Source organism: Abrus precatorius, unplaced genomic scaffold (assembly GCF_003935025.1).
Source record: "Abrus precatorius isolate BTA unplaced genomic scaffold, Abrus_2018 Scaffold2, whole genome shotgun sequence".
Taxonomy (NCBI): domain Eukaryota; kingdom Viridiplantae; phylum Streptophyta; class Magnoliopsida; order Fabales; family Fabaceae; genus Abrus; species Abrus precatorius.
Genome location: NW_020874362.1, coordinates 27,805,604 through 27,949,782, shown reverse-complemented (window position 1 = coordinate 27,949,782; position 144,179 = coordinate 27,805,604). Strand labels below are relative to the sequence as shown.

The following is a 144,179-nucleotide window of genomic DNA, read 5'->3' as shown; positions in this document are numbered from 1 at the left end:
AAGTTGTTGTTGATCGTTTGTATGTTTTTGGCTTTTTTGATGACCCGTTAAATGCTAGATACCCACTGATGCAAAAAAACTAAGGGGTGTGTTAGTGGACCAGGGATTGCTGAGTCATGATGATTTGGAAAGTATAGATAGTTCCATCTTCCTGAAGATTGGTTCCTTTGAAGAAGTACTAAAGGCATGTTGCCCAAAGAAGTTGAGTCTACATGGAATGGCTTCGAGAAAGGAAGTTCAACTAGTCCTAACAAAATTAAGAAGTGAATTTCAAACTGAACAGAAAATTAAGCCCCCAGGAAAAGATTTTGATTAATTTTTCAATGCAATTAGTCAAGGAAAGATGATAGACCCACTGAATGCCTTGAGGATTGGGACGGTGCTCCTCTCCTCTTCTTACATGTGGGAGCCCATGATACACTGACCACCTTGGCACCTTTATTTGTACAAGAGTAATTATATTTTTACAAAACAATTAACACAGGTTTTTAAAATTGTTTTAGAAACTTTTTCTAAAAAATTGTTGTATGTATATCGTTACTGTTAGTACTATTTGGTTATTAATTTGATTGATTAAAGATGTTTTTCCTCGGACAGTGATATGGCGTGCTTATGCAACCGTAATCAGCATTTGTTTTTAAGGAGGTAGTAATTGTGAAGAAATTTGTAACTATTTTTTTAGTAAAATGATGAAATTTGTATTTGAATATTGAAGTTACTACAAGAGTAGTCCATTCTTAAACTTGAACCAGAACATTTTTAACTAGGCTAAATTTCTAAATTCTCATGTTTACATTTTCACGATCATTTATATATTGTGCAAAAGTTCGATTTTTCATACTCATGATTGTTCATCTGAAAATTTATATAGAATAGGAATAGGATAGCATCAATTGACATTAGGTAGGTATAAGTATCGGTAAATTAACAATCTTGATAACTTTTTATAAATAATAAAATTTTGACAATTTAACCATTAATTTAGTATTATCATATAATTTAATAGTTTAAGTTGATAAAATATAACATTTATAAGGTATAAATTTACCAATACTTTACAGATGTCAACTAATCCTCTTTTATATATAACGCAACATTGAGAAGTAGATCTGCAGATTATTGTTATTTAAGAATTATATGTTTTATCAAATTTTTAGAATTAATATTTGATTAGAATACTATATATAATTAAAATACTTTACAGATGTCTAAGATCTTTTATTTGAATATAACTTTGTATTTAATTAAAATTTATCTAGGAATTTTATCATTTAAGAATTTTATGGAATGAACTTCAGCATAAGTAGTAATTAATATGTTCGTATTTAAGAAAACACCTAAATCTAGGGTAAAAAGACACTTGACCTTTTAAAGGGCACTATGAATTTTTCCATAGTGCAGAAAGGTACTCTTAATTTGTTTATTAACGAATTATTTGGCCGGGAGGAGCATATTTAGATATTTATTTACATAAAACCATAATTTCAGATAAAAAATAGCACTACCTATGATATGAACAGCAACATGCTTCATTTCAATTAACACTCATTCATCTCCCAGAAGGAAAAGCAGACACGCATCCATTGTGATCCAGAGAACCATACAATTGGGTATACATTTAAGATAAATAATAATTACAATAAAACACAATAAAAACAGGTGAGCATGGCATCGCCATCACAATAATATCTGCCACCTAAATTCATGTTAGAAGCCCCTCAATTAGCGAAATGAAACAGCTATATCAGTGCCTAGTGTTAGGACAATATGCAAGAAGATAGTTAAACGCTTCCTGTGGTCAGTCATCATCTGATAAACAGACTACATCAGGGGATGTAGCTTGAGGGGCAGAGTTAGTCGGCACGCTGGTACTTGTGCCAAATTTGGATAGGTTCAATGAAGCCAAATCTGGCATATGTGGCAGAACATTTGGCAGATTTGTACCAGGTTGACTGTTAGCATCAGCACGTAAATTCATGGTAGTTAAATTAGGAATGGGTAACCCACCTGTACTCACAGGGCAATACCCCCTATGAGGATCAGACTGAAAAGTTGCTGGTGTTGGCCGGGGTGGCCTGTGAGCAAATGAGGAAGAAGTCACAGGAACGTTACTGGGTGCAGGCTGCATTGGCCTCCCATGGAGAACTGTACAGAGATTGGAGGCTGGGGCAGATGTTGAGGTTGATGGTCTAAAATGCTGGAGATGCGGTGCAGGAGAACGTATCTCCCCAACAGCTTGAAGATTTCCCGAGGGGGAAGACATGGAGTTGATATGAGATAGTCTTGCAGAAACACTTGAGAAAGTTCCTGATGTATTGTAAGTGGCCTGTACTGGTGGTGCTATCGTCTGAGAACTAGTTGCTGCATAGGAACCCTGCAAAATGGGTGCAGGAGGGCCACAGGAAGATGAACCAGCAACTAGAGAGGGCCGAGTAGCATTTTGCTGACTTGCCCACTGAAATAATTGCTGCCCAAGACTTGCATCTGGCATTAATACAAGGCGTGGTTAGAAAAGACAAACAGAAAAGGCAGAGCAGATGGAATTAGTAGTATGTGAAAACGATGAGGTGAATACGTGTGCACAGAGACCAGGAGACGCGCATGCAAATTGTATATTTTTACATAAAACCCTCCCGTCATTTACCGAAATCCAAACAAAAGACCTTAGAAACAACTGCAATAGCAAGTGAATCAGTATTTTTTTGACTAAATTTGTATTTGCATGTGTGCGGGCGGGGATGCAAAAGAACATGCCAGCTCATAAGTTGCTGATGCATTGTTTGCTTGAGGCTTGATTTCAAATGCCCTCCACAGCCCACCAAAAGGGAAAGCCCTCTATCCGTTAACATCTGTTTCTGTGAAGATTCATTTTCTCCTTTTCTTCAGGGATAAGATATAAAATTACATATAACAACAGAAGAAGCACAACATTGTCCATGTTAAGAAGTCTCCACAAATGTCTTAATAATGGTATCAGCAATTTGGATATGTTTGCAACAGTAAATATAATTTGGTAGAAACTTGAACAGTGAAAAAGAAAATAACAAATGGCATAGAAATTTCTAACGTCACTACAGTCAGCATAATTAGAAGAATATACCTTGTGCCATTCCTGATGCACCAGCTTCTTTTAGATCCATGGATTTAGCCCTAAAAGCCTCAGCCAATATCTTATTAACAAGAACTATGTTAAGATGTGCATCCAGATTCTTCCTTGTTTTCTGAAATTCAATCTCAATCTCCTTGCCCTTATTTTCAAATTTCCTTCGAAGTTCCTCAAATTCCTTCTCAAAATCGCATTTCAACTGCAATTTCTGCTCCAACAAGTAGAATAATATAGAAGTTATCAAAAAAGAAAATACAAAAGATATAAAACCTAATATAAGTATCATCATTGCAAAGATCAAACCAAAAGCTAACCATATTTTCATAGTTTTTCATATTTTGCTCTGTCACTCTACGTAGTCTTTCCAATTCAATTTTAAGCGGATCCTGGCACAAAACAAGCATGGAAGCTGATTGGGTTGCAGTTTGTATAGGATGATTATTAATCTCTGCTTGAGTTGGCAAATTTCTTATGTCCGAAGACTGTGGTCTGACTCCACAAAGCATAGGTGAATCAAGGTCCAAATTTAAGGCTGGATGCACAACTTGACGAGAACATGACTCAAGTTCCAAATTTGACGCATGTTGGACAATAGCTTGATTTTGAATCTCAATTGATGTCCCAGAATTGTGGCTGGGGAGAAGATCTTCATTGGTTGGCTGGTCTTCAGTTCCAGTCACCAAAGGACATAGGGCCTGGTTGGAAGAAAGGAAACCTTCAGAAGGTAATATGCCCTCCTGCTCTGGAGGCTCCATGACTGGTAAAACGTGAATGGATTGATTAGTTGGTACAATATCAATAGGACTAGATACCAAAGTGTCCTGTGCTTCTCTTCCAATATCTTGGTCAGGTGGGGAGTCTACAGATGATAATGGCTGCAATTGTTCTAGAGGCTCCATGGAATCAACTGACCTAGATACTGGAGTCTGCTGGGACACACTGTTTTCAGTCATGGTTCTACATACTCCTCCCTGCTGGTCTGATGTGGTACTTTTATCCACTGCTGCATTGTCTGTTAATTGATATTCAGCCTCTTCATGGCTATTTTCTGGCACCAAGACTGGAATTTGTTCATCGGGTCCAGTCAACAAGACTCTATCGTGTGTTTGTTGCTGTAAAGAAAGTGGATTTGAAAGAGAAATTGTAGATGCACAACCACTGTTTGGACTAGTAGTACAAGGCCCTGATGATACAACTACATCTAAAACTGAACCACCATCAGATATTTGATCCATCAATAAATAATTTGGAGCTACATTCTCAAGATTATCAGCACAATTCACTGTTCTGGGCATTCCCCCAGTTTCCTCCCCATCTAATACATTTTCAGTGGCCACTTTATGACTAGTTTCTGACACTTCACTTGGGATTTCTCCAGCAGGTAAAATTGATGACACTCCATCAGGATTTTGTTTCTCCTGTGGTTGATTCAAAAGAACAATAGCATTAACATCAGAACTGTTGCTGGGACTACCAGCGCCACATGGTCTTGACAACACGTTATCTAAAACTAGAACATCTACTGCACCTCCAGATATTTGCTCAGTGGATGGAGTAAAATTGACAGTCTCGGACATTTTCACCTGTACATCTTTATTTAATACTATGGTCCCATGAGCATTTCTCTCATCAATCAAAGGTGAATTCAGAATAACATTATTTGAACCCCTGCCGTCATCATCATCATCATGGATCTGTACAGAATTCTCATAATTTGGCAAGCACATGATATTTACATTATGGGCATGGTCTTGAGGTGATTTTGGATTCTGGGAGGAAATTATTTCATCAGACAAAGTTGAGTTCAGAGTCCCAGCATTATTGGAACCATTATTGCCATCAACCTCATGGATTTGTGCAGCATTCTCACAATTTGACATGCACATTGTACTTATACATGGGATATGTTCTTCAGATGATTCAGAATTCAAGGGGGTCATATTCTTCACATCATCATAGGAACCATTAGCCTTGACTTCTATTGATAAACCACAAACAGGCTTGCTCACTATTGTTCCACTAAGTGTCCCTTGGCCAGAAGAAGGAACTTCAACATGATCATTATTTGAACTGCTGGTTTTACACACTGCAAGAGCCACCTCTCCACTCAGAACACCTGATGTTTTCCCCTCATGAGTCTCTTCATTAGATGGAAGAGGAACTGATGGTGTAGCATCCTGCCCACAGTCATCACGAGATTGACAACTGAAATTTACACCCCCTTCACTTTTGTCTTCCATGTTAATAGCTCCATCAGAACACTGTTCTCTGGAGTTGGCAGGCTTAGAGACATTTCCTTGACTGTCATATTCATTTTCAGCAGCATGATTGCACTTATTTTCAGATCCTGGTCCATCTTTGGAGGCCACTATGTCCATCTCACTAGCACCAGTATGTTTGACCAGAGGATTTTCCAGTTCAACTGGGCTACTGCATGGTACAATTACACAGGAATTAGTGTTGGGACCTTCAGATAATCCAACCCCAGTTCCAGCTCTTGTCACAACTTCAACTATATCAAAACTCTTTCTTTCAGCAACATGATCAGACACAATGGCTTTGGGAGCATTATGATTCTGGGCTTGATCATGTGTTTGCAAGGATTCAGGCCTAGTCCCAAGTTCCTTTGAAGCAGCTGTATTTAACAAATCATCAGGAACTGAAGATTCTGGGAACTTCTGCCTTGCTTCTAATTGCATGGCCTCAAGATCCTTTAGACGTATATCATGCTGCCTTTCCAATTCTGCAATTCTCTTAACATATTCACTATTGAATACCTTGAGTTTTTCTTTTCTCATCACATCATTAGGAGAATAGGATCGAATACCTGCCCACTCAATTTTGTACCTCCTCACAAAATCAGCATTTTCAATCTCAATATCTTTTTTCAATTTTTGCTTCTCTTTTTGTTGCATCAGAAGTAGCTCGTCCCACTGGTGTGTACGGTTCTGAATGTTTTCAATATTTTTGGAATTATTTCTTTCGGGCAATTCAACCACTGGTGTTACTTCTGTATATGAATAAACCCCATTTGATGATTCAGACACTTTGGTTGAGCCAGTGACTTTAGAATTTCCTGTGAGGGACAAAAAATTTTCTTTCAGATCCCAAAGCCTTGAATTGATTTCATCCACCACCTCTTTCTTACAGTCAAAATTCAAGTGCTGCTTTGCAAGTGAGAGGGAAGCTTCAAAGTTGAGTTTGTGGTTTAGCAAAGCAGCAGCAGTCCAACACTGAAATTTGCACAGTACAAGAAAATGCTTGTCAGCTGTGTTAAATGCAATCAAGTGAACAACACAAAACCTCTAAACTAAGTTTCACATATTAAATGGGTTGTTGAGATGGTTACCATATTGCAAATAAAACACAACTTAATAACAAAAACTTATGCCACACAAGCACTGTTCTATGCAGATCCCTAAAATGAAAAGACAAAACTTTCCATACAAGAAAGAGGCAAAATTTCAAATACAAAACCATGCACATTGAGGCTTGAACCTAGCCTCATTTGACCCAGGCCCAGCTGACTGTGCAACCCAGAGATCAGGGTCTGAACTTATACATAATTTCAAAGTATGCAACATAAGAAAGAGGCTTGAAGTTTACTAGCTAGATGAAGTGTAAAGTAAAAAAAATTTGCCCATTAGGTTGTAGCGACTAGCTACAGACATATCAATAAATGAAAAATGAGCAGGCATTAATTAAGTATTGGATTTTCTCCAATAAAAAAAACCAAATGATGCAGAATGAAGAAGGATGTTCAAGGACTATTGTGTTGAGGATTATTATGTTATTCTTCTAAATTCTATGAAAAATGCACTTATGATTTATAGAGATTAAAAGGGGGAAGGGGGGAGGGATTTTGAAATCAAATTCCACAAGATCGCCCGAAAGGAAAAGGTTGGCAACATGGAAATCATAAATGACATGAAAACAGTGAAAAAATAATAACTACAACAACCATTGACTGTAATCAAGCATCTGACCTTGGATTACCAACAATCATATATAAATGTAAAAAGGAAAGTATATCAGCAAGAAAAAGGCAGCAAGGTGAGGAAAACTGAAAAGGAAAAGTAGAAAATAATAAGGATAAAAAAAGAAAAAAATGCAAAAAGAAAAAAATTCTGACCAGAGATAATTGAAAAGCCTGTAATATTGACACTGGTTCAGTACAGATCTGATAATTGTTCATAGTATATTCAAGACAACTTTCAACCATACTCTTGACTTTGTCCTGCATTACAAAAAGATGTTAAAAAAGTATATATAATGACATTCAAGCTGAAAATAGAGCGCAGATATACATATACCAAGAGCATGTTTGGATTCACATTTAAATAGTCATGAATCCATGTTTACTTTAATGCTACAAGTCGTAGCTTTTGCATTACATTCATGTTTACAGGCTTCTTACTGTGTCTCCTAACACACTAAATGAACTATCACAAAAATCGAGCGACAGTTTGCATAGTTTTAAAGATCATTCCTTGGGCTGCAGAGAAGAATCCAAAACAATTTTAATTTCTAAACTCAAAGTCAAAGGCTTTCAAATATTTATGAAAACTGGAACCATGTTGAAAGGTATGCAATTTCTTAGGTCAAGGATTCATGATCTTGAATCCAGGATTTATTGGTAACATGTGAAGCCATTATTAAAGTTATTTTAAAGTAGTCATTGATTCCATAATATAACAAATTAATCCATCAATGACAAATACCCACTCTCCAACAAACTCAAACTATCAACATCAAACCCTTGAGAAACCAGCAGCAAGGTATCATATCAGAGATATGGTTCATTTACTATTTCCTGCTTTTTATCTTCCTTTTCACTACTATATAATTATGTTCGTTGGTGTTTCCAAGAATGGACTGGTGGTAGGTCTAGAACAAGTAATATAGGTCTCCACCTATAACTACATCCAAAACTTATTGACCTCATCACCTTTGTTCTTTCATTCCAGCACATGGCCACAGTTTCTAACCTATTATCTTCTTTCCAGCTACTGTTCCAAGCAATCTCCTTCCTGTTAATATTAAAAAAATTAAACTTATCCTATTTCAGACATCACTATTAAATCTCTAAACAAAATGTTACAAAAAAACCAATAACAACCAAAATCAAAAAATCCATCAACAGGTTTCTTCAACTAAGCCTGGATCTAGCCCCTTTATCCTTGGACTTAACAATTCCAATACAGACTTCATTCCTACTTCATTACAAGATAGAATTCAGATTCAGACTAAAGTATTTGCAAAGTCACATTTCACCAATACCAAAATAAATTGCAATATTGTCAACAAAGGACCATTGCAGGACAAACAAACAGCAAGTAAAACTTAACAAAAAGAAAACAAGCTGCATACCGGAAGACAAAGAATTTCACAAAGATTTGCTATCTCTGGCTTCAGTAAAAGATGTAAGTTCCTCTGCTGTGTCCTTATTTTCTCAGGTTCAACAATGTTCCCTTCAGTTATCTTGGATTCTGACATTTAATCAAACAAACAAATAGAGTAAGAACTAAGAACTGCAATTCACATGGAATAAATTACCAACCAGTGTTGACAGGAGGAGAAAGGACAACTGAGGCAGCATGCCCAAATATTGCCTCACTTTGAGACAGTGAGGGGCAAGGTGTGCCTCTTGAAAATGAGGCAACCAGATTTAGACAAAATTAAAAACATAAAATATCAAGCAAATTAATTATAAGGGGATCTGACAGGAAAATAATAAGAAAAACAAGTCAACTCAACTCTTCAAAGTTGGGGATGCAGGAGATGAAGAAAGTATTCCATTAGTAGGAGTTTGTTTGTGATAAGCTAATATTGTATGTGTTTCCTCCAGTTTGAAGTGAGAAAAGAAAAGAAGAGCAGCATGTGTTTTGGCTATGATGGGTGAAAAACCTTAGGAAAAAAAAAAAGAATCATCTCATCACCAAAGATGTGAGAAGCCATCTATATTAGTCCTTTGACACCGACACTGTCTTAACTCTGAAGGATTTTTTTATTTTTTATTTTTTTGCTTCTTCCTATATTTTTCCTCGGATAGACTAGATTGACAATTCTAGTTACTCTACAACTTCTTATTGCACCCTCAATAGGATAAGAGTGACAAAGGTTTGAGTACAATTTTGATTACCAATGAGCTTGCAACTTAAATGGCACAGGCCTCAGTCCGTAAGACTGTAGGCCAAGGAATGCCAGAGATTCAAACAACCTCTAGGCCACCTATCCCACTGCCTTGCCCAAATGTGAGTGCACTCAATGTGCAAAAAGAAAAAGAAAAGAGTGACATTTTGGTTGAAAGTTATACAACTGAGGTGGATGCCCCAGGCTCAAGTATAGCCAAAGCCTCCTCATCGACATTGAGACTCCTCAGGTGATGAGAAGCTATCCAAGAAATCTGCCTTGCCTCATTAAATGTCCATATTTTCCAAGAACACTGTTAGAAACACAATCAGTTGAACTAGGAAAAAATAAAGAGACAATACCCACTGAACCTCCAGATTTTCCTGCAAAAAGTATGTAATGGTGTCAGAAGCTCCCATAGGAAACATCAAAGGCTATGATAACTCTTGCTATTTGTCAATGTTGTTGAACTGTGAAAAGTCATAACAAACTGAAACTTGATAATGGCAGAGACAACTAACCTTCCTTCTTCCTAGTAGACAATTTTTCACCATTAGATTTTGGAGAAGAATGATCAACATTATTGGTCAATTTCCTCTGATCCCTTTGCACATCGGGTAAAGAGATCTGCCTAAAAAAAACCAGTTCAAACACACTTAGGAGCTAACTGAAAGATTTATCTCAAAACTATTGTGCAGGTAAGGTTTTTTCTTCTTTTAAGATACAAGGATTAATTTTAATCCACCTAAAAATTTATTTGTTAGCAAATCAGCTTATTGATGGAATCAGATGTGTTGATAGACTCCATTCCACATAAGAAATATAATTTAAACAGAGAAACTAAACCTTAGATGGTTATTTAGTTAGGTAGTTTTTTATCAAAATATGTAAAGAAATATAACAGCAAGATTGTTGTCACAACTCCATATCATGTGATTTAATAATCACTAAATGCAGTTACACAACCAAATGGGCACGAGCCTGTGTTTGGGAAAGTGTACATGAGGCAGTAGTGGTGTTTGGTTAAAAGGGGAAGACGAGAGCATGATGTGGACACACAAGAGAATGCTATTTAGTTAGTCGTGCAGGAGAGAATTGAGGTGAAGATGAATGCAAATCTGTTATGGAAGGGGTAAGGAGTGCTATGACCAAACGTATTCTGTTGGTCAAACCATGACAGAAGTGCCTCTGTGGAACTTAGGCTTGGATGATTCTCATCATCTGTGAGGAATATCCATTACTACACACATTCACATCCATTTACTGCCACAGTTGAGAAAAAGAAAGGGGGAGTATGTAAGAGGAACTTCTATGTTGGTTACCTGGTTCAACCATCCTAAATTGGCCCTTCCTTTCTCTGTTTGGGATGTATATAAAAGGAACAAGAGGTGTTCGGCTGAAAGTCGAAGGAAGAGAAGCACATGGGGGATGCGACAGACAGATCAACCAATTGAACCAAAAACTGGTTCATTCAACCCAAAAAAACGTATGATCTCAAAATAAGTGAGAACCAGCCAAAAACTAGCCAAACCAGTCCAAAACAATTTAATACTTGTTGTGAAAAGTGGTTAGAACTAGTCAGTTTCAAATGTAAATTTTTTTTTTAAATTTTGAAAAAATAATTAAATAAAAATCCAATGACAAATTATAAAACCTGTATATACGAATTATTATTGTTTATCTTTTTACTATTGATTTTTTCTTGTACAGAACATATAATATGATCATATTATATTAATTTAAAATTTAATTTATCTAAATTTCTTAATATTTTATGTTAATTTATTATTTAAATTAGTATATAATATTAAAAATATATATGCCACTATCCCAGGTTTGACCACATTTAATCCATTGAACCTTTTATCAGTACTTTTTCCAGTTTAATAACCAGTAAGATTCTTAAAACGTTGTGTTAGACGCATAGGAGAGAGAATTGAGGTGAGGTGGTATACTGGAGATAAATCTGTTAGGGGAAGGGTTAAAGGCATACTTTACAAGTAAAAATCGTGGCAGAGGAGTGCCTTCTGTAAGCTTAGATTGGGATGAATTCTCATCTTTTGAGGATGATCAGTAATCTGTTTTCCATTATCATAATTGAATAATATTACACATTCACGTCTATTTAGTATTTACTACTACAGTAAGAGAAAGTGAAGGAGTGTATCAAAATTAAAACTCCATTCTAACTAGATATTAAGAGAGCACAATTTTATGGGTGCTCACTTTAACTTTTCTACTTTTCCCTTCCTCTTTTCTCTTTTCTATTTCCCTAGCTTATATGGCAACTCCGAAAAAGTTAGCAGCAGAAAAACATCCATACAATATTTCTGAATTCAACATGTATGAGACATTGATTGGCTATCTAGTTAGTTATTATTTATCAATTGAGTCATTACTTAAGGATTCAGCTTTATCTTTCATATTTGGTTAGTTTAGCTTTTATCTTTTTTAAAAAAAAATTGTATTACAATTTGTTGGGCTATGTAGATCCTCATCATAAACCTTGAACAGAATCAACAGGTTTGGTAATTGAATAATATTGATATTCCCTTTATTTAGATCCAACATGAAATTTGAGTCAGAGGAGCATTCTGCCCCAAATGAATACTCTAGGTTTATCAAGGGAGTACCCTGCCAAGAGAAGTACTATTGGATTTGTTTTCCATTTTGTTCCTATCGGTAATGACAATTAATAAGTCAACAACAATATACTTATAGCTTTATTAAGTTTTTGGTTCCTATATTTTTTTCTTTGCATTCATTTAGCCCTTTACTTTTTCATGTTCATTTTAATCACTCAATTTATCAATTACATCAAATTTCCTTAGATTGTCTACCTGAATCTTTTTTGTTAAAATATAATATTTCAAACAGTTGTTAATTTGGAAGTCTTAGAGAAATTTCAACTTGACACCTTGCATCTTACTAGAATAATTTGGGCTGAAGATTATCAAGAGACAACAGTGGATAAAATAGATAAATCAAGAGAGACAGGCAAAAAAAAATTGAAAATCATGGACTAAAATGAATACACAAAAAATAAAATAAATAAATAAATTCTCATAGAAATGAGTCACACAATCCAAGACCTGGTTTGGCCATGTCAAAACACAAGTGGAGAAAGTGCATCAAATGAACTACAGCTCAACTAATAGGGCTTGCAGAAGACATAAGAAAACAATAGAAGAATACATTGTTGATGGTATATATTAACTCATGTAGCGTACACCCTATAGGGATAAAGCTAAGTTGTTGATGATACTGTGTTACAAGATGGTGAATTGCAAACTAAAGTAGAAAAGACATATATATCAGGACAGAGCAACAACAAAACCTAAACTTTAATTTTAATATATGGAGAAACATATTTCTCAGAGAAAAGTGGAAACTATGAGAAAGTAAGCCTAATAAAAGCAAAAAAAAAAATGCTAAAATGCCTGGGCAAACAATGGATTGAAACTCTCAAGTTAATACAGGTATAGGACTTCTTTATTCCCTATCATTTGATAACAAAGCAACAATAACAATTACCTTATCCTTTTGGAACATGGCCCATTGGTCCCCACAAGATTGCTGCATATCCTTGATGAGCAAGCATCCTCCATCAAGTTGCCATTGCCATCATCAACCAATGTATTAGAAGCATCTGAATGCATATCTACCATAGTTCTTTTTCTCTTATAAGATATTGATTTTTCACCCTTATCAAGCTCAGCACATCTGCTAATCAAATTTTCATTTAAAATGAAATCCCTTGACCTTGACATCTGTGATGTTTCCTCTTTGCACGAATCAGACTGAACCCTTTCAAGTGTTCCACCGGTCTCATGATTTGCAGCATTAGATGGTACCAATGAACCAACAGTCACATTATTTTTCGACAGTTCTTTCACAGGCCCACTCAATTTTGGCTCAGAACTCATCTCTTCACCTTTGGCATCTTCAGGTGGCAAAATACCCTTATCATCCTTGGCAGAATCTAAACAATTCCCTTTAAAACACCCATCAGCCTTGCCCCCACTCCCATCGTCACCTTCCTTAGTTGACCTATCCACATCAGAAGCATCTGAATGCATGTCTACCATAGTTCTTTTTCTCTTATAAGATATTGATTTTTCACACTTATCACGCTCAGCACATCTGCTTATCAAATTTTGATTTAAAATGAAATCCCTTGACCCTGACATCTGTGACGTTTCCTCTTTGCAGGAATCAGGCTGAACCCTTTCAGGTGTCCCACTAGTCTCATAAGTTGCAGCATTAGATGGTACCAATGAACCAACAGTCACATTATTTTTCAACAGTTCTTTCACAAGCCCGCTCAACTTTAGCCTAGAACTCATTTCTTCACCTTTGGCTTCTTCGGGTGGCAAAATACCCTTATCATCCTTGGCAGAATATAAACAGTTCCCTTTAAAGCACTCATCAGTCTTGCCCCCACCCTCGCCATTGCCTTCCTTAGTTGACCTATCCACATCAGAATCATCTGAATGCATGTCCACCATAGTTTTTTTTCGCTTAGAAGATATTGATTTTTCACCCTTCTCATGCTCAGCACATCTGCTAATCAAATTTTCATTTAAAATGGAATCCCTTGACCCTGACATCTCCTCTTTGCAGGAACCAGACTGAACCTTTTCAGGTGCTCCACTGGCCTCATGAGTTGTGGCATTAGATGGTAGCAATGAACCAGCAGAACCATTATTCTCTAATAGTTCTTTCACGGGCCCACTCAACTTAGACCCAGCTCTCATCTCTTTGCCTTTGGCATCTTCAGGTGGCAAACTACCTTTATCATCCTTGGCAGAATCTAAACAATTTCCTTTAAAGCATTCATCAATCCTGCCCCCACCCTCATCATCACCTTCTTTAGTTGACCTATCTACCCCACTTGACTCACCAAGGCAATCTGGCATTCAAGAATTAAAAGAAGTAGAATATCAACAATAACAATATACAAATACTACCCCCACCTAACTCGGCAACATTTTCAAATTTCAATTATCTACATTTCGATAACCAAACAAACTATTGAGAGACTTGAACACAAAACCAGCCATTAATACCACCATCTTCATCTACAAAGGCATCACAGCCAGAAAGAATAGAGTGATTGTGTGAGATAGATGGAGAACTGTATGTAAGTGATAACAATGATGTATTGTTACAATCTAATAACACGCCTCTACTCCACCTAACTCCCTTTTTGTATAACAATGTAACTGACCTGAACTAACTCATAACTACTGCATTCAACTCTAATTAACTATACCAGTTTCTACAACATTGCCACTGACCTGAAACCACTTCACTCTACAACCCTATTTTCCAAAAATGAAATAGCTTATTCATTTAATTTATAAGAGTTTAGCATAAGAACGAACACTATGCAACCTGATAATATATATTATTTACCTTTGTTTGCTTGTTCAAAGATAGCACGATACGCACGCGCATCCATTCTCTTAACTTTAATTTTCGAGGAAGCTTCCATGTCACGTTCCTCATCCTCGCTGCCATCGCTAGCCTCAATTGCCGAGTGCTTCGCAGCGACGTGCTTTTTCGAAGGCGTCTTCGAACCCGAACTTTTGGATTTAGAAACTGAAGGATCCGAAAGAGAAGCGTTCCTAGTTCTCTCAGATCTTCTCAAAGGACTCGGACTCTCCATCCTCTTCTTCTGCTTCTCAGATTTGGTGCTAACTGCAAGCTTTGGCGGTGTCCTCTTCTCAAGCCGTTCGGACTTACGATGAGGAGTGGTAGAATGGTTCACAACCACTTTCTTCGACAATGCCTCTCTGGCAGACCTCGTGATTGGTCCTTTATCGATAACGCGACCAGAACCAGTGTCATGTGACATTTTCATCAAAGCCTGATTTCCTAACCCTAATTTGCCAATTATTGCAATTCACACAGACATGATTTGATCGCAATGTTGAGTCTGAAAGTGGCAAGAAAAATTGACGCAGCTTCGGAGCGAACCGTTTGGTAAAGGCTGATGATGGTGCTCTTCGACATGGTTTGGAGTTAAATCATGGGGATTCGCTTCAAGGATTCGAGCTACACGTATGACAGGAAACCAGAGGTAATTCAGGGCGAAAAGAAAAAGAAAAACAAGGACAATTGGCTTTGCCAGTGGGATAACGAGGTATCCTATTGAATGAGAATAGTCAGTCAAATAGACTAAAAATTGAGAATTATCTTATTATATATTGTATTTTAAAATAATAAATATTAAAATATGGTATTTTTAGAAAAATTATGAAAAAAAGATGTTGAAAAGTAATGATAATTTTTATAGAGTTACAAATATTCAAAGGTGGCCTAATTAAAATTTATAAAATATTAATATATTATTATATTAAAAAGAAAGAAAATATTGAAAAAAGAAGAGAATATGCTATAAATAATAATAAATAAATAAATATTACAATATTTATTATTTAAAAATAATGAATTGTCAATTTATTTTGAGCAGAATTTTAAAAATTATTAAATTTTTTATAATAATATATTTATAAATGAAAGGAAATTAAAATTTTGTTATCTTAAATTAAAGATGATACATAATTAAATAAATTAAAATATAAAAATTGTAATTTAAAAATATATATTCATAAAACCAGTTTTTTTTATTATTTTGATGTTTATTTTCATATAAAAACAAAAAATAAATAGTCATTATCTAGCTTACATTAAAATAGTTCTTTTCAAAATAGTTTTCTAATTTAATTAAAATTAATATAAAATTTATCTCGAAAATATTCTTAATTTTTTTCAAAATCATAATTAGGTTCCTATTTTTTATTAAATTGTGAATAGGTCCTTTTTAATCATTAATTTTTTAGAATTTTTTTATATTAATTAACTTTTCTTAGTTAAAAATATCTGAAAGAAAAATTGACTTTGAACTTTTCTTTTTAATTCAATTTGAATTTGAACTCTTATCTATTTTTTCCTAAGTCTTTTATTATCTTTTATTAAATTTATTAAAAATTTTATGGTCCTTTAGTGTGTTACAACAATAATTTTTATCTTTATACATATATAAAAATAGATGAGTTTTGAAAAAAAATTTACAATAAATTTTAGTGGAGTATTTGTCTTCACTCTTTAATATAATAATTAATAATTACTATTTAAGGCTATTTTAAATAGTTTAATTCAAATCAGTTTAATACATTTATTTTTAATTAACAGTTTTGATATATTTTTACACTTAAGACTGTATTAAATGATTTAATTCAAATTAGTTAAATGTATTTATTTTTTATTAGCATTTTTAATAAAGGTGCATTATTTGTGACAGATTTGAACCTTAACATTAATATTTATTTTAAATTTTATTATTAGAAATTATTAACTGATAAAATTATAGAAAACTCTTGAACTTTAAATTAGGTTTATTATAAAAATAAGTAAAAAAATATCTTCAAGTGAGAAAGAAAATATATTTTATTTGGTATATATAAGAGAAAGTACATATTATTTGTTCAAAATAAAAGTTTGAGATGAGTTTTGGAGGAAAATTTGCAATGAGTTTTGGAAAAGAATTTGCCTTCACTCTTTAAAATAATAATCTTTATATAATAATTAATAATTACTATTTAAGGTCATTTTGAATGGTTTAATTCAAATCAGTTAAATCTATTTATTTCTAATTAACAATTTTGATATATCTTTACCTTTAAGGCTGTCTTGAATGGTTTAATTTAAATCATTTAAATATATTTATTTCTAATTAATATTTTTGATATATTCAAAAAGTGCATCTTTTACGACAGATTTGATCTTTAATATGCATGATTTAATTCAAATCAGTTAAATGCATTTATTTATAATTAGCAATTTTGATAAAGGTGCATCATTTGCTATAGATTTGAACCTTAATATTAATATTTATTTTAAATGGGCTAGATGAACTATATCTAATTGGTGAGTTTTGTTTTTTTAATTTTAATTGTTTTTATATTTATCCATGTATGCTACTTTATGATTTTAAAATAATGTTTAACATATGTTCAATTAAATATCATTAGTCATGTGGTTGAGAAAGATAATCTCAAAGACGTAAAAAAAATAAAAAGAAAAGTAAATATACTGATTTGATTCTCAAAGACTTGAAGTGAGTATTATTTTATAACATATTTTAATGTCTAAAATATTTATTTAATATTGTTTCTCTCTCATTACTTTATACTAATTAAAGTTATACTATATTAAATTTGTTTCATAGGAATTAGAGAATTATTTGCATTTTATGAGAAGAGTTTGCTGATTAAATAATTTATTTTCTAAAGAATGAAAATTCTAATGTTTTACCTATTGTGATTATGATTTTTTATTTATATTAAACTTTTTTTAATTGTGTGATAATTATTATTATCAACAAATTATATTTTATGGTTGTTTCATGAACTTTAGGTATATTAAATACTTATAATGAAACAAAGTTGTATATTAATCCTAACATAAAAGAGACTGTAGATAGAACATTTAGAAATATTTTAATATTCTCTAATTATGACCGCCTAAACAAGCCATTTGGGAGGAAAGTAGTAGTTTTTGGTGAAGATTTTAGACAAATTTTACCAATAGTTCTAAAAGGAAGGAGACAAGACATCATTTATGCTTCTATTAGTTCTTTTTATTTGTGGGAGCATTGTCAAGTGTTAGAACTCACAAAATACATGAGATTTAAAACTGAAAGTTATAATTCAAAGGTTGATGATTTAAAAAAAAAATTAGATTAGATTCTAAGTATAGGTAATGGAACAATTGGTGAACAATTAAATGAAAAAATTATGGTTCAAATATCAAATGATCTAATCATAAGAAAAACTGATAATTCAATATTTTTTATTGTGCAGTCAACATATCCATCTTTTTTGAACAACATGATGCATCCTTTGCTATTTCAGAATAGTGCTATACTAGCACCAACTAATGAGATTGTTAACATGATGCATCCTTCATTCTTGTTTTTAATAAAATTATTCTTCTCTTTTACTTTCTATTTAAATCTTAATTAAAATTTTAAAATATATAAAGTATATAAAAATTTACATATAAAAATTTATTTATCTTATTTTTTAATCTATTTATATTTGATATTATTCAATATAATATAAATTTATTATTATATATTTTTTATATTTAAATTATAATTTATAATATTAATATATAATATAAATAAATTTTTGTGACATATAAATATATTTATTAATTTATAGATAATTTATTTTAAAAAATAATCAAAATTTTTATTTAATATTTTTATCTTTTTATTATATTAAAAAATAATTAATTTTATATTTAAATTCTATATATATTTAATTAATAAATATATAATTTAATAATAAAAAATTAAATTATAATACATAATAGTAGTTTTAGAAAAACAAAATAAACTTATTCAATAAAAAAATTATTTTTTATAAGATAAAATATATAATTTTATTCTTACAATAATTTTTATCTTAAAAATTTTAAATATATTAAAATTTATATTTTATTATGGATCCTTATATTGTAGTGTATATATATAAATATATATATTAAATTATTACAAATTAATTATAACAGTATTTTTAAATTTTATAAATTCAAATAATATTTAAGTTTAATTCTTTTATTTTTAAAGTTATTTTATAAATATTTAAAAGTATATTATAAATCTTTATATAATATATGAAATAATTTTATTAGTAATAATATTAATATATATACTAATTAATTTTAAAATTTAAAATAATTAAAATATTATTATAAATATTTTATATAATTATTTTTTATTTTATAATTATTAATTATAATATTATACTATAACATAATAATTTATCCGTATAATTATCCATATATTATACGAGTCATTTTCTTAGTTAAAATTTTAATAGTAAATGTTCAAGTATTCTGCAGTAAAATGTTACAATAGTTTAAGGTTAAGGAGAAAAAAATATTAAAAATGACATTTACACTACTTACAATATATAAATAATTATTCCATAAATAGAATATAGATTAAAGATAAAAACTTGATAATTTGACAAAAATAGAAACAACAAATTTTGCTGTTAATTGTAATTTCTAAAAAAAAAATAATTTAGTTGAGTTATATATGGAATAATTACTATTGGTAAATGTATCTTTTTTTTTTTCTCTTAGTGAATAATTATAAATCAATAACTACTTATCTTAATTTAGTTGAGTTATATATTATTGGTAAATGTATCTTATTTTTTCTTATCCTTATTTTTCTACAAGATTTTTCTTTATTTTTTTAGACCATTTCACGTCACAAGTGTTATTTTACTTATTTAATTTAGCTTCTCTTTACATTAAATTTAAGTGCTTAAATGTATAGATAATTTTTCTTAAATTTAATGCATTATAATCCAATTTTGATCCATGTAATGACTTTTAGAAAATTTTTAAAAATTCCTACAAGTAACTTTACAATTATTATCCATTTGACTTTGATTTTGTAGGTTTTTATTTTGAGATTTTTTTAAAACTAATTAAAACTTATTTTACATATAATTAACTTTTAATTTAAGACTTAACATGTGATAAAATTATTAAAAAATTATAGTGCTAACTAATTACAAGAAAATAACTGTAATTAAAGAATTTGTTAATCTACTTTATTAGAAATTTACGTAGTTTTACACTTTGTTATTTACCTTTTATTTTTTTTTTCTATGCCTAATTTATGTATGTATCATTTTTACTAGATGAGAATTAAGTAGTTTGTTCACAAAAATTTAGTTACCTCAATTTATACTTTAATTTCATTTTAAAACTCACTTTTAAGAGTTTGGTTTTTCAAAAGTTTTTATTATTAAAATTTCAACTTAACCACAATTTAAGAAAAGAACCACAATTTAAATAAAAGTTTAGTGAAATAGGAATATTAGGAATATTAGTGCACATGTATCTCTTAATGAAGTTTAGGACAATTAATTACATTTGCATAATATATATATATATATATATATATATATATATTACACAGTTTGCTCTCTACGTCTTATATTATATGTTATTTAGCATTAAATTACTAATAAATATATTTTAATAAAATAGTTTTATCAGTTACCATGGTAAAAAAAAGGTTAATATAGTAGTTAAGTGATGATTAATTTTAAATTTATTTTAATTATTAGTTGATAAAAATTATTCTTAATAAATAATAATATTATTGAAAAATAATAGATACTTCATTAATATTTTAAAGTGATAAACAATTTAAAATAAATAAAAGGGGCTTAAATTATATTTAATAAAAAAGAGAAAGTATATAGTTAAAAATTTAGCAATAGAAAATTGTATGATGAAAAGAAGAATTTTATTTATTTTAAGTAAGCTTGAATATGTACCTAATCAATGATATTATATGTTGATTAGTTAAAATATGTGTTTTAATCAACAGAAGTTAATTCAAGTAACAAATAATTTGGTGACACTTATATAAGGTCTTGAGTTCGAATCTTTTTGTATGTAAATTTTTTTTAATAATAAACTCAAATATAAGAATAGAAGAGAAGGTTGTTTGAGTGAAATGTGAGTGAGCATGATTATTTTTAAATTAAAAAATATTAATATTAGTATTTTAGATTAAATATTTTTTTTAAGGTCAAGTTGAGTGTAATAATTAATAATAATAAAATTTTATTTAAAAAATCATTTGTCATACTTTTATGTCTTTAATAATTTTAAGAAAATAAATATCTTTTCAATAAAAATTTATTACTTTTAATACTTAAACCCTATCTTAAAATTAACAAAATCTTTATAAATGTACCTTTAGTGAAATCTAACTTCTATTTAAAATTCACACACCAACACATTAAATTTCATCTTACAACAAAATAATATCATGATTTTAAATAGAAAATAAATAAAACTTTTAGGTACAGAAAAAATAATCATAAGATAAAATTTGACTAATTTAGAAATAGAAAAATAAGATAATTTACTTTTAAAAAATTATAAAATTAAAATTACACATATTTTAATAAGAACTTATTTATTAAAAATAAAATAGAATTTATATAACCTTCAATGTATAAATTTCCTTTAAAAATAAGTTATATATAAGAAAAAAATATAGAGTAATGGTGGGCTCAAGTCGCAACAAGTCAAGTAAGCGCAAGTGTAAATTAAAATTTTAAAAGAAATGAATAATGATATTTTGATGTAATAAAATTAGATCTTATACCACATTAATATTATGCATTAAAAATATTAATATTTAATGTGAAAAACCTTCAAATGATAAGAAAAATCACAAGACAAACTTTAAAAAATATTCTACTATATCAAAAAATAGTTACAATAATATTTTCATTCTTTCTACCGAAAAACATAAAATATAATGTTTCGCAGTACCAAAAAAACATAAAGATGATACTTATGCTTCATGTCTTTCCTTCACCCACTCAATCCTTTATCTTTAGAAATGAAAAGTAGAGAGAACATACAAGCTAGTGAAAAAATTTCATTGGCTGAATCCTTCAGTAAAATCCGTTCTGGACAAAAACACAAATAGCCCTAAGGCTAAATATATAATTAAATATTTATATTATAAAATATAAATATACACTAAAACTCTTATTGATGAGAAAACAATAATTATTTGAAATTTTCGATTATTTCTTTTGGCCATTATCATAATCAATGTTTATCTTATTATTTATAACGTTATACCATCATTATTTTATTTATTCCTTGCATATAATGAGTCAACCCAGTCATTGGTATGCCTGTCTCTGCACACCATGAAGACCCCTTTTGTTGATCTGATCAAAGAAAAATAAACTTGTTCTGCAATTTTTATTTTTCTGTCAATTGGAATTTTAATTTCATATATTTAATCTATTATTGGTTTGCAGATTGGCAATCTTCAACGTGTCAGAATGGGAGGAAGCGCTTAGTTCCTGACAGACAGCAATATCATATTGTTTGGAAGTCATAGAATTTGATTGGTAAGAAACAAATAGAAAGGAACAGAACATCATGTAACAGCTATATAATATACGAAATTAAATATATTATAAAGTAGCCATTTGTTTTTTCGGCCGGCTTCTTACTCTGAATACATTTTCAGTCAAATAGTCATAATTAATAGAATTCAGTTCACTCCTACTTTCTTAGCAATGTCTGCACAATTCATATGAATCATGCCCAAGAGATATCGAACTAATAACTCTGATTCATCTTAATTCTGTTCTCCGTGACTTACTAATCAAAATTTGCTTCATGGGAAGTATTGTTCTTGTCCACAAAATTATGCTTCATCTTTTGTTTGTTGCTTGGATGTGCTTAAGTGCATGCACTGCTCAGTTGTCCTATGACCCTAATAACTGTACTTCAAATGAAACTATGCGAGGGTCAAGGTATAGTTGCAAGTCACCGCAGGATTCATGCCAAACATTCTTGGTGTATAGAGCTAACAAACTTTTTCAGACCATTTCAGATGTTTCAAAGCTCTTCAACAAAAGCTCTGAAGAGTTGCTTCTAATAAACAACCTCACTTCTTCTTCTGAGGTACTCAAACAAGGTAAAGAGGTTCTTCTTCCTATTAATTGTACCTGCTCTAACCAATATTATGAAGCTAGTTTAAGCTATGAAGCCAAAGAAAACACAACATTTTCCGACATTGCTTGTGAAGTTTTTGAAGGGCTTCTTAAACATCTTACACTTGCAGAGGAAAATCTTCCACGAGGTAATGAGCCAGAAGCTAGTTCTGAGCTTCAGGTGCCTCTTATATGTGCTTGTCCTAACAGTGACAGTTTCACAAGGAGCAAGAGGGTGAAGTACCTTGTCACGTACCCTCTAGTACTGGGAGATGATCCATATACACTGAGTAAAAAATTTGGCATATCACCTGAAGATTTCTCAGCAGTGAATGACTTGAATTCCTTGTCAACAATTTACCCTGAAACAGTTGTTTTGATTCCATCAATGGATGCTCCAATCAGAATACTTGATATTCCTGATTCTCCTTCCCCACCTCCTGGTTTTCTTCCTACAAATCCAGTGGTTACTACACAGGAATCCACACAGCCATCAAATTTGTACATTGCAGGATCTATTATAGGATTTTTGTTGTTCACAACACTGCTTGCAAGTGGATTGTACATGAAGAGGATGAGGAAAAGTGATGTTGTACATTCCTTGAATCCAACAAACTTCCCTACCTTGTGGTCATCAAGTAGAGGCTCTCCTATATCAACTCAAACGGGTAAAAGCTCAACAATCACATGTCTATCTCCTGATCTTCTTGTTGGAATCAAGTATTGCTTACTCAATTACAGCATAGAAGAGCTTGAAAAGGCCACAAAGAATTTCAGTGAAGAAAACAAGATTGATGACTTAGTCTACAAAGGCTCAGTGAATGATGTTGAGGTGATGATAAAGAGGATGAGGGTGGAAGACATTAGACAGGTGATTGATTTACATTCTAAAATCAACCACATTAATATTGTGAACTTACTTGGTGTTTGTTATGCTGAGAGCAATGTTTCATGGTCTTATTTAGTTTTTGAGTTGCCTAAAAATGGATGCTTGAGGGAGTGCTTATCTGATCCATGCAATCCTCTAAATTGGGACAAACGGAGACAAATAGCCTTTGATATTGCAACATGTCTTTACTATTTACATTGTTGTTCTTTTCCTTCCTATGCTCACATGAATGTGACTAGTAGAAATATATTCATAACGGAAAATTGGAGGGGGAAAGTGGCAGATGTTGGAAGGGCATTGGCTCCTAGTGTCACACCCACCAAAAGAAATGATAGCATAGAAATTCCCAAAGGGTTGGTGGCACCAGAGTACCTCTTACATGGGTCAGTTTCTGAAAAAGTTGACATTTTTGCATTTGGGGTTGTCTTGCTTGAGCTGATCTCAGGAAGAGAAATGTTTGATGGAAAATCAATCAAAGATTCACTTGGATTTTTGTCAGGGGAAGCCAGTGAAGGTGGTTGTTTTGAAGGGTTAAGGAGTTTGGTGGATCCTAATCTGAAGGATTATTCTCTTCCAGAGGCTCTGTGTTTGTCATTTTTGGCAAAGGATTGTGTGGCTGATGATCCCATCCGTAGGCCAACTATGGATGATATCATGAAAGTCCTCGCAAAAATGGTTTAGCCAAGAAATATGTAACCCAATTAACTAAAATTAAGGTTGTAATTTTGAAATGTAAGAAAGATTGTGCTGGCACATGAATAGGACTTGCTTCTTCCTACTACTTGTTTGCCCCTCTTCTCTTGTTCCTCATTATTAATATCGATGGAGTTTCATATGCTAGTAATTGCTTTGTTGGTCAAGGCATCCCAGTGACCCAGAGTGAAATTTCAAACTCTCAACTCATGCACATTTTGAGGGATGCATCATGCATTCGTTTTCTTTCCTCTCCTCTGTTTGTTTAACTTAGCGAACAGCATTTCCACACTCTCAAAGATTAAATGAAAAATATATTTCTTCCACTCAAATTCTGTTCACTTTAGTGCTTTTTAAGTTAAAAACCTTTTTTACTCTTGGTGGCATCTCTATATCCCAAAATTTACCTCATCAAATAAAAAAAAATCAACTTAGAGATGATAAATAAATAAATAAATTTTAGCATTATAATATATTAAATATAAAATTATGAGAAATTGAATAAGATAAAATTTTAAAATGTATAGAAAATTATATTATATCTTGTGTATAATAAGAAATTAATAATAAAAGATTAAATAATAATAATTTGAAGTGAATTTTATATGTAAGCTTTTCTTTGTCTTAAAAAATATTTTTGGTTGAATAAATAACTACCAAAACTAAAATTAAACTTATTTTAAATCGATTCTTTGATTAATCAACTTTGAATTGTCCAAATCGATGATCTAAAGGTAAAGGATAATACTTTTCTAATCATTCGTGAACTAAATGATAAGGACAATGGGTATTTAAAAAATTAAAAGTGAAAAAAGTAATGAAAATATTTCTAATGTATTTCTACTATAAAATTTAATAAATATTATTTATTTATTTTATTTTAACTAATATCCTTACAAACGTGTAAGAGAGAAGTTTTGGAAAAAAATAAAACATTTTTAATTTAAAATTAAGAAAGGTATACAATATTTAAAAAAATAAGTAAAAAAAAAATAAGATGTCAAATATTATTTTATTCTTTTTATTTAAAAGGTTGTTAAATTAAATAATGTTTATTTAAAATTAAATTTTTATTCTTTCTATTTCCGTCTAAAATCTTATTCTCAAGCAAACTTTTCTTTTGGTTTGCTTGATTCAATAAGTTTTTTATTTCCACAATTGGCTTTTAGTTTTGTCGCCTTTCTTTGTTCTTGAACACGAATCACCTGAACTCTAGTTATTGGACCCTACAAGAGAAGCAGATTCCATTTTGCAGTTGCACCAATCCACATCACAGGAAAATAATAATAATAATAATAACAATATTGCTAAGGGGATTAATTTTTTATACTTGGAATTATATATATATATATATATATATATATATATATACACTAAAATATGATATTTTTTAAAAATTGAAGAAATATTTTTAGTAGAGATACTAATAAAATAACAAAACAATTACCAAATTTAAAAATTAAAAAATTACAGCTCACAATTTTTAAAAAAACTTATATTTTATAATATTTTAAAAATACTATATTTTAATCATTTTTTCATTTTTTTCCCGTATAAAAAATCCCTTGCTAAGTTATCGCATGATATTACTAACCTTGGCTGGTTATATCTTCATTAATCCTCCTTTTTTTTGTTGTGACCAAATGTCTCTGTGTGATTAGTCAGTTAATTATTCCATATTTTATTTAATCTTAATAGGGATGGCATTAGGCTCTTGAAAGGTTTCCCGAATGTCACATCTCACCGAACCAAATGATGTCACCCACTGTATATTGGTTGAACAACTGTTTTGTTAATTTGTGAGTCATGGATTTTAAATGCAATGATCGAATATAAAAAAGGCTTCTACGCAAATAAAGAAGAATAATTATTAATATTTTTTAATTATAAAAAATAAATATATATACACTTTATGAATTAGTTACTTTTTTTATTAAAAATCAAATAAAGTAATTATTATTTGATTTGAAATTATAATAGGACTATTTGTTTGAAATTAATTTGAACAAAATCCGATGGTGAATGAGATAAAATTTTAAAACCTTTGAAATTAATTTCAAGTTGGATCAAATTAGTGACATTAGACTAATTTTAAGCACCCCACCGCTCATTGCCAAACACGATCAAATTGATAGAAGTAATTCATGTATATTCTTGGAAGCCTCCAACCCATTTCTAAGTTGACTCTTCTGAAAATCTTGAGTCTTATTTAGAGTTAGTTTAGATAATTTTTAATCAATATTTATAAGTAAAAAAAATATAGGTAAAATTAAATAATTTTTTCTATAAATGAAAAATGTATGTCTATTAATATATAGAAAACTTGATGGAATTCTTACATCGACTGTAATGTAAAAAAAAAAATTCCACTGTTAGAGTATTTAAATTAAATTCAAATCTTATTATTTGAACGTCAAATAATTAATATTTTATTTATTGCATAACTACTTTATTCCTTACTTATTTTTTAATTTTTTTTTGTATAATATAATTAAAAAACACTTTCATAAAATAAAAATAATAAAAATTATCTTACTTTGATTATATAAATTTTAAATAATTTTACCTATTCTTTGAAAAGTCAATGAGCAATATATTATCTATCAAATTTAAAGTGTGGAATATTCAGCATACATAAATTTAAAAGAAAAAAAAAATACAGGTCTGATCCCGAAATGGGGGATGAAAAATTAAAAATACACCCTATAACTATGGAATAGAAATAAATATAAATGTAAAATAGCAAAGAATAACAATAAAATATAGTGCATGTGAAAATTCACTCTCCAACCAAATTTCCTAATCATCTTCTGCTCATATTTGCCCTCGCAAATGCCTTGGAGTAACTTTACTTTAACGTTGATCCTCTTTCGGTTTATTGAGCTGCACTAACCGGTTGTTTATTGGTTGCAATGGTCTTGCATTAGCCTCTGAGTCCTGCAAAGTATATATATAGGTCAAGTTTAATATAAGCAATTACTCATCTTCCAGCAGTATATGTAAATTGACATTTTAAGGTTTTTTGCTACATAATAATCATGTCTGCAGTTGAAATTTTAAAATTTTAATAACAAAACATTGAAAAATTAAGTTAATTATAATTATTAAACCTTTTTAGAAATTCTGAGTTGCCAACAAATTATATACATATAGTATTGACTATCAAAATTGATGAATCCAAATTGGTGCATAAGTTGTAACCAAAAATTTGGTGTATAAGTGCTATGTATCTTATAATTTTGATTAATCTATATAGTTTGGCTATCAGTGTAACTATCCTTTATGATAGATTATTGGAACCATCTCATAAGATCAGAATAAACAGACAAACAAAATTATCTACTAATTATATATTAATTAACGTCTTTCCCTCTATTTATATCTATAAATTCTTGATTTGCATCATCTATAATATCCTTAATTTGTCATGAGATATATACATGACATGAAAGCTATAGTATTTAACTTACATCATGAACAGCATCTCGAAGCAATTTGATTTGCTCCCTTGAAACGGATCTCACCTGATGAATTTACACAGGTTCAACATAGTATAAAAATCTTGAAGAAAATATATAAAAGGGAAAATTATAACCAAATACTAGTAATTAAACTGATATATCATAGCAAACCTCTCTAAGGATGGTCCAAGTAATATTCTCGGTGCATGGAGGAGTAGTGAGGGAACCAATATATCTGTAATACAGTGTTCTGTTTGTTCCTATTTTAACCAGGCTAGGATCCATTACACCCACTTCTGTTTCTTCTCCCGTGCTATTAGAAATGGCCTCTAAGTGATTCGTTAACTAGAAAAGATGAAAAAATAATCCGAAGTACAGATTAGTAATTAAGCAATCACTCTTCACAAATTAAGACCAAAAGACAGAGGGATGTTTTAATTTACCAATGACAATAAAGGATCTGGTTTTCCAGCCTTGTACAATATTCCAATCACAGCAGTTTTTCCTGATGGAGTTTCATGCACCATGTGTAACTCTAAATCCAACCTGATTGCAATTAGATGGTAAATAAATTTTACTACTAAATTTTGATGTGAGTAGTATTTGATTTATGTAAGGGTTAGCCTTTTTTAAATTGAAGTTCTTTTTTTCAAATTTGTTAATCTTTATCTTTGGATTGAGCTCTTTAGGGTTAAATTTAAACTTCTAAAAGTAATAAATTTTAATTGTAAAAATATTCATTACATTAAAAATACAGAAGTATAGAAAATTATGTTTCTTAAATAAAAATTTAATGCTTTTATATGTTTTAAAGAGCTAAAATTAGTAATTTTTTTTTTGCATTTCTTAAATAAAAATAATAATTACATAGATATAAGGATGTATTTATATGTACCTTTTGCCATCTATGGTGTGTTCAGAGGGGGAATGCCAATGGAACTGCTTAAGTACATACTGAGTACCATTAATTTGTAGATAGCTTGTGTTCGCAAGCCATTCCATCTATTCACAAAGAGTTACATTAAAAAAAAGTAGCAAGGGACATAAAGAAATTACTAGAAAAAAAATTCTTGCTTAATAATTTAGTGATAATTAATTAAATATTTTTGCTAATAATTGAACCTTGATATCATGGCCCCTATTCTTAATAGTTGCATTGGAGGGCTGGTAGTTAATTTGAAGCATTCCCAAATGGGATACTATTTGAACCCTCTCATTCAACAAATCAATTGGCGATTGCATTGATCCATTGTTGCACATTCTCCATTCGGGTCTAATCTCACCCCAATGAAATGGTCCTCTTTCACTGTGTACATCATAATTGAACTCGCTCTCGTCCTCTGAAATAACGAATTAGCAGTTAAAAATGATTACCATAAAGGACATGTATACCGTTTAATCTCACTTATGCATGCAAATTAAAAACAAAGAAACTAAGCAAAATGATCCTTACCAACTTCTTGAGCCATTACTGGGTACGAAAGCCAAACAAGTGAGGTTAATAAACCGCAAATCAAAACATGTTTAGCAAGCTTTTCCATTTTGATTAACACGTTTTGGAGCTATAAGGTGTAATTTGATGTTGTATTAGTAGTACTGGCAAGGATTTAAGAGTACCGTATTTATAGATTGCCATGGGGTATGAAAATTTAATAAGAAACTGGAAATTAATTAAGGAGGGTCAAGTATTGAACGTGAAAACGTTTACTCTGACGACATTAAGCAGACTTGTCTTCCAAGACTCACATTTTGAACTTAATTCTTAGCAATATTATAGAAACCAATAAGAAGTTGACATTTGCTTCCAACATTACGTGTATGGTTTACACGTCCACGTTTATATCCTTTGACTATATATAGCATGTTCTTCGTCGGTGGCTTCCAAGCTTGTTTAGGAGAATCGATGGATTATTTTTTTAATATATTACTGAGATATGGTATTTTAAAAAAATTATAAAAATATGAGATTTAAAAATTGTCAATAGAAATTTAGAGATAAAAGAATGAAAAAATAGTAATTTTTTATAATTTTTGCTAAAATTATCATATTTTATTTTAATTTTCATAAAAGAAAAGGCCAGAATCGATTTCTATTACGTTAAGGATGACGAATTTTGGGCACCTTTATACAAGAATTGATATGCTTTCATATTTGTGCCAAAAATATTTTTATCGTGAAATGTAATTTAAGAATATCGATATCTCAATAACAAAAACGTAAAATCAAATAGACACTTGAAACATATGATATTATAATATTTTTACAATACTTTTTCATAATAATCTTCTACCATAACAATTTTTTATTTTTTTTATTACATGCCTTTTCTTTTTCTTTTTTAAAATTGTAGCAAAATATATAGAAAACTTTTGTACAAATATATAATTTTTTGTCATGTCATATATAATTATTTTTATTTTTTGAATGTATAAAAATACTTCTTAAAATTAAAAGAAGTTTTTGCTGAAAAGTACGGAAAACATTTTCAAAGGATGACGATCCTGGTTTGACAAAAGCTTTTTCTTATAAGTATCGTATTCATTTGAAGTTTTGAACGACGTAAGAAAAGGCTTAAGAGCCAATCACAGAATAAGAAGTAAAGTAAAACACTCCACAAAAAGGATAAAAATCAAACATAATATTAAGCAGCAGGATCCCCATTTCCCAGCACGATCCTTTGGGACAGGTTTTTCAGACGCGTTTATACTTCTTTTAAGAGTATTATTAATTAGGCGTCGATTCAAAATTTATTTATTTTTATAATAAATCATGTTAAAATATATTAAAAATTATAAACGAATGTAAAATAATAATATTTAATATTTGTTATTTTTTAATTAATGCCTTTAATGTACTAATTTGTATTTGTTTTTTCTAATTATAAAACTTAAGATGTTAGGGTTCAAGAGCTCAAGATTACATACAGTTTTTAATAAAGTGTAGATGATTGGCATATAATGCAAAAATGTTTTATAAAACTTAAAACTGAATAAAAAAGTTATTTATTTAGTCTAGAATATACTTTCAACATTTCTGAATACTAAAAAAAATAGAAAAGGTAAAACAGACGTAATTTCTTTTTTTTTTTTTTTCTAATCTAGACTACATGTATGTTTTGTTAAAGATAATTTTGTTTGAGTTAAGTAAAATTGTTATAGGAATTAAAATAGTTCAAATCATTTGTTGGAGTTTGGGACTTAGCTTATCAGGTTAAGTTAATTAGATCAAATTACTTAATTAAAAAATATATTTTAGACCAATTAAAAAATTAAACACAAAAGGCCTGCTTATTTCAATTACTAATAACAATAATAATAATAATAAATATTATTGTATTATGTTTTTATTTTAAAGTAAATTTAATTAAAAATATATATTAACATCCAATAACAAATTGTGACGTGATTAAAATTATTGTCTGAAATGTGTAGCAGAAAAATATAACAGAGACCAGTCCAATACTCCATTGAATTCTAATCTGCTGTTCTTCACCAAGTCCAATTACTGATATTGCAGTGATATACGTATCATCCGTTGAAAGAAGAAGATGCAAAGAAACGCAAGTTCAAGGGATCGAACTAGTCAGAGTACGCGACTCTCTGACATATGTCGTGCATGGGGATTTGGTTTGTGAATTACCCCAAAGTTTAAAAGAAAAAATGTTAATAATATACTCTTCTAAACATACTTTTTGTTTTTAAATATTTTTTTTAAAAAAATAAGCAAAAGAATACATGAAAGATTGTATTCAAAAGAATATATTGAAAGAAGCTTCAGAAGAAAATTCGATTTTTTGAAGTTTAAATGGCTTGAATACTGTGCTATAATTCCCATGGTTTTGAAAATTTACCACCTTTCATTATCGTTGGACTAAGTAATTAGCAAAAGATTCTAGAAATTAACTAATTTCGCTGGAAAATGCCGTTTACAATCTTGGACTCTTGGCATTTGTCTCTTTAGAATATAAAATGTTTGAGTTTTTGACATTATAGTAATAATATAATCAATAGTTGGAAAATTGTTCTAAGTAACCACTCATAAAGAATAGCATAAACAAGTACCTATCCTATTTCTTTCACTGCAATTCTTATATGGCTGTTTAAATTTTTTCATATATATTTTATTAATTCTTTTATTAAATTTTCATTCTGTTTATTATATCTTTCTAACATGTTGAATTATATTCTTTCATAGTTATTTTTCTAATTTTCACAATAAATTCCAAATAAAAGAATATCAATTCCTATTAAATCATATATATATATATATATATATATATATATATATATCCCAAATATTGAACTTAAATATGAAAAAAAATTCAAAAGATATATTAATATTATACAAATAATCATCATTTGAAACTAATTACATATTTTTTAAAAATAATCTTATTCTTATAAATCTGTAATGAAAAATAAATTTAAATAATATTTATTTAATTCAAATTTTGTATATGTAATTAATCAAATATTTAAATTTTTAATATTAATAATTTTAATAAATCATTTTTAAAATTATATAAAATCTGATACAGTTCAATTTAATTTTAAAATTTTTAGTAGAATTTTTTATACCATCTGATATTCTATTATTATTTTGTTGTCAAGTGTTCCAAACTCAAAAATTAGGCAAAAGTAACATATTTTTTTATCCCTCCATGCGAGTCCGTTTAGGGAGGGTTAACTTTGGACTCCTTCTACAATCTCATTTTGTGTTGTCAAATAAGACATACCTCATAATTTTTAGTAGAGTTCGAATTATCTTATTGAAGAAAATAATATTTTCTAAAACCTTAAAAAGTTATAAAACTTAGCTTTTGAAAGTTAATCAAACTAATATCCATGTGTATGTAAATTTACTTCACTATTACCATTTAAAAGACACTATTTGTAAAATATTACTTAATTAAAAATACAAATAAGTCAAATAAATTAAAATATATAATCATATTACATTGCTTAAATTAAAAATGATCTGTTTATCATCCTCGTCGAATCAACCATAAAGTCATTTTACATAAAAGTACATAATGGTTAAATGAACCATATAAACTATTAACATCAAATCAAAATATTTGGTTAAAATCATAAGTTTATCTTCTAATTAATCTTTTCAAGTCATATTCTTCTGTTACTTTCAACTTTCAAACAACTTTTAAGATGTTTTTATTTTTAATCAACAAATTACACTACTAGAAAAGCGCTTAACATAGACGAATTTTACAGACAGGAAAAAATCCGTCTGTATTACAGACGGCTTTACAGACGAATTTGTGAAATAATTTTTTTTTTTTCTGAAAAATCCGTCTGTAAATCTGTCTGTAATACAGACGAATTTTTCCCCGTCTGTAAAATTCGTCTTTATTTTGCCCGCCTTTTGGCGCCAAACGTTATAGACAGTAATTACAGACGGATTTTTCCGTCTGTAATTTGAAAATAGGACGAAATATTATAGCGGGAAATTACAGACAGATTTTCCCATCTGTAAATATGGCGGTTTTAGCCGACCTTTCAGGTGGCACATTACAGACGGATCCGTCTGTAATGTGCCTCCTGAAACGCACCGTTTCATTAAACCTATTACAGACAGATTTTTCCGTCTGTAATGACTGAAACCCATTAAAATCGCTTCTCCTCTTCCCCTCCCCCATCAGAACCCTCTCTCTCTCTCTCGCTCCCCCCCTCTCTCTCTCTCTAAGAGCTCAGTGTTTTGGCCATTGCGAGTTATTGGAGCAACCATTTGAAAGTTTTTTTGCATCACTGTATTCCTGGTACGATACTCTAACTTTTAATCGGTTTAGTTTTTTAATTTTTTTATGTTTTTTAGAGACTTAAAATTTCTAAGATAGAGTTGTAGGATTGGAGATTGTATGACTGGGGGGAAGGGCGTAGAGGTCCTTCTCCGAACCTGATTATTGTGTGCTGTGGTGTTGTTTGTGTTTGTGGAGTTTGTAGAATATGAATGTTGTGGAGTTACAAGGGGATGTGCTCTAGAACGGTTTAGGATTGTCATGTGTTTGTGTTTGATGTATCGAATAATTTATTGTTATATAATTTATTAGTTGATTTTAGGTGAAATTTTCATTTTTGTAAAAAAATAGTAAACAAATGTAAGGAAATTAACATGTATTAGGGGAGATTCTGCCAAAATTTATATTAAAATTTTCTGTAATGTATTTTAGAAGGTTGATACCACATTGTATATTTGTATTAGGTTTATATAGTTCTTGAGGAAGATGTTTCTCAGAAATCGTCAGTGGATGTATGATAGGTTGCACCTAAGTCGGGGGAGAATAAAACCTGAATTCTTTGAGGGTGTGGAGGAATTTATACGCGTCTGTTGTAATTCGCAGCAATTCATCACCAATCAGGTCGTTAGGTGTCCATGTTCTAAGTGCAAGTGTAGAAAGTTTTTGGATATTGATTCAATTAGATATGATTTGTATAAGTTTGAATTTAAACATGATTATTGGATATGGACTGAGCATGGGGAAGAAGTTAATTTAGAAAATCAAGTAGGTAATTCAAATATATTACAATCAGGTGGTCATGTAGGTAATGTAAATTGGGAAGAAAGCAATAGTCGTTATCAAGAAATGGTTTATGATGTTGTTGGTCCTCAATTTGGAATTTTTCATGATTTTGAAGCTGAACAAGAACCTAATGGAGAGGCTGCAAAGTTTTATAATGTTTTAGAAGCAGCAAACAAGCCTTTATGGGATGGGTGTGTGCATTCAGAGTTATCTTTAGCAATAAGAATGTTAAGCATAAAGTTAGAAGGCAATCAAAGTCAGAGTTCATTTGATCAATGGGCTACATTAATTAGTGAGCTTAGTCCCGAACCTAACTCCATCCCAAAGGACTTTTACCAAGCCAAAAAATTAGTTTCCAAACTTGGATTAAAAGAAGTCAAAATTGATTGTTGTTTGAAAGGCTGCATGCTGTATTACAAAGATGATGCTGTTTTGACCAATTGCAAATTCTGTGGAGAGCCTAGGTTTAAACCAAGAAGAGGTGGTAGAAGTGGTAAACATAAAGATGTACCGCAAAGTAGAATGCATTATTTGCCTTTGATTCCTAGGCTAAAAAGGTTGTATGCATCTATGAGTTCAGCTCCTTACATGACGTGGCATGCTGAAAATAAAAGGAGTGATGGGATAATGACTCATCCCTCTCATGGTCAGGCTTGGCAACATTTTGATCAAGTGTATCCTGAGTTTGCATCCGATCCTAGAAATGTAAGGTTAGGGTTATGTACTGATGGGTTCGCTCCAAACAATCAATTTAATAAACCATATTCTTGTTAGCCTATTGTGGTTACACCTTTTAATCTTCCTCCTGAAATGAGTATGAAAAATCCATATTTACTCTATCTATAATTTCATATTTGAGATTGTGATTTATTTCTAATTGCAGGAGAAGTCATTGAAGAGGCCACCTACTACTGGAGAGTTGTTTAAAGAGACACATACTCGCAGGCAGGACAAAAACCTGTGGGTTGATACACGATCTCAGGCCACATATGTAAGTCATAGTTATTGATAATATATGTTATTATTAGCAACTTATTAAATAGTTCTCCAAACTAATATCTAATTATCTGAACTGAACTGTAGGATGACTATATTCAAAGGCTTGAGGAAGCATCTTCTCAGAATCCAGAGTCAGTAGATGAGGATGCTATGTGGTCACAGACAGTGGGTGGCCTTTATAAAGGTCGCATTTATCGCATGGGGGCCGCTTTGCAGACTCCATGTCCCCTGCATCTGTCACTGGAGATGCCCCTTCTCTTGCACCTGAGGATGTGGAGGACATGGTCCGCACTCAGGTCCATGCCCTCAATGAAGAACTCCAGAAGCAGAATGAGGAGATGTGGAAGAGCAAAGAAAGTGCATGGAAGAAGAAGTGGGCAAAGAAAATGGAGAAGAAGATAGAGAAGAAGGTGGCGTCGAGAATGCAAAGGGAGGTCCAACAGCAGATGACGCAGCAGCATATGCAAATGCAGCAGATGCATGCTTATTTTGAGCTCATGAGAGCAAGCAGCTCCACACCTCTTCCTCCTCCTCCACCAGCTCCAGCACCACTGGTTTTCACCTCCATGCATCATTCTTCTACTGACTCCTCTTCTACTGATGATGATGCTCCTTCGGATTCTGACCATATAGATTATTCCTGATGAAGACTTGTATTTTATTTTTAAATGTATTTATTTATATGCTTTTTTTTCTTCCTTTGTAACAACATTTAAATTTTATATTTTATAAATCATTTTGGAATGTTTAGATGCCGAATCTATAGTTTCTATTTTGTTTATAAATTGTGATAATTAAGAATAGCAGGAAATAACTATCTATACAAATAAAAAAAATATCAATTATAGTAAAATATATCACTGACGGATTACAGACGAATTTTTCCGTCTGTAATTTATAGACGGATTTTTCCGTCTGTGACTTACAGACAGATTTTCCCGTCTGTGATTTACAGACAAATTTTACCGTCTATAACTTATAGACGGATTCTACCGTCTGTAACTTACAGACGGATTTTTCCGTCTGTAACTTACAGACGGATTTACGGATTTTTAAATCCGTCTGTAATTATTTACCGACGAGGATATTACAGACGGTTTATATCCGTCTGTAATAGAAAAAACTGTCTGTAATGCTCTAAAAATCCGTCTGTAAATCTGTCTGTATAAACAGACTTTTTAGTAGTGTTATCACCTTATTTTCTTTTATTTTTTTATGATTTATAAAAAATAAATAAATTATTTTTACTATTTCTTTTACAAATTTTTAAAATAAAAAAATGACAAATTTATAATTAAAATGTAATGAAAAATTATTATTATTAATTTAAATCAAATAGCTCCAAAATTATTTAAAAAGAAAAGGACTATGTTTTTCTAGAAGCTAATTCTATTAAAACTATTAATAAATTCATTATACTTGTCTTTTAATATATTAGATCAATGATTTTTCTTTTTTTTAACTTTAAGATGATTACACGATAGTGTTAACATTTCAGAAGACATACCGATATATTTAGGAAAGGAAATATCGAGTTATATAACTGAATAACTTAGATAGCTAATTTATAGAGAAAATTAATTAAAGGATAAATTTGAAAAAAAAAGAAGCATGTTTCACTCTAAAATAATTTTACTGAAAAATTTAAGGAAAAAAATCAAAATAAAAAAGTGAGTCAGGAAGCTATTTTTAAAATGATAAAAATATTAATTATATTTATTCTTTACATGTAAAAATAAATATATAATGTATATGTATATAAAGTAAAAAAAAAGTGTAGTTAAAAGTTATTACAAATAAATCATACAAAACTTAGTTATAGAATTATTGAAATTTAAGCTTGAGCCCTTTTTTTTTTATTAGATTTGAACAAACAACCTTAACTATTTAAATTCTATCTTTTGCTCAAGTAGATTTGAAATGAGTCTTCACCTCAGTGGTGTTTTCTGAAATTTAACCAATTACCATTTATATTAAAAAAAAAATCAGCAATAACAAACTGGACATCAACCTCTGCATTTGATTTGACTGATAGATTAATAGTTTTAATGGGCATCGCAATCTTGTCTAATAGTCATTGATGACAACCTCACCACAATATTATTTGATAAACTTTTATTATCATTTTACACTTGTTTATTATGATATTAATTATTTATTTATTTTTACTTATGAGGAGAAGAACCAAGCAATAAGAAGCAAAACCAAGAAACATATGAAGAAGAAGAAGAATCAGGCAACAAGAACCAGAATCAAGAAAAGAGAAGGAGAAGAACAAAAATGAAGCAACAAGAATAAGAACTAAGGAAAGAGGGAAGTAAAAGGAGATAGAAATATATTCATTGTTAACCATGACGCAACAATACCAGTAAGACTCATTTCCATGTAACATGCTAAGTTCTTCAAAATGTTTTTAAAATAATATTTAACAAGTATTTTTATTTTCTAATGTTCATATTACTTTTATATTTTTTTTTTAGTAAAAGAAATATTCTTTGATGCTTAAAATCAATTTTAATGACAAAATATTAGCATTTTCTTTAAGATAATGGAATCGTTGCTTTGAGATGACAAGATGTTAACAAAGCAGGGATTAAATTTGACTATGCATGGTTGATACAACGATCAACAACGTAAGATCACAGAACCCTCTTCCGACAAATTAAAATATTTAAACCAGTTGTATATGCATGCATAATACATTTACTAACTTACTTTTGGCTTTTCAACCATTAACAAAACTGGAGATTCTTCTTAAATATCAACACTGCGCTATTCATATCAAATATGCACAGATGCAAACGTGAGACATGTTGCAAAGTCAACCTAGTGATTTTTTTTATGACAAAGTTAGCTGTGATATTAAGATCTTAAACCGTAAAAGGCAATGTTGAAGAAGAAGACTCGAGTTAGCTTAAACTTATAACGTTAAAATTAGGAACAAGAAAAACAAGAACCAATACACAAGACCAAGAATATGAACAAGAAACAAGAACCACACCGAGAAACAAGAAAAAAAGAATCAATAAAGCCCGCCAAAAGCATGAACCAAGAAGAACGAGAACAAAGAACCAAGAAGAATAACATGGCTTTACTAGTTTTCCTGACAAAATAACTCCTTTTAAATAAGAAGAAAGAAAGAAAGAAGAAGCAAGAACAAAATCAGAAACATATAACAAGAAAAAAGGACAAAGAAAGAAGAATCAAGCATCAAGAAATAGAGTGAAAAAAAGGAGAAGGAGGAGAAGAAGAAGAAGAATCAAGAACAAGAACCGAGTAGAAGAAGAATCAAGCAACAGGACAAAAAATACCAAGAAAGGAGAAGGAGAACAGGAACCAAGCAAAAGAAGAACAATCAAGCAATAAGAAACAAAACCAAGAATTAAGAGCCTACAACCAAGAAGAACAAGAATCCAAAACCAAGAACCAAGAAGAAGAACAAAAATATAAAGAATCAAGAAGAATAGCATGGCTTATTAGTTTTTCTGATAAAATAACTCCCTTTAAAAAAAGAAGAAAGAAAGAAACAAGAAAAAAGAACAGAGAAGAAGAATAAGAACCGAGCACAAGAACTAGAACCAAGAACAAAGAAAGAAGAAAAATATGAATTGATACATAAGACCAAGAACGAGAATATGAACAAGAATCACGAAACAAGACCAAAAAGATAAAGAACAAGTACCAAGAACTAGAACCAAAGATCAAGAAAAATGAAAAGAACTAAGAAGAATAGAATGCTTTATTAGTTTCCCAGACAAAATAACTCATCTTAAACTAAGAAGGAAGGAAGAAAGAAAGAAGAAGCAAGAACAAAGAACCATAAACGAGAGAAAAAATAACGATAAAGAACAAGAATCAAGCAGCAAGAACCAGAATCAAGAAACAAGAAAGGAGAAGGGAATGAAGGACAAGAATCAAGAACAAGAACCAAACAAAAAGAAGAAGAATCAAGCAACAAGATCCAGAACTAAGAAGAACTAGGCAACAAGAACCAAAACGAAGAAAGAAGAAGGAGAAGGAGAAGGAGAAGGAGAAGAAGAATCAAGAACAAGAACCAAGACATAGAACAAGAAAAAATAATCAAGAATCTACAACTAAATCCAAAAGCAAGAACCAAGAACCAAGAAGAAGAATAAGAACAAGGACGAAGAACCAGGAAGAAGAACAAGAATAAAGAACCAAGTACCAGAACCAAATACCAAGAACAAAAAAAGCCAAGAAGAATAGCATGGCTTTATTAGTTTCATTGACAAAATTCTTAATGTTCTAGTTTGGAAGAAGAGAGAGACAATTGAGAATATTGTATTGGCATTGAATTGAATAGAATGATATAAATTTTACCTTAAACTAGAGCTATTAGTCTCATATATATAGCTGAGATAGAGAAGAAAAAGCCAAAAGACAGAAAACAAACTACCGAACAACTTATAACAAAATAATGGAAAAATAGTGAAGAATAACTAATGTAAACTGAAATATTAATGGCTGGTAATACCCCCCTCAAGTTGGGCGGTGGATATTACATAGTCCTAACTTGGATACAAAGGAATTAAAGGTGGTATGATACATAGGCTTGGTGAAAGCATTAACAAGCTGATTTGAGGATGGAACCGGAAGCAAGCGGATGAGCCCTTGTTGAAGCTTTTCACAGATGACATGACAATCAATCTCGATGTGTTTGGAGCACTCATGGAAGACAGGATTATGAGCAAGATGAATAGCAGACTGGCTGTGACAATATACTGAAATTGGTTCTACCTTGATGTTGAGGTCGAGAAAGAGATAGTGCAGCCACTGAATTTCACATGTTAAACTTGCGAGAGCACGGTATTCAGCTTCAGAGGAAGATCGAGATACTATGGTCTGTTTCTTAGATTTCCAAGAAATGAGAGAGGAGCCAAGGAAGACACAAAATCTGGTTATAGAACGGCAAGTATCAAGGCAACACGCCCAGTCAGAATCAACAAAAGCAGAGAGGTGAAGCTCTACATCAGAAGAGAATAAAATACCTTGAGCAAGAGAAGCCTTCAGATAACGCAGGACCCGTAATGCAGCTTTGTAATGAGAATCCAGTGGCCTAGACATAAACTGACTCAATTGTTGAACTGAGTAAGCAATGTCCAGTCGGGTGATTGTTAGGTAAATCAATCTTTCCACAAGTCTGCGATATGCTACTGGGTCAGAAATTGGATCACCACGATCAGATTAAAGCTTGATTGATAGATCAAAAGGTGTTTCACCAGGCTTAGACCCCATCAAACCAGTGTCTTCTAAGAGTTCTAAGGAGTATTTACGTTGATTCACATGAATGTCACGTTTGGACCTAGCAATTTCAAGTCCAAGGAAATATCTCAAAGACCCGAGATCTTTAATTTTAAACTTGTCATTTAGAAACCTTTTAACAAAGGAGATTTCATGCAGATCATCACCAGCGAAGACTATATCGTCAACATAAACCAGAATAACAGTGAAAGAAGAAGAAGCAATTTTAACAAAGAGTGATTGATCAGCACTAGACTGTTTGTAATTAAGAGATAAAAGGGTAGTGGACAGAGTTGAATGCCATTGGCGACTGGCTTGTTTGAGACCATAAAGAGACTTATGCAACTTGCAAACTTTAGTAGAACCAAAAGGGAGAAGACTAGATGGAGGAACCATGTAAACTTCTTCATCCAAAGAACCATGTAAAAAGGCATTACTCACATCAAGCTGCTCTAAATGCCAACCTTTTATCGCAGCAACAGCTAGAAGAGCTTTAACAGTAGTAATTTTGACAACTAGTGAAAAAGTTTCAAAATAATCAACACCCTCCAATTGAGTATAGCCTTTGGCTACTTAGCGGACCTTATATCTCTTTATGGATATTTCACTTTGTAGACCCATTTGCATCCAATGGGAGTCTTGTCTTTAGGGAGGTCAACTAGAGACCAAGTATTGTTTTGCTGAAGAGCAATTAATTCAGCATTCATAGCCTTTTTTCAACAGTCTAATTTGGAAACTTGAGTATAAGAAGTGGGTTCAGGGGTAGAAATAATAGAAAAACAAAAATTTTTATAAGAAGGAGAACAATTATCATAGCATAGAACCTTGGAAAGATGATGGTTAGAATTACCTGGAGAAGGATGAGTGGGGCAGCTTGAGGAAACCACATAATTACAATGATAATCTAACAAGTATGATGGCTTGTGTTTAGCTCGGGTTGATTGTCTAATGGGCTGTGGTGGTGGGATAGAATCTATATCAGTGGATTGAGGAGGTTGGTCTGGTAGAGTGGAAGGGGGTGATGTGGTAGAGGTGGATGGAACATTGTGTGGTTGGGGTGGAGAAGATGTAGTTGGTGAGGTAGAGGGTGTATTAGCAATAGGTGAAATTGCAGAAAGAAGAGGGACAATGTTAGTTGTTATGTGTGTGAATGTTGGCTGAGTATTTACAAAAGGAAAGGTAGACTCATAGAATAGGACATTTCTGAAAACAAAAAAAAATCATGTGACTGCAAATCATATAAAATATATCCTTGTGTGCCTTTCTTATAACCAATAAAAACACATTTCCTTACTCTAGGACAGAATTTTGATCTATGAGCTGTTAGTGTGCTGGCATAGGCTAAACAACCAAATATTCTAAGGTTGGTCAGATTTGGAGGTTTATCATATAGTAATTGATAAGGGCATTGAAACTTTAGGAGAGGAGAGGGTAATCTATTGATGATGTGAACAAAGTGTTGTACAGCAAAGTTCCAAAAAGTTTTTGGAAAATTGGCTTGGAAAAGTAAAGATCTTGCCACATTAAGAATGTGTTGGTGCTTTCTCTCTACTACACCATTTTGTTGAGGTGTTTCAACACGAGGTTTGGTGGATTATTCCTTTGGATTGAAATAAATCATGCATTAAAAACTCAGATCCATTGTCACTTCGAAAACATTTCAATTTGGTCTCAAACTGAGTTTCAATCATGGAAATAAAGTGAGTTATGTGTGTTCTAACCTCAGATTTTGTTTTCAACAATTTAATCCATGTAAACTGAGAAAAATCATTTACCAAGATTAAAATATATTTATGACCAAATATAGATGAAGTAGAAAAAGGGCCCCAGATGTCCCCATGAAGAATTTCAAAAATTTTATGTGTATGTGAACTGCTAGTAGAATGTGGCAATTTTCTTTGTTTAGAGAAATGACAAATATCACAAGGAGAGGGAATGTCACAGGGAGGGGCAATTTTCAAAAATAACTTTCATGACTGAATCAGAAATGTGACCTAATCTAAGATGTCATAGATCACTATCCTTGGTAAATATTGTATTGGTTGTGGCAGCAAGAGACTGAGTTTCTTTGGGTGTAGGTGCATTGATCATGTATAATCCATGATATTCCTTAGCTGAACCAATCATCTTCTTGGTAAGTTTTTGCATAATAAAACAGTAGTGCTCATCAACAAACAGATTACAATGCATGACATGAATTAATTTTGAGACATAGATGAAATTTACTTGAAAGGCTGGGACATATAAAACATCATGTAAGACTAAAGTTTCAGAAAGAATTACTGTGCCAATTATGTTTGTGAGAATTTTGACTCCATTTGGTAGAGAAATAAGAATTGGTTTAACAAGCTTACAATTGACAAGTCTAAAGAGATTAAAGGTGATGTGATCTATTGCTCCAGTATCATTAACCAAATGTCATATCGGTTACCTGAAGTGGAATCGTGTGAAAAAGAAAGAACATTAATTACATTCACTAAGTGCATAGGCTGTTTAGACTGCTGTAAAAGATCAAGAATGCCTTGATATTACTCTTCTGTGAAACCAGTAACAGGTGGAGCGACCTCTTGAAGATTTGACTCATTAGATACTCCTGTATCTAAAGAAAGTGAACTTGTAGAATTTGCCATTCTTACAGATTTAGACTGATATCCTGGTGGGAAGCCATGCTTGAAATAGCACGTGTTAACAGTATGCTTAGTCCTCTCACAATAGGTACAAAATTTATTGCCTTGCTGGCCTCTTCTACCATAGCTTCTTTCACGACCTCTATTGTTATTGTTAGATCTTCCTCTACCAAAAGAATGTTCCATTTGTATTGCCTTGTGATTGAGAATTATGATTTGATGATACAGCTAGACTTTTAACATCAGTAATAGAGTCAATCGACAAAGAAGACATATTAAGATGACGTTCTTGCTGAATGACCATGTTGAATACTTTTGTAACATCAGGCAGAGGATCAAGCAACATGATTTGTGATCTAACTGAGGGGTATTGTTCATTCAAACCTTTAAAAAAATGAATTACGCACTTTTGCTTCTTATATGTCTTAATTGCTTCAATTGCATCGCAAGAGCAAGGGATGGAACACTTACAATTTGCGATAGGACAAAAATTATCGATCTCCTCCTAAATAGTTCTCAGTTCGGCGTAAAATTCAGATATAGAAAGACTACCTTGATTTAACTTGTATAACTCTTCTTGGAGATCGGCAACACGAAATATATCACCTTAGTTAAAATGATTGTACAAATCCTTCCAGACGTCATAGGCTTTCTCTATCCATAGAATAGATATCAATATCGATGCATCTACAGAGTGTTGGATCCAAGAAAGGACCATAGTGTTGCAACAATCTCAGGCTTCATATAGCGGGTCAGATTGCAGAGGTTCAACAAAGTTACTGTCGACGAATCTGACTTTGTTCTTTGATTTGAGTGCTAGCTTTATAGCACGAGCCCAAGCATGGTAATTCTTGCCATTAAGAGCCGGAGAAACAAGAATGAGAGCAGGATTTTCATTAGTATAAAGATAGTATGGGTTCTAAGGATTGGTTGTAAAATCAGCAAAGCTCTGATTCGCCATTCTTAGAGTTCCATGAGAAAGAAAAAGAAGAAAAAGAAAATAGAATGAACGATCAAAGACGAACCAGAGCTCTATGGAAGAGCTCTGATACCATCTTAATGTTCTAGTTTGGAAGAAGAGAGAGAAAATTGAGAATATTGTATTGGCATTGAATTGATTGAATTGCATAGAATGATACAAATTCTACCTTTAACTGGAGCTATTAGTCTCATATATATAGTTGAGATAGAGAAGAACAAGTCAAATGCCAGAAAACAAACTACCTAACAACTTATAACAGAATAAAGGAAAAACAGTGAAGAATAACTAACGTAAACTGAAATATTAATGGCTGGTAATAAAAATAGATCATTTTAAGCCAAGAAGAACGAAAGGAAAAAGAACTAAAAGAAGATCAAGAATCAAGAAACAAGAACCAGAACCAAGAACAAAAAAAGAAGAAAAATCAGGCATTAAAATCAGAACCAAAATCAAGAAAGGAGAAGGAGCAGGGGGATTAGAAGAATAATCAATCCACAAGAACCAGAACCAAGAAGAAGAAGAAGAAGAATGACGCAACAAGAACCATAACAAAGAAAGGAGGAGGAGAAGAAGAATAATCAAGCAGTATAAACAAGAATCAAGCGTAATAAGAAGAATAGCAACAAGAATCAATAGAGGAGAAGCACGTAGGAAGGAAAAAGATGAGAAAGAAAATTACTCGAGTTAGCCATCACCCTCTTGAAAATGGATTCAACGAAACAAGAATGAAAGAATGAATGAAGATTCTGTCAATATGTTAAGTTAGAACTTGAATAAGCTTTTCATTTCAACTCCATCCAACTTTCACTTTCACTGCCAACACAGAAGGAAAAATTTTAAATAGAAACAAAGAGAATGAAGAAGTCATGGACCAAAAAGATACAAAGGATACACAACATGTCAACAAAATTCTTCCACACGAGTTTTATGAAGCACTTATTTGACTAGTTGACTCCTAGCAAGTGCACTAGGAATTGCAGCAAGTAATGAGTAATTTTAAGATCAGAGTATTATCTCCACAGGAAATTAGGAATTCAATTATCAATTCACAAATCAGTCACTAGTTGAGCCATATGAACTTGGAAGAGTTGTAACATGTAGAAAGTAAGAAAACAGAACAATACAAAGTAAGAAACTTGCAGTAAAAATAGAGTACGGATTTGATGTTGAGATTAGAAATGGATGAATGATAGTTAGGAATTTATTTCACCAAAATATTAATATTAATCCAACTAAACCTCTGAACATTCAAGCAATTGGTTAATTGACAATCTGTTTCACTTATTAATAGTCAAATGTTAATCCCTTAACTCATTGACCCTAACAATAAACTAAACTACCATAATCCCTTAGGTGAAGTTCAATTTCAAGTTGCATTAAGATTCAAAACCATAGGATTGCAGAATTAGGTTCACTTATCCCTAAGAAACCCCTAATTCTGGTAGTTAATTTAGATCAGAGAAGCAAATCCAATTCCCATTGGTAAAGGTTCCTCTTTGATTAATCAATCGAATTTCCATTCAAAGATTATGTGAACAACAGAATTAACCACTCAATTAATCCAAAAACTCAAAGTTCATAGTCAAAAATCAAATCAATACATCAATTCAAGATCCATAACTCCTAACTACAAAGAATTAAGCAAACATGATAGCAAAGAAAGAGAAAGAAGATGAAGAAGAGAAAGAACGTAGAAGAGTCATCTTCAATCGATCCCCAATCTGATTCCTCTTCTTGGATCTCAATGTTCATCCCCAATCTTCTCTCTAAACGAAGAAAAGAAGTAAAAAATGAAAAATGAGCAAAAGCCCCTTCATTCTGCGTCTTGAGATCTATTTATAGAAATTCTGCAGTTGCCATAGTGATCACTATGAAAACCCATTGTGATCACACGCAGCGTCAGTAGCAACTTCCCTTTATGTAGTGATAATTATGAAAAACCCATAGTGATCACGCGCAACACCAACAGCTCCTGCACTTGTATTTTGCTACTGAAGTGATTACTATGAAGACTGATAGTGTTTACGCGCATGCATAACAACATCTGCACCACTATGAATTGCAATAGTGATCACTATGAATTGCAATAGTAATCACTATGCCCCTGGACATCTCCAAAGCTCCCTATAGTAATCACTATGCGTTGCAATAGTGATCACTATGCCTTATGCTCCAAATTTTTGCTGAAAGAGTGTTCACTATGCTTTCCAAAAGTGATTACTATGATATCCAACTTCTCCAAACAAGCTCCAATTATGCCTAATGATTAGGACTTTCCTACAAAAACATGATTAAATTCTTAATTTCTAAACAAAAATTCACAAATGCTAAAATAACTATGTATTTAAGGAAAAATTTCAATTATTCTATTTTTATAAATTTTTTTGCCTTTTCTAACATATTTTCCTTATCAAATGAGTTAAAACTACATTAAAATATTAGTAAAACATGGATTCATCAACTCCATGATGGTGATGATGGTTTATAGACAAAGTCCTACAAAGTTGTAGAACCATAATTCAAATCAAGGTTTAGGGTATCCAATTTTCTTTAGCATAGATAAGGGTATCAAATTGATATTAGCACAAAGATCTAGAAGTGTCTTTCCCACTGATAAATTTCCAATAGTCACTGGAAGAGTGAAACTGCCCGGATCTCTGGATTTCTAGGGTAGAGACTTCTGTATAATAGCACTGCACCCTGCTTCAAGCTCCACAGTTTTTTCTTCAAGAATCCATCTCTTCTTGGTCAACAAATCCTTCATGAATCTAGCATATGTGGGCATTTGTTCCATAGCTTCAGTGAAAGGAATGTTGATCTGGAGCTTCTTCATAATATCTAAAAATCTTGCAAACTGTCTTTCTTTCTCTTTTTTTGATGGTGCATGAGGGTAAGGTAGGTCTTTAATAGGAACTGTCAAAATTACCTCCTTGCCCTTCTTCTTAATCTTTTCTTTTTCTACACCACTCTTTTTTTTTACTTCCTCTTTTTCATTTTCTTTTTCACTCTCACTCTTATTATTTACATCTCCACCTTTATTACTTTCTCCATCTTTCCTCTCAATCTCTTTCTCAACCTCATCACCCTGCTCATGTTCTTCTTTCTCCTCACTCTTTTTCTCACTCACTCCAACATTACTACCTACCACCTTACCACTCCTTGTTGTGATGGCTTGACATTGCTCCTTAGGGTTGGTCTTTGTGTTTGCTGAGAATGGACCTTCAAACTTGTCAGCTAATTGTTTTGCTAGCTGACCCACCTGAACTTCTAGATTTTTTTATAGAAGCTTATGTATTCATCTGGTTAGTGATAGATACTTGCATGAATTGATTCAGGGTGTCCTCCAACTTGTTGGTCCTCTCATGAATAGAAGGATAAGAAGCTTGTTGCTGTTGTTGTGGAGATCTATTGGAGGTCTTTGCTTTATTTCTCCATCCAAAGCCTTGGTTGTTATTAGTATTATTTCTCCAGCCTTGATTTCCCTGCATGAAATTATTAGCATTCAAATTTTGAGAATTAAAATATCCTCCTCTTGGTTGATTACCCATATAATTGACTTCCTCTTCATTGGTAGTTTCTGAACAGAATCTATTTGGATGATCTCCTTCACAAAAATCACACTTGAGTGGAGGATTGGTTTGAGGAGACTATATGGCATGGAGTTGTTGTGGCAGCTTAGCTATTTGTTTTGTCAAGGCCTCAATTTGTTGGGTTAGCAACTTATTCTGAGCAAGAATAGCATCATGAGTGTTCAACTTAATGATTCCTCTTCTTTGAGATTGATGTCTTCCATGTTGTGCTTGTTGATCAGAGGATGCTAATGACTCAATGATCTGCGTGGCTTCATCAGGATCTGCAGACATCATAGTACCACCAGCTGCTGCATTTAACAACATCTTCACTTCAAGTTTGATTTCAAGTTGTGCTATATCTTCAAACCCATGGTTAGGACATTTTCTGAGCAATGATTTAAATTTCTCCTAGGCTTCACAAAATGGCTCATCTATGCTTTGCCTAAAAGTAGTAATCTCAACCTTGGCTTTGATATACTTGGATGAAGGGTAAAATTTGTTAACAAATTTGTTCTCCACATCGCTTCAGCTGGTCAAACTTTGATTACGATGAGATTGTAGCCATATTTTAGCTTTGTCTGTCAAAGAAAGAGGGAACAATCTTAAATAAATAGCATCTTCATCACCTTTTGGAATACCCATTGTACTACAAAGCTCATAAAAATTATACAAATGAGAATATGGATCCTCATGGTCAAGTCCAGTAAATTGTTGTGAGCTAACTAAGCTGAGGAAAGCTAGTTTCAATTCCATGGCTCGGGAAGCAGTAGGAGCTACAATACTAGAAAAATGCCTTGGGCCTTGTTGTAGAGCATAATCACCCAATGTCCTTCTTGGAGGTCTACCTGTTTCAGCCCCACTATCATAATTTGCTTCTTCTTCAGCCATTTCTAACTCATAGAACAGTTGCTTGGAAGAAGTTGAAGAAGATGGAAAAATTAACTCTTGCTGTTGTTCTCGGAGTGTCTCTAATTGTCTTAGCCTTCTTGTTCTACTATTATTTCTCCTTATTGTTCTCTCAATCTCAGGATCAAATTGTAATTCTTCAGCTAGAGTTTTCCCTCGCATATAAGAAATCTTAACAAAAGGGTAAATCCAAGTAACAAAATAACTATATATACTATAAATATTCACAAAATTAACTATTAACAAAAATTAACAAGAAATGAACATTACTAAATATCTGTGCCAAATCCCCGGCAACAGCACCAGAAACTTGATGGTCTTTTTTTGTAACCCTTACCAAGCGAACCAAACTTCGATGTAGTAATTTGATATCGTCCTCAAGGATTTGGTGATAATAGTGATTTCCTTTCTTGTTGTATATAAAAATATAAAGACTGTGATGAAATATTGATTTGTTCTTAAATATATAAAAGCAACAAATTGAAATTTAGTAGAAAACCTTATGCGAGAAGAGATTGGATTCAAATATACTTTCTAACTCTTTTATCTTCATTAAATAAATGTGATTCCAATTCTATTATTTCCACGTTCATTACATAACTTAATCAAGTCCCTCAAAATTAAGTCCTAAGGTAATTAATCTTACAACATGATTCCTCTTTGTTTTAAGATTAATACCTTGCATTAAGAACACAACTTGAACATATGTGGCTAACAACCCCAAGTCTATTCCTAGTACAAGTGATTATTAGGTGTGTGATATCATAAACTGGGTGATTAAGCCGAATTAAGCATTAATAATAGAATCACACTCAAGTAAATAAACTGAAAATCATATAAACTCACGAAGTAATTGAGTTAGGATTTATATTGAATCTAATTAAAAAGAAATTAGCCACTCATAGTGAGGGCCATATCAAGATGCAGACTGAAATTACAATGAGAAAAAGTGAAGATGTGATTCTCGTTCTGAAGCGATCCTCCCTACGTCTTCCGTTGCTCCGTTCTTCCTTTTTTTCTTCCTTCCCCCAAAAGTCACTTTTTTTCTGATCTATTATTCCTTTTTCCCCCTTTTCACTTCGTAGACGTTTTTCTTTTATGAGTTTTCAAAACAAAGAGAATTTAAACAGATTTTAACTCTACGGCTATAACTATGGATTCACTGCTGTAGCTGTAGCTTTGACTTGCATTAATTCTCTCACGGTTGTAGCTGCAGATTCACAGCTTTAGCTGTAACTCTCTAGAATCATCTTTTTGTTATACACTTTCATGGTTGTAGCTATGGCTTTGGGGCTGTAGCTCTGAATTTCAGACTTCACCAAATTCTGCACAAAAGAAAGATATTTTAAAAGAAAATACTACTACTATTGTGACTTCTTTAATTAGATTAATTCATCCAATTGGAAGTTAAATATATTCAGAATTATTTACATTTCAACCAAAAAATGTGTCAAATTAATGATAGAATATGAATTTCTAACACTTAGCACTGGAAACACCGATCTTTGAAAAAAGTCAAGACTACTAATTTTGAAGATGCTACAGTTGGATCTCTTCCATATTCTGCCACCTGAAGCCAATGCTACAAGGTTAGATCCTTATCATTACGAAGCAGAGAAATATTGCTACAAAAAAATATTAACAAAATGGATAAAATGATGTCAATAGAATTTATCAAGAGTCTCAATGGTTTACAACTTATTTAATGTTTTTTTCCTAATCCGCAGGCCTTCAATGGACATAATAAAATATAAAATTTATTCTACACTATTTAAGCCAAACTGCAACTTCTTACCTGATGTATCAGTAACAACTAAGAAAAATTTTGGGAAAATCACACGTTGGAAATCTTTTAGGCAGCTAGGAACAGAAAACCATTTAATACCATTTCTCTTGGTTATAAAGGGAGAGAAAAAATTAACACAGAAACAAGGAAGAAAGACTATAGAAGTGTTGTTTCTCCACTATTGAGGTTATTTATGGAGGGACGTAGCTTCAGTAATCAAGTATCAACCGTGTAATCATTTAAATACTAACAGGAAACAGTTGAAAATGTTAGCAAGAGAATAATATTAAATACCTCAGTCCTTTGTTGCCTAAATTATTTAAAATTATATATGATTATTAAAATGATACATACGATTTAACGATTAAATTTATTATTAAAAATATTCAATAATATAGCAGTAAAATACACATAATACAATTTTTTTACAATGATAAGATTTCAACTCCTTTCTTAACTGATGGAAATTAAAACTTATATTCTTCGAAAGCTTGCGCGCGCGTTTGTATATATATAAAACTTAAGATAATAATATTTGTCAATAATAAAGAATTGTTTTAATTTTTTCAAAGTTAAAAATACATTTTGATGTGAAAAGTATTATATTATAAAAGCGTATTTTTAAAACTATCCAAACACACCCTCGCATGCATGATTTCAGCAAACAACACCTTAACTATTTAAATTCTATCTTTTCCTCGAGTAGATTTGAAAGGAGTCTTCCTTCACCATGATATTTTCCGACAATTCAACCACTGGCCACATATTAAAGATAAAATAAAATCAACAATCCCAAACTGGACATCAACCAGTATAACCAGTGTCTCCTTATAAGGTGGAATTTTCCTATTTAGCCACACAAAAATAAGGACAAAACATGTTATCATTTGATTTGACTAATAGATTAATAGTTTTAATGGACATCGCACTTAATATTGCCTCACAGATCGACGGTGATGACAGCCCCACCACTATATTATTTGGGAAACTCTTACTATTAATTATTTTACACTCGTTTATTACATTGATATATTTTTTACATTTACTTTTTTTTTTTCTATTTTTTCTTCCTTCTTTTTATATACTTCGATCCCACTCTAAAGGTAGACCTCTAGGTATAATTTTCTTATTAGAAGTTGACTTCCCGCTGATTTCCGTATCTCACGTTATGATCATTCCCATACCACTAGCTAGCTAGTCCCTATTTAAGCTACCTGAGCCTCTCCTTTCTTCTTCATGTAAGATCTTCTAAGGCACATTTTATCGATCTTAACTATACCTGGTACGTTAACTTAATTACGCTTTAAAAACAATCATACGTTGTATGCAGATAGCTAATACTCGTACGTAGGTAGCTAATTCCTCTCCGTTGCTCAAAAACACATACATATTATGTATATGCTGTACATGTTGTGCTTATAATAATTAATTATCATGACTAGCTGCTTTATTTTAGTATGGTTTTATAACATTAGCTAATTTATATTGGATGGTTTTCTTCGTATAAAGCAAATAAATAATCCAGTGAGGGTTGATGAGAGAGGGAGCAGAAGGAATGAGGCTAGTTGTGGCAATTTACGTGGTAGTGTTGATGCTGGGAAGCTCTTGTATGGCTATAGATAAGAAGAGTTTGGAAGAAGATGAAGAAAAAAAGGAAGAAGAAGGAAGTGATGATCCAAGTTGTGGTTATAATAATCAGCATTATATCCCTCGCAGGGAGTACGAGAAACCTGGTAATAGCCATGAAATCCCTGGACCCGGTGGAGTTGAGGGACGTTCAGTGGGTGGCCATCATGGCATTCCTCGCAAGGACTTTGACATACCTGGCACCCCAGGAGAAGAAGATATACGTACTTAGTGTACATACATATATACGGCTATATAATGTATTTATACGTACGTACGTACAAGTACTCTTGCAATGTTTGGTAAGCATAAGCAGTACACTTGCATTTATGATAATCACATACAGTCGAGTTAAAAATAAATAAGATTTGGTTTGTTTCTATGCTTGTCAATCTTGGAACCATTAGATTTCATCAAAAGCATTTTCAAGTCATATTCGTTATGGAGGGCTCATATGGAGAATTTATATACATTTTTGCATCTAAACATTAATTATTCTTTTATGTTTTACAGTTTGAGACTAAATAATTTTAAAATTGAATTTAAAATCAAACTAACTATATTTTATTTTAGAATTCACATATATTTTAAAAAAATACTAAAAACTTATTATAAACAGACCCTTAATTGACAAACATTGGTTAATAAGTTAATTTCTGCTCTGATAGTTAGTAAGCAAGAGTTTTCCTTGCTACTTCTATAAGACAAATGAATACATGACAACTCTATCATTCCATCAAAATTGAAGAACAACTTTATGCGTATTACACTAAATCTTACGTATTGATGACACATGTATTTAGTTCGAGTGCTATCGATCGACTTTATAGTCCTGCGTTTTAAAAATAACACTCCATCCTTCTAAAAATATATATAATTTTTAGCATTTTAATTTAGTTAATATAAATTAAAATATATTAGTGGCAATGAATAAATATGACTGAATAAATACCTATAACCTTAAATACAAATATTTTATCAAAGTAAAACTATAATTATAATAAAAAAATCACTAAAAATACTTAAACAACAGTTAAGTTTATCTTTTAAATGTTGTATTATTTTTTTATACTAAGAAGGTAAAATAACTTGTACTTTAGGCAAAATAAGAGCAACTAAATTCACTCAAAAAAATGTTATATACAATAAATTAATTATTCTCTTATACATAGCATTTGTTTAACAAAAATATTAATATTAAAAAATATATTAAAAATATGATACATTATTGTAAGAAATAATTCTATTAAGATAAAAAATAAATATATATTTATTAGTTATTATTTTATTGGTGCACAAAATTTTTATATTAATAACTTTCAAGTTTTATTTTAAAATTATTTGAATTACAATAATCTTAACATTTATGTCATTGTTTATTAATATATAATATTTTTACCACATAATACAGCAATGTTCTTTAAAATCAATACAAAGTAGAGGTATTTATTGGGTCAGATCAATCTGTGAACTCAACCAATAGAATCAAATAAATTTAGATTTCTTTGCCTAATCAATCCCAAATCGAACCAAAACCTCATCTATTGATTTGGCTTTCAAATTCATATTTTATAAAATCAACCCAACCCGAATCAGACTAATATTATATTTTTGTAGAATTTTTCTCATCTTAGTGAATACGTTTAATTGGTTTTCTAAATATGGGGACTATTATTAATTTTTTAATGATAAATATATGTATTTTTTATAGTATATTTGAGAAATTTTATATTTTGAATTATATTTTAAAAAATACGTAAAAATTATCAATCGGAACCAACCCATCTTTCATCCAGTTAGTTTTATTTAAGTTTATTGAAAATATTTATTAAATTTGAATTAAATTTAATTATTTTGTTTTATTTTATTTGGTTTATTTTTTGTATTTCCGAAATCAAAGCAAATCTACTCGCAGTATGAAGTGATCCGTGCTTATTTTCATTTCCCTATTTTTGTTTGTTTCCCCTATCAGCCTAGTCTACAAGTGATTTGGAATTATTCTTAATGATGATCATGCTTGCCTTTGCTAAACTCAATTAATCAAGTTGCGTGCGTGCCCACGAACTTCGCAAGGATGTGTCTAGATTGATTTTGACATCAAATAACCTAACATATAAACCTTTAAGATTAAATCTGGTGATGGTTTTATAATTTTTTACTCCATTAATAAATAACGTTTAACAAATATCTCCAACAGCATTATTTTATTAATAATTCATTTAAAGAAAATTGTTAATGGGCATTGGTTAAGTTTAACCTGCCCTAACATGAACATAGATAACCACACTTTTTGCAAGGAAAAATATCCCATCGACACACCCTCACTGCGTCTATAGTGCTTAGTTGAAACTCTTTCCCCCCTGGGATAATGCATGTTGCTTCTCTGGATGTATGTGTGGCAACTTAATCAATAACTATAACTAATTGCAATGGAGATATATATTTATTTGAAGAGTAAGTCCATTCATATTTATAATTTTTTTTTAATTTTAAATTTTAGTAATTAAGTGTATATTTAACTTATTTTAAGAAAACTGATTTTTCTTCGCTGATATCGGGATGAAAGACATTATAGAAAATAAAGATTATTTATCAAAATTAACCACCATCTGTCAAACATGAGGTTATTATCAAATATATACATGTCATGAATTTTTAATGCATTAATAGTTTTAATGGGCATCGCACTTACTTAATCTTACCTCATAGTCATTGATGACAACCCCGACTATATTATTTGAGGAAACTCTTGCTGTTATTTATGGTCGTTTATAGTTGAGATACTAGTATAAAGGTAAGTTATTAATAAATCAAATGAAATAGAATTAATTAAGAGAGTTATGAGTTTAAATTATCTAAGATATCTTAAATAAATAAATCATTCAAATTTATAATTCACTCTTTCTCTTTAATTTTAGATTGGGTTCATATTTAAAATTTTAATAAAAAATAAATAAAGCAAACTTGACTTCTTTCTATTTTTCATATATAAAATTTTTTCTTTTCTTTTTTTTTTCTCTTCTTCTTCTTTCTATTTACTTCACACTCAAAAAGTAAATTTCAAATATAGTTTTCCTATTTGAAGTTGACTTCGGGGGGATTCCCCTATCTCACATTATGATCATTCGCATGCCCCTAGCTAGCCCTATTTAAGTTGCTTGAGACTCCTTTCTTCTTCGCGTAAGATCTTCAAAGGCACATTTATTATCGACCTTAACTATATCTGGTGCGTTAACTAATTATGCTTCTTGTTTTTTAAACAATCATATGTTGTATGCATATAACTGATGCTCGTACGTAGGTAGCTAATTGCTCGTTCTTCCCTTCTCCGTAGTTTAAAATCATATACATATATTATATCATGCTTTAATTAAATCAATGACAAATAAATCCTTACTTTCTCACTTTAGAAAAGTCAAATTCATATTATATATATAATAACTGATTATAATAACCAGCTGCTTTAATTAATTAGTAGTATATGATTTTCTAATATGAGCTAAAATGCGTCGTTTTTCTTGGTTTTTAGCAAATAAACTAATCGAGATTGTGTTGAAGAGAAGGAATGAGGCTTGTGGTAATTGCGCTAGTAGTGTTGATACTAGCTAGCTCATGCATGGCTGGTAGAGATAAGAAGAGTTTGGTGAGGAATATGAAAGAAGATCCACAGCAAGAGGAAGGGGATCAGAAGGGAGGAGAAGGAAGTCCTACTTCTGGCTCTGGTTATGGTTCGGGTTCTGGTTATGGTTCGGGTTATGGTTCAGGTTCTGGTTATGGTTCTGCTCCGGGTTCTGGTTCAGGTTCTGATTCTGGTTCGGGTTATGGTTCTGGCTCTGGTTCGGGTTATGGCTCTGGTTACGGTTCTGGTTCGGGTTATGGTGATGGCGGCAGAGGTGGCGGTGGCGGTAGCGGTGGCGGCGATCATTATCACTATTACCCTCCCAAGGACTCGGCCAAACCTGGTAATAACCATGTAATTCCTGGACCCGGTGGATCTGACGGACGTATAGTCGGCGGCCATAACATCCTTGACAAGGGCTATGGCATGCCTGTCCCTAAACAAGGTCCTTAATGTACATATATAAAAAAACACACACACACAGATATATATATATATATATATATATATAGATATATATGACTGTATAATGTGTATTTATACGTACGTGGCAAGTAGTGTTGCAATGTTTGATATGTTGTTATATATGACTGCTAAATGTGTGTTGTTAATTAAGCAGTATATATATACGTCCATACAAGGAATTGCTGGGTACTCAATTATCCATGCATTTACCTTGGCAAGCATGAATTTCTTGGTTGGTACCCTAAAACCACTTAGTATGTCATGATATGTACTTACATGCATGAGTCAAGCATATATATATATATATATATATATATATATATATATATATATATATATATATATAGTCCAGTCAATAAACAGAAAAGATTTGGTTTCTCACTCAGTTATTACCATTAGTTGACAGAACTGAAATATTTATGATTAAGTTTTGAAATGATTACTGATCGGTTATTTTTAACCAAGTTAATTAACTAACCTTAATAATTATGAAATTTGACTTTAAAATTGCATTATATATTTGAAATTTGAAAATTAATAATAAGAGGACATCCTAATCTCTTGTAATAGTAAACAAAACAAAGTAGGTTTAATATCTCATAAGAATGTCCTTTTTCTAAAATCTATCAGCGTTAGTATTTTATTTTTTGATTTATCATCATATCTTAGTTTGATTTAGCTAGAGTCGGACTAGGATGAAGATCAAGTAAAGAGCAAGATCATAATAAAAGCTAAGGTCATGATTAGGTTTAATTACATTGTGACAAAGTCAATAGTTAATCTAAGTATAAAATTACTATTAAGAAATTTCTAAAGTATTTTATATGAAACATGAGAAAATTAAAGTTAAAAACAGATTTACTATATTGATACTTTTTTTTTAAAGGTGACTTCCTTTTTAGGATAACTTCATAAAATATGGAGCTATCTCCTTCCCTATGTTATATTATAATTTATTTTAACAGGAGCAACTTTATTTTATTGATAACTTTTTTACGTTGACAACTCTATTTAATTAATAATTTTTTAAAGTATAATTAAGTACACTTAAATTATTTTTTTTTTATAATTACAAGATTTTAATATAATTGTTTTTAAAAAATATTTACTTCATTAAAAATTATTCTTATATATAAACTAATTTTATTTTTAATAACAAATGCATACAACTCGTAATTAAATAAAATCAAAATAATTACTTCTTTCATACTTTAAAAATAAATTTATATAATTAACCAAAATTTGTGTTGCAATAATATTTCATAAGATAAAAAATAAATTTAAGACTTATTTTTTTCAAGTAAATAACTTTTTAGGCCATAATAACATGATAGATAGTTGTAAAAAAAATTACTTTAATCACTGTTTAGATGTATACTTACAACTCTATACAATACACCTTTCTTAAAATGAAAACATGTCAAAAACTGATATTTTCAGGTATTTAAATAGTAAGTTTAGTTTAAAAACTCAAATTTTTTTTTTTTTTACACTTGCACTTTTTTTAAAAAAAACATTATTTTTAATTCTAAAAATTCATTAAAATAGGCCTATATCAAAGAGATGAAAATGAGGATAAGAAAGGGGAGGAGGAAAAAAAGCATAACGAGATAGTACAGTTGAAGTATTGCACTTTTCTGCATGGATTCAGCCACACCACAACTAATGCATCTAGCTGAAAGATATAACTGAGTAAATGGTCTGAGAAGGATGATCAGTATGGTACGTTAATAAATGCCTGACCATAAACCAATCAGTATGATGATCTCAACCAGTAATCAAACTAATTACATTACTTTAGAATTTCCACTTAATTAAATCCAATTCGAACCAAATCAATCAAACTTGATATCTATTAATTTCATTTTTATATTCATATTTTCTAAAATTGAACTCACCTGAATCAAATTGATATTAATGTTTTTAGAATTTTTCTTATTTTAGTGAATCCATTTTAATTGGTTTTCTAAATTTCGGGACTGTTATTATTTTTAATGATGATTTTTATTTCATAACATAGTTTTTTATTTTAAAATTTTAAATTAGAATTTGAAAAAAGTATACAAAATATTTACTGAATTCGAATTAAATTGACTTAATCTATTTTTCCCATAATCAAATCAAATCGACTCAAGTATAAAGTGACGCATTTTCATTTTCATTTTCATTTCCCTATATTTGTTTGTTTACCTATCAACCTAGTCTACAATTGAGTTGGAATTATTCTTAATGACGATCATGCTTGCCTTTGCTCAACTCAATTAATCAAGTTGTGTACCCACGAACATTGCAATATAAATATCTAGATGATTTTGACATCAAACAATTGCAACCTAATACATGAACGTTTTAGATTAAATCTTGTGAAGGTTTTATATTTTTATTCCATTAATAAATAACGTTTAACAAATATCTAAAACAGCATTATTTTGTTAATTTGAAGAAAATTGTTAATGGACATTGGTTTCGTTTAACCTGTCCTTACATGGACATAGACAACCACACTTTTCTCCGGGAATAGGATACCATCGGACTCCGTCACTGCGGCTTAGTTACTTCAAACTCTTTCAGTGGATAAATAAAAAATAAATAAATAATTTCTTATGTTGTTTTTTTTTTCTTCTAAGATCATCCATGTTGCTATATTCTCTGGGTATATGAGTGGCAACTTAAACCAATAACTATGAATAATTGGAATGAAGATGTATTTATATTAAGACTAAGTCTGTTCATATTTATATTCTGATATGATATTTTTGTGAACTTTAAACTTGATTAATTAAGTGTATATATTTAATTAAACATATTTTAAAAAATAACTATTTTTTTTTGCTAATATACTGACAAAAGAGCTATTAGAAAACAAAGATTATTTGCAAAAATAATCATTTGTCAAACATGAACTTACATGTCATAAATTTTTAAAAACTAATTGATTTGCATAAAGTTATTTTAACTAACATGCATATATATTTTTTAAAATAAAAAATATTATTGACTATAAATTATTACATTTAAAATGTTAAGTATTAATTTATTTAATGTTTTGTATATAATAATCAAGATGATTTTACATAATTTAATAGTTAAAATTGTAATTTATAAAAAAAAAATTAATGATACATCTAACTATTACAGTTTATACCCAAAAAAAATCTGTATATATAACAAATGTTGTTTAAAATAAGCACTAAATCAACTCCTTAATTATTCTTACACAAGCATTCAACATTGATTAATATATTTTTGAACTTACTTCTTCCGTTTCTTTTTATCTGTTTGTGTTTTAAAAAAAAAATTGTTCATTTTTATTTATATCATTAGAATTCTAAGAGTATATTTATTATTTTATTATTATTATATCTTTACCCTTCACATTAATGAAATGGTTAATTAACTTGTACAAATTTCAAAAATAAGAATAAAATAAGCAAGTAGTTATCAAAATTTAGTGATCCAAAAATAAATATTTTTTTTAATCTGTGTATTTTAACTTTAGAAGAAAGATAAAAAGGAGAAGAGGAAGTATTAATAAGAGTAAAAAAAAATTATAATTTTTGTATAATTTTAATCTTAATTTTGACTTTTATATAATTTTTGTAATTTTTAATACATTTTACCAATAATAAAAAAAATATTGCAAAATTTTTTTAAAAAAATATGTTACTAAAACTACTCTTCCACATGCATCTCTATTGAGCTACGTTCGAGACACTGGAGCTTACTTATGCTTCCCTCGCATGGCTGCTTTTATTTTTCTTTCTATGGCATGACGGTGTTGATGGTTTTTCGTCTCGTCATGTCAGTTGTTAATCTTTGTTCCTTTGGGGCTTAGCCCCAAAATGAATTTTGTGCTTGAAACTTGCTTCTTTGTTTTTTTTTCTTTTGGATTTGAAAAAAAAATTAAGATAATCTTATAATTTTAAAAAAAATCTAAACATAGGTTTATTGTTGTTCATAAAAGTTAGAAAGAATAAATAAATAAATAATTCAAACACATCCTTAATATTCAACGTTAGCCAATGTTGCTTATGTTTTATTTCACTTTTTCCTTATGCTCATGTGGATTTGAAATGATTCTTTTCCTCATTGGTGTTTCCCAACAATCCAACCACGTCTCGTGTACTTTAAAATTTGGTAAAATTAATTTCAATAGATATTACTTTTAAATTATTAAATATGATTAAAATATATATCTAAACTAATTTGAATCACATATTTACATTAAGACAGACCACATATTTTAATTTAAAAAAATCATCGATATCATCCAACCTATATGCCAATGACCCTGCATTAGGTGGAATTTCCCTATTTAGGGCACATAGAAATACAGACAAGCATGTCATCATTTACTTTGTTTAATTAACAATTTTAATGGGCATCGCACTTAATATTGCCTCAATGTCATAGGTTGCAACCCCACCATGATATTATTTGAAGCTGACTTCAAGACCCTATCTCACATTTCATTCCAAGACCCTAACCCCTATTTAAGTTGCTTGATCCTCCTCCTTTCTTCTCCATTAAGATCATACAAAGCCACACATATAACATCCTAGCTCTACCGATCTGGTGAGTAAATTAATTAAATGTACTGTTTTTTTCTTGAATGATCTGTATATAACTAGTATTCTTAATTGCCCTCACTTGTTATTTATTTTAAATCATATACATACACGTATCTTATATATGTCGTTGCTTATTTTAATATATTGTCTTCAATATTTAGCACAAGTGCTTTTATATTATGATGAGTAGCTCACTTCGGTTTTGTGGCTAGAAGGAAGCAAAAGGTGATGCATGTGAAAATGAGGATTGCGGGAATTGCACTAGTATTGATGCTGCTAGCAAGCTCTTCTATGGCTATAGATAAGAAAAAAATTGTGACGAAATTGGAGGAGGGAGAAGTGAGTGATGAATCTGATGAAAATGATCACCATAAAATCCCTCGTAAGGGGTACGGAAAACCTGGTTCTAGTCAACGTACAGTGAATGACGATGTTAATCACCATTACATCCCTCGCAAGGACTATGGTACACCTGGCCAAGGAGGAAACTAGATGCTTATATGGCTGTTTATACGCATAAGTAGTCTTTCAATGTTTGATGAGTAATGGATGCTAGATGTGTGTTGGTAAACTATGCATTTCTATATGATCACTTAGTACGCTAAAGTTAATTATGTGAATGTGCATGTATTAAGCACTAGTGTGGCAATTACACAATAGTAGTTGAGTTAATAAATAAAGACGATTTAGTTTAATTAATTCTATATTTTTTCAGTCTTCCTACCAGTTCCTTCAAAGTTTTTTAACTATTTCCTTGATTGCGAGTTAAGACAGTTAATTAAGTGAAATGATCTTAAGGATATCGCAACATAAATGTCATCAGAGAAATGTATTTCTATAAGATCTCTAAGTAATACTACTATGATATACTTCATAGAAATATTAAACAAAGTTGTAAAGGTATTTAATAATTTTTAAAAAAAATTAAAAAAACATTTAAACTTCTCTTTATTTAATAAATAAGAGAATGAGAAAAATATTAGGAGGATATTATCTTATTTAATTAATTTGTGAAAGTTTGAGATCAGCTCATATGATTTTAGTTTCGTTCACGTACTTAATGCGAGTCAAATTTTTTAAGATCGAATTCATAACTTGGGTTAGGCTATTTAACAAAATATAATGGAGCAGGTTAATAACTTCAAATAAGTTATGTAACAACAAAAAAAAAGTTATATATAGGATCATTAAAAATTAAAATTTTTTTCACACACACATATAGTGTATTAATTAGATATATTTAGTTTATATTTTTTTATAAAGTATATTTCAGTTATTAATTGGAGCGTTTTGTAGTGAAAAACAACCTTACTCATTATCTCTTAATTCTAACTTTAAGTTTAAATAAATTAATTCAAGATATTATTGATCAGTTATTGCAGAACGTCATCTTGATTTCAGAACTTAATAATTATTTTGAAACACACCCACATACAGATATAAAATGATGACTTAGTATTTATAAAAATTAGCATAAATTATCTCCTGAAAAATATTCAAATTACACAACTATCTGTTTTCTAAATTATGAACATCCTCTTGAGATTTTTATTTTTATTTTCTCTGTGTAACTCTCGTTACCATCAAAAGCTAATGTTTAATACATGTGAATACTTAACTTTATCTGAATCTCTTTTAAAAATAAATTTTAAAATTAAAAATTAATTATAATAATTTGATTTTATAGAAAGTTAAGAAAATAGATAAAAAATTAATTTAAAATTTAAATTTAAATTCAAATTTTAAATTTTAAATTAGATTTAAAAATGGTTAGAGTAGTTTGTAAATTTTTTAAAAAATAGATAACAAAGAAAAAAATCTGATTACTAGTCATCAGGAAAAAAAAAGAGTCTTTACTAAAATAAAAATAATAATAAATAAATAATTACATATTAAATAGAATTTAGGGTTTCAGAAAATACTTATAAATAAGAAGCTTAAGTTTTTAGTGAAAAAGAGAACTTTTGAATATAGAAACAAAAAAGAAAAAATTAAGACCTCAAAGAGAGAGAATTGAAACATCTTTGAAAGAGGATTTTAGAGAGAGCCTGAGAAACAAAAAGCAAAAGAGGAAAGGGGATCAGATAAAACTTGACAACATCAAAAATTTTAAAGCACATTTCAAGGTCGATTACAGAGAACAAATCGAATGAGAAATCCAACCGTAAGGAAAAAAAGTTTTCATCAAATAAATATTCTTTTTTTATTTTTTTAGTTTGTTTCTTATCATCCCTTTATCTAGTAAAAATTTTTCCTCTTTGTTCGTTTTCTATCCTCTCTTTATCTAATAAGTTCTCCTTCTTTATTTATTTCTCATTCTTCCTATATTTAGTAAGGATTCTCTTTCTTTATTTATTTATTTTGTAGTTCTCTTCTCATTTATGATATGATACTTTTTACAAGTGTAATAAATAAATAAATAAAAATAAAAAATTCAAAAAAATTTCCTTTTTTAAAAAAAAAATCTATAAATTCTAATCATTTTTCTAATCCTAAATTTTTTCTCCCTCAGTCAAATCCTAAAAAATAAAATACAAATCCATGAAATTTTTTTTTTCTAGCCCCAAGTATTCCCTTTTTTGCAAACCCTAAAAAAAACTATTTTTTTCTAACTCTAATTTTTTTTGCAAACCTTTAAAATAATATTTATTTTTCTAACCCCAAAATCATTCGATTTTTTTGCAAGCTCTAAAACAAACTATTTTTTCAACCCTAACAATTTTGTAAATTATAAAAATTTAATTTTTTTCAAATCTTAAAATTCTTTCTTTTCATAAATTCTAAAAACCCTAATTACTTTGCATATTTTAACTTAAAAAAAAAACTTAATTCCTAAATCAAATAAGAGTTATTTTCTCTACATTTTTGTTTGTTTTTATATTTATTTATTTATTTTATATGTCTCTCATATGTTACTTTTTTGCGTGTAGAAATCCTATATTAAAAGGTACATCAATTTTTTATTATTTAAAAAAAAGTATTTTAAATCCACGACTAAACAATTTTGATAGAGTGGATATTCACCATTGCTTGGATCATAAGAGTTTATTGAATAACCGAGTAAAGTGGATTTACTTAAAAATAATAAAGAAAAACTAAGTTTTTTTTTTAAAAAAAATATTTAACTTATCCAAAACTCAATTTTTAACAATGACAACTTTGATTATTCCGTTGCACAGGAAGATAAGTAAGAGCGGGAACCTGACCTGTTAAGTCCAATTTTTTTTCAGGTTCAAAATATTTTTAGAATTGTTTTAAACCAAAAATTAATTTCAAGCATTTTTTTATAAAAACTAAAAAAAAAAATTTTATTTTTTTCATAAAAATTAAAAAAGTAAAGTACCTAGATAAGTTCTCTTTTTAAAAATATATTTCCTTAATATAAAAATGAAAAAAAGAATAATATTTTTATAAATAACATTCCTTTAATTTAAATAAATTTTTTATTGTATTTTCTTATTTTAAAAAATAAAATTAAAATTTCTAAAAAATTGTAAAAATTTGAAATAAATCCAAAAAATAATAATAATAAAAAATTTGAAAATAGTAAAAAAATAATAATTATTTTCTTTTAAAATGAAATAAATATTTTTAAAGATAGAATAATTTTTGTATAATTAATTAGAAGATAATCGTTTTAATTAACGAACGTCTTAGGGTGCTTATATATTTCTTACATGCAAACGACTCTAAGTCCAAATCTGATTTCAAATATTTTTTTAAAAGTTTTTTCAATATTTTTTTTATAAATTTTAGTGGCAACTCCCTGTCATCATTTTTTTTTTAAAAATAAAACTCATTGCAACCTTTTTTCTACAATTCCTTCTTTTCTCTACGCGATAGTTGTCTTATTGTTGATTCGTTTACGACAATACTCTGTTATTGATTTTAAGACTTTAGGGGTCTTAGATAAAGTGTAATTTTACTTCAAATTTTTGTTTCATCTTTTGAAATTTCAAAATTGATATTAAGAATTTAAAACTACTTTGCCGTAACTGAGTGAAAAAAAATGCTTCCATGCATGATATTCATTTACACCTAAATAGACTACAATGTATTATATATTTATTCCTCATAAGAAAAAGTAAAAAATTTAAAATAGAAAAGAGGACATAAAACTTATAAAAAAAAATAAACGAGTTGAATAATTGATTAATAAGCTACTCTGAGCTCTATAGATAAGGTAAGGTTTTCCTATTTCAAATCCATATCAAACAAACACACACCTCTCAACTTCGTCATTCCATTAAAAAAGACAATCAATTTTATTGGGCGTTGAACTAAATCTTGCGTCTTGATGACATTAGAAGCATATATATATACTCATAATTCAAGTGTTTTGCATTTTTTAACCTTACTAATATTTATGATTTAGTTTAGACAAACTTCTCAACAATACTTATAAAAAACACAGCAAAATTAAGTAAATTTCTCCTACGAGTTAGTATTAACTCTTTTATAAATTCACTCATTTAACTTACTGAAAATTTAAGGTGTATAAAAATAATTTTAATTTATAATAAAAATTTCATTCATATCATTTATTCTCTTATATAAATATATAAATATATATATATATATATATATATATATATATTTAAAAGTTTATCCAAACTAGGCTATGTATAGTTTAGTACTTCCTCTGACATGAGTAACCAAATACGCTTTTAGGGGTGGATTTATCAGCCGATTAAGGGAATGTATTCCTATGCTATGTACTCTTTAGCTTTCATATTCACTCTTTATTCCTTTCTTTCCCTAGTTTTAGATTTATATTCTTAAAATTTTATGACCTGGCTTTCACCTTTCTATATTTAGGGTGTGTTTAAATTTTAAAAAAAAGCTTAATTATACATCTTTTTAATAATTTTTATCACACAAATTTGATTGTGAAATTTGTTAGAATAAAATTTTAAAATATTTAAATATGATAAAAAAAACCTTGTTAAAATAGATTAAAAATTTATGAGTTGAAAATCATTTTCATTAATTCTTTATAAACCTTTTCGAATATTTACTTTATCTACTAAATATAGGGTTTATCCACTCTTAGCTCGGTTATTATTTGTTGATTTTTTTTTTCACGCTCATGGAAAACAGTGAGAAAAGAGTAAAACAAAAGAGAGAGAGAGAGAGATAAAGGAAAGGGAAAAAAAGGGAAAAAAATTTCAATTGAAAACAAAAGGAAAAATGTAAAAGAAATATAAAAGAAAAGAATATAAAACAAATCAAAATTAATTTTTGTGTCATGTCAGATTGGGTCCTAAAAAGAGATAACCCAGCCAACAATTGGGTTATGTGAAGCCCATCCCTTTTTAATAGACTTAAGTAAAAGAACACTTTCTCTTGACCAAAGACAGAAGGAACACTGTTAAAATTGAGTTGCTGAACCATAAATCATTGACTTCGGGTATAAAATCATTCCCACTCGAATTATGGAAAATATTTTTTCTCATGAGGCAACAGACAGTGAATTCAAATTTGTATTAATCAAAGAAATTTTGTTTAGTAGAATGATCCCTCAGCTAAAGCATTTTAATTTTACACACTGAAGTTACTGTTGCGAAAAGGCACTCCCAGCTAAGTAAGATGAAAAGGATGCATTAATATTCAAAATGTTTGGATCTACACTTTCCAACTTTATAATCTATCCCATTTTAATTTTCTCACGTCTACTTTCTTGCATTCTTTTTATATCTCGTATTCTTTTTTTTTTTTTTATCACATTATTTATTCTCATAGCTTTTCTTCTTTCTTTTCTTTTTCATTCTCGAACCCATCTCTTTCTTCATAAACAATTATTATTGATAAATATAGATGGTCAATCTTTCCTTTCGAATGTCACAGCATACCTATAGTTCTACGTTTATACTTTTTACTAAGAACAATCTTAGTAGCACACAAATACCCATATTAACTCTCACTTAATCATTCATGTTAAATATTCGTTAGACTGTTGAATTACAGACCCCAATCTTTTCTGTACCACCCAGGCAAACGGATGTAGAACTCTCTGTGCAAATCTATGACATTATTAAGTACGATGATGCAAAATAATGTCCTCCGGTACAAACGAGTTCATCACCATACTTGACTTGAATAAAGAAAAATATTATTTGAACACCTAAAAGTGTTGTTTCATGTTTTATCATATATTTTATAAAATACATGTCTACAAAGAAAAACATAAAAATTATTATAAACATCATTGTCCAAACTTTATCAATTTTATATAATAATTCAAATAACAAAACTATCGAAAATACTGAATAAAATCCCGTTTTGTTACAATTACTAGGTTTTGTAAAAGATTGCTGGAATTCATTAGTGTGTATTCTTATCGAGCTTGTGCAGTGAATTACCCAGTTTTTAATAATAAATTTTCTATATTTATAAAAACAGAAAACCCTTGTATATGTAACCCTTCAATTTTACGACCTAAATCACAGAACAAGGTTTCATAATCTAGTTATTAATGTTATACACATAAGCATGCACCTTTCTATTTACTTTTGTTTCAAGGTGGGAAGACAGAAAATCGTTAAAACCTTACACACCACATTTTTCCTATTTCCCTTTTACGCGCCCAACATCACATTGAGTTGATTAAAAACATTACAGAAAAGTGGATGCAAGGATACTTAACCTGAAAGTTGTCCTTGCCTTCCACCCCGTCTTTGCAAAGCTGCCTCAGTTGTCCGTGCCCAGCTTCACATTGAATGGAAGCAGCTTATATCAGCCAAAGTTGAAAGGTTAGCCAACCAATTTCAATTCCACACTTACCCTTCCCTTTCCTTGTCAAGCATTTATCATTGACCAATGGGAACAAAAAAATTTAGCCACATCCATAGCAAGTGACTCAGTTGCAAAAGGATCCATTTCCTTGACCCCATTATTCTATCCCCAACTCCTTAGAAGACATAACGATTATATATAATCAGCCGACAAAGTCACGGATCATGTGCCCTCCAAATTGACGCCTAAGCTCGTCTTCTTGATGTAATTGTTGTTGTTGCACACCCTCAACACCATGCCTAAGACCCAAAGTTAGTGACACGGACCCAATTCCCCCAACCTCAAGCCCACCACGTCTATATGGCATAAAACCCATAACTGTCCCATCCAAGCTTGGTGTAGTATTAATTTGACATTCCAATTTAGAACGCTTCTCTTCATTCCATTGTTCTCCATCCATTCCAATGTTTTCCTCATTGCCAGCTGAAGAAGATGATCCCATTTCCAAACACTGGAATTGCTTTTCAGCGATTGCACGTGCATGTGCATGTGTACCAAACTTGTTCACAGGTTGGTGATCAACTTTGGGCTGGTTGCTACCTTCAGAGGCTGAAGCTACCTGATCATTATTTTTGCTAGTGTTTTGGTGGGCTTCTGCTGCGCCTTTTGTTTCAAGCATGTGTATTTCCTCAACCATTGGCTTCCAAACACGGACTCGAGCATTTATGAACCAATTTGATACCTACGTTAATCAATTACATCGAACTTATTCCAGTAATATATAATACAAATCCATGCTACAATAAACATCTTGGAAAGGTTGATGCCTTACTGCCTAGTATTTGCACCCAAATGAGCACTAAAGTAACTAGTTATCATATCCCTTAATACGGACTATGATGAGGACTGCAATGTTAATTTTGACGATGTCAACTATAAATTAAAAGAGGACTTTGACAATAATCCCTAAGGTGGAATTTGATTTTTTCAGTATGTTTTCAAAATTATTAATGAGCTTAAGAATGAAAAGAAAAACAAACCAAGCTCCATATTAATTAAATTAAAGACTTCGAATTTTTTTTTAGTTGGAGAATATTAAACGAAATATTTGGCCCACCGATTGTACCCATTTAGAAGCAACCAGAAGAGTATGTCAAACATACAAATTCAATCACGCAAATAGATAATGGACCGTAGACATAATAATGAATTCTAAAGGAGTAGACCCCCACCTGGTTTCGTGATAGACCTGTTTGGGTAGCCAACATGTGTTTATCAGTGTCCGTGGGGTACCTGAAATGAAATTGAGCAGCAAAAGATAACCATATATCAATCTCCTTTTCTTCTTTTGGGAAAACAGAAGATTCATTGTTTCACAGTTAGAGAGATCAATCACAGAAAGGAGACATACGGATGAAGGAAATGCTCAAATAACCAAGCCTTCAGAATTGCCACTGAGCGTTCTGGTAAGCCTCTCTGGGGCCTCCAAACGTGTTGTTGGGGCTCAAGAAAGTCTACGTTAGGCCCCCCAGATTTGTTTTTTTGAAAACTTTGGTCCATGTACCTTAGCCTTGCCATATTAGTGTCAAATTTATTACTAGTACTTGTAGTTGGTAGTGAGAAGTCCTCTCCCAAAACTTCACATGTAAGCTTTAGTTGATCTGAGATAGCACTTTTTAGACACCTGAAGTTTTTTGATACTGACTTGAGAGCCAAGGAGATGTAAGGTGTAGCCGAACTAAGACCCGCTACTGACTCAAAGGATTGAACAACCATTTGCATTTGTTGATGGTACTGCTTATATCTCCTGGTAACCTAAGAGCAACAATGTCAAGAGGAACTTTAAAAGCACTTGCACAAATTATAACTAGCAGTAGTGTTAGTATTAGTACAAGCCCATGAATTATAGTATTCTAAACCAAAAAACATTAAAAATAGTTTTAAACGAAAAACTCGTCACTACAAAAATTTAATAATTATTGAGTTGTAGCAAGCCTAGTAAAGCAATGGTGTACCCATGAATAACAAGATATTTTTATATTGTTCCATCAACCACAATTATTTAGGTAACATTATTAAAAAGTGTGCTGAAGTAGATGACAAAAACCAACCACTAAAAAACTACCAATTTGAACAAGTTGATAGCAACTGGGTAGGGTAATCCCTCAGTCTCTTTCCTTAGAGAGTTTGGAACAAACAAATAACTTTCGGAAAGTGGAGTGTACACAGTTGAAAGGTTATCAACTAGCACTGTTTTATCTTAGACTTTGGAGTGCTAGATGCATCGACAAATAACTGTCGACAAGAAGCGAATCCAAGCCATTTTTAGCAACAAGTTGAGTTCATTCTTGCTAGGAGACGGGATGCGCCATTTTGCAATCCTAACACTACAGTAATTCCAACTCAACCGCACGTAAAACATTATTGCAACAATTTTATGCGACCTGTATCCCCCTCATTCATCAGCTAAATTAAGATCCTACCAAATGTGGCACAAGGAAAAAACAATATGATATAAACTGTTTGAATGAATAAGTAATAAGGTTAATTGAGAGCATTTCTTCTGAATATATAATTCAAAAGTAACAAAGAAAAAGCTGTCTTTAGGATACATCAAGTCATCATCATCTAAGTACACTGCCATGTGCTGATGAACCAATGTGTTAATGAAAAATATATATTAATAAGTAACAAATTTTTTTCATATGTATGAAATGAAATTAATTTGTACAGGAGAAAGGATTACCAAGAAAGGAAACAGAGGATGAAATATTCTTCCAATAATACAAAGAAAAGAAGAGACAAAAATATCAATCAAAGAGAACTCCAGTCATTGTGATATGATTAACTAGATCCCTTTACAAGCATGCACACAACTCCATAGAAATTCCAAATAAGTGAGTTATCGTTATAAAAAGTTACACAAAAAGAAAAATATTCTTTAAAAGTTTTTTAATATATTAACAATGAACTGCTTAGCTATTTAATATATTAAAACGTGATTAATAAGCAACTACTTGTCAACGCATTTCTTCATGAGTTGGAAAATATGTTTACCAAGACTTTTATATACGTTTTGCCACTTTTCTTCACATTTTGATGAATATGCGACGATTGATTCAACCAGATTAACGAATTTATGACTCCAAAAAATTAATAAGATAAGCTATGGACAAGTAAAATGACAAGTTCAAGGACTAAATTTTTACCAAAGAAAAGGAAAACTATGAGAAGGAATGTGATATAAACAATGAATAATGCAAGGACAACGCATTATAGATGACACACATTACTGTCACACAATGGGAATCTGTAACAGAAACATATAATTGTATAATGATAAAAAAGTTCAAAAAGGAGCTTGTTTACATCATTCCCCAAGAGAGTTTTCGTCTAATTATATTAAAATGTCAAAATACAAACATTATGAAGACATACCACAGTCAATTCATACAGGTACAGGACCTTATCAAATATCTGTAGTCTCTTTCATTCTTCAGTTTGAGTTGCGGGGATAGCTAGTCTTTACCTTAAATATAGTAGTAAATGACACCACCAACAACGAAAATGGAAAACACAACAGAATCAAAGCAACAAAATCAAGGGGAAAAAGATTCTTGCTTTGACCGGATGGAAGCCAGTTGATTAAAGAAAAACGACAGCATGACCGAAGCCCAAATGTAAAGAACAATAACATTATTAACAATCCAAGTAGCATATAATCTTTTGAATATAGCCATACTATTCAAGCCAATAAGAAAATGCTATTATATCCATAAGTAACAAAATTAGAAGCACATTGAAAATAAGTAACTCAATCTATATACTACACAACAATGCTATTTCGTTTTTTCCATATTATCTGGACGTGAAACCTAGTTGTATGTATCAATGCAAATTTACTTTCCAAGAACTATGCGTCCACAGTGACCGACCCCAAACGACAACTTGTTACACACGGCAGTTTTAAAGCACTAGGACTTTTTCTTATGTTATAACAGTAAGTTACTGACACACATTAACTATGCCAAAAACACACAAGACACAAAAGTAAAATCATAAGGGCTACTATGTGAGCAGTGTAAATGTAAACCAACCTCCTCTTGCATGTACAGTAGTTTTGCCTTATTCTTTTGACACGCAGGTCGAGAAGAAAGACAAAAGCTACTCGCGGCTCCGCCATCAGCGCTATTTTCGTTTGAACTATACAACACAGACGATGAAGCACCTGAGATGCCAACACCTTTTGCAGCAACCCCACTTTCATCAACACTAACAGCATCAGCAGCAGAAGTAGAAGCAGCACTGACATCTCGAGAGACCCACTCCGGAACAACATCACAAGCTCCTCCTTTTGTAAATTTTGAACCATTGTGACAGCACCATTGATCTAACAGCTGTTGGCAAGGCTTCATGAACTTTGAACTCTTCAAAATCGTGGCATACCCAGTAAAAGGACCAAGGGGTCCAACATTTCGATAAGTAGCACTGTTATTTAAAGGCATTACCATTGAATCTTGAAGTGATTTTCCACAACTTCGAGGAATATTCACATTCGGCTTCATTGTAGTTTTCACAGACTTTGAATACTGTGGATCATCTGATGCAGACCCTTCTTCAAAAGAAGGCTTGGATTGAGAGTTTGATGAGAGTGACAAAGATAGGCCCTGCGGGTTGGTGTCTTGTTCATTAACTACCTTTTTGTCGGTGAAGCCCATTGAACTATTTGTCCACAAATTAGCACTCCCAAAACGAAACTCACTATTTGCTTGATGTCCAAAGCTTGGATGAACCACAGGCTCACCATGATTCCCTCCCCAAACTCCATCGTGCATCAACGAAGCCATATCCTGCAAAGCATTATGATAAAGTGGAGAAGATGATGAAGGAGTATAATGCATTTCCCCTAACTGCTTCTGAATTTCTCGGTTATTATTGAGCTCAGAAGTCAAGAAAGAGTTGGGATTGCTTTCATTATAATTCACCATCCAATCACTCACTTGATGAGGGGCACTGTTTCTCCAATTACCCAAGTTATTGCGCGGTTCGCATTGTTCCTTTGCAGATGAATGAGGAAAGGAACCATACTGAGCCATCATTAGCTCTTGAGTACACTCCAATGGGTTTCTAGGAGCAGATAGAGGATTCGAAGCAGTGGAGAAACTTATCATTTCCGATGGATAAAGCGCTTCTTCCGCGTCAAGCATGTTGCCATTTCGAACGTTATTCCTTACTGGAAGAAGATCCAAGTTAAACCCGGGGTGTAATGTTAACTGCTCTAGATTGTTAGGGAACTCTTGAAAATGTTGTGAACTGTTTTGAATCCTCAGTTTATCGCGCCGAATTTGTTGTGCCACATGCAATTCAGGCCTTAAGCTGCTCATTCCAACCTCCTAAGTCCAAAGCCTCTTAATCTGAACGATCAATGAAGAGAGGAACAGAAGATGAAATATACCAAGCCCATGATTCCAAGTTCTTTCCTGTGAATATCACAATCATCATCTCAGAATAATGATAATAAACCAATATCTTTATTAACATAATTTTGACGCGAATTTAATTAAATTTGATATTAAGAAATAAGAAATCAATAAATATAGGACTAGAGTAAATTATTATTCAGTATCATCAAATTAAAAGTAAGCTACTCGCCCTTGTTTTTCCTTCTTCTCAGTTTTTACTTTCCACCTTTATTAATTTTGCCATAAGCAAGAACAAAGAAAGCACGAGAGATTGTAAGCTAGCTACTTACCAAGCACCGAAAGCATCAATATTTGCGAACATCCCTCGTATGACACTATTCCAACTACCAAAATTAACCGAACAGTGCAACACCCTCAAAACTATGTGTCGGTAAGACTGAAGATGAAGCAGAAGGAGAAGCACCCCCTCACATAACCCGTAAAACCTACGCAAACACAAAAACAAGGGCATACGTAAAAGTGTCTCACACAGCGAAAGAAACCCTAGCTAATGATCTACCCTCAAACTCCAAAGGATCTAGTAGAGGATTTCAAACAACAACAACTCACGGCTTGTCTCACAGAATCCACCAAAAGGAAAACAGAAGTTTTAGAAGGAGGCACCTCGCTAGTATGGCATACGCTGAAATTAACAAAGAGAGGGAAACCCAACCACGTCAAATTTACGGAGAAAAAGAAAAAAAAAACTACATACTTAAAAAGAAAAAAAAAGAAAAAAAGAAGAAGCTAGTTTAATATAGTAGCGTAGAAGTGAACAAGGGAAGTGTATATATCTATTACCTTAAGTGCGATCGAAAAGAGGTATATGATGAGATTTGGTGGGTGAGAGAGTGAAGATTCTGGTTGAGAAGGTGGTGTTGTTGTTGGTATGGGAAGTGAGAAGGGTGAAGCTAAGCAGTGCCACAATGATTGCTAAACCGAATATTGCCCGTTACATTTAACGTCTAAATTAACGTAAAGTCATTTTTCTTATTCTATTTTTTATATATTATTAACTTTTAGGTTTGAAACTTCAGCGGCTGAGGAAAATGTGTGACGCTGCTCTCGTGACTCGTGAGTGGGGTGAAACTCCAACATTTGTGGTCCCTTTCTTTCACACCTTCTTTGCCCTTTTTATTTCTGTGTATTTCCGATTCTGTCATTGTCTCGGAGGCTCGTCATTGCATACTTCACCTAAAAATTTGGGGCAACATATCAAACATGCATGTAAGAAGAAATACAATAACAGTTTTAATCATGTAATAATAGTTTATAATTATTATCTCAAACTTTAACCTCACTTTTTGGGTTAAAATAATTGCAGTAAATTAAAAGTAAGTCATCTAATCTAATTACAGCTCTTAAAAGGAGAGAGAAGTCCAATCACAAATTATCCTAAGTCCTGAAAAGGATAGATTTCCTTGTAAGTGGAAACTGATAGATATTCAAACCTATGCAGTAAAATACAGAACTTTGTCCCAATATCTCAAACCCCACAACTTAACCACGTATAAGTAGGTGTAATTCATAAACTTTAAACCAAGAGAGAAAAACTGAAAAATAATCTATACGCATAAGATGAAAAAGGATACAGGCATACTTCGAATGTTTGTTTCAAAAGTTGTCATTAAAAAAGAAATACTATTTGTAAAACATATTGATATTCTAATCATAGGTGTTACAACCTCAGTATATGCTTCCACCATTTATAAAAAAAATTAAAACTTTTAACTTAATAAAAGTTCAACAATTAGTTATGAAGATTTTATGTACATCAATTTTTATCATATATTCTTTTATATATTATTAAATTTTCACTATACAAAATGTATAATATAGTAATTATATATCAGCTTCAAATTTAATATTTTATATTAACTTATTAGTTAATATAATATACAATACTTAATTACTATATATATCTTTTATACGTTAAAAGTATATATTTAATTTTGATTTAATTACGTTTGAATAATTAAATTGTGATTCAGAGCCTTTATGACTTAATCTTTTAATAATTAATCTGATTCTTAAAACATTGATATTTTGCTCTCTACGACCCACGTTTCAAACAACCATTCACTCAAATTTTTGCGTAGGGCACGGTCAATTTTAAGACTCTGACTTTTTAATACAATACTTTGATTTGGCAATGTGAAAACATATAAAGACGAAAATAACGTTAAAATGTATCAATGTTTTTTTCAATTTTATAAAATAACTTACAAGTAGAAAACTAATTTATGCTTTAAAATGACATACATTTTGAAATAGAGAGAGTAATCTTAAATTTACATGAATTTAAAGTAAAATATACAGGTATAAAAATATGTTCAATTTTTTTAGGGTGAGGAATCTCCTTAACACTATAGCTTTAAAATTAACACTGTCTTCTTCATTTATTTTCTATTAAATTTTAAATTAATTATTAATATTTTATTATTTAAAAAAATTAAAATATATTTTAAAAAAGTATAACTATGGTAATGAAATTAATGCTTATAATTTTATATAAATTGTTTAAGTGGTTTACAACTGATTAAATCCTAATCCTTTTAAAAAGTCTTATTTGAACTAATTATTTATTTTTGAAATATATGCTTTTAAATTTGATTTAAATTTTAAAAGACTTGTTGGAAAACAATTAAAGAGACATAATATAAGTTACATAAGTACATACAGTAACACAGACTGCTTGTTAGTCAATCATTATCGGTACAGTAACAGTGTTTTGAACTCAGAAAAGTTGGAATTATTCTCCGTCGCGGTCTCATTCTCAGGCCATTCATTTTTCGTAAACAAACAAACGTTATCTGATGTACGGTCAGTGTCTTCTGTTTCTGTCACCCTCCCCTCTCTCTTCCTCGTCTTCCTTATAAACACGCACTCTTCTTTTCAGAAGAACATGTTTTCACACATTTTTTTTAATGAGTTCAATAAGAGAGAAACGCGTATATTTTCTAAGTTCTATAATGTATAAAATATATGTCTAATAGCATACAGTTATATATATTCTTCACGTTTATTTTTGTACAATAATTTTAAAATTTATGTTACTCTAAATCCTAATTTTTTCCCCTTAAAATTCATTCTCAATAATGTTATTGTTGTCCCTTTCTCTCTGTCCTATTTATTTGTTAACATTTCATTTTTTACATTACACATCTTTTTCCTTTAACCAAGAATCTTACATTTTGGTTGAAGTCAGACTTAGAAGATGAAAGATTAGTAAGATTGTATTTCATATTAAGCAATTATATTTTGAATAGTACATAATACATGCGGACAAGTGATGCAAATTAATCTATAAGAGTTATGTATATTCTAAAGAATATTGATTAGGAAATAGTTTAAAGAGAGACTATCTCAAAATGTGAAAATTTTAAAACAAATGCATTAAAATGTGTTTTTAATTTCTATCTGGCTGAAAAGAAACGATAAGCACTCTTAGTGGATTTTGCAAGGGCTTAGTGCTTACATTAAAAAATGATAATAGAAAAGAAATGAAAAATACAGTGTCAGTTACAAATCCCAAGGGATAAATCACAGGATAACCAAAACCCAGTGATTTGATGATTGAAGCTTACAAATGAATGTATAGAGGTGGCATAATATGTTGAAACCCGTGACTAACACAGTAATGATTGCTGTAACCGCAAAGAAGCAGATTAACGAGGGAAAATCAAAATGTGTGAGAATAGTGACCGGCTTTTCAATTTATCGGTAATGGAGATATGATCACTGCCGTTAAGCAAAAGATGCGGTGCAGGTGCAGGGTGCAGGATGCAGATGCAGGTGCAGGATGCAGGGTTTCAACCTCCAAAACTTTCTATTCACTGTAGCCATCTCAGAAAAATAAATGAGTGTGGATGACACTTGACAGGGTATAATCCACACTTACGTAATCCTTCTCTGTGTATCAAATATTAACCTCAATTCTTCTAAATTATTTTTAATAGAATTAACGCTGCGAATGAGAAAAATATTTTGTATTTTTACATTATTATAAGAGTATATAATATATTAATGTTATATTTTTCAATGTCTTTCTCGTAGATTTATTGATTTAATTATGTTTTCTAGTCGTGGTGTTCTAAATTTTTTGTTTTACCTATAAATTTTCAAAGTTTTTAAGAAAATGTTGTATGTTGTAAAAAATGTACTTATAGAACCAGCATTGTCAACATTAAAGAATCATAATGGTAGCCTGTAATACGTGATTGACGTCCAAAAATCAGCATCGTTTGTACCAATATAATGTGCAGAAGCTATAAATACACAAAATTATATTTAAATAATTTTATAAAGTTAAAATTTTAATTCTTTTTCTTCCAGATTTTATTCTCCAAAATTTTTTCTGTTCAACAATAAGGTTGACAGATATTTAACTATTTGAAAAATCACATTTTAATGAAGTTATTTTTTTAATAAAATTTTTATAATGTGTGCATTAAGTTGGAGAATGATCAATTTTAATTTGAACTTTAACAAATTGAATTTTGACATTTTAATTTAAGTTTATATCTTTCGATTAAATATTTACTTTTGTTCTCAATAGTTATACGGATTAATTAATTATGACTTGATGTTGGAATTAGTTTTTTATTGAAAATTTGGTTAATGAATTAGATTATTGAGTAATTCACTATCATTATTAATATTTTGAAAATAGAAATTGATGAGCATGTAATTTTATAAAATATTAAATTCATTTTTTTAATTAAGAAAATATAAGGAATTAAGATTATTATTGTGTAAAAAAAGGGTTAGTTATAAAAAATTAAAGTTACTATAATACTGTAAATTTAAAATTTAATTAAATAGTAGAACCCGAGGTAAGAGATATTAAATTATTTCAAGTGAGATTTAGAAAAGTTTTACTATAAATCTTCTATATTCTTAAATTTTATTGTTATATTTTCTTAACTTTATGATTGTAATAATAATAATAGTTATGTGTACTAATTCATTACTAAATTTAAATAGTAATAATTTTATCGAGTCAAATTTTTACAATGAAGATATTTATGTTTTAATTTTACTATTTAATACGAATCAACGTATTGATGGTAATAAAAATGACTTTAAATTAATAAATTACTAATACAGTTTTAAATTTCATTAAAAAAATGATTTTTATTTCTATATTATTAAGATATTGAATATGCTTATTTTTGTTGTTAATTGATGTGAAAAGACTCAAAAACACTATACAGAAGTGTTTATTAAGATTTCTTTTATTTAAATAATGTAGCAGGTGTTTTTCTATTTGAAGGTGTATTTTTAAGGATACACGTATGCATAACAGAAATTAAGAGTAATAAAAATAATGTATTTAGAAGTGGACAGAATAGTTAAGGTTTAAATTGTAGTGAGGTCATGCTATCACGTCACTACAGAAGGCTACATGGACAATGAAGATAGGTTCCTATTCCTATCTTGCGGCAGGTAGCATCGGCTGGAGCACTCTAAAACCACCAAATAAAAAAGCTGAAGAAGACCCTTGAATCCATTCCAGTTTCAGGCCCTCTGCTGTGTGGGTCAGTGTATGTGAATTGTGATGTGTAAGCATTGGGCATTGGCAATGGCAAAGGTTGATGCTCAGTGCATGTCATTGTCAACCTTTCTTTTATTCTCTTTCTTTCTCTTTCTCTCTTTTGCCACCTTACTCTTTCTCTATTCACCCCACTGCCACTCTTGTGTTTCTCGACGTGATAGCCTGTCCCTTCATCAATACTTATGACTGAACACTCAACCATTTAAGCACTTGTACCTTTTTTGCTATGCATATGCAATTTATATGCCACCCTCCATAAGCAGGCCATGTCCTTGCATGCATTTTCGGTAACCCCTAATCATAAAGTTGTTCTAAACAAAAGAAGCAAGCGTGTATATATCAGGTTATCTTTCTCATCATCTTTCTTTTGACTAATCATTTTACCCCTTCTTTATATTATATTCCTAATATCTTAGAAAATTATTTTAAGGGCACTCAAAGAATAATAATTAGCAAAATTTATGATTTTAATAACTCTTAAATTTTTCCTATTTTTTTGAGCTTATGACATTTATTATATTAAAAAATAAGAAATATTAATTTTTTTAATAAAATTGTCTATTTTGGCAACATGACCGTTCTTAGAGAGTGTGATTCAAATTCACAACGGTTGGTGTAAATGTGACTGGCGTGGTATGTGTAATGAGTTTATAGAAGTTGATGATTGCTTCATTAGTGATTAAATTAACTGAGCTTTGAACGATACTTTTCTACGAGAAAAGTGACAAATTGAAGTATATTCATGCACATGTGTAGCAATAGAAAGACCAGAAAAGGGAGGACCTTGTTGGTGATTTCGAAAATAAATCGATACAATGAAGGGATGAGATTCTGAATTCTCATGTACAGCTAGCGAATACGGTCTACACAAATGCACTAACTTGTGAGAATATGGAGATGAAATTTCACAAGACGGTACATTGGATGATTTATCAGTCACATTGACCGTTCATTTGCTTAATGACATGAAAGCATATAAAGAAGTGGGGTCTCTCTGGGATGGAACATGTTCTGTTTTCCAAGTTGTAAGGTACAGTCACACTTCAATTCAATTCAATTCACATAATTAAGATCACGAAGCAATCAATCGAAAGCTCAAGGCCACAAGGGCGATTCCATAAAGGGTTGCGAATCACAATCATGAACCTAATAACGAAAGCGGGTTTCAAAGAGAATTATGTAATATAGGTATGTTGTTCAAACGCCAGCATCATCGCATGCGTTGTGTTCGCAAATGCTTTGGCCCCTCTTTGTCACTCACTCGCTGCTTAATTGCTTTACTTTATTCTTTCATCAATTCACGGAGGGTCTCTAATATCACATTGCTGCATCAACACTTTCCTTTATGTTCTACACTTTCTTATTACTTGCTGCTTTTTTATCTTTTCCCTACGTCAATAAAATTTTACCCTTTTACTCGAAAGAAGGTTTTTAATTTTCTGCTACTCTATGTGCCTTTTTCTTTTGATTTTTCCCCACCTCATCAATGTTTGAGTCCCTCAATCTGAAGTTTCATTTGTAGATTGCAACAATACTAGTGGGTTTTACTGTTGATTAATTTTAAATATTTAAAATATGATAATTTTTATTAAAAAATATTTACTATAGTTTATATAATAAATTTTATTAAAAAGTTTAAGGTATGAAATTAATATTTTAATATTTAAAAATCTATCAATTCCGCTCATTATTGCTAAGCTGACGAGGGATTGTGCTCACAATCCGATTGACCATCAAAGTTATTGAGATATCTGATGCTTATTCGACCAATGGTCGGCCAATGATCTTAAATGCATGAATGCATGATAGCTGTAATAAAGAATACTAATGTTTCTCCTAACAATGGAATAAATATTTAAAAATCCCTTATATATATATATATAATATTTAATATTATATGCAGCATTAAATTTTAATAATTTAAATAGTAAAATTATACTGCGTGCTTTTTGCATATACCTCATTAGGTATAACTTAGGATAACGTTTATATTTTTTATCTTATTCAAACATACTAGTAACATATTTTTTATTAGTTAAAATTTATTTAAAAAAAAAACTGTAGCTCGTTAAATAAGATAAAAGATTCGTATAACTTTGTAACTTTTTTTTAATTTCCAGTCAACAATAATGAATGTATTTAAATAAGTGTATTAAAAATATATTAATGATATCTTTATTTTCTTGTTTTATTTTTTAAAATATTTTATCTCTCTTTAAAATTAAAAACAACACGATTTTTTTTCTTTCTTTTTGTAATTACATGACAGATATTAATTAATGTTGTAAAGGCATTTGTTAAAGAATTCAAAAAATATATATCTTAAAAAGTGTGACAGTATAATCCCATAATTCTTAATATATTCTAAACGTGATTTTTAATTAAAAATAATTATTTATTATTTCTTTAACTAAACTTTTTGGCTTATTTTTGTATTTTTTTTAATGATTTTTTTTGTTACTTCTGAACATTTTACTGCAAAAGTGATTCATGAATTTTTTTAAAATTAAATTTTCGGAAGATTTTTCAGAATTAAATTTAAAAAACAAAAATGAGGAAGTGTAAAAATAAAATTTCCATTTGTTTTCCCATTCTAGTGCTGCCTGAACAACGGAATGCATCAATGGCCCAACTCTATGGCTTAGGCCCAAACAATGGAAATAATGGACCTTCTCAACAGCGTTCGTGATCAAGATAAGTAGTGTATAAGTATAAATGGAGTGAGAGTTACATGAATAACTAAAAAAAAGAAGAAAGAAAATAAAGTGTTATTATAAAGCTTACACAAAAATTAATAAAATAAAATTTAAACAACATAGAAAAAATTTCAGCGTTGGAAATGCTCTAACGGGGTACTTATTTTCGTACCCATGCCGAAAACAACCTACAATCAGTTAAATAAAATATTTTATTACGTCTAGTGTAATTTTTTTTAATATGTCTTTTTCTATAAATAAGTAAAACAATAAGTCACAATAGAGTAAGATCATGAAATCAAGAACATTTTACGTACTCATTTTTTAGGGTCCGTTTGATTTGTAATATTTATTGTTCCGATTGGCGTAGGGATTTTGTTCGGATGAAGAAGCGAAGTGTGATAGCAAATTAACAATTGGGGTTGATCAAGAAAAAGAAGATCACTGTCATTTTCCACTTCCAACCCTACCTTATGATAACGTTAATATATGTACAGAACAACATACAGCTTCTCATACTAAATGAAGCATCTCAGGATGTGTTTGGTTAACTAGTAATGAATAAATCACTTTCCCATATAAAAAAAACACTTTCTTCCAAAGCAGACATTTTACTTCTATCAAAGGGAGCTGACTTTACCATACAACCAGGCACTTACTTTTAACAAGGTATTTCTTTATAAAAGTTAGCATGACTGTGATTATGGTGGCTTCCAAAATTAACAAATAAATTGGAGAGAGAAGAAAAGGTTAGTGCCATATGGTTCAAGAATTAATCGTTCTATGTTACATTTTGTACACTCAAAAGTTTTAAAGGGGATTAAAAACAAGGAAGAGAAATATATATATGTAACTTTATATGGTCAACAAATACTGGAATTCATAGTCATAGGGTATCTTTTCAACAATGGTAGAAGCCTTGACATTACTGTGGCTTTTAAAGCAATCAACCATGGATTTCCTTAGAGTCCCAGATGTGGGTAACTGGTTGCATACCCACTCCACCAGCAACTCAGTGTCCCCAGCAAAATCATGCATGTTTCTTAGGAGGAGCTCTGGGAAAGCTACCCTTTTGGTGCTTGTAGCCAGAATTGAAGCTTGGAGATAGTCTAGTTTTGATTTTTCCAATTCAGTTGTAACACTATCGGCTGTGTATATCCTCACCTGCATCAATATGCATATCATGTCATTTCCTTGAATTGCACGTTATTTTTTAATCAAATAAACGTTAGCAAGACATTATTTTTAGTATATTCCTTTTTTTAATGTTCCATGAGTCTCCTCTAATATAAAATTAGAGATTTGTCTCTTGAGACATTATTGAAGTAAGCTTTGTTCCTTTAACAATTATTATTTTTTATATACATAATCATGAAGTAAACCTGATCATAAAGTTTAAGGTACACAATTATGTAATGATTGTATCAGACATTGTTGGTATATATTTTTCATTGCTGTTGACAATTAACAAGATTTTATAAAAAATACACTAATTCTTAAAGTTGGCTTGTGCTTAATATACATTCCTTGTAGGGTCAAGCCAAACATTTAGCATTAAATGTTAAGGGTCGAAATTTTTTTCAAAAACATAGAGGGAAGCAAGAACTTGTTACCTATGCATAATTTATGGTGCATTATTTTTTAAAGTCTTGAAATGCTGTTTGCAAATGTTCACATCAGTTTTTTTTTTCTAATCATTTTATTTATCTCCATAAATAGAGGTCTCGTCAAGTAGAGGAATATGCATTGAGGAGAAGTAAAACCAAGTTTCTTTGAGTGAGAAAAAAAAAGAGTGAGTAAATTCTGAAAGTTTATAAAAAATAAATTGAATTAGATACCATTTCTGTAACTTCTTGAAACTATAAAATTTGTAGAATTTAAATAGGAGTGGGTCTTACTAAAAGAATTATGGAGTGAAAAGGATATTATCATTACAGTGAAATATTGGATGTGTCCTTTTAATATTTAGTACTGTTACACCATAAATCTGATTTTATTTTATCAAAATAACTATTAATTATATTTTTTAAAATTTTAAGTTACATTTACACTGCATTTGTTAAGCCCAACACCCGTCATGCTAGGATTAAAAATTCAAATATTTTTAACTTGAATAGCCTCTAACACAATATTAAATTTGAACCTTAAATCTAACTCAACTTTGAAAGTTAACTTATAGATAAAAAGTAGTCTAAGTCTTATAATAATAAATATTTTAGCCATAAGACATCGTAGCACTTTCTGTGTATTGTAAAAGCGTGTTGCTAGCATTAGTGTATTTATTACGAGGGAAAGAACGAATATATAGATATGTTCTTTAGCTGAAGGACTCACAGCTGGAGAAGAACGAGTTCCACAACATAGAGCAAATGTGATATTAGGATCCATAAACTCAAGTCCATAAAGTTCACGAACAACTGTTTCTTTCTCCTCCCACTCACCCTTTCGCTGTACCTAAACCATGAGATTTGAGATTTGCATAGTTTTTTAGTTATTACAACAGTAATAAAATTAACGAAAGCTAATCAGCTTGCCTAATTGTTTCTGTATTTAGAAGAACAAGAAGAAACTAGGTAATCATATTTATTATTTACCTCTTTCATATTAGAAGTGTCTCGTTTCCTTAATATGAAATGCTCTATTGATTGAGCATTTATTATGTTGCCTCCTACATTGAGGGTTGCCTGCACAGAAGGAATTCAATTGAACATTAAGGGGTTGTCTCATTTATGCTATTTTTTAAGAAAAATGTTATTTAAAAATAATATATCTTTAAAAACTTCATAATAATTAGAGAAGCTTTTTTATAAAACTAAAGCAAAAAATTGTTTTAGTGGTTATATATATATATATATATATATATATATATATTTTAAGAAAAAAAAAACTTATTCAATCACATTTTGTTATGTTGTTGGTGCGGTAGAATGCAAAAATACCGATACTTTGTGATACTTTGCATTTTTTATGTAATTTGTACAAGTCACAAAGCACCAGTGCTCTGCATCAATTGCACTGAATTCAGATTCCCCTTTTTGTCACCTGATCAGGGCAAAGTGATGCTGCAAACAGAACAAGTTACATCTGTATCAAGATTTTTAGCGTACCTTGTTCATCAATGCAAGTAGTTTTTCTGGGGTGGACGGCACACCATATTGGATAAATCCCTGAAACAAACAATACATTAAGCATGGTCCTAATCAATGTCTTAGAATTCACCTTCATCTGATTGGTCATGAATTAAATTCCTAAAAGATTGATCTGATGTCAATACAAAGATCATAAAGAAATTAGAAGAAAAAAAAATTCAATTTTCTACTATACATGCATAATACAAGCATTGTACACGTTGATCCAGAATGCTAACTTCTGTTGGTTTGTAAGGCTTTTCAAATCAACAGTCTGAAGGTTGCTCATCAAGATCCTGTAGACCACAAGAAACAAATGAAAAAGTTGTTCTGAATTTTGTCCATTAGTCCTTGTACCACATTAATGTACACATCATCCATGCCATACCTTAACTTCCTTAGCAATGGTATAGAGGATGGACTTGAGATAAATTTTGGATCCATAGAGCTTGAGGTGAATATAACCAGGTTCTTATAAGGACCAATGTCCCTTGGAATAGACTCTTCTGTATAAAAAATACCATATGGGTCTTGTTGCCTTGATTCCTTTTGCAACAAAAGGTTTGATTTTGGGTTTGACCCAGTATCAACCCTGAAGCTTCTTGAGCTTAAAGAAGAATGCACAGACCTTAAAATGGGTCCTGATTTCTCCAATTCCATTGCTCTTGATGTTCTGAGTAATCTCACATATATGAAATTCAAACACTTCATGATGCTCTCAGATAGCTTGTTGGGTTGCCACTTAAGATCATTCTCTTCTGACAGAAGTGGATCTAATAGTGATCTAGTTGGGAGATCCAAGTACATCTCTGGATTACGTTCTCGCAGCTGAAAATAATTAAGTGATTGCAAATTACAAATTCATACTCTTGACGTATGACAATAATGCCTATTCTAAGTTATAGTGATCTTTTTTTAAGTTTTGATATTTTATAATTTATAAAGAAAATATAAGACTCCAATCTCCAATGATGTCTATTGATTCAAGTAGCCAACCATCTAGTGGGATAAGATTTTTTTGCTGTTTATGACTACTAAAGAAACTTGGCCTGATTTTTGTTTTAATGAATTTTATTTATACCCTTAATTACTTTAGTGAGTACTATGGTCATGAGACCAAAAATAATGCTTATTTTGATTTAGGAAAATAAACCTACGTGGATGGTAAAATGGGCATGCATATTACATACCTTGGGCGATGGATGGCGGGGATCACGCATAGGTGAAGGAGGCTTCACTATCCCATTTTTTCTCGTAAGTCTTTCTTGAAATTTCACATCTTCTTGGAATTTATTTTCTTTCTGTTCAACAGAATTTTTAAGAAAACCTGTTTTATCATTTAGACTAAAATCATTGAGATTATAATCGCCCTTTATAGCTTTGCTTATGAAATGCAATGCCTTTGTTTCAAATGCCATCCTTTCTTGAACACTTCTTCGAATAGGACTAGGATTTGGAATTGTTGTAGTTGATAAATGATTGTTAGAATTGCTCATATTCCCTTGATTCCATGTTTTTGACTTTGATTCCTTTGTGACTTCTTGTTCATGCTTCAAACCAGCTTGGAGTTGGCCTATTTGGCATTCAAGTCGCGCTATCTCACCCTCAACCATGACTAGCTCTGTTAAGATTTCCCTCATCTGAACAAATTGCATAATTAATGTTAGTAATTTTTTTCATGCATATTTCATATACTTTACACATATAGCTTCTAGATTTAATAATTCCTTTAAATTAAAGAGAAATATAATGTATAATTAAATTAATGGTAAATATATTCTTACTTCGTTACTTTATACATTTTATGTTGAAGTTCAATTCACTCTAAATGTGTCAGAAACAATTGAATTGAGATAAATTAAATCATCTTAAGAACTCATTTGATGAACTTACTTAATAACATTTCATATACTTTGATGGACCTATTTTATAAGGAAACATTTTAAAAACTTTTTTTTTTTAATTTTATAGTAGCCATGTAACATCTCTCAAAGGCTACATGTGTAGCGCATGCCACGGATGAACTTGCTCTATATATTGAGCCCATATCTCCAGCTCGATAATTCCAAAGCACACGGATAAGACCATACATACCAATTTGAAATAATGTCTAACACTACGGAAAACTAGCCAGAGAAAGAAAGCAATATAATAGCAAATTGTGGTCGAGGTGAGGATTATATAATTACCTTGGGCGGAAGAAAATTTGGAATAGATATCGCTGAACCATTTGGTCTGTTGTGAACCATCTCCAAGATCTCATGAACCTTTTCTTCTTGGTCCAACAACCTTTGAAGCATAGCTACCTGTTTATCACATTAAAAAATCTCATTTTTTAGTGAAAATGTCAATATATCTGTGATAAGAACGTGCATTTTCCTTAATTGTCCACATTAAATACATAAACTTAAATTGTCAAATCGGTTGGACATTTGCACGATGATATGAGCAAGCATAGATTTTCCAATTTAAAGCTGTGCTTTTGAGGGGTATGGTTCTCATTCACTGATCGTCCTCTACATTGGCAAAAATAGCAAAACTTATAGTTCCAAAGTGTTGTACTAAGTATTGCTATATTTTGACGTGATCATGAACTCACTCGTAGCTTTTTCAAAAGGAGAGCGACACTTTCCACTTTCATCTTAATTGACTACTATAAATAAATGATACTGGTTATGGTAGCCAACAATCATCTTAAGAAAAGGTAGCCTATAAACTATAAACAGCCATTTTCTACGATGATCAAAAGACTAATGTACTTCATAATTTTGGTTACGGGTGACGTTAAATAATCCAATAGGCAGATTAATAGTTCGCTAATTTTTGTACAAATCTTAATTCGTAGTGATATCCTTAAACGCACTTCCGCCTTTGTTCAAAGGAAAAAAAAAAACTATTTTCCGAGTCAAAATCTTAATATTGAATCATATAAAACGGGCATGCTGCAATCGAATTTATGTGTTTCAAATGATGCGTTAGAAGAAATTGATCCAATTTACGCTTCTCATCCTCTATATATTTGTGTGAGGGTGCGTACGCACGTATCCTATGGTTCATATATTCATGGACGTTCATTCTTCTATGTTAACATTCTACATAATAATTCTTAAGAATTTGTCATCAAAATGTGCAGTATATATGTTTGTATGTAAATACCTCTCTTTCAAGTTCCTCTCTTTTTTGTCGTCCAGTAATTTTCTTTTTTCTCTGCAAACAAATAAAAAGAAGCGGTTCAGAAAAGTGCACGCACTTTTTTGTTATCTAACATTCTGAATGAACTGATGAATACAAACAATGCTTTGCTTTATCAGAGAATATAATGAAAATGAAGCATATAATACTAAAAACTAAAAAGTGTTCCCCTCCACTCACCAACCAAAAATAAGAAGAGAGAGAGGAAACAAAACGAAAATAAAAACAAACCATCCTTACATGTCTTCATTTTAAGTACACTTAACGTATGCCACGCATGTACTTGGTATACGACACTTATGTTTTACTGATGCATTTTCTTACAAACATAAAAACTATATCTTGACAAAAAATATATATATATTTTTAGAAGTGGGATTAAAATTATGATGGATGATAGTAATGAAATGAATAGACTTACAATGATATCAGAGGGAGAGTGTAGTGATGATGAGAATTCTACTTGAGTTTCCATGGAAGAAACGTGGGTGCAGGCAAGTTTGAAGGCACTCCAACGTCTAGAAGAGACATTAAAACAACAGGGAAATGGGGGGCTATGAGGTTCATGGAAGGAAGGGTAGTGTTGGTGAGGGGATGATGAAACAATCTTGGGGGCAAAGAAAGGTGTTGATGTTTGAGAATGAATGAGACAAGAGAGGGTTTTGTTTGTGTGGAGTGTATGAGAAGATGAGAGGGAGCTTTCAGCAGGGTGTTCATGAAGTTGGTTTAGGCACTGAGATAATAACCGTCTATGTTGTGGTTGTGGATGCTGGTGGGAGTGGGACATCATGCACAGAACAAAAAAAAGGAGGGTGGTGTTTGGTCTCTTGGCGTAGCTTGCAATCCTGGTTTAATTTTTTAGAGTTAGATAACTGTTTTCACTTCTCATTGGTTCATTCGCATTCTAAGTTCCTTTCTAATTACATGACTTTAAGTAAAGGTAGCCTCCTCAGTTTTTTTAATGTTTTTGTTTGGTTGGTTGATGTATAGGTGAGTTGTTTTTTTTTATTTTCACAGGTGTTAATTGGACGAATTAGATAAATTTTGAATAAATTCTAATGAATAAAAAATATATACTATTAATTTATTTTAAATTTGTTAAAAATGTATTAAAAATTAATTAATTAATTCATAACATATTTAAGAAAATTTTATTTAATTCATCTATTATAAATGAATATTCAACTCATTCATTTAAAATATATTATATTTTTTTAAAATAATTAAATAAAATTTAATATTTATATACATTCAACACTATAAAATATAGGGCCCATCCTTTAAAGATTTGTGTTCAACTAAGAGACTTTGAATTACTTTATCTAATAGATTGCGAAATATTATGAATAATTTATAATCTATCTAATAACAAATAGTTATCTAATCAAACCATTCATTTATATTGATTATTATAGGTATATGAGTTATTATTTGAATTTATGCACGACTGAATTAGACATAGATAAATGAATTAAATTGTCAACCCTATTTTGTACTCAAACAAATTGTAACTTTAATTTAAAAACATTTAAATAGTGTTAATATTCATTTTAATTTTTTCTCTTGTTATCACATCATATTATTGTTCTCTCTTATATTTCTATATTTCTTTAAATATAGACATGCACCCAAAAAATTTGTACTAACATTTTTTTGAACTAATTAACGATAATAACCCTGACAAATTCAAACAATCCTAACAAAGGTCAATAATAATAAACTTATCTTTTTATCCAAACAACTAAAATTTAATACTATATATATATATATATATAACTTTTTGCTATTTCATTGTTTTCTTCTTCTCATGATAAAGGGAAAATTGTACAAAATCCATTACTCAAGATAAATCTTTGCTGCCAATGTTGCCTAAATTATTTGTATTATATTAAAAAAAAATTGGGCCTAACTTGCTTAAAAAAAGTTAACTTTTAGAAAGATGGTTGTTTAACACTTATAAAAAGTATATATATCATATTAGAAAAACAAAACTTAATTCATTGACTCTGGTTCTAATCAAGATGAAGCATCTATCTGTGTTGATCCATATATCAAGGCATAAGAAGAAAAATCAAAGAAAAGTAATATTGGGGGCAATAGAATCCTTTTTTTTTTATTGGGTTCGTTGAGGTTTAAAGAGATCTCATTCATTCCCATCCACCTATAGAAAAATAGCTTCCACTAAAGGAAAGAATGAAAGGAAAAAACTCCACACATAAGAGGCCGGTGCCCATCCTCTCGTGTCACGTATTGTTGTAATCATATCTGGACCATGCTACCTTTATTTAGATTCATCATCTTACAGGCAAAGCTAGTTAAGGCGATCATAGCCAAAATCCTTTTCTATAAAATTAACTATTAATTAATCAAACTTATTTATATTACATATTTATCTGTTAAGTTCAGAGAGAGAGAGAGCTCTTTCACATTTTTCATATAAAGTAAAAGTAACAATAATAATAATGATAAGTCCAAGTGTAATAATCAAGCGATAAAAACATCTATAATTTTTTTAGAACAATATGCACTCCATCTCCTTTCTTTCATTGATTATTGTGAAAAGTAAAATTGAAATTAATCAATGAGTAAGTGATTTCATAAAACCTTGGCCTATTATCTGTGGTTGTCCCTGGCTATAGTCGTATGCAGTAATTCATTTTTCCAGTTAAATAAAGGTTAAAAAGAAACTGGGTGGTTATCATTTATAAAGGTTGTCTTGAAATGTCAACATATTTTTGGAGAACCTACAGCAGATTTTGATGCACCAACTAAATTAATGTTACGAGTAGGATACAAATACTCCTTTTTGCTGCCTTATGAAGACAACGTCACTTTTCCTTTTCTTTCTTTTTAAAAAATGATTCATCAAGAAGCTAAGCTTAGTCAAGACGCTGTAATGATATAATTACACTGAGCTTGATTCAATTGTTAGAAAAATAAAATAAAATAAACGAGAAATGGAGCAACCGAGAAGGCCACGCGTAAAAATAAATAAATTGGGCTAAAGTGAGATAGCCTTGCTCTGTTTGTTCCATTAGAAATGAAAGGAAAAACGACAAGAGAGAGAGAGAGAGAGAGAGAGAGAGAGGAAGGGAGGGAGGGAGAGAGAAATGAAATGAAAGAAATATAAAAGAAAAAATATAATAAAAACATAATATTTCTATCATTTGAAAGATGATAGAAATTAAAAAAAGAAGATATTTTTATAATATGAGATTTACTAAAAAGATTATTCCTTTCTCATAAGTCGAGATTTGGGTATTGATGAAGAAAACTTTATAATATATATATATATATATATACACCAATGGTATCTTATTTTAAAAAAGGAAAAGTTTTCAAACTAACAAAAAAGCACTTTCAAACGATTTATATTTATCTTCAATAAAGATGTTTATAGTTTTTGGAGCAATGCCAATGGTCTATTACAACTAGCAATTCGTGAAGCATTTATTGAAGGTATAGAACAATTTATAGCTCCACAAATTGGTTGATTGTGTCATGTCATACAATTTGGCTATTGTCATCACCAAACGAAATATTTGACGGAGGCATGAATGATAATGTTAAAACTGTCCAAGCTTACTCTATGCAGAGCTTGCTGTTGAAGCACATTGGACAATAGTATTGTTGAAAATCCCAATTAGAGAGAAGGGACCTCTTCTAAGGAAGTTTAATGCTACATTATCCACACCTAACAATTGTCAAACAATGTAATAATCTTCTCTCCATACTAGAATACAACCAATGCCACGTTGCTTTACCAGTTGTTGGGCACAGGCCACAAGTTGTAGCACTAGCCAGTGTTTTGGACATACCATTTTTAATTTGTCCAAAGAGAAGTCAGAGGAATTGAAGTGGTGAAACTATTTCTTTTGGAAGGTTATCATACAAAAAAATGCAAGCATACGGCTAATAATTCCTGTTACGATAAGAAGGCCTAAACATTGGTACCAATCTTTGAGATCATAGCCATAGGAATGAAGTGCACCACATCGACTTATTAACCAAACTCCAGCATATCTACATAGGAGAATATTAGAACATGAGAAAAAAAATCAAGTGATTAATCAACATGTAGCCATGAAAATATCACAAGTCAAACCTTTTTGCATTTGATATTACAAATGCTTCAAGGGCCCACTTGGTGTAGCACAAATCAGATATAAAGCGCACAATACTGCTATCTTCTTCATTATCATAGGTTGCCACAAGAGTCAAAACTACTGGGAGTAACACTGACCACTGCATAATACAACAAATGACTTAAACAAAGATAAAAGACATGACAACATCACCTATAGTGGAAAGGGTCTAAAATCTCACCAGCTGAGCTGGACCTGGTTGAAAGAAGATTGCTAACACATAAGCTATGCCAGTGACACAATATACTAGACACAGCAGAACAAAGTAGTTATCTGTGACAGATGATCTTGGATTGTTGAAGAAATAGAACATGGAAAGATAAACTAGAGGTTTGATAATTGTACTGAAATGGTCTACAGTATCCTTTGAAAGAAAGTAAGCCAGGCTACTCATGCCTGAAGAGCTTTCCCTCCAGTAGTGCAACTTATCCAATGAGAATGATCTCAAAGCCGCAATCTTGGAAAGAAGTGCTGAAGGAAAGATATTGTTAGATGACAAAGTAGGAAACATGGTAATAACAACAAAATTCAGATGAAACTTACATACTGCTATTACAGTGTATGTGTAACCGGTTGCCCCAAATGTTTCATCACTCACTTTTGCAAGTGTTCCTAAGCAGAGACCAGCTAGTAGTAAAATCAGAAAATCTACAGCTTGTGTTCTAGCTTCTCTTAGCCTCTGCTTACCAACTCTGTAAGGAACCAAGAGCACGTAAAAAAATTTTGGCAATTAGCAAAAAGAAAAATGCTAGGAACACAATCTTCAACACACTTCTTGCCATGGATTAGTAAAAAGGTCAAAAAACTTACCTCATAAATTGATTAATTTTTTAAAATTGACCAATCACATAAAGCATGTTAAAGAGTGTATTCAAAAGAACATGTTACTAGTATTCCTTGTAGCAGAAATATCCTCTCTCTCTCTCTCTCTCTCTCTCTCTCTCTCTTGTAACTTACCTTCCGAGAAAGTATTTGTATTGTGTGAACACTCCTGGTGTCATCCTATTAGACAAATCATTTGAATTTAAGAAGTTATGATGAAGGGTTTCCTTCTTCATCTCAACATTGCACTTTACATCCTGCCAAAGTTCTCCAGCAAAAGAGGGTGCTTCAGCATTCTCTGCAGGATTTGCTGCTCCATGCGTTGAACCTTCACTTGTGGTGGCCATTCCTTCTACAGTTTGTAACATATCCATGGGCACTGGGTACCCATTATGAAGCATCCATCTAACAGGTAGTTGTTTATAGTTCACTCCTGTGCTTGGACTAAGTTTTACTATTCCTTCTAAAATGTCAATGTAATAATCTGGAGGGTTAACACGATCAGGGACAACAATGCCCATACTGGAAAAGTACTCTTCCACTTTGTTTATGGGTCCATGATACACAGTAAGACCACCTTTTGCAAGCAGTATAAAATCATCAAACATCTTGAATAAGGTGTAACTGGGTATCACACAAAAAGAACAAAAAAAGGATTATTTAGTGACACCACTGTGTTGTAGGTATTAGGATGCATCCCTATAAACACCCAAGTTAGTCTAGTAAATATTAATTACTTTAGTCTCTGACTTTGTAAAATGTCAATTACTTATAGTTCTCCGCCTCATCTTTTACTATCATTAACAACTAAAATGAATGCTTTTTTACAAAATCAATTCCTAAATAAGAATTTAGAGAAGTGTGAGACTAAAGTATCTGATAGCTTACAATTTTAAAGACTACTTTTGACCTGTGCAACATAATTGTGAAAATTACCTCGGTTGATGAAGTACCACGCATATGTTTACTCCTTCAAGAGCTTCACGCCTAAGTGCTCTAAGAAGTAACTGAGAAGATGAGCTGTCCAAACCGGATGTAGGCTCATCCAAAATTAGAAGGGAAGGTTCCATCACCATTTCAAGTCCAACATTTACTCTTTTCCTTTGACCTCCAGAGATTCCTCTCTTCTCCACTGTTCCAACTAGAGAATCCCTTATTGCCTGTAGACCTAAGGCCTCAATGACTCTTTCAACCACTAACACTTTCTCTTCTTTTGGAAGATCAGCAGAAAGTCTACAATGACATATAAATATAATTAAGAAAAAAAAGTTAGAGGAGAAAACGTAGTAGCAAGAAAATGTATTCAATATCTTCTTAATCATTTGGATGACATATGAATGAGAGTAGTTAAATAGTTTACCAAAAGATGTTAAACATACAAGAAAATAAAATGCTTAATATGTGGCATACCTGCATCTAGCACTGAACCACAAATTCTCTTCCACTGTCAAATTGCCATGCACAATATCATCTTGTGGCACAAATCCAATGATCTTCTTGTATGATCTAATAGAAGATTCTTGGCCATTTACAAGAACTTGTCCAGTTGTGTGACATCCAGTTGCTTTTCCAGTTAAAGCTGAAAGAAATGTTGTCTTACCAGCCCCAGAAGGGCCCATGACTGCTGAAACTCTGCCAGGATGTAGTTTACCAGTCACACATCTTAATAGATGTTTATTTTTCCCTTTTAAAGTAAGTGTTAAATCTTTGAAAGCAACCTCAATTGTAGGCCTCTTCCTTATTTCAATATCACTAGCCATTGAAATTACTCCCGAAAATGTCAAGTTTTTGTTTTGTTCCTGTAAAGCCTTTTCTTTCTCAATTTGACCATATGCATACTTGAAAATTTGGCTTTGAGTATGCAACTGCTTTCCCCTTGGTGCTTGCTTTTTAACATTTTTATCTCCTATCTGAACATTAAACCCTTCTTCACTATCAGGGTTTTCCTCAATATCATTTATTATTTTTGAGAGGTTATTTTTATCCTTTTTCTTTCCTTTTGATGGACCAACAACAGGGGGTAAATCTGAATGTTTAGAGCCAAAACCTTTCAAATCTGGCTTTCTTGAAGTTGTTTTGCGAGAAAATGTACGTGATAACTGTGATTGCAATCCTACTGCATGTTTCTTGGCAATATCTTTAGCAGATTTCCACTTTTCACGTGCTTGTGATTCTCTTACACTTTGAGCAGCCCTTTCTCTTGATTTTGCTTGTCTTCTTTCTCTTGTTGCAAGAACTTGGTCAGAACAATTGTATATGATAATAAGCAAGAAACACAAGCCAGCCTGTATTGAAATTTTAAGAGTTAGTTCTACTGGACCATAGTGAACTTGCATTTTTAACATGCAACATATTCTCGATCTAAAAGAAGGTCAATTCCACAATACTCCATTGCCTCTAAAATGACAGGAAGTTACATTTTAAAAAATCATAGGTAAAGAATATATTTAATATTTATAAATTTTTTGTTTGTTATCTCTTAAATTTTAAAATATTTGAAAATTGTCCATATCATATTTACTGATGATGGGATGCAAATCTAGACATGTCATGTCATATGAAAATTCAAGAAGGAAAAAAGATAGATTCAATTTTTGTCATTGATAAATGCTGACAAAGAGATATAGCATTAGAAGAAATGTTTAGGAACTAAAAGTTAATATAAAATTAAAAAAAAATCCAAAACCAAGGTTCACACTTCACAATGGCATTGGTTGCTTGTTATGTGTGTGTTAAAGCATACGAGCAATACATCTTAATATGAAATGTTTAAAGATTACTTACAAAAACCAGGACACCATATGCAGTGATATTTTGATTTGCTGATTTAGGCTCACAGGTTGCCAACCTAAAACACCCTGTGGAAAACAAAAATGAAGAAAAGAGAAAAGGTTGCTGGAATTGTTATTTTACATCAAATAAATCAGCCTTCACACCTATGCTATTCAACAGATATATATAGTTGAATTGCATATAAAAATAGAATATCAATTATAAAATGAATAATGGATACATCAAGGCATTAAGCAATAGCATAAGAAGGTTTCTTTTAAGTTTAGAAGTAACATGTTAACATGTCTGCCAACTTTAAATCATTCATATGAGATTATTATATAACTTGTTGACACGCCTAATAACTTTGCTTATGGTCACATTACACAAATTTCCCAAACTTAAGAACAACATAGAGAATGACAATGACCACAAAAGAATATGATTACAAATATAAATTCACATGATAAAATGACAAACTTGAAAAACTTACTCTCTTGAGCAGTAGAACCTGTTCTGCAGTAATACCTACAATTCATACATAAAAGTAGCTCAAAATAATATATAACCGATGGCTATTAACATGAGAACAGATAGCAGCCAAAAGCAAGTTTCAAGATTTTCAAAATTGTGTGAAGTTAAAGCATACAGGTAATGAAAAAGCAAGTGGCTTCTTATAAATTTAAGAACAGGTTCTAAAATTAGAAGTTCAGGTAAAGATAATAGTACCCCTTATTGCAAGGATTTTTTACGATTGTAGAGGGACAAAATGACCCTGCTGAACAAAATACCTCACTGCTACTTGTAATATCTGCCCAAATATCTGCCCCTCCACAAGTATGGTTAGGCTTTCCAGGAGGTAGCTGATAACGATATCTGCATATTGATTCTGCTAATAAATATTAAAGTATGCCAAAATATGAATGTAGAACCAGTAGAATTAAAAGGGAAGGACTTACGGTTCACATATTCCACTAGTTTTATTGAGTTCTGCACGTGGACAGTAAGAACCCAAAGGACAAGCTAAAATAGTAAACAAAAAAAAGCAACAAACGAATGAAATAAGAACATTCAAACACAACAAAACTACATATATAAAGTTTTCTCTTATTTTGGAGTTATCATAGCAAATCAAAATAATAGAAAAGCGCAATGCTAGTGTATAGTCAACAATGAAGAAAAAAAGTACATAGAAAAATGAAACTAATTTAATGTTGTGATGATTGTTGTAACTTGTAATTTGTATTAGCATAATTACTTACGTATCATGCATGTGAGACCACGAGGGCAAAAGAAACCTTCACAACATGGTAGGCATTCAGCAGATCTAATAGGTATATCCTTCTTGTTACTATTAAGGTCTACTTTTTGATTAGCTCTACACCCCCATCCTGGTTCACAACCATTAACCCATGAACTCATATTACAATTTATGTTGGGCTTCAAAAAGTTTGATTTGGTTCCTGACTTGTCCCCTGAAGCGAAACTTCGAGCATAGGCTTCTATTTCCCCTGCTGTGCACAAGCGTTGAGTAATATCTCCTGAAAAATCACCGAAAACCAACACAAATTGTCCCATAAACTATTGAAAAGGCTTGAGAATAGAGCAATGATTCATGATGATATCACGAAAGACGAAATAAAAATCCATACATATTTTGCACTATCACATTTATTTTTCCTTGTGCACATTCATGATCATTAATATTTATATGATCATGTTATAATCTTTCTATACGTGCTACCCTTTTTTGTATATTCAATTTTTTGTACATTTATCATTTACCATTATACAAATCTACGAAATTCTAGGCATTGTTTTGATTACCAAAGTAATTTAAGTACCTTTCATTTGCTGGGCACACATGGTCAAAAAGGTAAGATCTTTGGTGAAATTGAACGCCCCATCCCAATCAGCGTCCCTGAAGGAAAACAAAATGGTACATGATATAATTGAATTGACAATATGTGACAATAAAAAGAGGTACATAGTTTGTGAAGAAAAAATTAACAACGAGACTTACACATCAACTATGCAATAGCCCAATTCTTTTTTAATTGCACCCTTGAACACATATGTATAATTGGACATGCCACGATACATTTCTTGTGCGAATATCTCAACGCCAGCACCACCACTCGAACCACTCTGTTGACATGAAACTGGCCATGGCCCCACAATGTAGCTTATTACAACAACTATAACAAAAGCAACCTTCCTTGTATCGCTAGGAAGATGCATCATTGCATTAGAATATATTTGTTTCTTAATATATTTATTTATTTACAATGTGTTAGATTTGTTGATATCAAAAGAGAGAACAAAATTCAAAGGTACAAAGGGGTGGATTCATGGTGAAAATGGGTTGACGAGTAGAGAAGCAGAATGGGAAAGGAGGATGGGAACGAGAGAGAGAGAGAGAGAAAGTGCAAGAGCTGGGTATTCGCATTTTCCTATCAAAAAATGACGTCAAGGAGGAAGAGTTGGCGATGTATGGGGAAGGAGCATTTGCTTATATCAAACCAAATAAATGTTACATACTCCATCAATTAACCAATTAATGTTAATTTAGTGTAAAACCTATAAATGACACATATGCAACCTCATACTACATGTTTTGACTTTTACCAATACTATTCATTTTAAGTATGGATAAACTTTTTATATATATATACTTCTAACTATACCGTTTAAACTTTAAATTAACACAAAAACAGGTCCTAAATGTATTATTGATTGAGATCACAGCATCCAAGAGATTAAGCCTATACAAAAACAATTTCATATACAAGGTTTGAGCCATGTATTTTTAATTAAAAAAAAAACTCTTTTAAAAATTAGAAACAAACATGCTTTAAATATTCTCGTAACTCTTTTTTCTTTCCTTTAATCCTCCACCATAGACAAGATTGTTGAAAGAAAAGTATTGACTAGTGTCTGAAAATTATGGTACAAAGATTGTAGATAAAATACATGGTGTGCTTTCTATCAAAGTTCTTAATCTTTTACATTTTAATTTAATATTTAACCTATAAAATACGAACTCATTGTTTCATAATAGATTCATCCAGAAGAATTTTTGTAATACAGAATAATGCTCGTACTAAAAATAAAAGTGACAAAGAATATATTATATATATATTAGTGAAAATAATGTTAAATCTCTATTGAAAATAGTGAGAAAAAAGGTTTATTATATTTTCTTAATTATTTTTAATTTTTTAACAACGAAGTTGGAATTTTTTAAAAGGAAAACTAACAAATGAATGACGTTGTTAACTGATTTTTTTCACTTTTTCAAAGCTTTTGGTTTAATTGAATTTTTTTAATTTAAATTTTATAAATGTTCTGTTTTTTCTTTTTTAAACTGATTTAAATATTTTACATTTAAAATTTAGCTTTTTTTCTATTTTTTTAACCTAAACTCATAAATTCTCATTTCTTATTCAAATTTTTATAAATAAAATTATCTTCCACTCAAAACTAACTAACAAAATATTATTTTTCACTCCAAATAAAATATTAAAAACTTTATTTTTAAACATTAATCTCACATCTTTAAAATTTTCCAAATTTTATCGAGTTTTCTCTACATTTTTAATTCTTGAATTTTAAAATTATTTTATGTTTCCTATTACAAATTTCTAAAAACTAAATAAAATTGTATAAAATTAAAAGTAAAAAGACTTAATTAATTAAAAAACTTAGACACTAACATTATATATAATTTAAATTAAAAAAATTTAAAAAAATTGATCTAATTTGTCTTTCATTTATTAGTAAACCAATAAAAAAATACCATTTGATTTTGCTTGAACTTGTGTTTAAAATTTTTATGTTAGAGCACAACTAGTAGCTACGAGAATTACTTTCCTTTTCTTCAAGATAAATTTTATATATATATATATATATATATATAATTGAATACACCTATTTATTTTTAGATAAAAAAATTTTTACATTAGTGTAAGTCAAAAAATTTTTACATTTCATTTTAGTCTTTTATTTAACTTACATCTAACAGCTAATGAAATAATAAAATATAACCCATTAGATGTAAGTTAAATGAAAACTTTGAATCGAGTATAAAAATTTTTAGACTTATACTAAAATAAGAAGATAGTATTTTTTATTTTTATATATATATTTATAATTATTAAGATGTAAAATAATTTTTTAATTGAAATACAATTTAAGATATTTAAAGTCATGTATAAATTAAGTTTAATAATTATATTTATTTTTTACGTATAATTTGTTTTTAAAAATTAATAAAATACTTTTTTATTTTTTATTTTTTCTTTTACATTAAAAGTAATTATTTAATGGTTACTTGATAAATAATTAATTTTTATATTTAAATTATAATTTTATTTTTTATTTTTAAACTAAAGTAAAAAATAAAAAATATAAATATATTTATGTATTTATATTTATATATAAAATTGATTATATTTACTCATTGCTATATGTATTTGTAACTAATTTATGATTATTAAGATTTAAAATGTTTAAAATTATATATAAATTAAGTTTAATTGTTATATTTACTTTTTATATATAATTTATTTAAAAATTAGTCAAATTATTTTATTTTTTTGTTTTTTCACATTAAGAATAATTATTTAATGATTATTTAATAATTAATTATTTTTATTTAAATTATAAATTTTTTAATTATTTATAAAATAAATTAATTAATAAAAATATATTTATCCATGTAAAATCGTGTAACGCACATGTATATTTAGTATATTAGTAAATTTATATTCTATATATTTATCTATTTCCTTTAAATGATAATATAAAACAATCATTTTACATGTTTTATTAGATATAAATTTATAATAAATAGTTAAAAATAAAAAATATATAAAGATTAAAAAAATTGAAAAGACTAAAACTCAAAGAGTTTAAACACAAAAATTATTTTCATATTTAAACTTAAGAAAATTATTTTAATATTTATATAAAACAAAACAAAATAAATATTCTTTATAAATAAAAAGTTAAATAATTAACTGTTATAATTTAAGAAATTAAAATAAAATTTACTCATTCAACAAGCTAAGCTAATGGCATGGACTAATGATTTGTATTATTATATGACTCCAGATACTAATCTGTGTACAATTGCTGATTAATTAGAAAATTCCAAATACCAACACCATAAATCTTTCTAGTTTTGCTTTTACCATAAGCATCACTATGCATTTCACCTCCATTAAGCCAACCTTGTCATGAATGATTGAAGCATTGCCATATCATTATCAGAAAACTCGGCATCAAAGTTGTTTAGCAAATCAAACTCAAACGGTAGAATGGCTTCTTCAGACTTGACGCCATTACCTGCTGACATGGGAACCGAATCCACATCTTGAACATTATTTTTGTCCTCAGAAGATGCTGATGCAGATGCAGATGCAACCATGGATGATGACACCCCAGAGCCGGTGGCAGCAACAATGGAAGGTTCAGCTTGGCGTAAGAGCCACCCAATGGTTTCTCCATGAGTCTTGTGACCAAGCTCACCAGTGAGTTGGAAGACACGTGCGGCACACAGTGGTGACAACAGAACACGCCGTTCTCTTCCATTCACCTTCGTGTGACGATCCTTGTTGCCTCTTGATCTCCAAGGCTTTAGCTTTGTGTTAATGGGTTTAAGTGAAAGAGGGGTCTCAGAATTCATGGGTTTTGATTGGTTTTGGCTTGCACTTTCTGAACTCATCATTATTTATGCGATGCTCTTGTTTGTTCAGATGTGTCATGTAGAACTCACTAGTAGTAGCAAGAAGTTTATTAATATAGAGAAGGAAGATGAATGGATTATCACGATTTTTTGCCTTAAGAATTTCCAAGTCAATGATCTGAGCTTGAATTTCTGGGTATGGTAAAACTATTAATGCCTCCTTTGGTAACGTCCAAGATGAACATTTTTGGTATGAGACTCGGTCCACTAAGGATTGAATCCAATGTTTGGTGCATTTTGGAAGGTAAGTGTAAGTTTTTTTGGGTTGCTGAAAATGCAGGTACAAGAGGCATGACGACAAGTAATTAGTAGGAGTCAGCGGTATAGTTGAGGACTTTTAAATGTTTTCAAGAATCATGCTTAGTTGTCTTCACTACATTGGGTTGAATTCTAAGCCTTTTAATCGTTCCCATTCCTCATACATCTATCTTAGTTGTCTTCTCATTACAGCCCATAGCAAACAAGTTGACAACTCATGTGCATTGCATGGAAGGGTTACCATGTTTGAAAAGATAAAAATTATATTTTATGTGATATTTTTGCAATGTTTAGTTAGAAAAGTTTTGTTTATGCTTATTTGTGAAATTTAAATATTTATATTATTTAATAATTTTTATAAAAAATAAGATTAATTAATTTAACTATTTAATCATCTTATATTATCTTTATAATTATGTATATTAAATTTTACATAATTTTAACATTTATATGTATATTTTTTAAAATTTTATATTTATTTACATTTTAAAAATATATTTACATTAAAATAAAGTAATATGAGTAAATATATATTAAGTGTGTATTTATATAGAATTTTATAAATTTGATAAAAAAATTTTAGACCAGTAATTATATTATTAGTCTTGTATTAATATAAATATTTAAATTTAATATCTAAGTAACATTGAAAGGATTCTTATTTAGCATATTAAAATTTAATTTTTTTATTAGTTTTAATTTTTATGTTTTAATTAATTCTAATGAAATATAAAATATCTAGCCACTTTTTTAAAAATAAATTAGTCTCATTATTTTATAAAAGAAAAAGTCTAAAAACTTTTATATTTAATCTGAACTTTCTATTTAACTTACATATAACAGTCAGTAAAATATTAAATGTAAATAAAATAGAAGATTAAGATCGAATGTAAAAATTTTTAAATTTATATAAAATTTTTTTACTCTTTTTATAAAAGGTAAAATAAGCAAAATTAAACATTTATAATCAACGCACTAAGACTAGATAAGTTTTGTTAACCGCAAATCATAAATCTCGTCACAATTTTGTTGGCTGCTTCACTTACACTGTGAACCAATCTAGGCCACCTCAAATGGTGGACACACTAGATGTAGATGCTATTAGTTAGCCCCTAAACAACTCTAATTTTGCCTCTAAGCATGCTTGTACCTAAAATACATGAAAGTATACCTAAATCCTTATAATAGGAATGGTTTATACTAACCTAGTATAGGACCTTGATATACCCCTTGGCGTCACTCAATGACATAACTTCACTAGAATGAGAATTTCATCTAGGAAAGATACACTCAGGCTTATAAATATCAAGGGGTAAAAATTTCTTAGGTATGCAAGTAGACACTATATATACTATCACTCTACCAAAATTTTGCTCTCACTTGAATGTTAAATTGTTGTCTGAATTATAATTTTTTTAAAAAAAAGTGGGTCTAAATAGACAGCTAACTACTTTATTTATACACATTATTCACTACTCATATCCATTCTACTTACATTTTTATAACAATTTAAAGTATGTATAAAAAAGTATATGCTTATTTTTCTTGTCACTCGTAAATTTACTCTAAACACATTCCTTGTGGAATAATTTTATTATTATTTATTATTACCAAATTTTCTATTAATTTGATTCCTAGAAACAAATAAGATGGAAACAGCTAAAAAATAAAAATTTAAGAGATTATATTTTGCATAGCATTACCATCATTAAAGGTGCATGGGAACAGTGAATAGTAAGGACAAACCCAAATTGCAACCCAAAAATTAACGAAGAAACCCCTCAACGGTTCTGGAAGAGGCGGAATTTTCTAGAACCCCAGGGGTGTCCATATAAACCCAAACCCTAATATCAATTACTCTGTTTAGTGTTGGAGTTAGAGCAACCACCCTTAACCCTTATCCATTTCACTCCTCACACACCCATGGCTTCAGCAAACGCCCTTTCTTCAGCCTCCATTTTACGCTCTCCCAATCCACAGGTTCCATTTTACTTCTGCATTCTCATTTTCCTCACAATCCTTCTCTTCTTTCTCACTAATTCGTTTCTCTTCTTTTCTTACAGAGTCTGAACCGAAGACCCAACCACAACGGAAGAGTGAATTACCGGCAACCGAACCACCGCTTTGCGGTCAAAGCCTCCGCCAAAGAAATTGCCTTCGACCAGACTTCTCGCGCCGCCATTCAAGCCGGCATTGACAAGCTCGCCGATGCGGTTGGCCTTACTCTTGGCCCTAGGGGTATTATTATCTATTATTTGTTTGAAATTTCAGCTTAATCAATTTCATGTTATGTAATAATGATTGGATTGATGAGTGATTGCATTGTTTATAGGGAGGAATGTTGTGTTAGATGAGTTTGGAAGCCCTAAAGTGGTTAACGATGGTGTGACAATTGCTCGAGCTATTGAACTTCCTGATGCTATGGAAAATGCTGGTGCTGCTCTCATTAGGGAGGTGTGTGAATGTTGGTGTTTTGGGTGACAGAGATTTTTTGTTTGGTTTTTTTGTACTGATTTTTGTGTTGAAATGATATAAAGGTTGCGAGTAAGACCAATGATTCTGCGGGTGATGGGACGACTACGGCTTCGGTTCTTGCTCGAGAGATAATTAAGCTTGGGCTTCTCAGTGTGACCTCTGGTGCGAATCCTGTGTCTCTCAAAAGAGGGATTGATAAGACTGTGGCGGGTTTGGTGGAGGAGCTTGAGAAGAAGGCTAGGGCTGTCAAAGGTGGAGATGATATCAAAGGTATTGTTGGTTTCCCGTTATTTTTAGAGTATGTGATATATGGTTTGTTGGGTTGATGATTTTTGTTGGTGTTGGAATTTGCGACAGCTGTTGCTTCTATTTCTGCTGGGAATGATGAGTTGATTGGGAAAATGATTGCGGAAGCTATTGACAAGGTTGGGCCTGATGGTGTTTTATCCATTGAGTCTTCCTCGTCGTTTGAGACGACGGTTGACGTTGAAGAAGGAATGGAGGTATGGCTTCTCTATGGAATGGTGATGATGGGGAATGAGAATATAAGGGGCTATTTGGTTTCAGAAAATGTTTTGTCTTCATTTTTTGTTTTTACTTTTAATTAACACTTCGTTTTCATGTTGTTTCTTTTTTTAAACATTCGCATAGGAAATAGTAAAAATATAATGAAGTTATTTTCAGTATTTTCTGTATAAATCTTTAAATATAGGAAATATAATTGAAAAAAAAGTGGTAACTTTTGTGATTGAATGTGAAAATAGAAAATAAAACAGATAAAACATACTTAGAAACAGAACAGTCCGTAAGTTGTGTTGTTTCTGATTTAAATTATGTAACATTGTTTGCATGCAGATTGACAGAGGGTACATCTCACCTCAATTTGTCACAAACCCTGAGAAGTCAGTTGTTGAATTTGAGAACGCAAGAGTCTTGATTACAGATCAGAAGATTTCAGCAATAAAAGATATAATTCCTCTGTTGGAGAAAACCACTCAATTGAGAGCCCCTTTGCTTATCATTGCTGAAGATGTCACTGGTGAGGCTTTGGCTACCCTTGTTGTGAATAAGCTGCGTGGTATCCTTAATGTTGCTGCCATCAAAGCTCCTGGCTTTGGTGAGAGGCGAAAGGCTCTCCTTCAAGACATTGCTATAATGACAGGTATGTGAACTTTCCATCTGTTTAAGTTTTCTGTTGGACATTGACCGCATGTAACATTTGTGGCAAAGTTTTAAATGTGAACAATTTGTGTAATCTTAGTGTGTTAAATGTAGGCTAATCCTGTGTGAAATTTAGTCTAGTTTATTTCAGGCAGAGATGTATTAGCATTTGCCTGGTTATCCTTGGAATTCTGTCCAATCAATATAATGAAATGGCACATCTGCCATGATTATGATCAAATACATCTGTTATTGGGAAACACATTTGTTGTGGAAGTGTCATTCTGAAGTAGATAATTATTATTTATTTCCTCCATGAGACTGTTTGACATTTCATACCTTTAACCACTAGGCGCTGAGTTCCAAGCCAGTGATTTGGGGCTACTTATTGAAAACACCTCAATTGAGCAGCTTGGTTTGGCTCGGAAAATTACCATCACCAAGGATTCTACCACTATCATTGCCGATGCAGCATCAAAGGATGAGTTGCAAGCCAGGATAGCACAAATAAAGAAGGAGTTGTCAGAGACAGACTCAATCTATGATTCTGAGAAACTGGCTGAGAGGATTGCTAAATTGTCTGGTGGAGTTGCAGTCATCAAGGTTGGTGCTGCTACAGAGACTGAACTTGAGGATCGTAAGCTCCGTATTGAGGATGCCAAGAATGCAACTTTTGCTGCCATTGAGGAAGGTATTGTACCTGGTGGTGGTACTGCATTGGTTCATCTCTCTACTCATGTCCCGGCAATCAAGGACAAGCTTGAAGATGCAGATGAGAGGCTAGGAGCTGACATTGTGCAAAAGGTAATAATCAGCTTGCATGTTTTGACGAGTATGGTATAATTATCGGTTTTCCATAGCATGTGTTCCACGACAACACCGACACACAAAATTACACTACACATATACACAAGCAACATCATAAATATGCTTAGATACATTTAAAATCCCCAATAATTAGTGGAAAAATGTAATTGGATGGCCAATTTAAATGAAGATACCAAAAGTCGAAGTACTGTAACATGCCCTTTGACATGGCCAATTTGCTTAAATGCGGATCTTTCTGTTATGTGCAGGCACTGATAGCACCTGCATCATTGATTGCTCAAAATGCTGGAATAGAAGGTGAAGTAGTTGTGGAGAAAATAAAGAATGGTGAATGGGAGGTTGGTTACAATGCTATGACAGACACGTACGAGAATTTAGTGGAGGTTGGAGTTATCGACCCTGCCAAGGTAACAAGGTGTGCTTTGCAGAACGCTGCTTCAGTTGCTGGAATGGTGTTAACCACACAGGCCATTGTGGTGGAAAAACCCAAGCCCAAGGCACCTGCAGTTGCTGCCCCGCAAGGCCTTACTGTTTGATTTTTAGGTTACTTTCTTTGTAGGGTTACGGCAAAGAACAGTTTTGTGCAAGAAATTGAAAGAGCGCGAATGTTCGGATGTATTTTTAATCGATGAAAATGTATTTGTAAACATAGTTTAGTTTTAGATTTGTTTGGATTGGCGAGGAAAAAGGGAAATGATTATATCGGATCCTGAACTTGGTATGTTTTCTTATTGAAATAAGATAAGTCTTTTGAGATATTTTTCTTTTATTAAGCCTTGATGTTGTAATCATTGGTTGGTTATTAGAAAGGATATTCTACATTCTATTTTTTTAATATTTTAAAATTGAAAGATATAAATTTTTTTTAATTAAATTATTAATTTTATTATTATAAATTAATGATGATGATGATAAGAGGGTATTAAGTTTTTAATTATAAAAATCCTCCGTACTGTTAATTTTACCTTCTTAAAAATTATTTTTTCACCTTATTCCTTAACTGTTGCAGACGTTAGGCTTTTGGGTGATACGTTTAGGTGGCGGTAACAACGTCACTTCTGCTTTAGGGTACTTAGATTATTTTTTTCTTGTGTTATTAATATTCGATGCATAGCCGAATTATATTGATGATTGGCCTTATTTACTGCATAACAATTATTGACTTATTATTATAAAGATAATGTAAAATTATTATTTTTATAATAAATATAACCGCACGTGGGCTCGGTTTTGTTTGTGTTTGACTATAGATGATCAATGTAAGGATTTACTGTAAAGATAAACAATTAATAATATAAGACTCGGACAAGAGTATTTCAGTCCCCCTGGCCCAAATTTGGATTTGAGCAGTATGTTTTGTGACTAAAATTCTAGAAAGAAAAATTAATAATAAAACGACTTTGACAATATGAACGATAATTGATAGCAGCACTCTTCTAGACCAATACTCCCATAGCACGTACGTCTTTTTCTCTCCAATGGGCCAAAACTACGACTGTCTATAGCGGCCATTCCCATAGGAAACGACATTTTTTTTTTATCCATAAAATTTATTATTATCTATTGTAACAAGTTTTCATCTAGCAAACAAATTAGATCGATCCAACCCAACCTAAGAATACACAAACAATACCCAATTAGAATGGGATGGGCTAACTACAATTTTTAGTCCTAACTCCCAAGTGTGGGAAGTCAAATTTTCGTTTATGATTTTCGATTGGTACTTTGAAAATTGGCTCCCAAGGAATTGTCTAGTCACCTCATCAATCAAGATGTATCCACCTAAATAAAACCCAAGATACAATTTCATTATAAAGACCAACAGCTTCAAAGGAATCTGATTCTACATAGTCTTAGAAAGAATATGTCACCATATATGCAAAGCAAGTTTGTGAAAAAAACTATTAGCAAGCATCTCTTCTCTATTTCTTTCAGTAATAATATGCTTCAATATCTTTTTGTGATTATAATATTTTAATGTATGATACTTATAATGATTTAAAAACACTAATAATATAAAAAAATTTACACTATGATTCAATCATTGTAAAATTATATTTTTATAATATATAATATAAAAGTTATATTTATAATATATTCTAATTAATTAGCATTATACAATTTTTAACACTCATAATACACTTAAAATTGGTGAAGCGTAACACACTACCAAAATATGGGCAATTTTTCCGGATTATCGTTGGTGTTCAATAAACACATATATCATAAGCTGAAAAGTGAACACGAGTGAGTGAATAAAGACTAATGGCATTGCAGGGAAGGAAAGTAAAAGAATGCGAAAATAGTTAGTAAATTTAATTGATCAATTATGTATATATGTCTGTGCAGTATGTATTAAATAAAAGTAAACAAATTTAAATTTATGTTACTAGCAATATTTGTGTTTTGCTAACTTTGAACTGGGTAGGCATCGCATCATGTAGCAGATGCTTGTTTTCTTGGTTGGCATCATCAACAATAAAAATGCATCCAAAAAAAGACAGCCACAAATGGCATCACATTCCTCTTTCGTGGTTACCACTGCCTCTTCATTTTTAATATTTATTTGTTTTTGGGCTCTTTTTTGCTCTGTTGTTTGCCACTTCTTTTTCTTATATTTTTTTCTCTCAATAATTTGGGAAGCTTCCACGTCTAAATCAAACCAATTGTAGTTTCTGTTTGTTTAGCAATGGAAACATTCTTAAACATTCAAATTTGGAATTCACAAATGAAAAGGGTACTAATTCAGCTTAGAATAAATTCCATATCAACCAATGGCGGATGATAATTATATGAAGAAAACGCACTTTTGAACTTTTTCTTTTTTTGTATTTTTCTTTTGGGTGGTCACATACAATTTGTTGTTTTTGTGAGGGGATAAATGTATATTCTCGCAATTAAAAGAATATTTTGTTTCTTTCTTGGAACGATCATGAAAGAACATATATACACGGAATATAAAGTTGAATGACATAAATCGTTAATTTTTTTAATCGATTAATACACTTGTATTTTATTTATTAAGACATTCCCTTTCACATTAGAAGAGTCAAATGCAGCAAATAATAATAATAATATAAAGGGAAAAGAGTGAAAGACAATTGACAGAATTAATATAGAATCGAAGGTGGTCGTCAATTGTAACAATTTATCTCAAATTTAAGATATTCATGGAAATAATACTTTCATTTATAATAAAATATTTTAGGATTATTATTTTTATATAAAAGTCCCAAACAAATATGTACCTAATGTTTTATTAAATAGATGTTAGAAAAATTATATTTCGTGTTGTTTGGGATAATGAAAAATTTTCTAAGTTAAAAATTATCTTGAAGGAAACTACATTTCAACAAGTTTCGGGGGTCAAGAAGGAGCCAAAGATAAGCCTGAACATAAGAAAATATTGGAAGATTATCTAAGATCTTTAGTTTTAATCAAAAGGTACACATTTCGAGCTATTTTATGAGATTTTTGTCACATTGTTGATTTTTCTTTAAACTGCTGGAAAGATAAGAAAATATTTTAAGATCACAAAACTAAAGGCTTTTTTCGAGGAGTTTTCAAGTCACAGACACCCAAAACTACTCAAAAAAATAGAACTGGCAAGAAAATAGTTAATAGACCCTACTTTGTCTCAGCATTCTCTGAGACAATTTTGCAGGCTGAACTGCCTCGGGGCTGGAAAGTCCCGAAATTTACTAAATTCGCCAGAGATTCCAGTGAATCCACAGTAGAACATATAGCTAGATACGCCATAGAATGTGGATATTTAGCTCGAAATGAAGATTTAAAGTTGAAGTACTTTCCTAGTTCTTTGACTAAGGGGGCCTTTACCTGGTTCACAATCTTACCCCCAAATTCAATTCATAATTAGAATCAATTAGAAAGAAGGTTTCATGAACAATTCTTTCGTGGTGAAGCGAAAGTTAGCTTAATAGATTTGGTTAATATAAAAAGAATACATAATGAATCCATTGATGATTATCTAAGTAGATTTCGACAAATGAGGTCGAGATGTTTTACTCAAATTCCAGAATATGAACTAGTCCAAATGGCTGTAGGCGGATTAGAGTACTCGATTAGAAAAAAAATTGATTAATCAGCAGCTAAGAGACATGTCGCAGTTAGCGACGAAAGTGAGGCAAATTGAGCAACTTAAGCCTGAAAAATTTGTTCCTAAGAAAATAGAGAAATTTCCTTGAAAAGACAAAGTGGCTTACATAGGTCTCGCTGAAGGAGAAATAGGAAGCGAGAATGATCTCGACGAAGAAGATGTCGATTTAGGAGTAAATGAGGTAAATGTAGCTGAATTAAAACCAGGACCCCCTTCTGTTTGCCAATCTTTAAAACCACTCGAAATTAAGGACAAAACTCGGCCTAATAACAGTTATGCCTTTGATGTCTCTAAAGCTGATCATATTTTTGACATTTTATTGAAGGATGGGCAAATTATATTATCTGATGATCATAAAATCCCTACTCTAGAACAAAGAAATGGTCGAAAATATTGTAAGTTTCATCATGTTTATGGTCATTGGACTAATAACTGTGTTCGTTTCAGGGATCTTATTCAAGACGCCATTAAGCAAGGACGATTGAAATTCGAGCAAAAAACCAAAATGCCGATGAAAATCGACTCTGATCCCATGCAAATAGAAGCTAATTTCGTGGAACCTATCGACATACTGATGGTCGATGTTGCTGAAAAACAGGGGTCATTCGATCGAGCTGTAGAAGAAGTAGAAGGAAAAGGCTCTTTGAATGACACCCTCGAAGCCTTCGAGAAGGAAGAAGCTGAAATCTTCCCAAGGGCTGGTGACTCACTGCTAGACTTTCTAACTCGAAAGAAAGAAGCGGACAGTGAGGTCATGTTGTGCCCAAGGTGTAGCGCCGTCTTCGATAAAGCGGCGGCTAAAGCCTTCGAGCAATCAGAGATGAAGAAACACTATCAGGTGACCACCAACCAGGTGACCACCAACCAAGTGATCACCAAGAACAAAGGGATCTAGACCCAGAATGCTTCTATCACCATACGTGATCCCCAAACTGTTCAAAGCAGGACCTTCGTACCTGCTCAAAACGTTCCAAGCAACACATGGGTTTGAAACGTGCTGCACCCATCATTAACTCGACCAAAATTGCAGATGGTCAAAAAGGGCGGACCGTCACATTCGACGGTCATGCTACAACATGTTTTCTCACAACCTAAGTTTTTCACTCAAACTGGGTTCCATAATCCATTCGGGAGCCATTTTCAGTCGAAAAAGCCTTATTTTAAGGCTCCTATGACTAAAACTCAGTGGCGAAGGGCTCAAAGAATCAGGAAAGCTGAGCATGAAGCACAAGCCTTGGCTCAAGCTCAAGTCCAGGCACAAGCTCAAGCTCGAATCCAAGCCCAAATTCGAGCTCAAAATCAAGTCCAACAAACCCAGGGAAATGCCGCCAGAAATATGCGGCGTACCCCGGTTAGTGTCGAAGTCAAAACGACTCAAGAGAGAGCACCAGCAATGAAAAAGGACTTGAAGATGAAGAGCCCAGAAATCAAGTACGATGCGGATGATGAATTGATCACCGATGTATTCGAATCAGGCTTTGAAGATGATCTCGAGGATATACTTGGGGTCGTATTCATGCTGCCTGCTGAATATGCCAAAGGAATCGACGAAGGAGATGAAGAAGACTTCTATGCTGATGATGAACCCGATAATAACCCATGGGGTTATTGTTATTTGGCAGAGGATGGTTCACTTGCTAAATCGTCGGCTATTTTCGAGAAGTCGACACGTGAAATGAAGAGCCATATGAAGCCGCTATACATTGCGGCTCGATTGACGAAAAATTTCGAGTGAACAAAGTCCTCGTGGATTCTGGGGCAGCTATCAATATTATGCCCAGTTTTTTACTGAAAAAGATTGGGAAATCCGAAGAGGATTTGCTCCCCCACAACTTGGTACTCACGGACTATGAAGGGAAATCTTCAAGTTCCCAAGGGGCCCTAATCGTCAACTTGAGGGTTGGATCTGTTTCTCGAGCAACCATTTTCGTAGTAGTAGCTTCTAAGGCAAGTTATAATATATTGCTCGGGAGAGAATGGATTCATGGGGTTGGGGCAGTACCTTCGTCACTGCATCAGAAACTATGTCTTTAGAATAACAACGGAGTGTTGGAATACGTCGATGGAGATCAGAGCTATTTTAAGGCTGAAGTTCATGTAAGCAGTCTCGATAGCAAAACATTCGACAAGTCTTTTGCCAACATTGCGCCACTTCGTATAGAAGATATAGGCGGTCCTCATTTTGGCCAAAATCCTCTCCTACTAAATGCTCGCGAAATTCGACACCAAATCCGCCTAGACCCTTCGGTGGGTTTTTACGGCTTCAAAGAAATAGTGGAGACCGAAAAGAATGGAAATGAAGAACCTTGAAAAGAGCCTTTTGGCTCAAATTTCGGCTTACGTAGCCGAAAGTAAAATAAAAATGGCTCTCAAAGCCGGGGATACTTTGGAGGCCGATAAATTTAGTTCGGCCATAAAATCACAAAAAATTGAAGAAATCTCGGCCCATAAAGTCGTAGACCCAATCCAAGGCCATGCAGATATCAACATGGTCAAAAGTTCGGCTCATCTAGCTGAAAGAAGAGAAGCGGCCCTAAAAGTGGCCGAAGGATTGGAGGCCGATTCACCATATTCGGCCATTAAGACAAATTCGGCTTATCTAGCCAAACAAAGGCACATAGAACTCGAAACATGTGTGATTCAAGAAGAATCGGTCTTAGAGACCGAAGGCAAAGATGTCCGGCTTGATTGCATCTATGATGATGCACCGATTAGCTTTGAGAAAGATTCAGCTCAAAAAGGGCCAAAAATGGAGGCACAAGATCCCTTAGAAGAAGTGAACCTTAGAGATGAGAAGGAGACGAGGTTAACTTTCATCAGTAAATTGGTCGACGAAGAAGTGAAAGACCAATTAATTAAGCTACTAAGGGAATTTAAGAATTGCTTCGCCTGGGATTATGACCAGATGCCAGGCCTTTCAAGGGAATTAGTCGAACATCGACTCCCAATTCGACCAGAAAAGAGACTAGTAAAGCAACCACCCAGGAGATTTGCGTCAGAGATTTTGCCAAAAATCAAGGAAGAGATCGAAAGGCTCCTTAGAGCCAAGTTTATTCGTACAGCCAGGTATGTTGACTGAATCTCGAACATAGTACCTGTGATTAAGAAAAATGGATCTCTTAGAGTTTGCATTGATTTTCAAAATCTAAATACTGCTACACCAAAAGACGAATACCCTATGCCAATAGCCGATATGTTAGTAGATTCGGCAGCAGGTAATGAAATTTTAAGTTTGTTAGATGGATATTCAGGATATAACCAAATTTTTATTGCTAAAGAGGATATATCGAAAACATCTTTTCGATGCCCTAGGGCTTTAGGAACTTATGAATGGGTAGTAATGCCATTCGGATTAAAAAATGCTGGAGCTACATACCAGAGGGCAATGAACACTATTTTTCATGACATAATAGGCAAATTTTTGGAAGTTTATATTGATGATATTGTTGTGAAATCTAAGTATAAAAGTGACCATGTTGGTCATCTTCGACAAGCATTTGAAAGAATGCGAAAATATGGCTTGAAGATGAATGCTCTAAAGTGTGCTTTTGGTGTTATTGCAGGACAGTTCCTTGGCTTTATTGTTCACCAAAAAGGAATTGAAATCGACAAGAATAAGGCCAAAGCAATATCTGAGACACAAGCCCCTTCGACTAAAAAACAACTGCAATTGTTGCTAGGGAAAATAAATTTTCTACGAAGATTTATTTCTAACCTTTCTGGCAAGGTTAAAATCTTCTCACCCCTATTGAAGTTAAAGAAAGAAGAAAAGTTTCGATGGGAGGCAGAGCATCAAGCTATTTTCGAGGAGATAAAGCAATATTTGACAAGACCACCAGTAATGGTTCCGCCAAAGAAAGGTTTTCCCTTGAAGTTATATATTTCGACATTAGAAGAAATTATTGGGAGCATGCTAGCTCAAGAAGACGAAAATGGTGTCGAAAGAGCTGTTTATTATCTTAGTCAAATGTTGATAGGTGCAGAATCTCGATATAGTCCAATCGAGAAATTATGTTTGTGTTTGTATTTTTCTTGTGAGAAATTGAAATATTATATTAGGCCTTTCGATGTATATGTTTATTCACATCACGATATAATAAAGTATTTCTTGTCGAAACCTATCCTTTATGGTAGAGTTGGAAAATGGGCGTTGGCTCTAACAGAGTATTCTCTAATTTATAAACCACTAAAATCTGTAAAAGGCCAAGTCGTTGCTGATTTCGTTGTTGATCATTCGATCCCAATCAAAGAAGTAGATTTTATAAGTCTAAAGTCATGGAAATTGTACTTCGACGGATCTAGTCATAAAAATGGAATTGGAATCGGAATACTGATAATTTCACCAGACAAAATCCCAACGAAATTACTCTTTGAGATAAAATCAGCTTGTTCAAACAATGAAGCTGAGTACAAAGCATTATTAGCTGGACTTGAAATACTGCTAAATTTTGGGGCAAGAAATGTAATCATTTGAGGAGATTCTGAGTTAGTAATAAAGCAACTAACCAAAGAATATAAATGTTTAAGTAGAAACCTCGTCGAATATTGGGTAAAAGTGAATAAGTTATTACAAAAATTTGACAAAGTCATTCTAGAACATATTCCTCGAAACAAAAACCAAGAGGCCAATGAATTAGCCTAAATTGCCTCGAGATATAGAATTTCGAGTGAAAACCTGGCAAATTTAATAGAGATAAGGGAGAAGTTAGGGTCAACAAACCTTGAGATCCTAAACATAAATGACTTAACTGACCAAGATTGGAGGAAACCTCTAGTCAATTATCTCAAGGACCCCAACATTCCAACTGATCGAAAAACAAAATTTCGAGCAGTTAACTATATAATTGTGGTTGATGAATTGTATAAAAGGGGTGTTGATGGCACTTTACTTCGATGTCTCAGCGAACATGAGGCTTATATTGCCTTGGTAGAAATCCATGAAGGGATCTGCGGAGCTCATCAAGCTGGAGAAAGAATGAAATAGATGTTACTTCGAGAAGGATTGTACTGGCCCTCAATGGTTAAAGATTGCTTTGACTATGCAAAATCTTATGAAGAATGTCAAAAGCATGGTAATATTCAACATGTTCCAGCCTCAAAATTACATTCAATAATTAAGCCATGGCCTTTTCGAGGCTGGGCTCTGGATTTAATTGGCCAAATTCATCCTCCTTCGACAAAAGGCCATAAATACATCATTGTAGCTGTCGACTATTTTACAAAGTGGGCTGAGGCAGTTCCATTGAAAGAAGTTACTCAGAGTGATGTTGTTAATTTTATCGATGAATACATAATTCATCGATTCGGTATACCAGAAACTTTGACAACAAACCAAGGAACTGTTTTTATAGGTCAGAAAATAACTCAATATGCAGAGTCCTTGAATATAAAAATGATAACTTCGACCCCATATTATGCCCAGGCCAATGGACAAGTGGAGGCAGTAAATAAAATTTTGATCAAGTTAATTAAAAAACACATTGGATCAAAGCCAAGAAATTGGCATAACACTTTAAGCCAAGTATTATGGGCATATAGGAATTCTCCAAATGAGGCCACGGGGACAACCCTATTTCGACTTGTTTATGGCCATAAAGCTGTTTTACCTGTTGAGGTGAATCTACAATCAGTTGGATTACAGCGGCAATTCGAGTTACCAAGTGAAGATTATTGGGCCTTAATGTTTGATGAATTGAATGTCTTGGATGAAATTCGCTTAAGTGCCTTAGAGAAAATGATTCGACCAAAAGAAAGAATTACGAGGTCATACAACAGAAAAGTACGAGACAAGTTTTTTAATGTTGGTAAATTAGTATGGAAAGTAATTTTACCGTTCGACAAAAAATTAAGAAAACTTGGAAAATGGTCACCCAATTGGGAAGGCCTCTTCGAGATTGAAAATGTGTTTTCAAATAACGCGTATTCAATTCGAGAACTTGGAACTAATAGTCGAATCATGTCGATTAACGGTAAGTACTTAAAACCATACAAACCAGAAATACATGAAGTAAAAATAACTTAAGTCAAGGCAAATAAAAGATAATTCGAGTGATGAAAAGGCCAAATGAATAAATGTCATTTAAAGCAGAATTCAAGTATTTACATTAAAATAACTACTAGAATTCAAAGAAAAATACATGAAAAAATTCAAAAAGGAGGCTTCGAGCGCATTTCAGTGTAAACGGCTCTCAAATTTTGATATCTGGTTTCAAGAGCCGTACATTGTGCATCCAGACTCGAAATATCCTCCATAGCTTGAGCTCTCTCGATAGTCAGGGTCTTCACATTTTCTATAAAAAAAATTCTTTTCTTCTCACAAGCCGCACTAGCTTTTTTCAGCATATCTGACTCCTTTCGAGCTCTTTCGAGTTGTTTCTCTAAATCAACGATTCTAGCATCAACCTCTTTTTGCTTCATATCGGCATTGGTAGCCGATTCCTTTAGCTTGACCAACCCAGTTCGAGCCTCTTTCAATTTATTAGAAGCAGAGTCCTGCATTGCTCGAGCTTGATCTTGTTTAGAACCAACCATAGCAGTTTGGTCTATAATTACTAAAGAGTCGATGAAAAGAGACTCAAAACGTTGGAGCCCTTCAGGAAATGTCGAGAGTTGAGCCTTCAACGAAGAAAGTAAGCCTTTGATCTTGGCAACCAAGTCCTTGTCAGTTGGAAGGTTCTTCATCATTGGCGCATCAAAGACCAAGGACCTAAGCTCTTCGAGCATTTTTTTTCAGTTGATTCAGTAGGCTTGGAGACTTCTGAGTGTGACCCTGAGGGAGTATGAGACGAAGAGGAAAAGGTGAAGGTACCAGCCAAAATTTTTTCGATGGCTCCCTCTGGATCTTCCTTCATCATAGCGTTGAAATCATCCAAGTTCATTTCTGAGTTAATGGATGACGCTGGTGGTACAACTTCAATGTTGGGAGGACCTTCGACAGAAATTTGGGGGTTTTTAGGGACTTAGTTTCCCTCTTCAGCTACATTCTCCTCAACTTCATGCAATGGCCCCTCCTCTTCTGATTGATATGTAACAACATCAACCTCGGGAGAACCTAGAGGCAGTGTTTGTCGAGATATATAAGGCACCTAGAGAAAAAGAAGTTAGAAAATTCACAAGTATGAAGACCAAATTTCGAGTAAAAGGATGCCTTACCTCAGGAGCCGACTCTGTTTGAGCTTGGTCTTCAGAACTCGAGCTAGAAGAGCTCGAAGAAGTATCCGTAGAAGAACTCGAAGATCCTAAACTCGAGGAAGAAGCTGCCTCGTTCCCTTGTTGGGCAGTAGCTGCAGGTTCTTTTCTTGAGATTTTTTGAGACTCCTCAGGGATTGGAGTCAAACATTTTTTAGGGTCTTTTCGGACCCTAGGGGTGAATTAACACTTGGAGTGTCATCAGTCAAAACCTGCCACAAAGAAAAGGATCAAAAAACTGCTCGAGAAGACAGAATAGTACTCGAAAAAAGATAAAATTTACCTCCACTGATGGAGCTGAAGGTTGATCAGGTGTCTGCTGCACAGGAGTCGAAGCAGTCATCTCGATAGAAATCTGGGGCTTGGTAGGAGTCTTGGTCTTGGGAATGGCCTTAGCCTAGGAAAAGAAAAGAAGCAGGCTTATAATCTAAACCCATGTCGAGAATTAATTAAACCCAAGTCAAAATAGTTACCTTAGATACCCCAGAGACAGCTTGGGATGTAGACGAAGAACCCTTTTTAAGGGTTGTTGAAGAAGAACCTTTTCGAGTATATTTTTGTTTTTTCTTAGGAGGCTCATCCTCTTCCCAATCCTCTTGGTCATATCGACCAACAAAAAGTTCTGTGGGAAGAGCTGCAAAAAAGTGTTTGAGAAGTCAAAATTAAATCAAAAATATAGAAAGGCATTTCGAGAAAAAGTAGGGTAAACCTTACCATCTTTAAACTTTGTAAGGATTCTCAGATCCCGAATATTAAGGTGAAGAGGGTGAAGGTAAGTTTTAAAAGAAAATCTCGAAGCTGTTATTTTACTTCGAGGAGGGGATAATTCATTCAAAAGAGTCGAAGGTAAATCGACCCATTTAGGTGAAATTATGGGTAAGGCCAGAGCAAAATTATAGTTTGGTAAAGGGGGAAAAGTTGGTCGAAATTTTTTGAAAAGAATATCTTCTATGAACTGGTCAAAAGGATGAAAAGCCTTATATTTATTTACTCTTTCTTTGGTTTTCTCTCTTAAAGAAATGACAGCTTCAAAAATAGTTTGAGATATTCTCTGTGGTAAGTAAATAACTTTAAAAAATTGCTCAAAAGATTGAATTTCTCGAATGTGCGTACCTTTCGTCTTAGCCTTTGGATCCCCTTTCTGAAACAGAGAAAAAGCAGAGGTCATCTTCTGGCTGCATACCTCGATAGAAATATCATATTGATGGTAATTAGTAGACCACCAACTCTGGAAAGAATTAGTGCAATGAAAGATCGGTTCAAACTCAATAGAGGAGATCTCTGGCCTATGTCGCCGGAAGAAGATGATAGCTTCATTGAGATCATCGATACTCTTTCGAGCATTTTCAAGAACTTGCCAATTAGACCCTTCCAACATAAAAGTAGGCACTAACTGACCTAGGCCAAATTGTCGAGATACTAGATTCGGTTGATAAGCAACAACCTGATATGGCCTAGGGGTAAAGTTACAAAAAAGAAGCTGACACGAGAGAAATTGTCTCCATATTGTTAAACTCTCAGATTGGGGACTAGGTGTTTTCGAGGGAAATGGACGTTTAAACCAAATTGACCCAACTTTTCGAGCAGAAAACGGGGCAAGCTGAGGAGTAAAAGAATAAAGGCCAAGAAAAAATTGAAATATTGACGAAAAGCATTACAGTAGTGCTTTTTAGCAACATTTGTGGTCAAAAAGGTCAAACGAAATCCCTCTATTTCTCGAGAAATGTCGAGTGGCTCAGAGCTCTGTAACTTGTCTTCAAAGATCGCATTCAGCCAAAGCCGAAGCAGCCAAAAAGGACCACTAATGACTGAAGGGAAGTCATTCGACCTAAAAAAAACAACCGCTTCATTCAAGTTTTTGTATAAACTCCCTAAAATAAGTTTTCCAAGACTTATCGAAGATCCCTCATGTAAGAGTTGAGCTAGAGTAAGAAGAGTTTTAGGCACTTGGAGTGATCTTGAGCAGAAAATGTAAGCAGAGAGCCAAAGCATTAAGAAAGCAACGTGTTCTTCATCTGTAACAGGGCCATCTCGATTCATATTCAAAGTAATGAAGAGTTGATAAGAGAGTTTTTAAAAATTTGGAATGACATCAGGATTCTTGGGATAAGAATCTGGTCGAAATGAAGGACCAGTTGGTTTAAGCCCAGTAATGGCTGCGACATCAAAGAGAGTTGGAGTAATCATACCACAAGGTACATGAAAAGAGCTAGTTGCTCGATCCCAGAAGTAAAAAGAACTCATGATCATAGGAAAATTGTAGGACAAATTGTACCTCGATAATTGAATGACATCATAAATTCTGATGGCCCTCCAACTATCTTGTTTTTCGCTCTCAACTTTATCCAACCAAGGCAAGTACAAATCTTTGGTTACAGGAGGCATGGTTCGGAAATTTTTTTGAGCATTCTCGAGAGAATCCAAAGTATATTTGGAAGAGGATGCCAAGACCCCATCAGCAGAAAAGGAAGACTCGATAGATTGTTGGGGAACATAAGGACCTAAAAATGCATGAGGTTTCGAGCCTAATGAAAAGGGAATGAGTACCTGGGATTTCCAAATAGCCAGTTTCTCCTCCTCGAGAGGTGGCTCAGGAAGGTAGCTCAAATGACCTAAAGGAACGAGCTCAGCATTGGAGAAGGCAGAAGGAACCTTAGACTTGGATGCCATTTCGACGAGAAATAAGAAGATGGAAACAAACCAGAAGAAATTTTGACACAAAAAGAAGCAGAAGAGAGAGAACAGAGCTCTAAGTAGGAGAGTAAAAACGAAAGCATGAAAAAAAGGAGAAGGTAACTTCGCTTTTTATACTGGTCCCCAACCTCGTGCAAGGCCCATACAAGAGCCCAAGTCCAGAGCATTTTGGCACTTAGTGGGAAGATGAAGAGATAGTGGGGTGTCTTTTCGATCTAAAATGGCCTTAAATCCCTAACAGAACGGAGCACGTCTCAATAATGGGACATTTTCGGTAACTGTCAGGCAGTACCTATATTTAATGCGCCGACTTTGGACAACGTGCCTGACATAAAGCAGGTAAGTGGCAGAGACGCCATAAGAAATGGCGGGAAAATTAGAAAATGAAAATTTTCTAATAAAATATCAAAATAAAAAATATTAAATCTCATAAACCTGAGATATTAATATTTTTGGAGGCATCTGTTTGGGATAATGAAAAATTTTCTAAGTTAAAAATCATCTCGAAGGAAACTACATTTCAACAAGTTTCGGGGGTCAAGAAAGAGCCAAAGATAAGCCTGAACATAAGAGAATATTGGAAGATTATCTAAGATCTTTAGTTTTAATTAAAAGGTACACATTTCGAGCTATTTTATGAGATTTTTGTCACATTGTTGATTTTTCTTTAAACTACTTGAAAGACAAGAAAATATTCTAAGATCACAAAACTAAAGGCTTTTTTTGAGGAGTTTTCAAGTCACGGACACCCAAAACTACTCAAAAAAATAGAACTGGCAAGAAAATAGTTTAAGTCCACAAAACTGATGGCTTTTCGAGGAGTTTTTGAAGAGTTTTCAAGTCCCTGACACCCAAAACTGCTCAAAAAACAGGAAGTGGTCAGAAAATATTCTAAGTCCACAAATCTGGTCGAGCTCCAGAGTCCCTCCAGAATTGCTCGAAAAACAGAAATGAGTAAAGAAAATGCTCTAAGTCCACAAGACCAAGACAGACTCTCAAAACTCCAGAATGGCTCGAAAAGAGAAGTCAAGAAGAAACTATTCTAAGGCCATAACATTAAAAGAGTTTCCTAGGTTTCTCTCAGAAATACTCGAAAGGAGTCTTGAAAAATCCAAAAGCGGTTACCAGTAGTTATCAACATTCATCACTACGCAAAGGAGATCATGAACGATAGCGGTTACAGTCCCAACAAACAGCACGATCACAAGCAATCGTGGATAGTGAGCATCAACAGTTGAAGGCAGTTACTAAGAAGTGCCTGCAAAATGAGGAAAACGGTGGTGATCTTCATGTCTATAAATACTTCAAAGCACTATTTCACAGGGGACGACTTTTTGCACCCAGACACCGCACCTAAACACTCTGAGACGCTGAAACCCTGCACCGCGCCAGACACCAGCTACAAGGAGACCCACGGTGACCGTTGTTCGCCGTTGTGAGGAGTCGTACGTTTACATTCCAGCACCTTTACATTCCCGCATTTACCTTTCTGCATTTTAATTTCAGTGCTTGTTGCTTATATCTTTGTACGCTGTTTGTTTCCTGTTCACTACATTTTTGTAAAAGCATCTACGTTTGATTCAATTCTGCACAATTACTATTCCTTATCCTTGCTTAGTACTCTTTTACGCCGTTAATTTGAGCATCACGTTAACAACACACTTAAAAGAACCCAAAGAGGACCTAAATCCAGTCCCCAGATTGATCTTTTGATTATTTGTTTACAACTGTCATTTTTCACCGTAAACACGTGTATTTTAAAAAATTACATATGATTACGAGTTAATATTAACTTTTCTCCCCTTTTATATATACGACCTTAATTTTTATTTTAAAAACTATAAATGGAAGGTGTAATCTATCCATATTTAAATAAATAACCATGTGTCGAGAAAGAATAAATAAAAAGAAAACATAAATTTTTAAATATTTTATTTTATTAAAATAGTAGTCTTACAAAATGTATATTTCACACGTTTAAAATTTTTCTTTCATGACGTTTTTAAAAGTGTTCCTACAAGACATATTGCAACGATAAATAATCCTTTCACACCTATTAAATGAGTGTCAAATAAACACAAAGAAAGAGAAAAAAAAACTATAAAAAAAATGAAAAAATATATAATAATTATATACATGATATCCATCCTAATCAAGTGAACATTAATCCTTAAAAAAATTAAGAGTCAAAAGATAAAAACGAAAGAGAAAAGAAAAGGGTAAAAAAATCGAGTTTATAAAAATTTATAAAAAAATATATATATTTAAAACCACTTACACAAAAGTTTTTATTAAATATTTTTTTAATTTAAATTTTAAATAAAACTTAAAAAATGAGAATCATAATTAATTAAAGGTTGATAAGTTTTTATAAACTATAAATATTTTTTAGTAGAGATAATATCATTTAAGTTAGGTGTGTTGAATGCAGACAATAAAATTCTTTATTTAAATTTGTACTAATAAATGTAAATTTTTTATCTATATTTAAATATTAATGAATAGGACTATATTAAATATTTTATTAAAAATTTGTTTATTTATAATAATTTTATTAAATCTAAACAAAATTATTTATAATAAGAAGATACTCATCATTTGCACTAAAATAGCTATATTTTGCTCACCAATCGAAAATCTTGAATTAAAATATCAGAACATAAAATATCAGCAGATTTAAAGACAAACTATATTCAAATTTTGAAGATTTTTCCTTTGCATTATTTTAACTTTTTAATTTATATAATTACACAAAATAAGATAAATTGTATAATTAAAAATATATAATATTAATTCATAAATAAAAAAGTATTAAATAAAAATTGTTATTTTTTAGGAAATGTGCGCATAGTCTACCCTAAAATTTAATTACAGTGTTATAAACTATTTTTTAGGCTGACGGTTTAGATCAAACTCCAAAAGAATCCAAAACTTGCCGTGAGGACCGGGATCGGTGAGTCGGCGAATATGACTGACACCTTTAAACGTATTTAAATTAATAAATTAAATTTTAAAGGAAAAGAGATAAAATAATATGCACCGCAGACAAATGTATAAAGAATATAATTTATTTGTTAATCTCAGTTGGTAATTAATAAATGTTTTTCTGAAATGTACAAATTATTAAAGTAAACGTTATATGTCCTAATAAAAAAATTTCATGCTTATAATTTAAACTAAATTCTAATAATATATTTAGAGAATCTATTTATTTGTTAATTATATCAAACTTTATTAAAAATAAATAAATAGTTGAACTATAATTTTTTTAGTAAATTACTAATACCTGGATTAAGTTATTTCCGTTTCTGCTATCCAGTTGTCAATTATACAATGACATGTAAATATTTATTGAAAATTTTAAAAATGCATATTTAACAAAAATAAAATTACTACTAGAGATTTTACACGATATCATTTAAATATAAAGATATGATTATAAATAATTTACTTTAAAATTTATCCATTATGAAAAGGGTGATATATTTAGCGGTTTAGCACATTATATATCAATTAACGGTTAAATATTAGAGTATTAAATTCATAGTTTTATAATCATCGGCTTTTTAAGATTGCTTTTAATTATCTAAAACCAATAAAATTTAATTTAAATATAATATTTATTAAAATTTATATTATCGATGTAACAAAAATTTTAAAGAAAGTTTTATCATTTTTAATTGTTAACATTTTTTCTTAAAATTATATATAGGTTTTGTGTGGCTACTGATTAATTATAATTTGTCTTCCTTTTTAAAAGTAACCGCTAACTTTACTTTACAACTAAAATCGTTCCGGCAACTCAAAGCAAAGAATATTTTATAAAAACAAAATTGGTGGAGAAAAGTTTATTTATTTAGTTATTAAAATGACAATATGTTTAAAATAAATCTTATCCGACAAAATTATTAAACTGCGCGAGTATTCTTTTTTATCAAACCGCCCACGCTTGGATTATATTAAAATGCGAGCCTCTGAAGACCAACCTACAAGCACGGGTACCCCACGTGTTGCCATTGCACTGTATCAGTTCACACGTGTACCGGTCACGAAGATGACACTGGAGAGAGTCTTCCTGCAACATTCTTTTATTTTCTTATGGGTCAATCGTTGCAGCAACATTCTAATTTGCCAAACTATGCCCACACTTTTCGCTTTAATTAACGATATAACCATACTCGCCATTTTTTCTGTAAGCATTTGTTCGATTTATAGTTTATAAAATTTATTTTATGTGCAAATATGTTTAAGAATAATAATGCTTTAGAATAATGGCTTAACAACAGGTTTGATTATTAAGACACGAGTGTATAAATATTGTCAAAATATTCATTCAATATCAAACTCTATCCTCTATTTTCACTTGAAAATAAAAAATAAAAAAAAAGGTGTGCAGAAGAAGAGTTAATAAAAACATATTAAATATAAAACATTTATAATTGTATTGAATTATGAATGCGGGTAAGGCTGTCGCTCGGTCGTCACGTTGCCTGCAAAGCAGAGCCTATGAAATGTGAGTGGCATTTCCTTGGTTTCCAGAGGCCTCCTAATAATGTTTTCACAAAGTCAAAGTCTTCCAACAGGATTAGACCCCCAAGATTCCATAAGATTAAGTTTGAAGAAAAATAAAGTATTAAATTCAATAAAATTATTTTTTAAAATACATATATTTTTTCTACATCACTATAATCTTTCAACTCAAATCACTGAAAATATATAAAATTATATATATATAATATTTATTATATTTGATATATCATTTAATTTTCTCTTCACAGATGAAATAAAGCTCTTTTTATATTAACTTTTTAGATGAAATTTAATTATATTATTTTAAATTGTTTTATATAGTTTATTTTGAAAATATAATAAATATAAACTAAATTTATATTTTTTTTATCTAATTCTAGCGATGGATCTTCCTCTTGCTCGTTCAAAGTCATCGTTCTAACACTGAACAAATAAGAATGCAAACATAATGACAAAACAAGTACACAACAAAAAACAAGACAACAAGTCATATATATGTAGATATAAAAATAGGACAAAATGAAGTAGCATGGACTTGCTATATCGCTATCTACGATCAAAATCAAGCGCATGTCTGCATGTGGTTTATAAAATATCTACAAATATTTTACGAATGAATATTAGTTAATATGGTGCAGGGTTATAAAACCTACTAAAATTTACTCTTGTACCAGAAGAAAAAAAATGCTCTTCTTATAAACCAAGCTAATAAGTGCTGATGGGTGGAAAAATATGTAATATTGGCAAAAAGATTATGTAATTGATGAAAATACTACTAAATTTAATAACTTTTAAAGCAGCATTTAAAAGCATAAAAGTTAGAAGTGTGAAGATACGAGAGCAATCGGTTGAAGCATTGACTTGTGTGGTCATTATACAGGAACCATTCTATTTTTTTCTTTGCATAATTTACCAAGTCAAATTCGTGGATATGGTGGTAAGATAACGCCACTTCAGGCATAGATATTAGATATTAGAACATTTTGAAAATTACAGTAGAAGAACATTAAAGGCAACGCTTATATATATATATATGTATGTATGTATGTATTTTAAAAAAATTATATAAATAAAAGTTTAAAAATTTTTACAATCTGATTTATTATTTTATTTAATATTAAATGTAAATTAAATAAAAAAATTAGATTAAGTGTAAAAGATTTTAAACTTACACTAATAAAAAAAATTATTTATATATATATAATACTTATTAGTGATTTATATTTTTAACAAGATTGTTTGAGTGTTCAGCTTTTATTAAGTGTAAGTATGAAAATCATTACATTATATTTGTTAAATTATTGATGAAAACTGATTTTCACAATAAATATCTTGTAATATAAAATTTCAACACTTAGGTAATACACTAAGTGAAAAACAAAACAAGATATATATACGCAACAAATCATGTTTATTTTTTAAATCATTTTTACTCATAAAACTACTATTTAAATGTTTAAAAAAGCTTAATTAGATTTTCTGTCTCTAACAATTTCATATTTATTTATAATTCTGATTATCTATCTAAAAATTGTGAAAAATAATAAAAATAATAATAATAATAATAATAATAATGTTTTCTTTTATTTGCTTTTTCTCCAAACAAATAAAAGAAGAGGAATTTTTTTATTTATTATTATTATAAGAATGACACGTGAATTTGGAAAAAAGAGTTAACAATATGATTTTTATACCCACTTTTGAAAATAGTTATTCATCTCTAAATTTACACTTGATCAATAGGTACCGCTTTAATGTAAATTCTCAAACTTATTGAATACCCATCTATTCATTTTCGGATCCATTACCTTTAATTGGTATAAAATTAATTAGTTTTTGACATAAGATTTTTTAATATTTTAAAAATATTTATTATTATTTTTACACATTTTATCACTCATAAACTTGAATTTTTTGAATAATTAATATCACAACGGAGTTTTCTTTAACTATTTAGAGTAAGAAAAAATTTTCAAGTTATAAAATTATGTTAGAAGATTTATTTTTTGAGGAATTTTGAGAGTATAAAAAAAGAGCCTTTGCATGTTGAAAAATTGTGAGGAGTCACGAAAAGAGCCTCATTCATTAGGAGAGGGACCATATTTCAAGTAATTTTGAAGAAACATAAGCTAGCTTATTGTTGCTTGAGAAATAGAAGTGACAGGAAAATATGCTAAATTCACAAAACTCGAAACTTTTTCAAGGAGTTTTCAAGTCCCTTTCATCAAAAAGCTGCTCGAAAAGCAGGACTAGCATAAAATTACTTTAAACACACAAAACTGAAAACCTTTTCAAGGAGTTTTTGAGGATTTTTTAGTCCCTTAACTTAGAATAGCTAAAATTGGTCAAAAAATAAGACTAACAAGATGATTATTTTAAGCCCACAAGACTGAAGGTCTTTCGAAGAGTTTTTTAGGTTTTAAAGTTCCTGACACATAGAATTGCTTGAAAAACAGGAAGTGCTCAGAAAATATTCTAAGTCCACAAATCTAACTGAGCTTCAAATCTTCTTTAGAATTGCTTAAAAAATAGGAAGTTGTCAGAAAAAATTCTAAATATACAAACGTAGTTAAACTCTAAATTCCCTCCAGAATTACTCGAAAACTAGAAAATAGTCAAAAAATATTCTAAGTCTACAAGACCAAAAAGGGCTTTCAGATTCTTCAGAAATAGTCAAAAAATAAAAATTGATGGGACCATAGCACTAAATGAGCCTCTGAGATTTCTTTCAGAAACTGCTCGAAAAACAGAAAACAAAAGAAAAGATTCCAAATGCATAAGAGACATGAAAAGACTCAAGAGCTATTATAAAGCTTAGAAGCAGTTACTAGTAGTTATCGCTAGACGAAGGTTCAACAACTCGAAGCAGGATCGTGGGCGATAGCAGTTATGAAAGAAATCATAACCGATAGTACAATCAGAGCCAGTCACGGATAATGGATAATAGTTGAAGACAGTTACTAAGAAATACCCGCAAAAACAGGAGAACGGTGGTGATCCTCCTGCTTATAAATACTTAAAAGCTCCATTTTACAAAAGATGACTTTTTGTACCCACACACTGCACTTGAAATTCTCTGCATGCTAAAAATCTACACCGTGTTAGACACCAGCTATAAGGAGATATACGACTATCGTTGTTCATTGCTAAGAGTTGTACGTTTATTTTTATGCATATTTATATTTTTGCATTTTACTTTCCCAATTTATTTTACTTATTTTGTTCATGCAATCTAAGCTTTGCTTAGCATATTTTCTGTAAACTTCTATACTCAATTCAATTATGTGCTTTTATTATTCATTATTTTGCTTAGTACTCCATTAATTTGGACGTTGCATTTAAACAACGTACTTAAAAGAATTTAGAAGGACCTAAATCCAGTACTTAGATTACTCTTGTATTATTTGTTTATAAATTGTTAGTTTTTACCATAAAATAATAATAATTAGAGGGTCGTAGTTATTATTTTAATGAAATATTAACTAGATTTTAATATTTTTAATCTATATACTTTATTTAAAAATATTACCAATAGGATCAAAATAAGTATCAGAAACAAAGATGTTATACTATTGACTAGCGATATTTATCGACAAGTTAACTTTAATAACAACGTCCTAAACATCACTCTCCCTCAATCATAAAAATGAAGTGTCAAAGACACGATGATGGCACTGAGAGTTTGAGTTATCAATTTAAAAAATAAGAAGATTAAAGAAAATTGTGTATAAAAAATTTTAGTATAAAAATTTAAATATTTTTTTATAAATTATAATATTTTATATTTTTAATTTTAGAGAATTTAAATGAAATAATTTCTCAAAATTCATCAAAAAATATAAAATATAAGTTATTTTCTATTTATGACAGAAATTTAATTATTTTTTATATTATTTTTAAAAAATATATATTTAAAAAGTTACCTTTCATTGAAATAAGATTTATGAGTTATAATTGTAAATTTGTAGGGATATAGTTGTACTAATTTTTATTTTAAAAAAATAGATGTGTGAAAATCTGAAATGAGCTGGACAATAAAATACTCATACTTATTACACCTATTTCTATAAATTTTGTTAAAAAAAATCTATTACTTGAATTCAAACTTATTTAGTAAATAAATTTTCTCTCCATTATAAATATTATATTTTGAAATTTTCATGCCTAATTATCACACAAGAATGTCAATTTATTTTATGAGAAAACTTGAATATTTCTTCCTCTCCTTTCCATTTTATTCGGTCAAGAGGCGTGAAAAATGTGCAAACAATTTAATGGCGACATATTTTTTTCTCCAACCGCTTTATTTGTTAATGAAATGACCCAAAAACATCACTTCCCCACATTCTTGCATCGGTCAAATTGTTTTTTCGAATGATAATGTTTGTAATATATTTTAGCATACAAATCAAGTGGACTTGTTGATTTTTTAGTAAAAATTCATTAGATTAAAATATAAAATTAGTTCATATTTTAAAAATAATTAAAAACATTTAAAATAATGTATTCAGAATGCCTTGCACACACATTTTGCATGCTATATAAAGATCGATGCAGAAAAAGTTGACGTTTAAATAATACACTTATTTATTTAGGAGCATCAGTGCTGTGAATAATAAAGTTAAAATGGTTGAGAAATTTAACCGGTCAAATTGTCATTATAAATGCACGGGATAGTCCCTCCCAAATCGGAAGGGTAATCCCTGTCAAGAATGGACTTTTCCTTACACCCTAAATTTTCGATTTGGATGAGCAGTGAAGTAAGGATCAAAGAAATAAGAAAAAAATATTATTTAAGATAAAAAGAAAAAATATTTATTCAGGTCAGTAGATGAGTGAGTGAAGAAATAGTATAAAGACATGTCATGTTAATTAAAAAATAACAAATATATAATTTAATAATATTTATATCTAATGTTATAAAATAATAAAATTTTAACATGAAAATATTGTTTTATGAACGATATCTTTGTTCCAACTAAAAACACCTAAATAATGATAAAACTAAACAAAATAAAAAAAAAATAAAAACACTGTCTTCCCCCATTTATACCTTTTGGAGGAGATTTTTAAAAATTTTGAGACCTACCTTTTTATATGCCTTTTCTTAATTAATAAAAATATATTTTTATTATAATTACACCCATATAAACAGACAGTAAAAAAATATGTTTTTAAAAAATAATAAAACCTATTTTCTGATTTTATTTATTTTAAAGAATTAAAATAAAAAAACTGCAATGAAAAAAAAAATAACTGGACTCCTCGGTAGTTGATCCTCGTGGCAAGAGGGACCCACTGTCCCAGCGTTTTCCGCGGGAAATGAAATTCGCAGAATGGGCAAGGGTGAAATCGGTCATTTCGAATCCCTAAACTCCTATTTATAATTTCGAGCGAGAAAGGGAGAGAGAGTGCACAGGCATAGGAGAAACCAGAAAACAGCACCGTTCAATCCCTTCAAACAATGGCCGAGGAACATCCTCGTCCTACCCTTCTTGTTCTTGTTCTTGTTGTTGTTCTTCTTCTATAATCTCTGCATCCGCATTGTCCTTCCTCCTCCGTAACTAACCTTTTGCATTCCGCTTAAGTTCCTTTGTTGTGGGCCCGCCTCGAATATATGTCGGGAACATAACGTTTTTTTTTGTTTCATTTGCCAATGCCTTTTGCTTGCGGTGGAAGTTAGTTTTCCGTTGCGGTTGTTGTTTCCATATTGCACGCGCGCGTGCCATAACGCTCCCTGAATCTGATGGGTGAGGTGGGTAAGATACTTTACATAGTCGTCGTCGACGATGCTCAGAAGAAAGAGTCCTTTCGCTACACGCGCCCCGTTCTTCACACCACTCTCCAGCTTATGGGATGCAAACCGCGTCATGCCTTCAAGGTTCTCTTCTCTCTCTCCTTTTCTTTTTTCATTTTCAATTTCTCTTTTTCATTTTTATATTCGAGATTCAATTGTCTGCATTGGAGGGCCTTTGTTGTCTTGTTGACCGCAAGGAGTTTGACCTGCTTTTTTTTTTTTTTTGGTGCGTCCCTTCTTTTTGATTCAACTGCGTATGAAGACCGAAGAGAGTTTGCTATGCGTGTATACTTCAGCCTTTTCATTTTGTTAATCTTTTTATTTGATTACGTTTCAGTGAGAGATGATGCTTTAAACTGAACTTTTTTTTTTTCAATCTCTATTCATTTGAATGGAATAATGAAGTGTGGTGGGTTATCTTAAATCAGATATGAAGGGAAATTTATGTTGATTGAAAATTTTTTGTTCCTTGGAGAACATTAACCTGGTATGAAGCGTGGATATGATACGGGACATGAATATGACATGGATTTGAGATTTGGCCCTAAAAATTAAGATTACAACATTGGTTGGGATTAAAACCGAGAGTTAATATAAGATCAGAAATACTATTATTTATCTACTAGTTGTGGAACATAGTTTAAAAAAATTAAATCGTAGGATGGTGTCTGAGGAGTTTGACAGGAATACGTGTTGAATAACGATATGGTGGAGATAAATACTTGGGTAATTAGTTTATGGCATCTCTAAATGAAATTTTATTGAGTAATGTATTATATGACTTGGGGGCAGAGAATGTGCATAACTTTGGAATTTTCGTATAAAATTATTGTTAACGCGTTTTCAATGTTGCTCTTATCAGATCAGCCAAAGAGTGTTTGAAGTCACAAAGAGAGAGAGTTGTATTAATGGTTTGCAACCTGAAGTAGAGTCTTTAGACTCTTTAGAAGGTTCTGATGCTCGCAAGGGGAATTCTGTGAAGAACGATGTTAATTGTGGTGGGGTTTGCATGGACAAAGCAGAATTAGGCAACCAATTACTTTCAGGAAGAATTTATAGAACTAAGAGTGTACCGTTTGAGTTGTACAAAAAGCGAACAACTGTATTTGTTCGGAGAGAAACTTTTCTCGATATTGTCTGTGATGCTCTGGCAGAGTATAAGTATGTGGGTCCTAACCAAAGAGCAGATTTGATATTAGCCTGCAGGTACTACTACATTGTTTTATCTATTTGTTAGGGCTATATTTTACAGTAACTTTAATAGAGGGGAAAATTAATTCTGACTGTTTGTAGCATATGGTCTGTTGTAATGGAATCTATTGAGCTATATGATTAGATATGTTTTCTCATAGTTTTGATTTTCTTGATCAAGATTTTCTGGTAATTGTTAATGTGTTATTACTTGTTATGATGCATTTATATTAACTGGATTAATTAATTTGATTGAGCATTTTGTTTTGGGTGTTATATGAATGTTGAAACTGTCTATAGTACTACTAAAAACTCGTGATTTACTTTTTTTTTTTACTTTCATCCCGTGATGTGTCTTGTATTGTGTTAAGGTGTCTCTTACTCATTTTTGTGGCTTTGTTTCTCGTAGTCAATACGAGCAGGTGTTTTTTATGACAAGATAATTATTATAACTTTTTTGCTCGTCTTGGAAAAGTAACTTTTGTATATACCACCTGGTTCAATTTAGATGCTTGAATTTACGGCTATGTATTTATGATCAACCATTCCTTTAAATATCTGTCTGGTTCAAGCTTCATGTGTTTTCTAGCAATGAATTTGTGAGTTATACCTTAAAATAGAAATCATCATCATTGTTTAAGGCTTTTTGAAATCCAAAATATGCTATTGTGTTTTTTTTTATCTTGCCTCCAAAATATGCCCTGCTTCTCTAAATTGCTGCTTCACTCTCAGAATTTGCATCTATTTTGTCTATATTGCTGGTATTTGTCCCTTTATTGTAGTTTTGGAAGAAAATTTTCTATTCTGAATGCATGATCAAGCTTTACTATTAATTACAGCATACAGCATATTGCTATGTGATATCTGTAGTTCCCTAAAATTTCATTTAAATTTTACCCTTATCATGTGGAGTTTAATTTTTAAAATGTGGTACTACTTGCTTCTTACATTGTGATTATTTTCTTTGGTTGTAGGATCCGTGAACGGAAAGAGTCTGTGACTGTGTTATTGTGTGGCACTAGTGGCTGTGGCAAATCCACATTGTCTGCATTGCTGGTATCTTTACATATGGAAATAGTTGTTTGTTTTGCTAATACAACAGTTGTAGTTTTTACTTTTTACTTTTTTTGTGCTAGGACTTCTTTGCTAGTAATGAAGTTGAAATTGAGTAGTATCTATACCTAACAGTTCAAGACTATCATTTTTACCTTCACTTCAGGGTGGAAGGTTGGGAATCACGACAGTGGTATCAACTGATTCTATTAGGCACATGATGAGAAGTTTTGCTGATGAGAAGGAAAACCCCTTGTTGTGGGCTTCTACCTACCATGCAGGAGAGTGTTTGGACCCTGTTGCTGTTGCAGATGCAAAGGCCAGAAAGAAGGCAAAAAAGCTTGCTCGACGCTCACTTCCTAAGGATGAAATAACTGAGGGTCAAAGTTCTAGCAAATCTGATATACGGACATCAGAGATGAGCTCTGGTACTACTGAACTGCCAAGTCCAAAACAAATGGCTATTGAAGGATTCAAGGCGCAGAGTGAGATGGTGGTTGATAGTCTTGATAGGCTAATCACTGCATGGGAAGAACGAAAGGAGTCCGTTGTTGTCGAGGGCGTTCACTTGAGCCTCAACTTTGTTGTATGTCGGATTTTCATTACCATTCCTTCTCTAAATATTTTCTTTTTAATGTCAATTTATATTTTATGTTCACATTATCTAGCAACAAAAACTTGAATACTCATGCATGCAGATGGGTCTCATGAAGAAGCATCCTTCAATCATACCATTCATGATACACATTACAAACGAGGACAAGCATTTGGAAAGATTTGCTGTACGTGCAAAGTATATGACACTGGACCCAGCTAAAAACAAGTATGTAAAGTATATTAGAAACATCAGAACAATTCAAGATTACCTCTGCAAGCGAGCTGAAAAGCATCTAGTTCCCAAAATAAACAATACAAACGTTGACAAGAGTGTGGCAGTCATCCATGCAACTGTTTTCAGCTGTCTTCGAAGGCGCGAAGGTGGGGAACACCTATATGATCCTACTAGAAACACTGTTACACTAGTGTATGAGGAATTTAGAAATCAATGTGCAGCCAATTCTTTGAACTCAAAAGGAATGTTTCAACTGATTCAGAGAAAAGGTTCTTCAAGGAATCTGATGGCTCTTGTTAATACTGATGGGTCTGTGGCAAAGGCTTGGCCTGTTAATTTAGTTGACTGTAATGGGAAGCCTGTGTGGTGCCATGGACCAGAGAATGGAATTGGACATCCAATGTATGGTCCCTTGCGAATTGGCAAGGCAGAACCTGTAAATCTTCAGTTTGGTTTTTATGGAATCAGTGCTTGGCCCAGTGATGGTGGCACTAGTCATGCTGGAAGTGTTGATGAGTCTAGAGCTGACGGGACTGATACGGGTAGTAGATATCACTCCTCTTGCTGTAGCTCACCAAGGTTTTCGGATGGCCCTTCCAAGGAGGTAAATTTGAACCTTTTTGTAAACTTATATCTGTTCAACATGAAAATTAATGGCTTCTTAACCTCAATGAGGAAAATGTTGGATTATAAACACTCATTTGTAGATTTTTTTCCCCTATTTTTTTATTAGCTCAAAGAAGATTTCTCGGTGCATGGTAGTGATGAAGAGATTGACTACCAATTAGAGGTGGGCAGTGATGAGGATTTCAGTGATGATGTCGACAAACACATCCATGAAGAGGTAATCTTGCGTTTTGTTTTTTTTTTTAATAAATGACATGCATATGCATATTTGAAATGTCCTCTATATATTTCATATTGAAATGAGTTTTTGTTTCATATGATTTAAGATAAAAAAAATAATGGTAATTTTTCGTATAAAAGAATTGCAGGGAATAGAATTAACTATTTGTGGTAATTTTTAATCTTTTTAATTGCTTTCTAGGTGGGATCAGTTGATGAGGAATCGACAAAGTCCGATGAAGAGTACGAAGATCTTGCAATGCAAGATGTGCAGGAAGATTATGAGTTTAGGAGTAAGCTAGCTTTGGTGGGGGAGCTAGGAAATAAAATGCATGGGAATAACCATAATCAAAATCTTGATCTGTTCCTTAGAACTAAAAGTGAGCCTATGGCAGTTCCAGAGCCCTTGTGCTCTTATTCTTTGCTCGTTGGAAAGAGTGAGAGGAAAAACAAAATGAGAAAACGTTCACTTAGTATTCCCGCAATAGGAAAACATACTTCAGCAATCAATGATCCCATCCTTTCTGGTGCTCCTCAAAGGTAGCATAGCACAATCAAACGCACTTTTTTTTGTGCTTTTGATTAAACCGTGTCTTACGATGTCCCATGTGTATATAGTAGAGCGTTCAAGACTTTCATCATCTGGTAGTTGTTGCTAATTTAGATGAAAACGTGCAGACATACTTGATCAATTTGATGTCTTGTGACATTTTTTCGAGGATGTTTATAAGTATGGAATTCGTGGAATCAACCCCGTTTTTCTCAAATGAATGAAAATGCTGCAAAGTCTTTTATTATATTTTACTTAATCTTTAGAGGGATTCAATTCAACTATAACTTCTAAAAGGTGTTCGAGGCTGAGTTTTAAAAGATAAGGGTGATTTTTTTTAAGAATACATAAACAATAAATTCTTATTAAAAATTATATTTAATATTATTATTACATTTAATTTTATATATTTTAATAAAAGTATTATGTTTTAGTTATTGTCAGCTTTTTAACATAAATTAGATAAATTATATTTTAAATAATAAATTAATATATTTGTTCAATATTATATATCCCTAGTTTTTAGATCAAATATATAATTTTGAAAGTATCATTTTGTTTTTTTTTTCCTTAGTTTTTGAAATTTTCATTCAACTGTATTATTTATTTATATTTTGGGGTTTAAAAAAAAGGTAAAATGTAAATAAATTAATATTTTGATAATTAAATTATAGATAGTAATATTAGGAGACTAATTTTTTTAATGAAAATGTGAGCAAGTTAACATATGTAAAGTTTGAATTGAATTAAATGAAACTTTTGGGGATTAAAAATAAATACCATTAATTTGTATATTTGCTCTAGTTTTAAAGTTAAAAAATTGTCTTTTTCTATCTTAAGATTTCACTCTTTAACCATACCCATAGAGAGGGACTCATGATCATCACCTCGTGGATGCTATAATTCTATTAAGTAACTTTTCTTTATCCCGCTTGCTCGCATAGCAAAGTCTGTGACAAATTAAGGTCCGAGCAAAATCAACTATTTTTCATAAGTTAAAATTAATTTATCTTTTCAAATTTTAAATAAGATAAATAAGAATAAATTTTAAAAAATTAAGAATTATAAATCAATTTTAATTTATAAAAAATATTTATTTATTATATTATTTTTATTCTATTATAAGGGTTTATCTATAAATTAATCTAAACTGGGCCTAAATTTCCGACCAATATCAATTTCTTTACCTTTACAACATCTCAGCAACCTCTTGAACCGTGTAAACAGGTCCCATATCTTCTTTCTTAAAAGGGCAATTCTCTATGGAGTTTCCAAGCTCAGGCTCTGGGCCAGGGCCAAAATTGTTGAAAGATTAGAAGTTGGGGCAGATATATCATAATACCCACAAAAAAGAATAAACAAATTTGAAACAACAGTTCAGGATTCATCATCATTCAATACTCATCGAAAGCATGCGTTTCTGGGAAAAATGAAAAGAAAAGAAGAGAAAATCTTAAAACCAACTTCAAAGGGAGTTGTTCGTTCAACTTTGTGAAGTGTCATTTAAGCCCTGTATCATTCCAAAATGTAATTAACACTTTCTATGAACCCAGTAAATGCATCTTCTCCTCAGTTGTGGATTATATTTGTAACGAAAACACAGATCTATATCTACAAGAGGGACGTTAACAATATCATGTAAGATGTTTTGGTTTGGTATCTTTTAAAGCTTGAGTGTGCTGTTGTCCTTTTGCTATATATCAAGTTTGGCATAAGAAACCAACAATCCTTAAATTTATATAATTTTAAACATGTTTTTAATAACAATTCCAACTTAAAAAAGAAGTGTGAAAATTTTATGTCCTTTTAAACCACGTCATTTCTTTCGCTTTTGTTGGAAAGTCTTGGATATGAAAGTTTCTGTCCCTAAAATAATAACTTTTATTTAAAAAAAGAAACTTATTTATTTAATTTAAAGTTATGAATAAAGAAGATTAAGTTTTTAAAATTTTATATGATTTAAATATTAATTTACTCTTCATCACTTTATTATATTTAAAAATAATAATACATTGTATAACACACTTTTAATTATTAGTTAAAATTTATTAAAAAATATTAAGTTATTAATTTTTTATTAATTTAATATTTTTTTCTTGTGCTTTAGTTGTTTAAATATTTTTTTAAAATATGGCAGGGAGTATATTTCTAACATTTCTTATAGTTTAATAAATAGTATATTATTTAAAATATAAATAAATAGTTATTATTAGATTATATATTTATAAATATTTAAATTATATAAAATTTTATTATTATAATAATAATATAAAAAAATTAGTTGAATGAACAAAAATCATTTTTATAAAAAAATTATTAAAAGTATTACTTTTATTGAATTTAAATTTCCAATCATCAGTTCAACAAACTTGTTAATAATATTAATATATCATAAGCTACAATTGAGGGGAAAAAAAATAAAAATATAAAAGAAAGATAAATATAAATTGTTTAACTCTTGTTTAACTTAGAAAGAATTTGGAAGGTGGCCAATGATAAATTACTAACAAATGCAGAAAAAATCAGGGGAATTTTTAATTCAAATATTTATAGTATTTGTAGTAATGATCCTGCAACTATGATACATGTTCTTAGAAAGTGCTATAATGCTTCTTAAATGTGGAATATGTTAATTTTGAATACTAATTAGGTGTCTTTTTTTAGTCTTGATTTCTCTAGATGGTTGTTGGAGTTAGGGATGGCAATGGGTAAAGTACCTGATGGGCACCGGCAAAATTTACCCACAATGGGTAGGGTATTTACCCACTATACGGGTACGGGTATGGGTATGAGTAAAAACTCGCAAATTTTAATGGGAATGGGTGCGAGTATGAATATCTAAGTACCCACCCCGCCCCATACCCGCATATATATATATATATATGCTTGAACTTTATTCTACAATTATGAATTGATTTTTTGTATTATTATATTATTTATGTGAAGTTATATAAGATTAATATAAAAATATATTTAATAATAAAGTAAACCAAAAAATTTATTTTGGTTTATATTTTTAATAGAAAAATTTATTTATTATTTTATATCATTTAATTCGGCTAACACAATTTAATTATTACATAGTTAATATGAGATTGACTTTTTTTAAAATATTATTTATATATGACACACATAAAATATTTTTTACACAAATATTTTTGTTAATAAAATCATATTGATGTTTTAATTATAAAGTGAATGATAAATAATAAATATATTATAAATATTTTATAAATTTTACAATCACCTACTATTACCGTAAACTTATTATTTATTAATAATATTTAAATTTTATTTTTATATTTTAATTTAAAATAATATTTTTCTATGAAACATATGTATTACAAGCACAACTATAATTTATTGAATCTAAATAATATTATTCTTACTATTTATTCACATTCAAAGAAGTTTTTGAAAAGATATAAATATAAAAAATTATTGTTAATTTTTATTTGTTAATTTTTTTAAGATAAAAAAGTATAATTTTTTTAATATACACGTATATTTCTTTATTATAAAATTTTATTGTAACTATTTATCTTTTATTCAAATTCTTTTTTTTTAAATTTATATACATTAGAAATATTTAATTCACTAAAATAATTTTTCAAAAATTTATATTTTTGATAAAATACTTTCGTATAGTATATGAGTTAAAAAATACTAGTATTAATATATATATATATATATATATTATATTATATTATTTTAATTAAATCTATTATTTTTCTTACAATTTGAAATTCAAAAGTTTAAAAAAATATTTTATGTATCAACTTTCTATTGTTAGTATTGAACTTCTCTACTCTAACTCTATTCTCATTCTCAATGTCTGTCTCACTAAAATTTAATAACTATGAAATGTTATTCATTAGAGTTAGTTGTTAATGCCGTCACAAGAGGTTACTAAGTGATCCCACACGAAGGGACAACCATTGTACAAATCTATTTCGTTATCGTTCTGACATTACTAATCAATCAAATCTCACACAAGATAGGATTATCACTGACAAATAACTTGTGTGTTTAGCTTTGCTTATTATTTCTAAGAATTTTAATTTAGAAAATTATTATATTAAGATACATTTAACATTTACTTATGTGAAATTATATAAACATATTTTTCTTTATAAATATTTTTTTCTCAAACAAGCGCGGGTAATGGGTACAAGACGGGTATGCGGGTACCCAGAGGGTACGGATACGGGGATTAATGTTCATACCCACGCGGGTATGGGGCTGGGTACGGGTATTTTTTTAAAACGCGAGTATGGGGATGGGTACTGTAGTACCCTACCCATTGCCATCCCTAGTTGGAGTTGATAACTGGAATATTCTATTTGGTGTTGCAATTTAACTTCTATGATTAAATAGAAATTATTAAATTTTTAATAGAAAAACAATAAATCTAAAGGCTTTTCTTTGCAAAATACATAGTTATGTGCAATACATAAATTTTGATTTTTTTTAATCCTTCTATAATTCACAGGATTTGTAAAAAAGAATTCTTAATAAGCTAGGCTTCACCCTTTTTTTGTAGATTTAAGTTTAATGTGGATAGATTTGTTCGTAATCCACTGCTTGTGGAGGGTTTATTAGAGATGATTAAGGTGATTTTCAAGCATGTTTTACTAAAAGATCTGGCAAATAATTTGTATGGTTTGCTGAACTTTGGGCCTTTCTTACGAGCCTTAGACTTGTTAAAAAGCTTAGTCTAGAAATGAACTCTAAATTGGTTGTCCATTTAGTTAATTCTCATATTCTTTTAGGACACAGGTTATATCTTATAGTTAAAAAGATTAGAAACTTGATTCAATCTTATAAAATAATTAATTACTGGTTTTTTAGCTAATTAAGCTTATCAATTGCACAATAATTATTTTTTATTATAACATCTCCCTCCCCAACTTAAATCTCTTCTTAGAGAAGATGTAATGAGAACTGTTTTCGTAAATTAGTTAGATAGGTGTGTTGTTATTTTCTATATTTTGTCTATCTAATAAAGATAGACTATCATTTTTATATAATCATAATAGACATAGATACATGTATACTCTCTCTGTTCTAAAATATAAATCGTTTTAAAAGAAAGTCTGCTTTAATTGTTTTTCAAAATTATCCTCAATCAATGCATTAATACAACTGTCTTTTTAACTATTGTGAATTTTTTTGAGCCACTATTTTTTACTCGTGCTCCTGTTAGTGCTACCACTCTTTATGTCTTTCAATTTGATGAATAACAACAATACTATTTTACACGTAAGAAAGTTGAAGAGCTTTTGAAGATAAAGAATGCAAATGACCTTATATTTTTATAAGTGATAAAAGATTCTATGAAATTAGAAATTATTGAAGACTCTGGTTATGCAAGATGTCACAGACTTTATAATTTAAAAAAAAAAAAAAAAACTCTGTGGATTTAGAGTTTATTAAAGATTCTATGGATAAACAAAATGATGAATACTCTATATTTTAAAAATAGTTATAGATTCAATGAATAAATAAAGAAATCTCATGAACTCGATTGAAGAATGCATATATGAACTTCAAATTATGATGCCCTAATTTAGTCACCTCTTTTTTCAAATTTTTATTAATATTCTTTTTAACAATGCTTTATATATGGTCCTTTTAACATTAGACAAAATTATTGTCCTTCTTCTTTTGGTTCTAAATTTGTTAAATCATCATTATTTTCATTTTTAAGTAAAACAAATACTATAGATTAACTATTGAAAATAATGTAAATAAAGAAATGCACAACAAATAATAGAATGTCAAAAAACATGATACCAGAATCCATTTCAATATTTTCATAAGCGTTATCCTCTGCAATCTTTATATGATTGATCATCTATAGTTAAGAAAAATATTATAGTGAATTAGATAATTTTATAGATTAAATATTAAAAATATAAAAAAATATATGATAAAAATAAAATGCTTAATAGTATAATTCTTAACAATTATTGTTGAATGCACTTCCTTATAAATGTTTGTTAATTGATCGTGGTATTCAAATTGATGATATAACTTGTTGCTTCTGTCATGGTTTGAAGAAACTTCTAACTCATTTATTTTTAACGTGCTCAGTTTCATCTCAAATCTAGTACTGTACTGCGCATTGGCTTGAATTTTCACTGGTTTTGTCTACAAATTTATCAACTCACTTACTTTCTTGGGTTGGTGCTGGCCGTAATAAAAGAGAAGAAATATTCTTATTAATTATTTGAGTAAGTACAGTGTGGTTACATAGAAATATAATTGTATTTTGGATGAGAGGGAGGTCCTAGATTCTATTATTCTAAAGTCCTAGAAATGACTATCACTTGTTAGTAAAGAAAAAGCTATTATATTAACTGATTGGTGTTTAAACCCACGAAATTGCATCTGTCTTAACTTTATATAAGTATATTTTTGCTTTTTATTTTTCTGAGTAAGTAATTTTTTTTTATGTATATGGGTTTTGAGTTATCCTTAAACTCTCTCTAATAATATTTGTTTTGCCTATCAAAAATAAAATAAAATACTTAAAAATAATACCAAAGTTTAATTTGATATTTTTATATGGATTATTTTCGGCATCTTCCTCTTCATATGGTTCGTCTTCTATAATTAATAAAACTATTATAGTAAATTAGATAATATTATATATTAAAAATAAAATAATATAAAAAATACAATAAATTATAACATGTTCACGTTACTATTCTTAGAGTTTCATAAATAGTGTATAGATTAGTTATTTTATATACAAAATATATTTTCATGCTATTATTTTCAAGTTAAAAAATTCTCTATAGTAATATAGTGACAATTTATATATTAAACAATATTAAAAATTAGTCATTATTTTTAGACTCTAAGCTCGTTGGTTTAAAATAAAAAAAAGCCTCTGTTGTTATTATGATCAAACTATGCTAATAACAATAATATATTAATTTTCCATGACGATATTGAATTGAAAATAAAAAATTAAAAGATTTGTTACAAATTTAAAGTAGAAAAGATTGGATTTTGATGTACAAAGAGATCTGATCTGATTTATGAGGCCCAAGATGGTCCCGAAGTTGCATGTCTGCCAAATGTACGCAAAGTGAAATTGCATCCGCTGCACATAACGTACGATACGTGGGGACCACAAACTCTACACGTCATCATAATCATTACTCACATGGAGAGACCAACCACGACTCCCCATATGCCCCTAACCCTGCCAATACCGCACTGCAATGTAATTTTCTGCTTTTAGTTAAACAAAGAAAGAAAATATAAAAATTAAATACAATTATATTAAATATTTAAAAACTTATCATTTATAATAAATTTATTTGATTGGAATGAAATTATTTATCGTAAAAAATTAAGTATAACTCATTCCAAAAGCTAATTCAGCGAAAAAGAACTACAAAATCATTATAGAAAATATTATGTTCCTTTTACTAATCAAAGCGAGATATATTAACAAAAATATTTATAATTTAAAAATTACATGTATAATTTTTATTCAGAATGATGAAAAGATGTTTATTTAAACCAATAAATTTATTTTAAAAATATGTTTAAAAGAATTAATTTGTGTTTGAAAAAAATTGTATTTTATTAAAAGTGAGTTAAAAATAATTATGTGTAAATATATGTTGAGTTTTTGTGCACATAAATATAAATATATTTTACAGGTTTTATATTCAAAATTTTTTAAATTATTTTTTAATTTTTTCTTAAAATTAATTATGAGAATACAAAACATTTTTCAAACAAAAGTGGTTATTTTTACTGCTTCATTTTCTTGGATTCCAACTACGTAGCTAGCAACTGTAAGAAATCCTCACCATATAAAATTGAACTTCATTTTATTTGGAAACGGCTTTATATTCTTAATAAAAAATTATATAAACATCAATTTATTTTAAAATGATTGATTATTTTGAATAAATATTAGAGTTCAATGATATAAGAGCATTTCAGCAACCAATATTTTAGATGAATTGCAAAATAACCCTACCTCCCTATTCCTGAGATCATTATATAAGTACATTCTTCTATCCATATGCATAACGTGTATGAAATCTTGTTACTAATTGAAAGAGCTAATTAATTTTAATATGAAATTTCAGGAAAGAATTTACTATTATATATATATATATATATATATATTTGTAAAATTATGTAAATACGGTGCTTCAAACCTTGTCACTAACAAAATTTTATGAGCATGAAAAGCTAAAAGTTTGTGGAGAGTGATTTCATCATGAATAAGTGTTTATAGAGTCCAAAAACCTGCAAAATGACAAGATTTTGACTGTATATTTTAATTAGAAAAAGGAAGAGAAAAAAGCATTCATTACTCTACCGTAAATTCTGAAAAATATATTTGTTAAAGAATTTGCAATTATAATATAAGTAATTGTATCATATAAATTTTTTATAAAATCAATTTGTATAAATTATCTATAATTTATGTATTTAAATTACAATTAAATCTAATTTTTTTTAGATTTATTTAAGTTTTAGTAACCAAAGTTGAAAGTACTGATTATAAATTTAATAAATTTAAATTTATAGAAAAATCACACTTAACAATATTTAATAAAAAAATTGTATTGTTTAATTAATTAAAACATTTATTAACATTTTCTTTCTCATTTTATATAAAACTGTCTAACATTGTGTATACTAACAATTTCGTGTATATTTTTGTGTTTTAAAAATTTGTTAATACATATTATAATTTGATATAAATAATATAATATATAATATTGTATTAATAGATATTTGTTAGTATAAATTATTTGATATTTTAACTATTAATTATTTTTTCTTTATTTCTTGTAACAACGAGATAATTACAACTTTGTCACTTATCAATGAAAATGCCTAGGGCTAAAATATATGACATTTTATAGAATTCTGACTTTGATTGTGTAGTTCAAATTTATCAAAAGCAAATAAATAATCTTATTGTTAATGCATTTGTTGAACAATGTAGGTTAGAGACAAATACAATTTATTTTTTTTGTGTAAGAAGATTTAGCTATTTTACTTAAACTTTACATCATTGTCTACTAGTAATTAATTTTATTAATTCAAATATTGTAGCAATGTGATTGACCTAAATCAAATGGTATGGAAGGTTAAAAAATAAACTTAAAGTGGTTGACAGAACATCTTGATTGACTTATAACTAATTCCAATACTAAAATAAGTAATTAATTTTATTAATTCAAATATTGTAGCAATGTGATTGACCTAAATCAAATGGTATGGAAGGTTAAAAAATAAACTTAAAGTGGTTGACAAAACATCTTGATTGACTTATAACTAATTCCAATACTAAAATAGCACAATATGTCTATTGATATGTAATATCTTTGTAGGACATATTCTAATGTCAAATAAGGTTAGTGCTTATGTAGCTATGCAAATATAAAATTCTTTGAATTATTGCAAAATATAATAAAATTGAAGTTTATTTTTGAGGTTTGACATGTCTTGAAAGTTTTTATAGAGAGCTAGATAGTGTTGCATTATATGAAGCTAAAGAAATTCATGGTTGCATAATATTACAGCAAGTATAGGTGTGACACTG

At 30.9% G+C, this 144,179-nt stretch overlaps 10 protein-coding genes, 1 non-coding gene and 1 pseudogene across 15 annotated transcripts; 6 read left to right on the top strand and 6 right to left on the bottom strand.

Moving 5' to 3' along the window:
* LOC113859765 overlaps positions 1-456 on the top strand; it is an 854-nt pseudogene extending 398 nt beyond the window's left edge.
* A 916-nt stretch (positions 457-1,372) lies between these two features.
* Positions 1,373-15,380, bottom strand: LOC113857484. Of its 2 annotated transcripts, XM_027489433.1 has the most exons (10): positions 14,657-15,380; positions 12,773-14,150; positions 9,760-9,869; positions 9,601-9,621; positions 8,477-8,595; positions 7,239-7,343; positions 4,956-6,339; positions 3,421-4,901; positions 3,101-3,314; positions 1,440-2,484 (listed from the first exon to the last, which is right to left on the bottom strand). In XM_027489433.1, the coding sequence occupies exons 1-10, from the start codon at positions 15,102-15,104 to the stop codon at positions 1,799-1,801; spliced, it is 5,946 nt and encodes a 1,981-aa protein (XP_027345234.1). In that variant the 5' UTR covers positions 15,105-15,380; the 3' UTR covers positions 1,440-1,798. The 2 variants fall into 2 exon arrangements, with proteins under 2 accessions (XP_027345233.1, XP_027345234.1); XM_027489432.1 differs by having other exon boundaries at positions 1,373-2,484; positions 3,421-6,339.
* Positions 15,381-22,498: 7,118 nt separating this feature from the next.
* LOC113859764 (protein LYK5-like) lies at positions 22,499-24,385 on the top strand. Its single transcript, XM_027492458.1, has one exon. It carries the CDS (start codon positions 22,499-22,501, stop codon positions 24,383-24,385), a length of 1,887 nt encoding a protein of 628 aa, XP_027348259.1.
* Positions 24,386-27,193: 2,808 nt separating this feature from the next.
* On the bottom strand, positions 27,194-29,420 carry LOC113859256 (alpha carbonic anhydrase 7-like). The gene is made up of 7 exons (XM_027492068.1): positions 29,312-29,420; positions 28,981-29,198; positions 28,754-28,860; positions 28,302-28,404; positions 28,030-28,203; positions 27,868-27,921; positions 27,194-27,334 (listed from the first exon to the last, which is right to left on the bottom strand). The coding sequence occupies exons 1-7, from the start codon at positions 29,397-29,399 to the stop codon at positions 27,251-27,253; spliced, it is 828 nt and encodes a 275-aa protein (XP_027347869.1). The 5' UTR covers positions 29,400-29,420; the 3' UTR covers positions 27,194-27,250.
* Positions 29,421-48,200: 18,780 nt separating this feature from the next.
* Positions 48,201-48,306, top strand: LOC113860415. Its single transcript, XR_003503868.1, has one exon. It is a non-coding gene; the product is annotated as a small nucleolar RNA R71 (small nucleolar RNA).
* A 7,413-nt stretch (positions 48,307-55,719) lies between these two features.
* LOC113859762 (glycine-rich cell wall structural protein 2-like) lies at positions 55,720-56,226 on the top strand. The gene has a single exon (XM_027492457.1). It carries the CDS (start codon positions 55,720-55,722, stop codon positions 56,224-56,226), a length of 507 nt encoding a protein of 168 aa, XP_027348258.1.
* Positions 56,227-67,292: 11,066 nt separating this feature from the next.
* LOC113857918 (BEL1-like homeodomain protein 8) lies at positions 67,293-73,983 on the bottom strand. 4 transcript variants are annotated; one of them, XM_027490215.1, is made up of 7 exons: positions 73,808-73,983; positions 73,577-73,649; positions 73,297-73,452; positions 71,642-73,024; positions 68,956-69,359; positions 68,777-68,837; positions 67,293-68,286 (listed from the first exon to the last, which is right to left on the bottom strand). In XM_027490215.1, exons 4-7 carry the CDS (start codon positions 72,926-72,928, stop codon positions 67,747-67,749), a joined length of 2,292 nt encoding a protein of 763 aa, XP_027346016.1. In that variant the 5' UTR covers positions 72,929-73,024; positions 73,297-73,452; positions 73,577-73,649; positions 73,808-73,983; the 3' UTR covers positions 67,293-67,746. The 4 variants fall into 4 exon arrangements, with proteins under 4 accessions (XP_027346016.1, XP_027346017.1, XP_027346014.1 ...); XM_027490216.1 differs by lacking the exons at positions 73,297-73,452; positions 73,577-73,649 and having other exon boundaries at positions 67,388-68,286; positions 73,808-73,903; XM_027490213.1 differs by lacking the exon at positions 73,808-73,983 and having other exon boundaries at positions 67,388-68,286; positions 71,642-73,046; positions 73,297-73,733.
* Positions 73,984-82,114: 8,131 nt separating this feature from the next.
* Positions 82,115-88,119, bottom strand: LOC113859004. Its single transcript, XM_027491821.1, has 10 exons — positions 88,001-88,119; positions 87,544-87,594; positions 86,577-86,693; positions 85,578-86,027; positions 84,776-85,215; positions 84,584-84,683; positions 84,367-84,426; positions 83,854-83,943; positions 83,594-83,701; positions 82,115-82,423 (listed from the first exon to the last, which is right to left on the bottom strand). The coding sequence occupies exons 1-10, from the start codon at positions 88,052-88,054 to the stop codon at positions 82,115-82,117; spliced, it is 1,779 nt and encodes a 592-aa protein (XP_027347622.1). The 5' UTR covers positions 88,055-88,119.
* Positions 88,120-91,445: 3,326 nt separating this feature from the next.
* Positions 91,446-97,559, bottom strand: LOC113859761 (ABC transporter G family member 28-like). Its single transcript, XM_027492456.1, has 14 exons — positions 97,342-97,559; positions 97,163-97,239; positions 96,581-96,859; positions 96,278-96,341; positions 96,048-96,194; positions 95,812-95,846; positions 95,331-95,404; positions 93,957-94,831; positions 93,483-93,779; positions 92,682-93,170; positions 92,268-92,416; positions 91,906-92,195; positions 91,685-91,824; positions 91,446-91,602 (listed from the first exon to the last, which is right to left on the bottom strand). Exons 1-14 carry the CDS (start codon positions 97,557-97,559, stop codon positions 91,446-91,448), a joined length of 3,291 nt encoding a protein of 1,096 aa, XP_027348257.1.
* A 2,983-nt stretch (positions 97,560-100,542) lies between these two features.
* LOC113859760 (transcription factor TCP11-like) lies at positions 100,543-101,046 on the bottom strand. Its single transcript, XM_027492455.1, has one exon. The coding sequence runs from the start codon at positions 101,044-101,046 to the stop codon at positions 100,543-100,545; it is 504 nt and encodes a 167-aa protein (XP_027348256.1).
* A 1,989-nt stretch (positions 101,047-103,035) lies between these two features.
* On the top strand, positions 103,036-106,614 carry LOC113857886 (ruBisCO large subunit-binding protein subunit alpha). The gene is made up of 8 exons (XM_027490155.1): positions 103,036-103,305; positions 103,389-103,563; positions 103,658-103,779; positions 103,863-104,070; positions 104,158-104,303; positions 104,656-104,962; positions 105,314-105,765; positions 106,038-106,614. Exons 1-8 carry the CDS (start codon positions 103,249-103,251, stop codon positions 106,323-106,325), a joined length of 1,755 nt encoding a protein of 584 aa, XP_027345956.1. The 5' UTR covers positions 103,036-103,248; the 3' UTR covers positions 106,326-106,614.
* Positions 106,615-130,064: 23,450 nt separating this feature from the next.
* On the top strand, positions 130,065-134,581 carry LOC113859759 (P-loop NTPase domain-containing protein LPA1 homolog 1-like). Its single transcript, XM_027492454.1, has 7 exons — positions 130,065-130,199; positions 130,978-131,321; positions 132,281-132,362; positions 132,526-132,945; positions 133,058-133,795; positions 133,925-134,035; positions 134,240-134,581. The coding sequence occupies exons 1-7, from the start codon at positions 130,065-130,067 to the stop codon at positions 134,579-134,581; spliced, it is 2,172 nt and encodes a 723-aa protein (XP_027348255.1).
* The last annotated feature ends 9,598 nt before the right edge of the window (positions 134,582-144,179 follow it).

What these genes read in the sequence shown, in the direction of transcription:
- LOC113859761 (XM_027492456.1), bottom strand. Translation starts at nt 97,559, where the DNA reads ATGCATCTTCCTAGCGATACAAGGAAGGTTGCTTTTGTTATAGTTGTT. An exon ending in CATATGGTGTCCTGGTTTTT is followed by an intron (nt 94,832 to 95,330) that starts GTAAGTAATCTT and finishes ATTTCAATACAG; the next exon opens with GCTGGCTTGTGTTTCTTGCT. An exon ending in TGGTTCAGTGCTAGATGCAG is followed by an intron (nt 93,780 to 93,956) that starts GTATGCCACATA and finishes ATGTCATTGTAG; the next exon opens with ACTTTCTGCTGATCTTCCAA.
- LOC113859004 (XM_027491821.1), bottom strand. Translation starts at nt 88,054, where the DNA reads ATGGAAACTCAAGTAGAATTCTCATCATCACTACACTCTCCCTCTGAT. An exon ending in CAAATTTTCTTCCGCCCAAG is followed by an intron (nt 86,028 to 86,576) that starts GTAATTATATAA and finishes CAATTTGTTCAG; the next exon opens with ATGAGGGAAATCTTAACAGA. An exon ending in CCATTGCTAAGGAAGTTAAG is followed by an intron (nt 84,684 to 84,775) that starts GTATGGCATGGA and finishes TGTGGTCTACAG; the next exon opens with GATCTTGATGAGCAACCTTC.
- LOC113859762 (XM_027492457.1), top strand. Translation starts at nt 55,720, where the DNA reads ATGAGGCTTGTGGTAATTGCGCTAGTAGTGTTGATACTAGCTAGCTCA.
- LOC113859759 (XM_027492454.1), top strand. Translation starts at nt 130,065, where the DNA reads ATGGGTGAGGTGGGTAAGATACTTTACATAGTCGTCGTCGACGATGCT. An exon ending in GATTTGATATTAGCCTGCAG is followed by an intron (nt 131,322 to 132,280) that starts GTACTACTACAT and finishes CTTTGGTTGTAG; the next exon opens with GATCCGTGAACGGAAAGAGT. An exon ending in ACTTGAGCCTCAACTTTGTT is followed by an intron (nt 132,946 to 133,057) that starts GTATGTCGGATT and finishes TCATGCATGCAG; the next exon opens with ATGGGTCTCATGAAGAAGCA.
- LOC113857484 (XM_027489432.1), bottom strand. Translation starts at nt 15,104, where the DNA reads ATGAAAATGTCACATGACACTGGTTCTGGTCGCGTTATCGATAAAGGA. An exon ending in CCATGTTCCAAAAGGATAAG is followed by an intron (nt 9,870 to 12,772) that starts GTAATTGTTATT and finishes GGTTTTTTTTAG; the next exon opens with GCAGATCTCTTTACCCGATG. An exon ending in TGAAAAACTATGAAAATATG is followed by an intron (nt 3,315 to 3,420) that starts GTTAGCTTTTGG and finishes TTGTTGGAGCAG; the next exon opens with AAATTGCAGTTGAAATGCGA.
- LOC113859256 (XM_027492068.1), bottom strand. Translation starts at nt 29,399, where the DNA reads ATGGAAAAGCTTGCTAAACATGTTTTGATTTGCGGTTTATTAACCTCA. An exon ending in ATAGGGGCCATGATATCAAG is followed by an intron (nt 28,861 to 28,980) that starts GTTCAATTATTA and finishes CTTTGTGAATAG; the next exon opens with ATGGAATGGCTTGCGAACAC. An exon ending in CACACCATAGATGGCAAAAG is followed by an intron (nt 28,405 to 28,753) that starts GTACATATAAAT and finishes AATTGCAATCAG; the next exon opens with GTTGGATTTAGAGTTACACA.
- LOC113859760 (XM_027492455.1), bottom strand. Translation starts at nt 101,046, where the DNA reads ATGAGTTCAGAAAGTGCAAGCCAAAACCAATCAAAACCCATGAATTCT.
- LOC113859764 (XM_027492458.1), top strand. Translation starts at nt 22,499, where the DNA reads ATGGGAAGTATTGTTCTTGTCCACAAAATTATGCTTCATCTTTTGTTT.
- LOC113857918 (XM_027490215.1), bottom strand. Translation starts at nt 72,928, where the DNA reads ATGAGCAGCTTAAGGCCTGAATTGCATGTGGCACAACAAATTCGGCGC. An exon ending in TTTGAGCATTTCCTTCATCC is followed by an intron (nt 68,838 to 68,955) that starts GTATGTCTCCTT and finishes ATTTCATTTCAG; the next exon opens with GTACCCCACGGACACTGATA. An exon ending in CAGGTCTATCACGAAACCAG is followed by an intron (nt 68,287 to 68,776) that starts GTGGGGGTCTAC and finishes TGATTAACGTAG; the next exon opens with GTATCAAATTGGTTCATAAA.
- LOC113857886 (XM_027490155.1), top strand. Translation starts at nt 103,249, where the DNA reads ATGGCTTCAGCAAACGCCCTTTCTTCAGCCTCCATTTTACGCTCTCCC. An exon ending in TACGCTCTCCCAATCCACAG is followed by an intron (nt 103,306 to 103,388) that starts GTTCCATTTTAC and finishes CTTTTCTTACAG; the next exon opens with AGTCTGAACCGAAGACCCAA. An exon ending in GTGCTGCTCTCATTAGGGAG is followed by an intron (nt 103,780 to 103,862) that starts GTGTGTGAATGT and finishes AATGATATAAAG; the next exon opens with GTTGCGAGTAAGACCAATGA.